The sequence below is a fragment of the Canis aureus genome, chromosome 8 (genome assembly GCF_053574225.1).
Source record: "Canis aureus isolate CA01 chromosome 8, VMU_Caureus_v.1.0, whole genome shotgun sequence".
NCBI lineage: Eukaryota > Metazoa > Chordata > Mammalia > Carnivora > Canidae > Canis > Canis aureus.
Window position 1 is genome coordinate 60,537,303 of NC_135618.1, and position 110,980 is coordinate 60,648,282.

Here is a 110,980-nt window from a genome sequence, read left to right on the forward strand (position 1 = left end):
GAAGAATATTTTAAAAGCTTGGGCTTGAGCATTATTTACAATAGCTAAGACAAGGCAATGACCTAAATGTCCATATGGATGAATGGATAAAGAAAATGTGGTATGGGCATACAATGGAATACTATTCAACCATAAATGAGAGGGAATCCTGATATTTGCAACAACATGGATGGACTTGAAGGGCATTGGCCTAAGTGAGGTAAGTCAGACCAAGAAAGACAAACACTGTATGATCTAATTTATTTGTGAAATCTCAAAAAACCGAACTCAGAAAAAGAGATCAGGGCAGCCCCGGTGGTACAGAGGTTTAGCGCCACCTTCAGCCCAGGGCGTGATCCTGGAGACCGGGGATCGAGTCCTGCGTCCGGCTCCCTGCATAGAACCTGCTTCTCCCTCTGCCTGTGTCTCTGTCTCTCTCTCTCTGTGTCTGTCGTGAATAAATAAATTAAAAATCTTTAAAAAAGAAGAAAAAGAGATCAGATTTGTGTTGTGAGGTAGGATTTGGGAGGGGGGCGGGGAGTGGAGGAATTGTGTGAAGATGGTCGAAAGGTCTAAACTTTGGTTTAGATAAATAAATAGTGAGGATATAATGTAAAACGTGATGACTATAGTTAACACTGCTGTGTGATATATTAGAAAGTTGCTGAGAGAGTAAATTCTAAAATTTTTCATCACAGGTAAAATTATTTTTGTGTAACTACATGAGGTGATGGATGTTAATTAAACTTATGGTGGTAATCATTTACATATATATATGACGTCTGGGTGGCGCCATCAGTTAAGTGGTTTCAGCTGTTCACGATCTCAGGGTCATGAGATCAAGCCACATCAGCTCAACATCTGCTTGAGATTCTCTCTCTCCCTCAGCCCTCCCCCCTGCTTGCTCTCTCTCTAAAATAAATAAATAAAATCTTTATTATTATTTTTAAATATTTTATTTATTTATTCATGAGAGACACACAGAGAGAGGCAGAGACACAGGCAGAGGGAGAAGCAGGCTCCATGCAGGGAGCCCAATGTGGAACTCGATCTCAGGACTCCAGGATCATGCCCTGGGCTGAAGGCCAATGCTCAACCGCTGAGCCACCAAGGCATCCTAATAAATAAAATCTTTAAAATGTATATATAGATGTCAAGTCATTGTGCTATACACCTTAAATTTGTACAGTGTTATATGTCAGTAATATCTTAAAACTGGAAGAAAAGGGCAGCCTGGGTGGCTCAGCGGTTTAGCGCTGCCTTCAGCCCAGGACCTGATCCTGGAGACCTGGGATCAAGTCCCATGTCAGGCTCCCTGCATGGAGCCTGCTTCTCCCTCTGCCTCGCTCTCTCTCTGTCTCTCATGAGTAAATAAATAAAAATCTAAAAAAAAAAAAAAAAAAAAAACTGGAAGAAGAAAAATCAAAGAAAAGCTTAGTCTAAGAGAAAGCCTTCTAAATCAAGTCATAAAATGCAACACCCATAATGTAAAAAATAAAAGGTTGATAAATTTAAGCACATCTTTCTTTCTCTCTCTTTTTTGTTTTACTGTCAGTACATCCAAATATTGCTCATAATTACTGACACGCACTGTCTCACAATACAGAAACACTGATGGGTTATGCTTCTACTGATATTTTCGTTCATAAAAAGATTTAAAAATATGTCCATTGGCCAGCCCGCGTGGCTCAGTGGTTTAGCGCCGCCTTCAGCCCAGGGTGTGATCCTGGAGACCCCGGATCCGAGTCCCATGTCGGGCTCCCTGCGTGGAGCCTGCTTCTCCCTCTGCCTGTGTCTCTGCCTCTTTCTCTCCCTGTGTGTGTCTCTCATGAATAAATAAAATCTTTTTAAAAATAAATAAAAAATAAAAATAAAAAAAATATGTCCATAAATCCTTTGGTATGCCTCCCTTCGAAAGGAGGAAGCTGAATTCTCCCACTCTTGAATGTGCACTTGTTTGAGTGACTCACTAGTAACAACCAGAATGAGGCCGAAGTGCTAGTGTGTGGCTTCTGAGGCTAAGTCATGAGAAATGTCTCTCTGGACACTTGCCCTTAAAACCCAGGCCATGTTGTGAGGAAAGCCAGGCCACATGAAAGGCCACAGGTGGGTGACAGCCCTAGGCTAGACCTTCAACCAGCAGCCAGCATTCACAGCCACACGTGTAAGTGAATGAACCTTCAGATGCCTCTAGTCCTCTTGCTTTCAAATCTAGCTAAGACGCCAGACATGGTGGAACAGACACAAGCCATTTCTGTTATGCCCTGACTCAATCGTGACCTGCATGAGATATCATAAAAGATTGTTGTTTTGAAGTCATTAAATTTAGGAAACAATAGAAAACTAAAAGAAGGACTGTGTGAAATATTTGGCATAAAGATGAAGAATAATTGAATGACATAGATTCAGTAGCAGTTTGCAGAAAGCATCCAAAGAAGTTCAAAAAAGGGTGTTTAGGGGCAGCCCGGTAGCTCAGCGGTTTAGCGCCGCCTTGGGTCCAGGGCGGGATCCTGGAGACCCGGGATCGAGTCCACGCTGAGCGCCCTGTGCAGGGCGCCCTGTGTAGGGCCTGCTTCTCCCTCTGCCTGTGTCTCTGCCTCTCTCTCTCTCTCTGTGTCTTTCATGAATAAATAAATAAATAATATATATATTTTAAAAAGGGTGTTTAGGGATCCCTGGGTGGCTCAGTGGTTTGGCGCCTGCCTTTGGCCCAGGGCACGATCCTGGGGTCCCGGGATCGAGTTCCGCATCGGGCTCCCGGCCTGGAGCCTGCTTCTCCCTCTGCCTGTGTCTCTGCCTCTCTCTCTCTCTCACTCTCTCTCATGAATAAATAAATTTTTTTAAAAAAGGTGTTTAACTTTTCAGACTCCCAAGAATTTCTTAAGTCTTCAACAGTTCACATGCAATTGGGTCTATTTCCCCATAAATAGTGGAAATTGCCTTAGAACGTAGAAGAAACTTCAGCAAACTGAGAAACCAAATTGGCTCTCCTGTGCAAGGACTTGAGTGTGTACATGTTTACTTGAGTGTGTACATGTTATTCAGTAACACTGAGTGTGTGAACCAGTAACACTGAGCATGTGAGGATGTGTGTGAGAACATCTCTAGGCCCAATTGCCCCACTCTACCTATAACTTAATCCCTTTCTCTCTCATGAAAGAGGGCAAATCCGTGAACCAAGAGAGTAGGAAAGGGAACAGCAAGGCACATCCTCCTACAGAGTAAATGCGATGAGGATCCTATCCTGCAGGTGAGGAGACAGAGGTTCAGATGATGAGAGAGGTGAGGCCACACAGTGCCCCACAGGTAGTGTTAAAGCCAAGCCTCCAAACCAACTTTGTCTGAGTCCAGCCTTCAGCAGACAAAAGGATCCCCTGGGATGCTCTTAGCAGTAGAGAGTCCTAGTCCCCTCAGAGATTCAGGAAGTTCCAAGGAGCCCAGGCATCTGTATTTTTAGTATGGGAGCCACTGCCACCCCATCTCCCTGGGGATTCTGGGTCCTGCTTTGAAGGACACTGAATAATACAACTTTGTCTTCCAAACAGGACCAGGCCTGGCAAGAAAAAGACCACAAGAGGTAAGTGAACTGTTGTAGATGAAAGAGATTCAGGAGGCATCAGAACAGGGTTAGTTATCTACTGCTGTGTAACAAGTTACCCCAGAACCCTGTGGTTTAAAATAATATTCATTATTTCCATTTCAGTCAGTCAGGGATCTGGGCTGAGAGGCTCTCACAAGCCTGCAAACAATGTCAGGACTGTAGTAGTTATTTCTCTCTTTTTTAAAGAATTTATTTATTTATTTTTGAGAGAGCACAAGTGGGAAGGAGGAGAGGGAGAAGCAGGCTCCCCACTGAGCAGAGAGCCTGAAACAGGCTCCATCCCTGGACCCTGACTTCATGACCTGAGCCAAAGGCAGATGCTTAACCAACTGAGCCACCCAGGTGCCCCTAGGGCTGCAATCATCTCAAGGCACACACATCTGCTTCCAAATTCACTTACGTGGTGTTGGCAGGATTCAGTTCTTCAAGGCTTGTTGGTTTGAGGGCCTCAGTCTTTCCCTGGCTTTTAGCAGGAGGCTGCTCTCAGTTCATGTGGACCTCTCCATAGGGCAGCTCACATGATGCCTTGCTTTATTTTTTAATTTTTTAAAAAGATTTTATTAATCATGACAGACACTCACACAGAGAGAAAGGCAGAGACACAGGCAGAGGGAGAAGCAGTTTCCATGCAGGGAGGCTGATGTGGGACTCCATTCCGGAACTCCAGGATCACGCCCTGAGCCAAAGGCAGACACTCAACTGCTAAGCCACCCAGGTGTCCCTGATGTCTTGCTGTATCAGAGAAGCAGAGAAGAGCCAAAGAAGAGTGCCAAGATGGAAGTCACAGTCTTTCGTAGCCTTATCTTGGAAGTGTGGTCCATCACTTTTTCTGATTCTATTCATCATACAAGCAAGTCACTAGGTCCAGCCTACAATAAGGGGAGACGAATACCAGCCAGCAAGGATCATTGGAGCCATGTCAGAAGCTCCCTATTTCTTTTCTTTTTTAAAAAGGATTTTATTTATTTATTCATGAGAGACACAAAGAGAGGCAGAGACATAGGCAGAGGGAGAAGCAGACTCCATGGAGAGCCTGATGTGGGACTCGATCCCAGGACCCCAGGATCAGGACCTGAGCCAAAGGCAGATGCTCAACCATGGAGCCACCCAGGCACCCCAGAAGCTCCCTATTTCAACAACCAAATACAATGTGTGAACTTGCTTTGGATTCTGATCTCAATAAACCAATTGTACAGAGACGTTTATGAGATAATCAAAGAAATTTGAACATGGACTATGTATTAGATAATATTAAGGAATTACCATTACTTATTTAGATGTGACAAACTTCCGTGGTCATGTTAAAAAAATTCCTTATGTCTTAGAGATATATCCTGAAGAATATATTTTTAAAGATTTTATTTATTTATTTGAGAAAGAGTACGTGAGCTACAGGGTTGGGGGCACGAGTAGGTACAGAAGGAGAGAGAAGCAGACTCCCAGCTGAGCTCAATCCCAGGACCCTGGTATCATGACCTGAGCTGAAGGCAGACTAAGCCACCCAGGTGTCCCTATCCTGAAGAACATTATAAAGGAAATGTTTTGAAGTGTAGAATTCGCTTTTTTTTTAAAGATTTTTATTTATTTATTTGACAGAGAAAGAGATATATAGAGAGAGCACAAACAAGGGGAGCAACAGGCAGAGGGAGAGGGAGAAGTATGCTCTCCGTGGAGCAGGGAGCCAGAAGATGCTGGCTAGGCTCGATCCCAGGACCCTTGATCCCAGGACCCCAGGATCCTGACTGAGGTGAAGGCAAATGCTTAACTGACTGAGCCACCCAGGCACCCCAGGGATTTGCTTTAAAATAATACAATAGGGGCTGGAGGAGGGGAGGCCTGGGGGTACAGTTGAAACTGGATTTGTCATATGTGGGTAATGGTTATGTGGAATGAGGGGCTGTTATACTGCTCCTACTTTTACATGTGTTCAAAACTTTCCACAGTAAATTATTAAAAATCAAAGTGAATTGAAGCTAAAATTGGTACACGCAAGTTGAAAGAACATATAGGTTCTAAAGCTGTTGCATATTAACTGTATTTTAATCGTTAGAAAAGACAATAACAAAAGAAATATTAGATGACCATAAATATGAAAAAAGAAAAAAAAAGGAAGAGTGGAAAAAAAGAAAGGAAGATGGAATTAGGCTTGGCAGGTAGCTTGCTATGGAAGGTGGCTGATTCCTGACCTCTGTTTAACCAAAGGAAGTGGGATTCAGGTCATTCTTGTGGAACTGAGAGCTTTAGACAGCAGCAAATCCAAGTCCTCAGGGATTTCTAATATCTGTGAGGAACCAACTGGAATTTAGAATTTGCCTTGAGCCTAGAGGGTTGGGGAAGCTGGACTCATTTCAGAAAGGGCATGGAGGCAGGAGGCCCAGTAGCAGCTGGTGGGGAGGTATTACATGGGAGTTCAGGGCTCTTCATAGTGCTTTAGAAGGATGCCATATTATGCAGGAGGTCATGGTCTGTTTTGCAGATCTTAGAGTATAGGAGAATAAATTCCAAACTCTCCTCTTTAGACATTCTGAATTAGGCCAGGAATTTTGCATCATAGCTACCTAGCATGGGGCTTGGCATACAAGATGTGTTTAATATCCATTTATTCAATCCAGTGGTAGTAGTCCTTAACCAGATGGGTACCTCAGAATTTTCCAGAAAGATTGTAATACATTTTGATTCTTTACAATTGTGTATGGTTCTTTACAAGGTAATGTAGGTAATGTAATTATTTGGGGACAGGTAACTCATTTGGTTCAATATGCAAAAGGGTCAAAAGACATTTGATTAGTACAAGGGTTTCCTCCCACCTCTGCTCCCCAGCCACCCAGTTCCTCTCCCTGGACACAACCAAGGCTACTTGTTTCTTCTGAATACTTTTGAGGACGTTTTATGTACATGTAATCAAATACATATGTTTGAATTTTCCTTTTTAAAACAAACAGTAGCAAACCATACACATTATTCTGCATCTTGCTTTTTTCACTAAATAATGTTGCTCAACCATTTGTAACGACATAGATGAAGCTAGAGAGTATAATGCTAAGCGAAATACACCAGAGAAAGAAAAATACCATATGATTTTACTCAAATGTGGAATTTAGGAAACAAAACAAACAAGCAAAGAGAAAAAAGAGAAAGACAAAGAAACAGACTCTTTTTTCAAATTTTTATTTATTCACGAGAGACACACAGAGAGAGGCAGAGACATAGGCAGAGAGAAAAGATGCAGGACTCAATCCCAGGACCCCGGGATCACAACCTGAGTCAAAGGCAGACATTCAACCACTAAGCCATGCACGTGCCCCCGAAACACTCTCTTTTTATTTCAGAGAGAGTCCACACACACACACACACACACACACACACACACACACACATGCATGCACAAGCACGCATGTGGGGAGAGGAGCAGGAGGGAATCTTAAAGCCAAATCCTTGCTGAGCAGGGAGCCATATGGGGAGAGAGGTTTCATCTCATGATCTGCAGATGCCCCCAAAGAAACAGACTCTTACCTATAGAGAACAAACGTTGTTAGCAGAAAAGAGAGTGGTGAAATAGAGGACGAGGATTAAGCAGTGCATTTGTCCTGATGAGCACAGGATGACGTATGGAATTGCTTAATCCCTATATTTTATATGTGAAACTAATACAACACTGTATATTAACTAATTGGAATTAAATTTTTTTTCTTTTTAAATTTATTTATTCATGATAGTCACACGGAGAGAGAGAGAGGCAGAGACACAGGCAGAGGGAGAAGCAGGCTCCATGCACCGGGAGCCCGACGTGGGATTCGATCCCGGGTCTCCAGGATCGCGCCCTGGGCCAAAGGCAGGCGCCAAACCGCTGCGCCACTCAGGGATCCCAACTAATTGGAATTAAAAGAAACACTTAAAAACAATTTTTTTAAAAAAACAAAAAATTTTTAAATGCTGCTCAAAATCATCTCATACTAGTTGTTTGTTTTTAAACCAATGTTATCAGGACACCTGAGTGGCTTAGCGGTTGAGCGACTGCCTTCAGCTCAGGGTGTGATCTCGGAGTCCTGGGATCAAGTCCCACATCGGGCTCCCTGCGTGGAGCCTGCTTGTCCCTCTGCCTGTGTCTCTGCCTCTCTTTCTGTATCTTTCATGAATAAATAAATAAAATCTTAAAAAAATAAATGAATGTTATCTATTTGTTCTATTTTTGCAAGAAAGTGAACATGACTGGAATATAAATTTGACAAGTTTCCAAGTGGGGATCCCTGGGTGGCTCAGGGGTTTAGCGTCTGCCTTCGGCCCAGGGAGTGATCCTGGAGTCCCGGGATTGAGTCCCACATCGGGCTCCCTGCATGGAGCCTACTTCTCCCTCTGCCCATGTCTCAGCCTCTTTGTGTGTGTGTGTCTCTCATGAATAAATAAAATCTTTTTAAAAAAGTTTCCAAGTAATATTCTGAGTTCATTGCATAATTTAAGCCTATATCTTCTTTTTTTTTATATCTTCTTTTTTTTTTAAAAAAAAAGATTTTACTTAGTTATTTGAGAGAGAGAGAGAGAGAGAGAGCATGAGCAGTAAGGAGGGGTAGAAGGGGAGGGAGACAAGGACACTTCATGCTGGGCAGGGTGCCCGACACAGGGCTCGATCCCAGGACCTTAAGATCAGGACCTGAGTGGGAGGCAGACATTTAACTGAGTGAGTCACCCAGGCACCCCTGTAATTACATTCTTAAAAATATACATCTAAAGGCCTAAGGAATTTATCATTTTTGTTCAAGTGATACATGTTCATCATAAAAATTCAAGCAAACTAGAAAAGAACAAAAAGAAACCAACCATCCTATTTTAGCACTGAGAAATAGCCATTATTGTACCAACATTCGATGAACATTATTTTAGACATCTCATAGGTTAAAAAAATAGAAAAAATTATCAATTCATACTATGTTCTATTTTAAAACAAAAACATTACCTTGAACTTTATTTGAATTTAATAGAAGAAAGAGATCGAAATGAAATTGAAAGAATGGTGGAACTTTAGATAAATGTTTCCTCATTACAAAATGACATTTCCTGTAATATTCCTCTGAAGTTAAGCAAAAAAGATTTTGAAAAACATGGGAGGATGGACTCATTATTATTAATCACATGCTTTCAAGGTAAACAGGCTAGTTGACTTCCTGCCCCAGTAGCCATTGCCAGTTAATTCCTAATATTTCTCTCACTGTCTTCCTCTATGTCCAAATTTTTTAGTTATATTATTATTGTTAGTTTTCTGATATTTATAACATCTATAGTATATTCTATTCTGCAACCTTGATTTCCTTAATTGTTTAGGATTAGACTGATAATTAAATATTTCTTCTCTTTAAAGCTTTTATTTATTTATTCATGAGAGACAGAGAGAGAGAGAGAGAGGCAGAGACACGGGCAGAGGGAGAAGTAGGCTCCCTGCAGGGAGCTCAGTGTGGGACTCGATCCCAGGACACTGGGACCACCCCAGAGCCAAAGGCAAATGCCTAACCACTAAGCCACCCTGGCATCTCGATAATTAAATATTTTTTTGGTAACCAACAATTTTTTTTTGTGAGTACCTGTTTTGTGGTTTAGCTAGATTTTATCTTCAAATAGCTTTTTTTAAAAAAAGATTTTATTTAGGAATGCCTGGGTAGCTCAGCAGTTGAGCATCTGCCTTCAGCTCAGGGCATGATCCTAGAGTCCTTGGATTTAGTCCTGCATCAACCTAGGTGGTTGTTGTTAGAACATGCAACTCTTGATCTCGGGGTCATGAGTTTGAGCCCCACATTGGGGCTCAAACATAAATTTAAAAATTTAAAAAAAGGGGGGACTTTTACAATGTCCAGAGCCCTTGCTGCAGGAACCCACTTAGAGCACAGATCCTGGTTCCCAAATGGAAAGGTACATCTGCAAAAATAAATGATATTATGGGGCATCTGGGTGGCTCAGTCGGTTAAGTGGCCAACTCTTGGTTTTGGCTTGTCATATCTCAGGGTCCTGGGATCAAGCCCTGCATTGGGTGCCTCACTCATCAGGGAGTCTGCTTGTCCCTCTCCTTCTGTTCCTTCCCCCACTCACTCTCTCTCTCTAAAATAAATAGATAAATCTGTAAAAAGTGATATTATCTACATGATAAATTTAAAGAAGTTTAAGCCCATGCTTCCAGTAGAAACTCAGTTTGCTGTTGACATCAGATCCTCTGGGAACACTAGTAGAGCTCTACTGAAGGGTTGTGGGGCCACCTGAAGCCACGCTCATTGCTGAGCATTTCACTTCTGGGATCTTCACTAATCAGATCCAGGCAGCTTTTGCGCACTTTGCTGTTTTGCCTTTTTTTTTTTTTTTAATTAATTTATTTCTTTATTTAGCAGGGGGAGGGATAGAGGAAGAAGGAAAGAGAGAATCTCTAGCAGACTCTGAGCTGAATGTGGAGCCTGACGTGGGGCTCAATCTCATGACCCTGAGCTCATGACCAGAGCCAAAACCATGTTGGATGCTTCACCAGCTGAGTCACCTAGGCACCCCATGGGGCACCTTGCCTTTTGGTTTTTTTTTTTTGGTTTTTTTTTTAATTTTTTTTTTAAATTTATTTATGATAGTCATATAGAGAGAGAGGGAGAGAGAGGCAGAGACACAGGCAGAGGGAGAAGCAGGCTCCATGCACCGGGAGCCTGACGTGGGATTCGATCCCCGGTCTTCAGGATCGTGCCCTGGGCCAAAGGCAGGAGCCAAACCGCTGCGCCACCCAGGGAAACCGCACCTTGCCTTTTGTGATGATTGATCCCAGAGCTGACCATCAACCTCTCACAGAGGGATTTTCTGTTCATTTGTCCATTATAGTTCAATGTATATCAGATTCCTCTCTACTTTATGTGGATGTCCCCATACCATATGATAACAAAAGAGCTCATTCACTGGGTGTCTCCTAGTGTATGCTTGCCCAGAAAATGCTCTAGATGGTGGCACTTTCTCCTAGGGCCCTTAGGAAGCTGTATTTGTTATTGGGGTTGCTCACAAGTATTCCAGTTCTTCTTCCAGGCATATGGAGAGATCTCTGTTCTGTCCCCTTCTGCAGTTAGGTGAGATTATGTACAGGTTGGTACAATGTGAGCAGAACTGTCACATGGAAGCTCGTATCAAGATGGAGCCTCTCCCCTGAGTGAATAGAATGAGCAGACCATCCCCACTAGCCATGCAGCAGGAGCAAGAAACAGACCTTTGTTGTTATAAGCCACCCAAGCTTGTTGTTATTGCAACTTAACCTAGCCTATCCTGGCTGATACAGAAGCTATGAACATATACAGAGATCCAGAAGAGATCGAGAAGAGAAGAGTAGCCATTGCTACTTCAGAACTTCCAAGATAAATGGGCTGCTCCAGCTCCTGAATTCAGTGTGCTCATTCCAAGATTTCAGATAGTTCTTTTTTTTTTTTTTAAGATTTTATTTATTTATTTGACAGAGAGAGAGAACACAGGCAGAGGGAGAGTCAGGCAGAGGGAGGAGAAGCAGGCAGGGAGCCTGATGTGGGGCTCAGTCCCAGAACCCTGGGATCATGACCTGAGCCAAAGACAGATGCTTAACCAACTGAGCCACCCAGGCGCCCCAAGATAGTTCTGAAAGTAGGAAGGTACCCTTCATTCCTTTTTAGCAGTTCCTCACTAGAGACTGAGTGGTCTGACCTGTTTCTGAAACTGGTCTGTAGTTCTACCACCCAGGCCCTCACAAAGAAAACCACCACCACTGAGTGGTCATAAGCCATCCTTCCAAAGTGTCTTATACAAAATGCATAAATAAGGTTGACAGAAAACAACCATCATTTTTGTACAAATGAAAAGGACTCATGAGTGCCGGATTCCTTGAGTTCACTTATTTTGAGGTCTGTCATTTTTATATTTTAATGTCAACATGGTTGGATTATAGTATAGTATTATTATAGTAATAATATCTGCTCATGGTAAAAATGTTAAGCTGTAGAGTGGGGTACAAAGTGCAAAGTAAAAGTTTGTTTTTGGTTTTAAGATTTTACTTACTTATTATTCATGAGAGACACACAGAGAGAGAGGGGCAGAGACATAGGCAGAGGAAGAAGCAGGCTCCACTCAGGGAGCCCAATATGGGACTCGATCCCAGGGCAGAGCCAAAGGCAGATGTCCGCTCAACCACTGAGCCGCCCAGGTGCCCCGAGTAAAAGTTTTTCTATATTTTTTATATGCAATTTCATTCTGCCGTCCCCCTAACCCCCCTAACCACCTAGCTGTGGGTATAGAAATGGGGTCTGGCACAGGGGTGCTATATATACAGCATAAGAAATGGCCCTGACCCTCAATAGGCTTATTATGGTTGTCTCAGTTAATGGAGTGGGGCCCATAATGCTTACATTAGAACTAAAGCAAGCTAGTGGGGCTGGGTGGTGGTGGTGGGTGGTGGTGGACCCGACGAACGAATGGTGTTGAACTGGTAAGTACATGTCTTATCCAAAATGGCAGCCGTTTGCTCAGGTCCAGTTGTTTCTTGTCCAAGAAACGGGGCTCGGTATTGCTAGATTTCAGGATTTCAAGTGAAAGTGGAAATTTCAAGAAATTTGTTGCTGTTGTGTCACATTAAGCACACACATTTGGCTGATCAGTTTGTGGATGTTGCAGTAGTCCTCAGGATGGGTCTGGAGTTCTGGGTTTGAATCCTGGCTCTATCACCCATTTGTTATAGCCCAGTCCATTTATAGCCCTCATCTATAAAATGGGATTTCTACATCATAGGATTCTTCTGAGGATCAGATGAGATGTTGAAAACACTGACTTAACATGTGAGGTGGACACCTCATAAAGCTTACAATGTATTGAGTCAGTAAATAAATTTCATCTGGGAATTACAGGAAGACTTCACTGGGACAGTGGCATTTAAACAGAAACCTGAAGGATGAAGAGTAGAGAAGTGGGAAGGAGAAGGGGAAGGACCTAACAGGCAGCGGGAAAAGCCCTCGAGAAAGTCCTGATCACGGGAGCCAATGCTAAAGCAGTGAGGACACGGAGGAGACAATCATCTGGGGGCCAAGGATTTCCAGACAAGTAAGGAACTGGAAGGAGCTTCAGTTCAGCCTCAGGCCAGTCCCTACAAACTTAAGACCACATTAAACTGGCCAGCGTTAACTTCCCAGACAGAAAGACCACACCCACCGAGTCTTCCGCAGGGCCCCCTAACCCTCTTCTATCAAACACAGAAGAGAGAGGGGAGCAGGGGTGCTGCCTTGGGGTCAGAAGTGAGTAGTTTTCCAGGCAGAGGAGGAAGATCAAGAAGGCAGGTAAGAAGGCACAAAGGTGGGAAGCATTCCCATTTGCTTTGGCAGCTGAGATGTCTGGAGGGATGCCTCCAAGCCTGGCTGGGCAGTACGCAGAACCTACAACTTCAGGCTGAGGAATCTGACCGGGCTTCAGGACCTCAGTCAAATGGAGAATGGGCGCCCCCTGGGAGCAGTGCTCGGTAGTGGACGCTGGAGGACCCAGATGCGAGGGGAGGGCGGGGGAGGGGGTGCGGTTCAAGATGGGGGTAGATTGCCTGCCACAGTTTTCTTCTCACAGGAGCTAACCCCTTCCGGCGTGATGGATTCCTGGGATCCCAGAAGAGCTGGGCAGGAAGGGAACTCGAAAAAGGAACTACCAACACGTGCCCTGTGTCAGGCCCTGAACTGGGCACTTTCGTGAACACTGTCCTAACACACCTAAATCTACTTGGAGGTAGGTATCCTTATCCCCATTTTTCAGATGAGAAAATCGAGGTTTGGTGACTTCCCGAGGAGGGTAGGGGATTTTGTGTGACTTCAGAGCCTCTTCCCTGGAGTCCTCACGACCTGGAAGGTACCGATTCCATGAGGTTTGGGGGAACAAGCGTCGGGTGTGAGCGCCCAGGGATAGGAGCGTGATGGTACTTTCGGGGAGAACCACGCCTCCCTTGTCGCGACAATACTGATTACTGTTGCTTTCCTTTAAGAGCCTGGCCCTCAAATATGAAATCCTTGCTACACGCGGGGGCGGGCATTATATATATTCCTTAGATCTCCTGGACGTCTTTCTCCCTCACCCGCATTGAACCCCACTGGTGACATAAATTCTCCCTCTCCACTAGCGAGTGAAGGCGTGGGACTACAATTCCCGGCAGGTCGTTCAGAAAGAGGTGGTGGGGAGAGGAGGAAAGAGACTCTCGCTTCCCGTAGGCTCGCAATTTGCCGTGTCCGCGGTGATGCACATTTCAACAGCCCAACGTCTTTTCTCTGGCGAGCTAATGAAGGGACTACGTCCCCCAGCAGGCACTGCCGCAGAGAGCAAGTGATGGGCCGCCATCATTATTGTAGTCCTTACCCCCCGTTTTCCCAAGGGAGCGGCCCTAGTGCGTGGACTACAAATCCCAGATCGCCGCCTCCCCTTCCCTTCGGCCGCCATTTTTGCTGGTTGTCCCCGCCCCTTTCCCCTTCCATTGTCTCCACCAAAGATAATAGAGCGGAGCTGGGAAGACTGCAACTCCCGTCAGGCTCTGCGCCACCGGGAGGGGGATTTCGATGTTACAGGCGGGCGAGGTGCCCAAGGGAGTAGAATGAGGCGACGGGGAGAGGCCAGGTACCCTGCCATCTTTATGGTAGTCTCCTTATTCTCGTGGTTCCGCCATTCTTAAGGCACACTAGAAGGCTAGAAAACTACTATTCCCATCGCACCTCATAAGACCGACTATTAGGTGTACGCCCCTCTTCCGCCATCTTGCTTGTAGTCCTCGTTCCTTTTCACCTTTCCATTGTTCCCGACCAGTAGAAATGGCAGCGGGAAGGCAGCAGATGGACTGCGACTCCCGTCAGGTACCACACACGCGGAGGGTTGTGGATAGGAGGGCGTGTGAGTGCCTGGGAAGGAGGTCGGGTCCGGGGAGAAGGCCATCTTGTTTGTAGTCATCGTTCCCGCTCCTTCTCTATCGTCTGCAACGGGGAGCCTCGGGGCAACCGGACTATAACTCCCGGCATCCTTGGCTCCAGGCTTGGCACGCCCTCCGCCATCTTGTTTGTAGTCCCCGCTGGCCCCAGCATCCCATTGTTCCCACGGTATCCCCGGCGGCCGCAGGACTACGATTTCCGTCGTGCCCTGCGCGTGTTCGTCCTGGAAAGTGGAGGTGGTGGGGAAAGGAGGGGGCAGGGGGCGGGGTTCCTCTGGGAGAAGGAGGGAGTAAAGAGGAGGAGGAGGAGGGAAGGAGGAGGGAGGGGTGGGGGAAGAGAGGAGGAAGGAGGAAGGAGCTCAGGAGGGATGAGAGAGGCGGCCAGGGCCCCGGGCCGAAGCAGCGCGGGGCCGGGGGACCAGGGGGGCTGAGGCACCCCAATTGCCCCCTCCCCCTTTCCCTGCCCCCTTCCATCCTTTCCTTCCACCCTCCGGCTTGAGGAAGGGGATTTATTCAAATTTTATTTAAATCCCTATCTCTGGAGGGTCGCGCGCTGGGGGGGAGGGGGAAGAGGGCGGGGGCGCGCGCAGGCTGGGGGGGCGGGGCCGGAGCAGCTTCCTTCACCCCCCTCCACTCGCCCCGTAGCCCTAGGGCAGGGGGCCGCAGTCTAGGGGCGGGCCCAGGGGAGGGGGGCAGGTTACAGGGACCCCCCCCTCCCCGGGAACCGGCGGTGGGCGGGGCTTGAACCCCGGAAACTGTGGGGGGCCCAGGCCTGGCCCTGGACCCCTGGGCAGTGGGGGCCGGGAAGGGGCCAGTTAAAGGGCCGGGGGCGCTGGGGAGAGGCGGAGTGGGGGGAGGGGAGCTGTGACTCGGACCCCGGACTGAGTGGGGCCCGGGCAGAAGCTGAGCACCCTGCGCCCGAGGAGCCCCCGTTGGCCTGGGGGGGCTGAGGGACTGAGCCCCCCAGAGCAGGACCTCCCCCTGGAAGGGCCGCGCCGCAGCCCGTGGGAGGGCCTCGCCCCCGGCGCCCCCCATCTCCACTCGCCGCCGTCCCGGCCTCCGCCGGAGGGAGGGGCCGAGCGCCCTCGGGGGGCCGTGGACCCCGGCGTTCTGAGCGTTCCGCGCCCCGCGCCGCCCGGCCCCCCCGCCGCCGATGGCCGCCGACCCGCCGGGAGCTGCCGAGAAGGGAGAGATGGCTCCCGGGACACGTGTGAGGTGGGTTCATGCGGCTCCTCCTCACCCCCAGACCTGGGCAGCTCCCACTCCCATTCATCCTCAGCCCGGCCTCTCTCTACCTTCCCCGCCCCCAGCCTCGCCCTCTCCTTGCTCCAAACTCCTCATCTCCAGCCCTCCTTCCTGTTACCTCTCAACCCTGGGGAACTGGCCTTCCTTCCTAGACCCTGCTTCCCCTTGCAGACCCCCATCCCCGCCTGCAGTCGCCGCCCTCCAGGCCCCTCCCCTGGAGCGCTGGAGGGCCCCTTCCCCCCATGGATGGGGCTGGAAGTCCCTGGAAAGGGGGAAGCTAGGGTAAGACTCTGGCCACGAAGAGACCCCTCCAGGCCTGCTGAGTCTGTATGGGATCTTGGAGGATCTGGTTTCCATGGGAAGGGGAGCCCGAGGGATTCTAGACAATTAGGGATGGAAAGTAGCTTGGGAAGCTTGGGGGTGGGGGGGAAGACATGTAGGACTGAGTTCTGTGGAGATGTCAGGGTGGATTCTAGAATCCCAGGGAATCTGGGAGATTGCCCAGGCTGACCTGAGAGATCCAAGAGGAGGGTGTCTTGGGGCAGAAGGAGCTCTGTGGGGAACAAGCAGTTGAGATCTTGAACTGAGGAGGGGCTCTGAAGCAGCATGGGGGGGGGGGTGTTTCAGAGCCCTAGGGATGGGGGAGGGCAAGCATCCCATTGGATCTGTTGACAACGTATGGGTTTTGGGGGAAGAGAGATTGGGTGGTAGTTGTGTGTGAGAGTGAGAAAGGAGGGAGGAAGAAAGGTCTGGAGCTTCTACTCGGGAATTTGGGTATCTTGGAGAGAGGTAAGTCTGGGGAATTTTAGGTTGGGAAATGCATGAGGTGTAGTAGATTTGGGTAACGGGGGAAGAGTGGGGCCTCTCTAAGGTAACTGCACAGACAAGGAGCCCTGGATTTCCAAGGAACTTTGGTGTAGGAATGTCAGTGCAGGGGCCCCATTCCCTTCCTCCTCCCTGGGCTAGGCAAGGGGCTGCTGAGCAAGTGTTAGAGTAAAAAGAGTGAGGTCTGGAAGCCAGTTCTCCTGAGGAGCCAGGTGAGCTGCTTTGGGAGAGAGAGGCTTTGAGTAGAGGGACTGGTGCCCCCCCACCCACCCAACCCTCTCCACCCAGGGATGATCTCCTTGTTCCCTGCCTCCCTCAGGAGAGCAAGCTCCGGCTGCCTAGGAATGGGGGGAGCTGCCAGGAGTTTCCCAGGCTGGGGCCTCAGTGGGCCCACCTGACCCTGCCACCATTCACCCACAGCCCTCGGCGTTGCTGACGCCCCCAATGTCGTCGAGCAGCCGAGGGCCGGGGGCCGGAGCGCGCCGACGCCGAACCCGCTGCCGCCGCTGCCGGGCCTGTGTGCGAACTGAGTGCGGGGACTGCCACTTCTGCCGAGACATGAAGAAGTTCGGGGGGCCCGGGCGCATGAAGCAGTCGTGCCTGCTCCGGCAGTGCACTGCCGTGAGTTCTGCCCCCAGTGCATCGGATACATTGGGGCTTTGGGTGTCCTTCTGGGGTGGCTGCTTCCTAGCACACACTGTAGAGTTGCTGTTTGTTCACGCGTTCATTCAGTGTTTTGTTCAGATGTTCTCCAGACCCATTTTTGCCTCCATTTCCAAGCTGGGGCCAATGTGAAGGCATCCAGAAGTATCTAATGTAGTGCTTGCTTTTGTGTTTTTCCCAGCGTCAGAGGCACAGACTCCTAGAGAGCTTGCCTGTCTCATACTGTTCCTTAGAGGAATCTGTACACAGGGGCCCACTTCCAGAGCTGGCCCAAGTGAACAGATCTTAGCCTTCTTTGGCCTCATCTTCACCTGCCAGAGTGGTCTTGGATTTGAGGCCAGGCTTACCCTTTGTGTGACCTTGAACAAACATTTTGAACCTTGAGGTACCTTTTCTGTGAAACATTTTCTTTGCTGAGTTGTAAAGATTCAGCAATAGCACGGATGTCAGTGTGCCCAGCACACAGTAGGTATCGGAGAACAGGAGTTTCTTCCATTGAGCTCTGCAGGGCTCCAGAACGTGGCCCCTTTCCCTCTAGCCCCTCTGCTACCTCGGTACCCCACAGCCCCCCTCTTCTCTCCCTTTGTCCCTCAACCCTTGCTTCACTTTCCTGTTCCTCTTTGCCCTACCTCCCTTATCCTTGGGTCTGTCTCCCCACTGTCAGCATCCTTCAGATGATTCTCTATTACCCTGCCCTCCCCCAAATCCAATTGTCTGAGGGCTGCTCTCCCCCCTAGGACCAGCCAGCTGCCTTTAGTGTTCCCAGGAGTCTTGCCAAAACCTGATTCATTGTAGGGTCCGGTGCAACCCTTGGGCTGCCCCCTGTTTAAACTCAGAATCACCCAGAGCTGCGGCCACATGCCCTGCAGTGCTCTCTCTCTCAACAGTATTGTCCTGTTTGCTGTGGTTTTTATCCTTCCCCAAAGCCAGCTACAGTTTCAGGGTCACACACACAGACTCTGATTCCAGCTGCAACATTTTCAACAGTGATAACAACTATGTATCCAGTGTCTGTGGAACATGATCTCATTCTTCCAAAGGTTTTGCAAAGAAAAATGCCTAGCCCCATTTTACAGATGCACAAACAGACAAGAGAAGGTTAAATCACTTGCTCAAGGTCATACTGCCAAAAAGGAACAAATTCAAGATTTGACCTAGTTTGACCCATGGGTTCTGAACCTCATCCAGTGGCTGGCCAGGCTTCCCAGAAGGAAGGGTCTCCCCACCCCTATTGCTTGCTTTCGGGGTCCCTAATACTCCCTCTTCCCCAACAGCCCGTGCTCCCACACACAGCTGTGTGCCTCTTGTGTGGGGAGGCTGGGAAGGAGGACACAGTGGAGGGAGAGGAAGAGAAATTTGGTTTGAGCCTCATGGAGTGTACAATCTGCAATGAGATCGTCCACCCTGGCTGCCTGAAGGTGATGGGCCTGGGGGCCCTGGAGTCTGAAGGTGATGGCCCTGGGGAGCACTGCCTCTGGGTTTACTGGCGCCCTACATGCACTCCCTGCCCTCTGCCTACAGATGGGGAAAGCTGAGGGTGTCATCAATGCGGAGATCCCTAACTGCTGGGAGTGCCCTCGCTGCACCCAGGAAGGCCGGACCAGCAAGGTAGGGGTAGGGGCTGAGCTGGGTGCTGGGTTCTGGGTAGATAGTGGATTGGGGAGCTGGAGAGAACCTCACCCCCAGCTTCCATCTCCCCAGGATTCAGGTGAGGGACCAGGCCGCCGCAGGGCTGACAACGGCGAGGAGGGCGCCAGCCTGGGGAGTGGATGGAAGCTGACGGAGGAGCCGCCGCTTCCACCACCCCCACCCAGGCGCAAGGGCCCCTTACCTGCTGGCCCCCCCCCAGAGGACGTGCCTGGGCCCCCCAAAAGAAAGGAGAGGGAGGCAGGGAATGAGCCCCCCACCCCAAGGAAAAAGGTGAGCAAGGGAGCATGCTCGTGAAGCCCAGCCCAAGGGATTCTGGGAGCAGTAGTCTAGTTCCTTTTTAGGGAGGGTGGGCCCGGGAGGCTGCGCTCTGTGGGTTCCCCAGGGGGTGTTGGGAGATGTAGTTCAAGAGATAGGAGTGGGGGAGGATGGAGCATGCTCAATGGGGAGGAGAGGTACAGGTGAGGGGCAACTGGCACTGGGCAGGGAAGGTTTGGGAGTCTTGGGTGCTTCAGGTAGGAGGAAAAGAGCATGCTCAAATTAGCTGCTACAGAAGAGGAAGGAGGGGCTGGAAAGGGCCTGAGGGGGAAGAAAGAGAAGAGGAGAGCATGCTCAGTGAGTCAAGACACTGGTTGGAAGGTGAGCATGCTCAGAGTTCTTCCTGAGATGGGGGCTTCTGGGATTTGTAGTCGAAGAAGACAGCATGGATCTTAGTTTTGTGGACAGTAAGGGGCTAATGGGGTCTCTCCCTTTCCCCATATTTCCCTCTTGCTCTGGTAGGTGAAAGGAGGCCGAGAGAGGCACCTGAAGAAGGTGGGTGGAGACGCCTGCCTCCTCCGAGGATCGGACCCAGGCGGCCCCGGCCTTCTGCCCCCCAGGGTTCTGAATCCGAGCCAGGCTTTCTCGTCCTGCCACCCTGGGCTCCCTCCCGAGAACTGGGAGGTGTGCCGGGGACCTCCTCCCTCCCCCTCCCACCTTTCCTTGCCCCACCCTCCACCCTGGAGAAGAGATCTGTCCCTTCCTACTCACCTTGTCCTGCCCCTGCCCCATTTGGCTACACTGGGCATCTGGACCCCTGGGAAGAGTGGAGGGGGAGGGGTGGGTTGGGGCCAGGCCACAGGACTTTCCAAGAACCCTTGGGGTATCATCTGACCCATTTGCGTCATCTTTCCAAACTTAAAGGGAAAAGAACTGAGTTCAAATCCCTGCCCACTGACTCCCTGTGTGGTCTTGGCAACTTGTCAGCTGCTCTGAGCCTCGCTTCCTCATCTGTGAAGGAGATGATACTACCTACTTTATCCACCCATTCCACAGAACTGTTTACATCTAATGAAAGTAAATGAGATTTGTGAACTGTGAAATGTACCTAGATTTGAGGAAGACGAGGCCCAGAGAGGTTAAAAGACTTGCCCAAGGTCACACAGCAAAGTTAGAATTCACTTGTCACTTTGCACTGACACGTGAATGCAAGGGTCTGCCTGATTGTGTTCAAATTCTGTTTCTGGCATTGGTCAGTTTGTAACCTTGGGTAAGTCATTTAGTCTGTCTGAACCTCAGTTTCTTTGAGTGTAAGAGTGGCCCAGGTTGCCACTCCGTTGGAGCACTGTGAAGATGTGAGTCCGTGAGTATGAGGTGCTCTGTCACTCTCATGTCGTTGTCACTCTCACGTTGTTGAACAGACATCTAGTGGAATCATCTAGTCCAGTGTTCCGTGTTATAGATGATGAGGCCGGGGCTTCCCAAGGTCCCACAGAGAGTTGATAGCCAAGCTGATACTCAAAACTCTATCTCCAGCTCTTTTCAATATTTGACTGCCTTTGGAGATTCATAAGCTATTGAAACCCGTAAGGCTTCTAATTCTTTGAATCAGTGCCTTCATGTGACAGATAAGGAGACTGAGGTCCAGAGAGGGACATGATGATGTGGCTGAGGCCTCACATTGTTCAGGGGCAGAGCTATGGCTAGAACTCGGGACTCTCTTGGGCTGCTCATCCCCTGCTGACTCCTCAGGGCAGGGAGGTGGGAGAGTGTGTGTCAGGCCCTAGAACAGCCTCCCCTTTTCTCCTTGCAGAAACCAAAGCCGCCTTTGGCCTCTGCTGAGGGCCCGGCAGTACCATCCCCATCACCACAGAGGGAGAAGCTAGAGCGTTTCAAGCGCATGTGCCAGCTGCTGGAGCGGGTGCCTGACACCTCCTCGTCCTCCTCGGACTCGGATTCCGACTCTGACTCTTCAGGCACATCGCTGAGTGAGGATGAGGCCCCTGGCGAGGCCCGGAATGGGCGACGGCCAGCCCGGGGCGGCTCGGGCGAGAAGGAGAACCGCGGGGGGCGGCGGGCTGTGCGCCCTGGCAGTGGGGGGCCCCTCCTCAGCTGGCCCCTGGGCCCCGCCCCACCGCCCCGGCCCCCACAGCTGGAGAGGCACGTGGTACGGCCCCCACCTCGAAGCCCCGAGCCCGACACGCTGCCTTTGGCTGCTGGATCCGACCACCCTCTGCCCCGTGCCGCCTGGCTTCGTGTCTTCCAGCACCTCGGGCCCCGAGAGCTGTGTATTTGCATGCGAGTCTGCCGGACTTGGAGCCGCTGGTGAGTGGCCTAGACAGGCCTGGGTTCTCATTTGCTGAATGCCCTGTAACAGCAGGTTATGACCTCTCTGGGTCTTGGTGTTAGGTTGGTAGTACTATAGTACGTACACGTTAAAGTCTTCCATATTTGTTGTGCACAAACTACATCTTTGAGCTCGTTTGACCCTTGTAACAACTTTGTCAGGGTAGGTTCCCTTTTAAAGATGAAGCTGAGGTCAAAGTTGTGGAGAGGAGATAGTAGAACTAGGAATTTGAATCCAAGCACTGTGGCTCCAGCACCTTTTCTCTTCATAACCATCATTTATAAGTGTGTGTGTGTCAAGCATAGCACTAAATGCTATGTATGTGTCACCTGATTTGCTTTTCACAGTTCTTCTCCTGAAGACAGTCTTATTAGAGGTCCCATTTTCACATAAGAAAGCTCTCTGTGGAGGTGGCCCCTGCCTTCTCAGAGATAGCCATACATGAGGCCCCTGACCTCCCCCCCATCACTTCTCTATGCCCCAGAGCCACTGCAAGCTCCCTCTGCCTCTCTTCCACTCATCTTCCCACTGCTTCCTGAACCCTGTTTGTTCAGAAATGTTGGTCATCCTCCGAAGCCCCTGGTCTTCCTCTTCAATCCTGCCCCCGACATAATCCCTCCCCAGTCCCATCAAACTGCCACAGTACCCTGTCCTCCTCACAGAGCACGTAGAGACCTTCCCCAAGTTGATGAACTTTTACTCATTTATTCATCCTCCCGTTCATATCGCTTGTCAGAGTGGGGCAGATACCGTGTCTTTATTATCTGCATGTTCCTCAGCGTGGGATGTGGGATGAGGGCAGTGTACGTGCCCAAGAAGTATTTTATTAAATGAATACATTCAGGGTTTTTCCCAGGCACTTACTGTGGGGCAGGCATCCTGGTGGACACTTTGTAGATTATTGGCCGACTTGTTCCTCATAATAGCAACTCTGTGAGAGAATGAGGGACGCCTGAAGTCACAGCACACGCTGGTGGCTGAACTCAAACTCCACTCTTTTTCCTTGGGACTCTGGGGCACTATTCACCGCTCTGATCTCTGGAGGCTAGTGAGCTAAGAGCATGGGAGTGCAGGCTCTGGAGGCAAATCTTGTTCTTCCCCTGATAAGCTGATGGCTGCTGGGCTAGTTTCTTAACTTCTCTGTGCTTCAGTTTCTTCCTCTGTTAAGCCAGGAGAACTAAAGCATTTACTTCATAGCATCTTTGTGAGCTAACATATATAAAGAACCAAGGACAGTACCCAGGAAATAGAAACTACTCAGTGCTTTAGCCAGTGTTATTCACTCACAGTTGCAAATATTGGCTGGAAGCACAGACTTTACATCCTCAGAACATAGGTCTGGGCCCTTGAGGAGCTCCCAATCAGCCTGCAATATAGAAGCAAAGAGAGCAATTGCCAGAGATTACTGCCTCTGCTCACATAGTGGTTGAGGGCATGTTTGCTGAGACCTCTTTGAGGCCAGCTCTGTGCTTGGCACATGGGATCCAGAACTGAAGAGGACTTGATTTCTACTTCAAGGAGAGACTTGTGACCAAAAGTGGACGAAGCAGAGAGGCTGGCTTGCACAGTGATTTCTAGCTTGGGCCCTGGAGTCTGCCAGCTGTGGGTGTCCTCTGCTGTGACTCCTGTACTGCCTGGATGTATGGCCATGGGTAGATAGCTGTACCTTTCAAGGCCTGTTTTCTCATCTGTGGTCTAGGGTTCATACTAATACCTCGTGAGGCTAAATGAGTGGTTTTTGCAAGGCACTTAGCACAGTACCTGAAAGGGACTAAACACTCCGTAAAATCGTGGTTTTTCCAATAGGGGTGAAGGTAGGGCAGAGCAGAGCTACGGTGGGAACAGGGAGGAGGCTCTGTCAGACATAGGGGCAGGAGGGGTAGAGGAGAGGAGGGACTCAGGCTGAGAACTTTTTTTCTTTTTAAAGATTTTATTTATTTATTCATGAAAGACAGAGAGAAAGAGAGAGGCAGAGACACAGGCAGAGGGAGAAGCAGGCTCCATGCAGGGAGCCCGACATGGGACTCGATCCCGGGTCTCCGGGATCACGCCCTGGGCTGAAGGCAGTGCTAAACCGCTGAGCCACCAGGGCTGCCCAGGCTGAGAACTTTTTAAGAAGCAGAATGGCTTGGCATTTGGTGACTAAATGGCTATGAGAGTTCCGGGTTATCTCTCAGCTGAGTTTCTGGCCCGTAAGCCTGGGTGGGCAGCAGTGCCATTCCCCAAGCTCAGGGACACCAGAGGAGGACCAGGTACCAGGAAAGCGAAGTGCTCAGATTTGACATGTTTGGTCCAAAAGGCCTGTGGGCCAGTCAGAGCTAGCAGGGCAGCAGATGGGTGTAAAGGTCTGACACTTAAGAGATCCAGCTTTGGAAGTTCTTGCCATATAGGTAGCAGCTTCCAGAAAGGGAGAAGACAAAATGTCAGTATCTGTGAGTTAGAGAAAGAGCAACCAGAGACAGGGAGATGGTAGAGGTGTCCTGAAGAAGAGAGACGAGGAAGGAGTGAATGATAAAGTTTAGGATGTTGGCAGGAGGTCGTGGGAGACCCAGGACCAGAAATGGCAGTTGGATTTGCTACAAGAGGTCTTGGTATCCTTGGGTGTGCTACGTGGGAGTAGGAGACCAAGCCCAGTCTCATGAAGCTAAGGACATAAGCTCCAAGGCAGGGACTTAATCTGTTTGCTGCTGTGTCCCAGGTTCCTAAGATGGAGCCTGGCATACAATAGATTCTAAGACAATACTTGTTGGAGGGATGGATGGATGGATGGATGGATGAATGGATGGAAGTGAGGAAATCAGGATGGAGTGTGGAAAGAGGTAGTGAGGGTGGAGCCAGAGAAATTTGTAGGTGGGAGAGCAGGAAGTTTCAGGCTTTCCTGTCTGGTGGCTTTTATCTCTCTCGGAACTGGGAGGCAAAGTGAACATACCAAGAGTGAAGGGAGGGGGGTGGGCAGAGGAAGCATGGACAGAGTTGTTAGTTGTAGAAAAAAGGGTTGGAGTTTGGAGGACTGAGCAGAGAGGGTGACAAGAAAGGGACTGGACCACAGGGTGAGGACCAGTGGATCTGGGAATAAAGGCCTGAAGATGGGTGGATAGGAGGACAGTGGGTTCTCAAGGAACCCAGAGAGCTGAAAGTCAAGAACCAGTTTTGGCTGGAGCTCCTTACAGGCACCAGTTGGGCTGCTGCATCTGCATCCCTAAAGGGCCTCTGCAACACAGGTTTAGGCCCAGAATTTCGAATTTGGGAGGTGAGCTTAATAGGCAGCTGAGTCAGCTGGGGTGGCTGGAGTCTAGGAAAAAGTGAATGGGTTAGGGAACTCAGACTCGAGCCCTGGTGCCCCTGGATGAGGGCATGCCGTGCCTCTTAAGAATTCTTCCTGCTTCTCACCGTAGTCATTCCACAGCTTAGAAAGAACCAATCCATGGTTACCTGCTACCTTCACAGTGAACTCCCACAGCCCTCTTGGACATTTGGACACATACAGTACCTTAGTGAGTGCATTAGATGACAGTCTAGCCTGGCATTACAGCCTGCTGTGACTTGGTGTGCCCACCCTGGGCCTCCTCTGCAGTCCTGTCCCTGCCTCTTCCCCAGACATGGTTCAGGCTCTCAATCTAGAGCAGCTTGGGTTAAAGCCTGGCTTTGCTGCTACTTAGTAGCTGTGGGACCTGGGACAAGTTTCTTGACCTCCATGGGCCTTATTTCTCTTAATTTGAAAGAGGAGATTATAGTAACAGTATTTATCTCCTAGGGCTGTTGTGAGGTTAACTGGCTATGCACAGACCAGTACCTGGCACATAGTAAACCCTTGATAAACACTAGGTATTAATGCCATAGTCAGCCCCATCTTCTTCATTATTAAGGCAAGGGAATGAATTACCCTTTGTTCCTGCTGCCTGGATTTCTCAGAGTTTTCTGTCTGTGTCCTAGGCCTGGACGCTGGTTCTTCCCCATCTGGAATGTACTCTCTCTTCCCTCCCCTTACGGTCTCCCTAGGAAGCTCTCTGTCAGTTCCTATCATTGACTGTTTTGTCCCTTGCTGCTTCAGTTACCGTGGACTGCCTACATTTCCCTTGTTTCCTGACAGCCCAGTGGAGGCCCCGAGTGGATTTTTGGCCACAACTGAGGCTTAAACCTAGTGTCCTAATCGTTCAAGGGCAAAGGGACCAATTAGTTCAAGCGAAGAAAAGTCATGGGAGACTTCCTGGAAGAGGAAACACTGGAGCTGAGTGTTGAAAGCTCTGGGTTGGTTGGCATTTGGGGCAGAAGCACAACATGTGCTAATATATGTTGGCACCAGGCAGCAATGTGTGTCTATAGGCAGGCAGGTGGTTTGGTCTGGCTTTTGTGGAATATGATACAGAAACACTTGGTGGGGGGGGCCTGTGTGGGCCCCTAGGGGGAAGAGTTCCTTTCTAGCCATGGAAGATCCAGGTCTTCTTCAAGGTGGGATAGTGACAATTGAACTGAGACTCAAGACTGGATTGGAATGGGCAATTCCACTGGATGGAAAGTGGAAACGGGCAGGACCTAGGGACAGAAGCTGGGTTGAGGGTAGGTTGAGTTTTTTTCCTTTTCTGTTTTTTTTAGGATTTTGTTTATTTATTCATGAGAGACAGAAATGTAGGCAGAGGGAGAAGCAGGCTCCCCATGGGGAGCCCAATACGCAACTCGATCCCAGGACCTCGGGATTGTGACCTGAGTCAAAGGCAGACCTCAACCACTGAGCCACCCAGGCACCCCTTCCTTTTCTGTTTTATAATGGGAGAGATTTGCAAATGTTAATTGGTTGAGTGGAAGGAACCAGGAGAGGGAGAGGCTAGAATGCCAGAAGAGGCAGGGAAGGGGTAAGAAGCAGCAGGCAGAACAAGAAGTGGATTTGTTGGGATTGAAGCCTTAGTGTTTGTGCCCCCAGTGATTCCCTAAAATGTTGTACAGGGCTCTATGGAGAATGCCTGGCAGTTTCAAGTGGCACAAAACCATGCCTTAATCCTTCTATTAGTTTTGAAAAGGAAGTCTCACCATTGGGTGCTATTGTATCTTTAACACCTCTCTAATACTTATCTCCCTGTTTAACAAAAATAGTCTTCAGGTGGTAGCCTAAAGCCGCACCAACACCTGCCTAGAATTTAATAGCCCCAGTGTGTTTTTATTGTGCATATTTCTAAGGTTAACATTTTTATGCGAAACAATACTGGTTTTAAGTGCAAGGAGGGGATCCATTTAAAGATGAATTCATGTTCTGCAGAGAAGGAGATAGCAACTAACTGGAGTTGGTAAGCACTGCTCCAGCCCAGGGCTTCTCAAAGGGGGAACCCTTCAGGATGAGGGGAGGGGTGGGAGGGAGGTGAGACAGCTTCCTGGGCCTTCCTCACCTCTGCTGCTTCTGAAACAGCCCCTCTAGCCCAGTGGGAATTTCTGGACATGCATTGAGAACTGGAAGAGGCTTTTCAAACTAAGTCTCGAGGAGCTTTAGTGGCCACAGGGTGTTCACAGATGACCTTGGGAGAGGAGGGGAAGGGGTCCCTGGTGAAATAATTTTGGGAAGCCCATCTCTGGTTTGCTGTACCGCGGACCAGTCAAAGTTGTCAGGGATCAGGAAACCTGTTTAACTTTGTGTAGGCCTCATGTTTCTTTGAAACTTTGATTCGGCCCTACCAGGCCTTCCATAAACAGTGAGTGAACAAATGAAAAGCTATAGACGAAGCATATTGTGGGGGAGTGCTCAGTGGAAGCTTCAGGGACCTCATATGGGCTTCGCAGCATTCATTCATTCAGAACACATGCAGTAGATGATCTGCTATGCACCCGGCATGGGCTAGGCACTGGTGCTACCAGAGAAGAAAAGCTATACCTGCCCTTGTTGAGACTGTGCTCTAGTTGGAGGGACATAGCAATCCAAGGGAGGAGATAACAGGGCTGTAAGTCAGGCCTTGGGCAGCTGGCCACCAGAATGGGGCAGATAGGGCTCAGCGGCAGAGATTAATAGGGTAGATGAGAAGTTCCCACGAGTCACCATAACTTAGCCAAGGAGAACTCCAGAAGTGCAAGGTGGGGGGTTTGTGGGGGCTGCTGACAGATCCCTTTGATGTTACATCAAATACAATGTGTAGGGTGCTTGTGTCTTTGGCAAAATGCTTTATAAGCTGTAAGGTCTGTGAACTGCAGTGACCTCATTTGATCTGACAGTAGCCCTGTGGGGCAGGCTGAGTCTGGATCATTATCTTCATTTTACAAATAGAGCGTCTGAGGCTCAGGGAGAGGAATGGACCTGCTTGGGGTCTCGCATCCAGTTAGTGATGAAGTTGAGCCCCAAATCCAGTGCTCTTGGCCTGAGGCTGGGAACTTTCTGCCACCCCTGCTGTCTCTGTGAGCCAGGGCAGAGCTGTGGGGGACCCTTGAAGTAGGGAGTTTGGCAGGCTCCTGAAGAGCTAAGGGCTCTGTCTCCCTCTTGTGGCTGGCAGGTGCTATGACAAGCGTCTGTGGCCTCGAATGGACCTGAGCCGGCGAAAGTCACTGACCCCACCCATGCTCAGTGGTGTGGTTCGTCGCCAGCCCCGAGCCCTGGACCTCAGCTGGACAGGTGTCTCCAAGAAGCAGCTCATGTGGCTTCTGAACCGTTTGCAAGGTAGGGGGTGATGGCAAGGTAGGAGAGGGTAAAGAGGGAGATGGTCCTGACCTCCCCACCAACTTCCTGACCTCCCCACCCCCTGTCCAGGCCTGCAGGAGCTGGTGCTCTCCGGCTGCTCCTGGCTCTCTGTCTCTGCCCTGGGCTCTGCCCCACTGCCGGCCCTGCGGCTCCTGGACCTCCGCTGGATTGAGGATGTTAAAGACTCACAGCTCCGCGAGCTGCTGCTGCCTCCGCCAGACACCAAACCAGGTGTGGCCTCTGGTGGCTTATTTGTAAAATGGGTTGGGCAAGGGTCAGGGGGAGGTATGAGGCCTCCAAGGTCTCTTCTGACTCATGCTGAATGTTAAGAGATGTCAAGAAAGGGTAGAACACATGAGTTTGGTTAGAAGGCCTTGCTTGGCCACCATTTGTTCATTTACTCACCTGCTGTGCATTGGGCCCTGTGATAGGAACTGTGAGGGAACAGGGATGAAGGGGATGTAGCTTCTGCCCTCTAGAGGGGAGATGATGATGGGAGGAAACATGGTATAAGATAAGAGAATGACAGAAGAATTCTGGGATAAGCCAGGAGCATGGCTGATGGCAGATGAGAGTAAAGTCATAGGGTATGGTGGGCCTTACTTGGGAGCTTCCTCCAAAGGGAGCAGCATCAGTTGACATGGAAGAGCGCAGGCCCAGTATGGGAGTCCCTTCCATTTGTCAAGGAGAGCCAGACACGTGGATTTTTCTCTGTAATATCCTTTATTTTATTTTATTATTTGTTTATTCTATTTGAGAAGGGGAGAATGAGAGAGTGAGTGAGCATGAGCAAGGGGAAAGGCAGAGGGAGAAACAGACACCCTGCTGAGTGGGGTGCCTGATGTGGGGCTTGATCCCAGGACCTTGAGATCATGACCTGAGCTGATGCTTAACTGACTGAGCCACCCAGGCTCCCTGAAATATCCTTAATTTTAAATGATAGCAGTTAATTTAACATTCTTTAAAAATTCGTGTGTGGACCAGTACAAATATGGCTGAGAATAGATTTGGCCCTTCTGCCCCCCTTACCCTACACTGAAAGGTAAGGGTTTTCCTGAGGGAATGGAGCAGAAATGCAGAGCCAGTTGCCTTGGAAAGTTGCATAGGGGTGGTGGTGTCCTCTCCCAAGTGAGGCTAGCTACCTCTCCACCCCTGGGTCAGGCCCAGGTACCCTGCCAGGTAGAGACAGCTTTTACTATTGAACACAAACTCCGGCCCTGGCCTGGTGGAAGGCCCTAGAGACTTCAAACAGCCTTATTCCCTACCCTGTAGAACCCCAATAATGCAGAAAAGAGAGGATCAGAAATAGAAGGTTATGGGGTGATATGGTTGAGTCTGTGGTTAGGGGTAGGGGGGACAGTAAGACAATCCCTGCCTGAGGAGATGCTGTTGGAACGGAGTCCTAAAAAGGGCAAGGGTGTCTCAGGGAGTGTGAGGCAGGAGTCAGCACCTCCGTAGGGCATGAGGTCCATACTGGCAGAGGGGCATGCTTGGAGCATAGGCTGGTCACAGGAGGTGCAGGTTAAGAAGCGCTGAGGCCTAGGGATTCCTTGTCTAGCCAGGAGATGGGATACTCCCAACAGCTTCTCTGGCCCCCACTAGTCTATTTTCCACACTGATGCCAGGAAAACTTCCAGAAGGGCAAATCTCCATGTCACTCCTAGGCTCTAAACTTTCTCATAGCCCCCCAGTACTCTGGATAAAGACTGATATTTTTTGGGTAAGGCCTGGCATGGTATGGCTCCCACTGATCTATGCCATCCCCACATTTCAGCCTCTTCAGCCTCTTTACCAGGGTCCCTCCAGCCTAGGGCCTTTGCTTAGTTCTCTTTGTCTGAATGTTTTACCCCCCTTTGTGTCCTTTGTCTATTTAACATCTAACCATCCTTCAGGCTTCAGCATAAATGCCACTTCCTCCTAGAAGCCCTCCATGATCCTTCCTCCCACTGAGATCAAGGTTCCTTTAGAGCTTTGAGAGCAGTTTTCTCCCAGCTGTCCCTGCATGGTTGTGAAGTGATTTAATGAAAACCCATTTCTTCTCCCTGAGTTCGTAAGCTTTGGGAGGGCAGGGACTGTGCTTAGCCCAGAGCCTTGTTTTCACAGCTCACTTTTCAGTGCCCTTCTTTCCACTCTAGTCCCCTTCACAGCAGCCTTGGAAGGAGATAGAGCAACATCTAGGATTCTTACTATCTGGACAAGGCACCAGAGGCTCAGAGGGGTTGACAGCTACAAGTCACATGGGTATAGCTAGGCTGGAGAACTCCTCTGTTGCCTGCTCTTAGTGGAATGGGACTGAGCCAGGAAGATATAGGTGGAGGTGAGGGTGGGCATTAGGAACCATGGATTCCATGAGGTGAGAAAGTGCTGGTTGGCTGGCACACTGACACCAATTCCTCCTGCCTGATCTACCTCAGGAGCTTACAGAGATGAGCCTTCCAGGCACTTAAGACCAAGATTGCATTTAGTGTTGGGACTCTACACTCACCATCCTTACTTACCTTGGCTCTTTGGCTCTGTGCAGCATTCCTGGAGCAAAACTTAAAGTTCTTCTATTTCCCTGCTTTTGTCCCCACTGCCCTCTGCCTGGCCTGCTCTTATCTCACTTCTTTGCACATTCAAATCCTTGGAAGGCCACCCTAAATGCTGGCCCCTTGATGAAATCCTTGAGATGCCCACTTCCCCTGCCCAGGCCAGAAGTGACCTGTCTTTCCTCTGCTTCCCTCTAATGGCTTTTAGCTGTGGCCCAAGATTGAGGGTATCTGCAGATGTATCCCCTTCCAAGGCCCTCAGCTCTTTGAAGGAAAAAAACGAGGTGGAATTCAGAGTTTGCCAAGTCAAGTGCCCATGAAGGTGGCCAGGCAGGTGACAGGAGGGGCTTGGTGAATGACTTTAGGGAGTAGCATCTTGCAACCCAGTTTCCATCTAGTCATTTTCAGGTGCAAGGGATAGCCCAGTGGTGCCAGATCTTAGAGCTTTTCAGAGAAAAGCTCTATCAAGATTTCTTTATGAAAAAAAAAAAAAAAAAAGATTTCTTTATGGAAATTAGTCATTAAGAAAAATTTCAGCACTATAAAAATTTCAGATTCCATAAAATACTTGTATAGGCTAGTTTAATGAGTTTGTGATATCTGATCTAGTTTATCTATGGGCTAAGCTCATGCCTGGGAGGCAGATAGTATTGTGGTATGTTTGGTCTGGTGTCCTACTCTGTTTCTTCGGTCCTGTGACCTTGGATAGCTTGCTTAATGATTGGAGCCTCAGAATTCTCATCTGTAAGCAGGAGTGGTAATCGCACAGCTGTGGTTCTTAAAGCAAGGTCCAGACCAGCAGCATCACCATTACTGGAGAACTTGTTAGAAAAATAAACTCTGAGGTCCTACCTTAGATTCCCTAACCTCTGATGGTGGGACCAGCAACCATCCTAGGCAGCCCTCCTGGGGACATAGAAGAGCTGCTGGCCTAGGAGTAGGTTGCCACTTGGCCCACTTAGCTGGTGCCTGGCCCAAACTGAGTGCTCAATTAATGGTGGCTAGTGGACCAGAGGCACTTAGTTTAAAAACAAAACAAAACAAAACATAGGGGCACCTGGGTGGCTCAGCCAGTTAAGCGTTTGACTCTTGATTTTGGCTTGGGTGGCTCAGGTGATATCAGGGGAACCTACTTAAGATTCTTTTTCTCCCTCTGCCCCTACCCCCTCCTCTCAAAACCCCAAAAATGTAATGCAGGAATGTGGTAGACACAATAAAAGAAAAGCAGGCCACATGCCACATGCTTTGGATGTAGAGATGAGGGACATGAGCTCTTCTACCCTGGAGATGAGGGAAGAAGAGGTCTCTAAGCTCAAATCTAAAAGCCAGGGACACTGTCAAAGCCCAGGACAGAACATTGATTTCCATGGTCAGAGTCTAAGGGCAGTGTCACCTATGGAATCTGGCCCCAGTGTTTGAGAGCGGGAGGGGAGTTAGAAAGAGACAGGGATGAGACCTTATAGGAACTGGAATGTTCTAGCTAAGGAAGTGCCCTTAGAGTTTTTAGTAGAGGAGGGATGGCGTCCTACTTGTTTTTGGGCATGACTCAGGAGAGGCTGGACTGAGTGCGGAGGCTGAGGCTGGAGTTCAGGCAAGAGTGGTGGTTGTCCCAGAGCAGTGACCAGGGAATGGAGAGCAAGTGATCCAGCAGGTGATGTTACAAATGGAAGGAGAGGGAAGTAGGAGGGAGCCTGGGGTGGCAGTTCCATTAGGGACAGCACTTGTTGGATGAGTGAATCTATATGGAGCACCTCTGTCCCGATTGCTAGGGATAGAGCAAGAGCAAGAGAAGAATTCTTGCCTTTTTGGAATTAACATTCTAGTGGGAAGAGAGGAAAAAATAAGTCACATGTTGAGAGAAGGGGAACCATAATGGCAGGGAAGGGGTAGGACTGTGTGGAATGTTACCGTATCAAACAGAGTAATCATGGAGGGTCTCACTGAGGAGGTGATGTGAGCAATGGACAGATTAAAAGAGGTCGGTTATGGGGGTGTTTGGGAGAAGAGCAGGTGGAGGCTCTCTTGTGGGAGCAGGTTTAGGGGGTGGTGAGGACTCAGAGTGTGGAGACAGCTGGTCCGGATGCCTCGGTGCAGGCACAGTAACAGCCAGGAGTGCTAACCTCTTAACTACCTGCCCAGGGCAAACGGAGAGCCGTGGGCGGCTGCAGGGCGTAGCAGAGCTGCGCCTGGCAGGCCTGGAGCTGACAGATGCCTCCCTGCGGCTCCTGCTGCGCCACGCACCCCAGCTGAGTGCCCTGGACCTGAGCCACTGCGCCCACGTCGGGGACCCCAGTGTCCACCTACTCACAGCCCCCACTTCCCCACTCCGCGAGACCTTGGTGCACCTCAATCTTGCTGGTAAGTATTCTCTGTGTCCATCCCACTAGTGTGTTAAGTCCCCATCGCCAGTGTCCACTTCCTACACACCTTCATGGTCTCAGCTCCCACTGCCTCACCTCCAGGGTGCCACCGCCTCACGGACCACTGCCTCCCGCTGTTCCGCCGCTGCCCGCGCCTCCGCCGCCTAGACCTGCGCTCCTGTCGCCAGCTCTCACCTGAAGCTTGTGCCCGGCTGGCAGCCGCTGGGCCTCCTGGCCCCTTCCGCTGCCCAGAGGAGAAGCTACTTCTCAAGGACAGCTAGTTGGGTGCCCCCCACCCTCCCCCAGGACTCATCAGGAGCCTGGACCTCGGGCCTTCATTTTATCCCTGCCAGGAGGCCAGGTTACCCACCTCATGACTTGGGATTCCTGCCCAGGGACTCGAGCCAGCCTCCCCCTTCTCTACCCCCTGCACTGATATCTCTGGGGGTCTCTCCTTCCCATCCCCTCTCCCTTCCACCTGCTTCATTGTCCATCCCCTGGGGGGAGTGGGTCAGAGGTACTGGGGGGTGCTGAGCCAAAGGGATGGTGGGAGGGGGGTAAGGTGCAAGTTTGAGGGAGGGAAATGGGAAAAGGGTATCTGCACACAGGATACTGGGAGCCAGGGGGCTGGGGGAGGTGGAGGATGGGCTGGGGGAGGGGGGCAGAAAGCAGACCACCAAGGGTTCAGGGAACCAAGACCAGATACTTGGAGTTGGGGGGTGGGGGTGGGGCCAAAAAGGGAAACGAGAGGAGCAATTGGGGATCCAAGTGTCAGAGATGGGGGGGACTTGGGGAACCAGGGGAAAGCTAGGGCTGAGTGAAGGGTGAGGGCAAAGAGCAGGTGTGGGGGCAGTAGCACCCCCTCAGGGGGTCACACCCCTCTCCTTACTCCCTCCCCAGATTTCAGTTCCTTCCCCCCCCCAACCCTGCCTCCTTGAACGTCACTGACAATGGCAGCTATTGCGAGGAGTGGGGGCCGCCGGCCTTCCCGCTGTTCAGCGTGGCCCAGGGGAGTGGTGAGGGGTACCCCAGCCCCCTACCTGCCTCCCCGCACAATACTTGAACATTCATCTGTACTGAAGTGTTACTTGAACCGGGGGAACCTCGGACCTGGGGGAGCCGGAGTGAGGGGACTGATTCGCTTGGACTGAGACTGGACTGGTGGGCACCCAGCTTGGACTGCGCCACCCCCAGGCTCTCTCTTGCTTTACTGTATTGAGCAGCTCCACCCCTCCTGACCTGAGGTGGGGGTGGGGGTGGGGTGCCAGCCCAATGATGGGGAAGATGGGACTCCTCCAGCTTGGCTCTTCCCACTCTTTCATCGTCATGGAAACTTGTATCCCATTTGCCCAGGGAACTGCCACTCCTGGTTGCCATGGAAATAGCAGCCAATGGACACCTCCCGACGCCAGTGCTAAGGCTGGAAAAGGCCCCTCTTAGTTGCCATGGGAACTTAGTAACAGACTCTTGGCCCGCCCCTCCTCCAGGGCGGGGGCGGGGCTTGGGGAGCCAGGGGGGAGGAGTTGGGACCAGATCCCGCCCCTCAGCCCAGGCCTCCCGGGGGAGCCGGGTTGTACCATGTAGGGGAGGGGGGAATCTATCCACATACCTCAGGTAACAGGGAGGTGCGAGGGTGGGGGGAGGGGCTGGGCGGACCAAAGGCCGGAGGGGAGGGGGTTCTGGGTATTGCGAAAGGCTTGAGGATGGGGCCGCTGGAGGGAGGGGGTGGAGGCAGCCCGGCGGGGTCAAGTGGGGGTTCCCAGCCGGGCTGGGCCCCTGGGCCCCGGGTCTGTACAATACGGTTTGCTATAAAACTCAAAATCTTCCAGCCAGGGCCGCCGCGTTCGTGTGTCTCTCTTCGGCGTTGAGGTGGGGGTAGAACGCCCAGAGGCCCGAGTGCTCGCTCATCTTTTGGGCGTCTGGGAGAAGGGGTCTGTTTGGATGCTTCTGGGGGTCCTTAGAACCTCCTACGGCTTCTCGGGACGGGGAATGCCGGACCCCCTGGTGTCCCTACAGGTGGATGGATTCACCTTCCCCCTGCTCACCACGGGGAGGGGTTTGGAGGTGGGTACCTAGGGGCGTCCGCGTACGCCGAATTGTCCGGGGCCCGGGAACTCCCAGTCACAGGCTGGGGCTGGGCGTTCCCCGGGGCGGGGCTCGGGCGCCGGGTTGGTAGTGAAGTGGCCTGGGGTCGCGATCCCTCGGGATCTCTGCCGACGGCGCCCCCTCCCCCCGGCTCCACCCCATCATGTGGCTGCTCGGGCTCCGCCTCCGCCCCAGTTCCGGTTTCGGCCTCTGCGATCCCGCTTCGGCCCCGAGGGCTACCCGCAGACGCCTGCTTTCCTGCTGCGCCCGGGCTCCTCTTCCTGGGCGACCGCATCGCCGCTCGCCCGGCCGGGGGATGGGGCCTTCCGCCGGCCTGGGCCGGCCCTTGTGGGGCTCCCGGGGCGACTCGGCCCCCCCGTGACCCCCCGGCCCGCCCCGTGCTGCGGCCCCCAGGATGAAGGGCGGCGAGGGGGACGCGGGCGAGCAGGCCCCGCTGAACCCGGAGGCCGAGAGCCCCGCGGGCTCGGCCACGTACCGGGAGTTCGTGCACCGTGGCTACTTGGACCTCATGGGGGCCAGTCAGCACTCGCTGCGGGCGCTCAGCTGGCGCCGCCTCTACCTCAGCCGGGCCAAGCTCAAAGCCTCCAGCCGCACGTCTGCCCTGCTCTCGGGCTTCGCCATGGTGAGGGGAGGGAAGGGGCGCACCGGGTGGGGGTGAGGCACATGGGGGCATGGGGTCGTGGGCGAAGTAGACGGGGGCACCCAAGGGAGATGGGACAGAGGAAAGGGAAAGAAGGGTTAAGAGGTGGAGGAGTACAAGCAAGGTCCCAAGGGACCATACAAGTCCCTTTTTATGGGAGCGTGTGCCTGCGCGGGTACGTGCGTTACAGACCTCTAGAATAAACTGGACTGTAGGGAGGATAAGCAAGTCCCACAGGTGTCATGAGGGGAGACAAATCACCAAGGGGGAATGCATATGTAAGGGTGGGGCAAAGAGATCCAGAAGGAGCATGGTTCCAGGCAGAAGTCATCATCAGGTTCCCATGAGAGGTTCAAAGAAATCAGAGCCATGTGGGGGCTATTAAGCAGGGCTGGGAGAGTCCAAGAAAACTGGTCGCAGTAGTCCCCATAACTGAAGGTGGCCCCATCCCCGGGGCCAGTCCCTAGCAGCCACAGAGTGCTTAGTGGACACTTTGGGCAGAGAGGATGCCTGTGAGGAAGCTGCTGGGGAAAGAGGGTGATTAGGAAGCTGATACATGATTCCTGATCTGATAAACTGCACCTGTGGGAGGATACCAGCTAACGGTCCCAGCAGAGGCCCCATAGGAAATGGGACTGAGGGAGTCCCAGGGTCAGGAAGAATCAGCAGACACAAACCCTGCCTCCTCTGGGCCTGTGGCCAGCTGTGTGACCCTGGTCAGGCTTCCAGCCCCTCGCGGGCCAGTTGGGAACTGTGACATCACAGAGAGTACGCCCTCTGTAGCCTGCAAGTACCCGCCCCAGGATGAGCTAATTCTTGTCAAACTCTAGATCCCAGCATGTCAGAGCAAGACACATAAGAGATGGCTCAGGCTATCAGTTTCTTGGGCAGGCATTGGAAACCAAGGCCCAGAATGGGGCAGTGTCTCTGCCAAGAGTGCCCAGCAGATGAAGGTTGCAGAATGAACTAGGACCTTGGATCACTGAACTAATGGCCCAAAGTTTCTCCACCATTATGACAGCAAGGAGAAAGCAAGCTGGAAGGGAGGGGGTCTTCAGAGGAACATATGGAAATGGGGATGGAGGGGCCACAGCAGTAGGTGATTTGGGTTCATCACTGCCCCGCTCTCTACTACAGCCTCTGTATTTGAATGATGAGAGGAAAAGTCCCTGAGGGTCATCCAGGGTCTATGGTTTTCTAGGTAGGGGCCCAGTATCCACAGGCCAGCCCACTTTTCCTGATGTGGGGTCAGCTAGGGACAAGGAAGTGGCTCCCTTTAACCTATACAGACTGCACAGGGAAGGAAGCATCTCCATGGACCTAGCTGAGGGAGATCCCCCACCCCCATCCATCCCACGTTCCCGCCTGTTCCCAAGGGGACAATCCAGCTTGCTGCTGGGCTTGCACGTTGCTGGGGTGACAGCTTAAATGCCAGGACCTTCTCTGCAGGATCAAAAGGCCAGATGAGTAGGTTCTGGGGGCAGGACTGGCCCCAGTCCTACCAGAGGAGAGCAAGGCTGGGTCAGGCTCTGGGAGAAACCAGGCCTGGGCCTGGCCCAGATCTCTCTGGAAAACTGCTAACACTCGCCATGGCCCAATTTCCCAAAATACTTAGCCTTGTCTTCTTACTACCACCCTCCAGGCTCTGTACCTTCTTCCTTCCCCCAGGCCCAGAGCAATCTAATGGATCCTGCAAGAACCAGGCATGGGGAAAGATCCAGATCCTGGTATCTGGGTAGACTGGGTTAGAATAACATTATACAAATTGTATTGCCCTGTCATGCAGTATCAGGTAAGAGCTTAGAGCTTTAATGTGTATCACACTGATTATTCTATGAAGTAGGTACCACTACTATGGCCATTTTACAGATGAGAAAACAGGATCAGAGATGTTAAGACACCTGTCCAGGATCCCACAGCAAATAAGTGGCAGGAATTTGAGCTTAGGTAGTCTGACTCTAGAATCCGAATTTATACAAGCCTAGAATAGGATCACCAATGCAAATGTCTGCAAGGGACACGCAGGTATTACAGTTGCCAAGTTGGCTGAGTGGAGACTGTGACTATGAGGAGACCCCATGACCTGTCCAAAGGGAGCAAGTCATGACTGCTCTAGCTGATACCAGACATGTAGGAACGTGACCTGGTGTAACCAGATCTTCCAAATTTTCTTTTTCTTTCCTTTTTTTTTTTTTTTTTTTTAAGATTTTATTTATCCGTGAGAGAGACACACAGAGAGAGGCAGAGACATAGGCAGAAGGAGAAGCAGTCTCCCTGCGAGGAGCCCAATGTGAGACTCAATCCCAGAATCCTGGGATCATGACCTGAACCAAAGGCAGACACTTAACCACTGAGCCACCCAGGGGTCCCCAGATCTTCCAGTTTTTGAGAGGATCTGGAAATTGGGATAATTCATGAAATCTCTTGAGTTTCTAATTCCTCAAAAAATACACCATATGAGCCAAGCAAAACGTGTGCAAAGCTGGCTTGGGTTCATGCCATATCAATTTGCAACCTCTGGCTTGGACTTGTGTTCTTAACATTGTTAACAGTGTTAGTAACTGTTATTAACACTAGTGTTATTAGTTATTAACACTCATAGTAACAAACACCTAGCGCTTACTATGCGCCTTACACTATTATCGCTTGGTGTATGTTATCTCATATTTTCACAACAACCCTGTAAGGCAAGTAGGTGCCATTATCAATCCCCACTTTCCAGATGAGGAAGTTGAGGCAAGAACTAAGTCACTTGCTCAAGATTCCACAACTTCTAGAGCTGAGAGTGAACCCAGGCAGCCCAGCTCCAGAAACTGCCTTGTAAACCCTATAACAAGGTAAGCTTTTTGGAAATGTGTCAGCTCTCTCGATACCCAGGTGCAGAAGCCAAAGCTAGAACAGCACAGAGCCTTACCAGGGTTGCCAATTCATTCATTTAGCAGAGACTAAGCACCTTCTCCTGTCAGGCACCCTTCTTCTAGGTTCTAGGGATACACTGGTGACGTATACCAACAGGCAAAACAACCTTTTACTGCCAAAGAGGTTATGGGCACTCAATCCATCTCCTCTGTTCCCACAGGTGGCCATGGTGGAGGTACAGCTGGAGAGCAACCATGAATACCCGCCAGGCCTGCTGGTGGCCTTTAGTGCATGCACCACCGTGCTAGTAGCTGTGCACCTCTTTGCACTCATGGTCTCCACGTGTCTGCTGCCCCATATAGAAGCCGTTAGCAACATCCACAACCTCAACTCTGTCCACCAATCTCCACACCAGCGACTCCACCGCTATGTGGAGCTGGCCTGGGGCTTCTCCACTGCCTTGGGCACCTTCCTCTTCCTCGCTGAAGTTGTCCTGGTTGGCTGGGTCAAGTTTGTGCCCATTGGGACGCCCTTAGCTACACCAGCCCCTGTGGTGCCTGCCTCCCAGGTGCCTGGGACTCTGTTACCACTGACCACCTCCCTTAGTCCAGCTCCCAAGCCATCCTCTACTCCTGTAGCTCCATCGCAGGCTGAGCCAGCTGAGGCCTGCCCACCCTGGCAAGCATGTGTTGGTGGAGGGGCCCATGGACCCGGCTGGCAAGCAGCCATGGCCTCCACGGCAATCATGGTACCTGTGGGGCTTGTATTCGTGGCCTTCGCCCTGCATTTCTACCGCTCCTTGGTGGCTCACAAGACAGACCGCCACAAGCAGGAGCTGGAGGAGCTGAGTCGCCTGCAGGGGGAGCTGCAGGCTGTGTGAGGCTGATGTTAGCCACCATTGCAAACACTGCCTCCCTCTGGTCTGCGAGAGGACCCAGGTCCACAGACCCCATACCCTGCCCTGGTCTGGAACCACTTCCTGTGGCTGCTCTTAGGTAGAGCCCAGATTCCTGCCTTCAGGGTCCTTTGGGCTGGGCCTTGGGGCAGCTTCCACAATCCCAGGGATTCTCCCTGCCAGTCTATCCCGGTCAATCTACACCTGAGCTGGGAAGAGCAAGGGAGGAAGTAGTAGGTCCTCAGTCTAAGGATCATAGTAGGTAGAGGGGAGGCAGGGAGACCCTGGTCAGACTTTGGTGCTGACCCTTAGCCACTTACTCTTGTACAGGCTGTGGAGGTCAGAAGGTTACACACCCACCCAGCTGCCTCAGAAGGCAGCCAACCCTTTATTTTTGTACAATCTACTTTATGGCTGGCATTTGGGGGAAGCTTTTCCCCATCTCCAGATTTTGATGGGTTCCACATTCTTGCTTTAGTTGCTGTAGAGAAGGATTTGGGTGTATCTATCGCAGATAGAGGTCCAGCCTTTCCTAGGGGGAGCCTTCCTATTTCTGGAGGTTCAAGTGCCTGCCCTACTGCCCTAGACCCACACTTAAGCTTCTATGTCTGGTTCTCACTCTCCTGGGCCAGGGTTGGAGATCTTTGGAGACTGAGGGCTTGTGTGCCCACCTAACTCCCTAGCAAGGGTTATAGGGTGAGGAGGTTTTAAGGTAGAAGGTCCAGTCACTAGCCATTGGAATACAGAGCTATTCTGACACTGAGTTTTTGGTGCACTTTGTTTTATATAATAAAATGTGTTTCACAGATGTCCCTGTGGCTATGAATGGGGTGAAGGGGAGGCCTCCTTGGGATCGAGTGATTCATTCGGTGATTTTTTTTAAGATTTTGAGAGAGGGAGAAGCGGATTCTCCATTGAGCAGGAAGCCTGACATGGGCTCAATCCCAGGACCATGGGATCATGACCTGAGTTAAAGGCAGACGCTTAACCAACTGAGCTGCCCAAGCGCCCCCAGGTGACTTATTCCTAAGAGCCAGGTACAAACAAGTGTACCTGGGGGTGGAGAAGAATGGTTTCAGATATGACCCCCTTCTGATGCTGACATGGGCCAGTAGCTCCTGTTTTGGAGATTGAGTTAATCTAAGGCTAAAAATTTTTGCACTCTTGTTCCTGAGCCCAGGCTCTCCATCTCTTCCATTGTGGATTTAGAATATTTCTTTTGGTGTAAGTTTCTTTCTTGAGTGACTCCCCATACTAGAAGCTGGTTATCTTATTTAACTCTCACAACCACCTCAAAGACAAGTTTTAACCGTTTCCATTTGAGAGATAAGGAAACGGGCTTGAGAAAGCTGAGGATCTTGCCCAAAGCCAATGAAAACTTAGACTATTTTTACCATAACATGGGGAATCTCTCTGATATTAGAAAAGAAGCCAATACATTTCAACTGAGAAAGAAATCTGCTCTCCTCACCTATGATTTCATATAAATTTTTTTTTTAGAGGTTCTAATCCTCCCATCTATTCTTACTGTGTGAGACCTTGGTCAAGTCCCTTTTTTCTTTTCCTATTGCACAGAACTCTGAATTTGCAGGAACCAGGCCTCAGGGGCCTTTCCTGGAGTGTTCTGACGCCTACAATAGTCCTGCATGACAGGAATGAACATCTTTTCAGAGGAAGAGTCTTAAGTTTTGAGAGGTCAGTAGCTTGCCCAAGGTCACATAGCGAGGGACTAATGCAGGCCGACTTGTCTGAAAGCTAGGGCATCCTCAGCTCAAGCCGAGGGACCTCCTGGGAGTGCCGTTACCCAAAAACCAGGATGCCCTTCGTCCCAGCGAAAGAAAAGGGTGCCCAGCCTCGGGGACCTCAGCGCCTGGGCTGGTGCTGCCCTCGAGCGGCAGGACCATGTAAGCATAGGGAGCCCCCACCCCCACCCCCCAGGCTGAAAACGGCGGGCACTGGGACCTTGATGCTTGGAGAATCGACCAGCCCAGCGCAGCCCAGCTCAGGTACGTAGTTATTTTTCACAAGACTTGTTCTAGGGCCTTTAGGCCCCACAAGTCTTATAACATCACTTTGAGGCAGTCTCCGTTTTAGTCACGAATGGTGGGTTGAGTATAGGTAAAATCTTCTTCTGCAGGCCTCAGTCTTCCAATCTGTTAAATGGGCATCTTAAGCAGCTAGAGGCCCAAAGGGTATAGCGACAGGAAAACCTTCCCTTCAATATGTGCGACGCCAGGCAAACGGCCTGAGTCACCGCTGCTGGTTGTATTTTTCCACCTCCTGGGCGCCCCTCCCAGCCCGCACGGTTTAGGTGGGTCCTACAGGAAGCGCCCCCGCGACGCCGGGCTTTACACGCCCTGGCCACGCCCTCTGTGCGCGGCGCCTTGGCCCCGCCCACAGGAGGGTCCGCAGATTCGCTAGGCCGGCTCAGAATTACTTGGGCCTCTCTGTACGGGGCCGAAATTTCTCATCGTACTCCGAGGGAGGCTTTGGGCCGTAGCCATCTCCCCAGGGTCGGAGCTGGGCATCCCCTAAGCTGTGCTACTAAGAAAGATCCAGAAAAGGTGGCCAACTTTGCCAACGGGGCTTGGCTAACCAGGCATTATTTTCCTGACTCCACCAAAGCGGGCGAAGGGAGGCGACAACTGAGGCCAGGATCTGTGGCGAATCTGCAGCCTCTTAGGTCTTTGGCCGCGCGAAGAAGAGGCAGGAAAGAGGAGCGAAGGAGCTCGCATTCCGTCCACCGATTCGCCCCGCCCGCCTGACGAATCTGCGCCTGTTCAACGCGCCACTCAAATCTCCCCAGCCCTGGCTGGCCTCCTCCCCTCCGCCCCGCCCCCTTTTCCTCAGGGATTAGTCGCTGCTTTCGTCGCCGCCGATTCGTCAAGCACCCCAGGCCAGAGCAGAGGGATAGTCTTGGTGAAGCCCACTCTCCGGGGAATGCGGCCAATCTCCAGGCTCCCTGGGCCGCAACTCTCGACCCTTAAAGGGTGCCGGCCGAGGCGAAGCCGCTTTCCTCGGCCCCGTGGATCTCCTGGCGGCACCCGTAGCGAAAGTGCGAATGTAGACGCTGTGCCCGCTGGGCCTCGCGCAGGTGGCGGTGGTGTTTGGTGCGCGCGCCGGGGAGGTGGTGGTGGGGGGGCGCCGCCGCCGCCACCGCTGCGGGGCCGGGTCTCGCGCTGCCGCCGCCGCCACCGCCGCCTCGCGCCGCTGAGGTGCCGCGCGGGGTGGGGGGAGGGGGAGCCGCTCGCCACGAGCGGGTGAGTGAGGCCTCGCCGCGCGTGCGCGGAGATGGGGGGGCAGATCGCGCCGGGGCGGGAGGAGAGGGCAGCGGCGCGCGTTCCCCCCACCCCCCCGCCCGGATTCGGGGCCGAAGCCGGGTCTCGGGCTCGGTCTCGCGGTGTTTCCAACGCCCCGAAGAGGTGCCACCTCTTGGCCAGGGGATCGGGGCGCGGGGACGCGAGCGGGTGTGTGGGAGCGAGAGCCGGGCTCGGCCCGGGCCGCTGGCCGGTGAGGAGGCGGGAGGGGGCGGGGCCTGCCAGGGGGCGGGGGAGGGGTCTTGCTCTGAGGCCAAGTGGGGCGCGCGCTAGGCAGAGCGGGAAGGTAAGGGGGCGCGAGATGGGCCTGGGGGCCTGAAGGGAGAGTTGGGAGGTGGAGAGAGAATGGGGTGTTGTGGTGAAAGAGGGTACTTGGGGGAAAATCTAGGGGAGCCACGGGTCATGGTGAGGTGTGGAAACTGGGGTGATAAGAGGACCTGAAGTCTGGGCTAGTCGGTGAGGGGCAGCTAGGGAGTCAGGCCTAAGTCCTGAACACCCTTGCGTATCCCTCTTTACTAACAGTGTAAATGAGCAAAGATGGATCAGGAAGGTGGGGGAGATGGGCAGAAAGCCCCGAGCTTCCAGTGGCGGAACTACAAGCTCATCGTGGATCCTGCCTTGGACCCTGCCTTGCGCAGGCCTTCTCAAAAGGTGTACCGCTACGATGGAGTCCACTTCAGTGTCAACGTGAGTGCCCCGGGCCTTGCCATCTAGGGAACTCCAAGCCCCATTCTCCTCTGTTACCTCTGTTTGGCACCCTGAACTCCCATACCCTTGGTCTGCCTTCTTAAAAGTAGGCAACCAGAACCCAGCTCTTTTGCAGGTGGGACTCCAAATGGGCTTCCTAGAGCTCAACAGCTTGGTTTCACCTTGAGCTGTCTTTCTGTTCCTGCCTTCCTTCCTAGGACTCAAAGTATATACCAGTGGAAGACCTCCAAGACCCCCGTTGCCATGTCAGGTCCAAAAACAGAGACTTTTCCCTCCCAGTCCCTAAGTTTAAGGTATGTATCTGCTAGACTCTTGCTGTGATGGCCCTTGGAGGGGCGGTTGGTGCAGAAGATCCATTCTGGTAGTTTAGTCTCAAGCTAATAAAAGGGGGAAGGGAGTCCTATAAAAGGGTAACAACCAGGTCTTATAATCTCTGAGGGTGTAAGACTGAGTTGTTCTGGAGAAGAGTTGTGCTCATCTTCTAGAAAGGTATAGGTGAGGTGTTCCAAACAGGGATGCTGACTTCTTGAAGGATGAAGTAAAGGCATGCTTGATGCTGTACCCATCATTCTGTACTCCTAGAAATGCACAGCATGGCAGTGCCCTGGTGTGATGCCCATTTCTCAGCAATTAAGAGGAGTGACAAGGCCAAGGACTCCATCCTTTGAGTTCTCTACTCTTCACTCCTCATTTGGCCACTTGATCATCCATCTTGTTTCCTCAGAAGATTCCTATTTCCCTGTCTAGCCTGAATACTCATCAAAGGCCTTGGACTGGCCTTTGAAAACTGATGGTTCTTGGTTTCCTTCACTAATTCTTTATCTTTCTGCCTTTTTATATAAACTATTTGGAAGGTTTTTCTCACTGCATTTTGTTCGCTTTGTATATTGTTTCCGGATGGTCTTTTTCATGCCCGTAATTTTGATTATTACTGAAACATTGGTGATTTCCAAATTTCTGTTTCCAGCCAAAATCAGTCTCTTGAACTCCAGACTTGTATGCCTGGTAGAGGGACAGCTCCATCTGGAGGCCCCACAGACATTGCAGACTCGAGATTAAAAACAAGTTATCTTTACTCCTTCTATTTCTCTTTTACTGATGAGGGGTAACACCATCTATTCAGTTGCACAAACTGGAAACCTGGGATTTCTCCTGTGATTGTCCTCTTCTTTATTACATAATCTGTCACCAAGTCCTCCTGACTCTTCTTCCCAAATCCATCTCCTTTTTATATTAGTTTTTTTATTTCTGTTGTTATTGCTATTTTTTTAATGTCTTGTATTCATTTTGCCAAGTTTCCTCGTCTGCGTTCTCTTCTCCGATTTCATGATCCACCCTGCCATTTGTCTTTTTTATTTTACTCCTATTACTTTAGTTGCCAAATCCGTGTTTTTGTGCATTGGCACATATGGTTATTGATCTGGCCAAGCCTTGTCTCCCACCTTCAGGTATACAAGTGTGTTCTACTCTATTATACATATTGTAGTTTCTAGAAAATTCCAGGTTATTTTATAGTTCCATGTCCCACAAGTCCTTATCATCTGTTGAACTCTTGCTACCCAAAAAGCTAAATGGGAACTGACACCATCTTTATGAATTCTTCCATGCCTCCACTCCTTCTCTGGGCTCCTAAACACCCTGTCTGCACTTACACTGACCTTGTGCCCTATCGGAACTGTGTGTGTCTGCCTGAACCTGCTTTTCTGAACAGAAGTCAGAAGTCTTTTTTTTTTTTTTTTTCCATCTTTATATTCGTAGTGCCCTGTCTGTGGCAAAAACTGAGCTAGTGAGCTGTTCCCTACAATCGGTTTCTTCCAAGTATGTTTACTTCTCAGTTGTACATTTCTTGTCTTATTTCTTGTGTTATTCTGCAACGAGAAGAACTCGGAGCAGAGAGGGGTTAGACTCCCGTGTCACTTGTTGGGGCACTTCCCTGCATTTCTGTGCCTGTGTTTCCCGGTCCTCTCTCTGTCTGGACCCAAGGTTCCCAAAGGGAACAGTGGCCAGTATGGAGACCCCGACTCAAGACTCCCTGTCCTCTCCGCAGCTGGATGAGTTCTATATCGGACAGATCCCACTGAAGGAGGTGACCTTCGCAAGGCTGAATGACAACGTGCGGGAGACATTCCTGAAGGACATGTGCCGGAAGTACGGTGAGGTGGAAGAGGTAGAGATCCTTCTTCACCCCCGCACTCGCAAGCACCTGGGCCTGGCCCGCGTGCTTTTCACCAGCACTCGGGGAGCCAAGGAAACGGTCAAAAACCTCCACCTTACCTCCGTCATGGGCAACATCATCCATGCCCAGCTGGACATCAAAGGTGAGGGTTCTCTTGCCTGCTGCCTAAGGTTGAGCTCCAGTAGAGACTGTACGTGCAAATGCCTGCTATGGGGCCAGATGAACGATCAAGTTCATGATCCCTCATCTGAAACTCGAGGCCACATGTGTTTCTGAAATTAGAATTTTATAGAGGAATTATGGCTTTTACGCATTTCGCATGTGTATGATCTTTTGCAAGGTTGCGTAGCATCTTTTGGTCTAGCATGCGACTGTATTTGGGAATGTGTGAAGGGTCCCACTAAGAAGGATCAATAAAAACTAACTAGTAAATTGCTTTAGCTTGGGTCAGATTTTGAGATCGAATTAAAAAAAATGCTCGTCTGGAGTTTCGTGGGGTTTTGAAATTTGGGATGAAGAATCAGGGATCCGTACAGATGAGTGAAGTGGCCTGGGGTTCTGTGTTCAGAAGCAGCAAGGAAGAGTGGGGGGCTTGGGGGATTGTAGAGCACTGTGCCACGGGAAGGAGGCAGCTGTTACTTGGCATTAGCCAGTTTGCAAGTGGGAACGAGGACTCGTGTTACCAAGGAATGTTTTTTTATTGTCAGAAGTCTAGGTTTTTGTGTGCTGTCTCATGTTTTTTAAATGCTGCAATCCCCTTCCCAAAATTTTTAAGAGATTTTAAAGGGCGAAGAAGCCACAGACGTGGCTTAGAGTTAGCTCTCAGGCTGTCACTTTGCACCCTTTAGTTTGTAGGCTGAAGAGTGTGATGGGATCTAGCATCAGACCACCTGGGGCTGAGTTCCAGTCTGTCACTGACCAACTTTGTGACTTTGTGCAGGTCAATTTTCTTCGAGTCTGTGAAACAGGGGTACTGATGCTTCTCTCTCCTGGTGATCATCCAGCTTCATAGTATAAGTAGAGGCGTTTATTTCTAAGCCGTGAAGTGTCATTCGGTATGTTGTTTATAGTGTCATGAGGTGGAGATGAGGCAGAAAGTCCCAAAGGTAGAGACGAGGTAGAACTGAAATCCCCGCACCCAGGACTCCAAGAAATCATAGGAAGCTTGAGGTCTGAGAAGGAAAGGGGAAAGACCAATCAGGAAGAGGAGTTTCTTCCTTCCGACATTGACACTTCCCACCTCTCTTCCTCCAGGACAACAGCGAATGAAGTACTATGAACTGATAGTCAATGGCTCCTACACCCCTCAGACGGTACCCACCGGGGGCAAGGCCCTGAGTGAGAAGTTCCAGGGCTCTGGTGCAGCCACTGAGACGGTACGTAGCTGGTGGTTGCCGTAGGCCTAGCCACATGGGCATAGTGCTTGGGTGCCAGGAACACTATTTGGGAGGTTCTGGGCTTCCTTGTTAAGGATAACAAGAGCCAAGAAAAGATGTTGAGATACTTTCAAAAGGCAGGGGCCTGAGGTTCTTGGTTCAGGGAAGGGCAAGTTGTCAAATGTACTTGATCTTCTTTCCTCCCTGCTCTACTTTTGCCCTCCAGACTGAATCCCGCCGCCGCTCCTCCTCTGACACAGCTGCCTACCCGGCAGGCACCACAGGCGTGGGCACTCCTGGAAATGGCACCCCTTGCTCCCAGGACACGAGCTTCTCCAGCAGCCGACAAGACACCCCATCTTCCTTTGGCCAATTCACCCCTCAGTCCTCCCAAGGAACCCCTTACACATCTCGGGGCAGCACCCCCTACTCTCAGGACTCTGCCTACTCCAGCAGGTACAGAGTAAACACCCTCTGGGGCCCCCAGATTCTGGGAGCGCCACTAGGAAGAAGATACCTGGAGTCTCTCTAGAAGGGAGCTGGGAGTAATTTGTCCTGGTTTCTCTGTGGGTTCAGCCTGTCGTCAGGGAACTCACTGCCTAGCCAGACACCCAGCAGTGTGTAGATTTTCCTATGGGGGCGGTGTTGGGGAGCTTTGGGTACTGAGAACCAGGACGCTAGGGTTTGGTCCTTTGGAGCTGAACCCCACTGACTCCTGCGCTTTTTCTCCAGCACCACTTCGACTTCCTTCAAGCCCCGGCGCTCAGAGAACAGCTACCAAGATTCCTTCTCCCGCCGCCATTTCTCTGCATCCTCAGCCCCCACGACCACCTCCGCAGCTGTCTCAGCCACTACTGCAGCCACTGCCTCGTCCTCATCCTCCTCCTCCTCTTCGTTGTCCTCATCCTCCTCGTCGTCCTCTTCATCTTCATCCTCTCATTTTCGTGGTACTGACTCAAACTACCCGGCGTATTATGAAAGCTGGAATCGCTACCAGCGCCATGCTTCCTACCCTCCCCGTCGGGCCACACGGGAAGAGCCCCCTGGGGCATCTTTTGCTGAAAACACAGCTGAGCGCTTCCCACCTTCCTACACTTCCTACCTGCCCCCGGAGCCCAGCCGGCCTGCTGACCAGGACTACCGGCCACCTGCCTCAGAAGCACCACCCCCGGAGCCCCCAGAACCTGGTGGAGGTGGGGGTGGGGGGGGGCCCAGCCCTGAGAGAGAAGAAGCTCGGACCTCCCCCCGCCCAGCTTCACCTGCCCGCTCCGGCTCCCCGGCCCCAGAGACCACCAACGAGAGCGTGCCCTTCGCTCAACATAGCAGCCTGGATTCCCGCATCGAGATGTTGCTGAAGGAGCAGCGCTCCAAGTTCTCTTTCCTGGCGTCTGACACAGAGGAAGAGGAAGAGAGCAGCACCACAGGCCCTAGTTCTAGAGACACAGGGAGCGAGGCACCTCCTGGGTCTGGTCACGGGCCCTGCACACCCCCTCCAGCCCCTGCTAATTTTGAGGATGTGGCACCCACAGGAAGTGGGGAACCAGGGGCTCCCCGGGAGTCTCCCAAGGCCAACGGACAGAACCAGGTGAGGTTGGGGTCAGCTGGCAGAGGTACCGGGTTCCGGGAGGCAGGGCTGGGCCCGAGGTGGGGGTCAGGAAATTAGACATGAGAGCGGGTATTTGAGGGAAAGCCCTGGAGCAGACAGAGGCTTTCTGTGACCCTCGTCTGCATCCCTACAGGCTTCTCCATGCTCTTCTGGAGAGGACATGGAGATCTCCGATGACGACAGGGGCGGCTCACCCCCTCCGGCCCCGACACCCCCCCAGCAGCCTCCACCCCCTCCTCCTCCACCCCCTCCTCCTCCTCCATACCTGGCTTCCCTGCCCCTTGCTTATCCTCCCCACCAGCCCGCCTACCTCCTCCCACCGCGCCCTGATGGGCCGCCTCCCCCCGAGTACCCCCCACCTCCTCCGCCACCCCCCCACATTTATGACTTTGTGAACTCCCTAGAGCTCATGGATCGACTTGGGGCTCAGTGGGGGGGGATGCCCATGTCCTTCCAGATGCAAACCCAGATGTTAACTCGACTGCACCAGCTGCGGCAGGGCAAGGGATTGACTGCTGCCTCAGCTGGTGGCGCCTTTGGGGAGGCGTTCCTCCCATTCCCACCCCCCCAGGAGGCAGCCTATGGTCTACCCTATGCTCTGTACACACAAGGGCAAGAAGGCCGGGGGGCATACTCCCGGGAAGCCTACCACCTGCCTTTGCCTGTAGCAGCTGAGCCCCTGCCCTCCTCCTCCGTGTCGGGAGAAGAGGCCCGGCTGCCTCCCAGGGAGGAAGCAGAGCTGGCAGAGGGCAAGGCCTTACCATCAGCAGGCACCGTGGGGCGTGTGCTGGCCACCCTCGTCCAAGAGATGAAGAGCATCATGCAGCGAGACCTCAACCGCAAGATGGTGGAGAATGTGGCCTTTGGAGCCTTTGATCAGTGGTGGGAGAGCAAAGAAGAGAAGGCCAAGGTGAGGGACAATGCCTGGGACTGAGGAACTCTTGGGGCTTTGCTGGAGAGAGTAGATTTCTGGCTTATATGGCCCTTAAGTCTCAATGAGCTTGGATTTTCAACATTTCCGTTTGTAGAGTGGGAATGATAGCTGCTTTGTAAGGTGGGTGGACTGAATGAGCAGACTTTGGAGAAAATGCCTGTACAGGGGCTGGTGCAAGGGAGGTGTGGCATAGATCTGTGTCAAATAGAGGAGTGAGTAGATGCATTTCTGTATTCTTGGGACCTGGGAGTAGTTCTCAGGCAGGAGGCAGGAGGGAGCGCCTAGGTTCTGGGGCTCAGTCCCCCTACTGCCTGCAGCCATTCCAGAACGCAGCCAAACAGCAAGCCAAGGAGGAGGATAAAGAGAAGACAAAACTCAAAGAGCCGGGCCTGCTGTCCCTCGTAGACTGGGCCAAGAGTGGGGGTACCACAGGCATCGAGGCCTTCGCCTTTGGGTCAGGGCTGCGAGGGGCCCTGCGGCTGCCTTCTTTCAAGGTACTCAGAGCTGGTCTCGCCTCATAGGGAGGAGAGGGTGTGGTGGGGACCTCCCTTCCTTGGGGGAGAGGTGGTTGGGATCTGTGACCGTTTGAGTTCGAAACCAGCCCTATCTCTTCCCACACCCCAGGTAAAGCGAAAAGAGCCTTCGGAAATTTCAGAGGCCAGTGAGGAAAAGAGGCCCCGTCCTTCCACTCCAGCTGAGGAAGATGAAGATGGTGAGTGAGGGGTCAGGTGGGAGGAGACAGGAGAGGGTGCCTGCTGCTGATAGGAATACAGGAGGCAGGGACAAAGGGGGAAGGTGTCTGGGGGCAAGTAGCCAAGTAGAGAGATTGAAGTAAAGTGCTGAGAAGTATGAAGAGCTTAAGAGAGGGTCATCCTTGAGTCCTAGTTGTGGTTCTCACTGTGTGCTGATAGAAGTTTCCTGTATTTCATTTTTCCAATGGAAAGTGGAAATGGTTAATTTCAACATCTAGGATCTTAGGGTTTCAAGGTTAAACGGGTCACTTACCCAGGTTTCCCATCCAGTGCTTAAGCTCTTCTCCAGCCTTCCTTCCACTTTTGTCTAAGTCTGAGCTGTTGGTTGATGGCTTACATGGCTAGGAAACTTCTTAGTCTGATTGGCTTCCCCAGAGACCCTTGGGCCTTAGTGCTGTTTTCTTGGGGCAGGCTCTCTCTTCCACCTAACCCAGAGAAGGATAAAAGGTTACACGGGTGCAGTGTGGCCAAGCTATAGAACTGTTAGGTAGCTCTGAGGTTTTTGTGTTCTCCTGTGGAACTTCACCTTCTTGTCTGTCAAATGAGGTTTGTCTTGTTGGACCGTTGGGAAGATCAGCAGTGGTGGGTGCAAAGCTCCTTTCAGGCCAGGGGAACAGGAACTGTTACTACTGATGGTAAATTGCCCTAACTGCCACTCCACTGGGTCTAGACCCTGAGCGAGACAAGGAGGCTGGAGAGCCCGGGCGTCCGGGGACCAAGCCCCCAAAGCGAGACGAAGAGCGAAGCAAGACCCAGGGCAAGCACCGCAAGTCCTTTGCTCTGGACAGTGAGGGGGAGGAGGCTTCCCAGGAGTCCTCCTCCGAGAAGGTGAGGGGCCATGACGCCCAGTCCCTGCCAGAAGCCTACTTCCTGAGTTCCCGTCCCCATAGCTGCTTCCTCTCTGGGCTGGAGCCTAGGCAGCGGTGCCTCCTGGAGGACCATTGTCCTTTACTTGTTAGTCCCTATTTTTTGTCCTTTTTTTTTTTTTAAGGAGGAGGAGGAGGAGGAGGAAGATGAAGAAGATGAAGAACGTGAGGAGGCCATGGACGCTGCAAAGAAGGAGACGGAGGCGTCTGATGGTAAGTACAGGCAGGAGGGGAGGATTCTGGCTTGGGGAGGAAGGGATTCCACTGCCTTCCTCGCCCTTTCCTGAGTCCACACAGAAACTTCATGCTGGATTTATTAGCCACCTTTGCTCCTTCCAAAGTAACTGTCTCTTAGCCCCATCTCTTGGAACCCTTGGCCTATTGTAAACAGTTAACTCTGATGTTCAACAGTTCCCTTCTGCTTAGCTTCTGTACTGACATGTGGCTGTCCCCTGAAGACCACCCAGCAGAACTTCCTTACTTTTCCCAACTCCTCAAGACGTGGGGTCCCGAGTTCTCCTGCTACCCTGCCCCACTGATACTACCAGACTGTGCCTTTCTGCCTTCAAAGAAGAAGGCCCAGCCACCAAGCCGTGCTTCCCCTTCCTCTCCTCTCCCCTTAGCTGCCATCACCAGATACGACTCCACTCTTCAGTTGAACACCTGTTTGTCCATATGCATCCATTGAGTCTTGAGTACATAGTTTAGTCTTGTTTCTCGTCCATTTGTTCAGAATTAGCTCTTGAGCCCTTACTCGGTACTGGTAACCATTCTGGGTATTGGGGACACATCTTTTATGGGACTTGGGATCAGTTGGAGGGGAGGAGGAGACTTGACAGATGAACAAATAGTAGCACCTCGGATAGAGATACGTAGTTTAAAGAAGAGAAACTAGGTTACTGGGGTAGAATAACGGGTGGGGGAGCTGGGGAAAGATGGGCTGTTCTAGATCTCTTGGAGAAGGAGCGCCTCTGAGAGGTACTGTCTCAGTGGAGGCCAGATGGAGATAGTGATGATCTGAGAGCCTGCCTTTTCAGGAAGGCAGAGGGCAGGGTCAGCTGTTCTAAGGGTGCAGATTGCTGCATGTCTGCTTGGTCACCACTTTCTGACTGTTGCACCACCTCAGTGTTCCTGGGATTTGTTGCCTTCTTTGTTCCTGCTGGCCTTTCTCACTGAGTCTTCTGCAGCAGTTAGACTGACTTCCGTGTCTTTAGTCCCATCATTCCTCTTCCATTCCAGTCCATTTTCTAGTCTGCTGATGGAATTCTCTTTCCTCCATTGCATACCTGACCCTGTGACTTCCCTCCATAAAGTCTATTTCTAGCTCCCTGTTTTCTAGAAGATGACTCTTCAGCCCGGTATTGTAGGCCATTTATAACCTACCTTCTGTTTATCTGTTCAGTTCCCATCCTGCCATTCTCCAGACCCATCCCTGGCCACCCCATCTGTTCTAAATTCATCCAGGTGTGTTCCTCGGACACTTCACGGTTCTTAACTTAAAAGTCCTTCTGACATATTGCCATTTCCCAGAGGCATAAAGCCAGAACATTTTTAAAGCTTACTTTCCCCCAGGAATCTTTTTTATTTTATTTTTTTTAATTTTTATTTATTTATGATAGTCACAGAGAGAGAGAGAGAGGCAGAGACATAGGCAGAGGGAGAAGCAGGCTCCATGCACCGGGAGCCCGATGTGGGATTCGATCCCGGGTCTCCAGGATCGCGCCCTGGGCCAAAGGCAGGCGCCAAACCGCTGCGCCACCCAGGGATCCCAGGAATCTTTTTTATTAGTCTCATCCGGGTAGCATCTCTGAGACCCACCTTGGGAAAAGCTTCAGTGGTTAGAGCAGACTACTTACGGTTTCCAGGTCTCCCATCTCCCTGCATGTCTGACTGCCCTGTTGAGCCTTCAGGTCTTCCTCGTGTTCTTCTACTTGTCGTTTCTTGATTTCAGCATCTCCCTCACAGGGATCCCTTCCCTGACTGGATCTTCCAGGCAGAATCTAGGACTTCCCTTGGCCAAGCTCCCGGGGTCGGTCGGTCTGTCTTTCTTTCTTTCTTTCTTTCTTTCTTTCTTTCTTTCTTTCTTTTTTTTTTTTTTTAAGATTTTATTTATTTATTCATGAGAGACAGAGAAAAAGGCAGAGACACAGGCAGAGGGAAAAGCAGAGAGCCATGCAGAGAGCCTGATGTGGGACTTGATCCGGGGACTCCAGGATCACGCCCTGGGCTGAAGGCAGGCGCTAAACTGCTGAGCCACCCAGGGATCCCCTCCCCTGCTCTTTCATACTGAAATTGGTCTCAACTGTGAACAAAGAGTGTGCTTACCCAACTCCTTGAGGGTTGGACTTCCCAGCAAAGAGTGTAACCCATCCGTAGTAGTGAGTCAGTGAATGAATCCATGGCTTGACCAAGTGAGGAGTGTTCCCACCTCGCCTGATTGCCCCTTCTGGATTTCTAGGCGAGGACGGGGAAAGCGATTCGTCCTCCAAATGTTCTCTGTATGCTGACTCAGATGGTGAAAATGATAGCACGTCGGACTCCGAGAGCAGCAGCTCCTCCAGTTCCTCATCTTCCTCCTCATCGTCCTCATCATCCTCATCATCCTCATCATCATCTGAGTCCTCCTCGGAAGAGGAAGAGGAAGAGGAGCCGCCAGCAACTGTACCCTCAGCATCACCTCCCCCCAGAGATGTCCCTGCGCCCCCACCAGCGCCTGCGGAAGAGCCTGAGCCAGAGCGGGTTGCAGGCTCCCCAGCTATGCCTCTCCCTGAACAGGAGAAGTCTCCAGCAAGACCTGCAGGTGGGTACTACGGAGCTGGTGATTTGGTCTCTGTTGATGCTGGTATCGGTCTTTGTGAGAATGGTGGGGTCAGTATTTGTGAATTACGTACAAGTGCAGGGCTTTGTTTGAACGTGTGCAAGTTGGACTGAAATCACTATCTCCTGTCAGTCCTCCCTTGGAGACATTAACAGCCACATTCAAACTGTGCTGCTCTGAGCAGCTCACAGAGCCATAGCAGGGTATACATCTACTAAGGAAAACGGTGGTCTCACCCCCTACCCCACCCATCCCAGAATGGTCTCTTTGTAAGTTAACTAAGGAGAAAATTCCCAACATGACAAATTCCTCCTACTGATTTTTCCTGAGCTTGTGCCTTAATATGTAGTGTGTGCTTGCAGGTGATTACATGGACAAACAGGTGGAAGATAGATATTGATAGTATTGACTCAGAAGTTAAATTTACCTTTGCTTTTCCTTTGTGAGTTTGTTCCTTTGTTGTTTTGTAGTACATACACGTAATTTGTCCTTCTGAGTGAACTGTTCAGGCAGTATGTATTTGTTTACTGAGTACAGTTGACTCTTGAACAATGCGAGGTTTAGGGGTGCTAATCCCCTGTACAGTTGAAAATACGTCTACAACTTTTGATTTCCCAAAAACTTAACTGTTAAATAGCCTACTATTGACTGGAAGTCTTACTGATGACTTAAGTAAGTAGTCGGTTAGCATATTTCCTGTACGTTATATGTATTGTATGCTATGTTCTCACGAGAGAATAAGTGTGAGAAAAAAAGTCTTTAAAATCTTAAGTAAGATACATTTACAAAACTATATCTGTCAGAAAAAGCATGTGTATAAGTAGCCTGCACAGTTCAAACCCATGTTGTTCAGGCATCATCTGTACTTACGGTAGGTGCAGGGGGCCCCGTTCTCCCCTCCTGAAGCTTATGGTCTATAGGGAGAGAGAGTTGAGTTGAGTAATAAATACCTAAGAAAGTCTGTGATGGCAAACTGTCAAGCACAACAAGAGAAAAGTGCAGGGTGCTCTGAAAACCTGAGTACGTCTGCAGGAATGTCTTTGCTGGTCTTTTCTGCTGAAGCCTCATCAGACTGAAATACAGGCAGAGCAGGCAGCCGGGCATGAGTAATACATACAAAGGCCAGAGGGCAGAGGAAACAGCATGCTGGAAGACAGAAACCTTACGGATGGTGAGAAGTGAGGGGAAACTGGGATGGCTGAAACTGGAGAGGTGAGCAAGGAGTGGGCCGTTCAAGGTGAATTGGCCATATTAGGAATTTGGTCTTTATTTTGAAGGCATTAAAATGCCATCAGAGGGGTGTGACAGGATCTTATTTGTGTTTTGAGGAGATGCAGTACAGAGAAGACTTGGAGATGGGCTAGAGCCCGTGTGGGCAGCTAGGAGGCTATGGTGGTTGGTGAGGAAGGCACACGACGGCGGGCACTGGGAGTCAGGTGTTCTTAGGTGGTGTCTGTCAGTTCTCAGACTGGACATGGCCTTCCACATAGCCCTCCCAAACGTAACTGAGAATCTGTGGTCTGAAATGAGCAGTGACCACGGGAAGAACCCCCAGCCCTGTTACACTCTTCTGGTGCAGACCTTGCAAGAGGAGTTGAGGTTCTCAGTGATCTAAGATGCCTCTCCTGGCCTCTTTGAGCCCACTGGGAGCAGAAGAGCTGGTGATCAGAGGGCATCGCTCTCAGGGAGGTAGGAAGAGTAGGGCGTGGTCAATTTTGAATTTTGCCAGAAAGATCATTCTGGTAGGAAGGAGAGGGATTGGAAGAGGTGGGGAAGGAGGTAGGATGACCTATGGGAGAGTTTAAGAGAATGCAGGTGAATGAAGGGCATGAACCCAAGCAAGGCAGGTTACAATGAGCTGCATGGAGCGGAAGTAGGGATGAGGATTTGAGAGACATTTAGGAGATAGAACCACTTGCTTAAACTACTTCCCAGGAAAGGGAAGATAAAGGAGGAGGAGGAGAAGCGGCATTAGGAAGAAAGCTGATGCACTTCCTTGGGGTTTAGTTTGATATGCCTTTGCGACCTCCAGGTAAGAAACATCCAACAGGCAGCTGGATCAATGGATCTGAGGGTCTGGCAACAACAGCAGGCTGGAAACGAGGTAGGCAGATATTTGAGAGGAGCCCAGGGGTGGGTGTGAGCACATTTACACACCCTAGAACAACTCATGGATCAAGAGAAGGTGCCAGTGCATTGTATCTATAAGAGATAGATGGGCAAAGGGGAGCCGGAGGAGGCCGAGCAGGAACTATTAGCAGGACAGGAAAGAAAACCAGGGAGCTTGGTTTTCAAAAGGAGGGAGTGGTGTGTATCAGTAGGCCAAAAGAGAGATGGTAAGATAGGAAAAGTTTCTGTTGGATTTAGCAGTTAGGGGGTCACTGGTGACCTTATCAATTTCAGTAGAGAAGATCAGATCAGAGGCAAGTTAGGAGTGTTAAAGGAGTGAGGGCAGGTGACAGAGAAAACTAGTCTTCTGGAAGGATAGACTACTCCTGTGAAGAGAGAGTTGAAAGGTTGTGATGAATATTATTAGTTAAGTGCTTGAGTGCTTCCTGTGTGCCAGGCTCTAGGCCTAGCACACTGCAGATTTGTTTTCTCATGTAGTCTTCATACCATCCCTGTTAATCTCATTTTCCAGATAAGGAATTTGAGGTTCAGTGAGATGCTCAAGGTCACCCAGCTGGGATTGGAGAGACAGGAGAAGGCAGGGTTGATGGAGGGTTAGTTTTTGCAAATAGGTGAGGCTTGAGATACAGATATGGGGCAGGAAGAGGGACACGCAGAGAGTGTAGTACCTGTTGGAGTGGCCTCCCTGGGGGTGCACAGGTGGACTCGAGGTCTGATACACATGTGCCTATAATTGGGATGGCAGGGAGATGTGGGCTTTCATGCCCAAGGACCCCCTGTTTCACTCTGCAGTAGGAAAGAAGCGTATTTTCTCAGCACAAGGGGGTGGATGGAGGAGGAGCCTTGATGAAGGAAGGAGAATGAGGATGAAAAGGCTTGTGACTCAGATTCCCTGCTGAGACTGGGGGTTCAGGGGAAAAGGTGGAGAAAATGCAGATAGGTCGGTTGGGCAGAGTCAGGTCAGGGTTGGGGTCTCCAGGGTGGCGGCAGTAGCTGAAGAATGTGGAAAGTGCTGTGAAAGGAGATGGCAGAGTGAGGGCCCTGTGGGCAGGCACAAGAAGGAAAGCAGCTGGTTTAGAAGGATGGTGACCGGCTAGAGGGAGCCAGGAGGTGGGGTGAACTGAAGGGACCTGGGGAACTGTGATCAGAGGGGAAGAGGTCCCAGTTGGGGCTGTTCCAGGGGTTAATGAAGTCATGTGTGTGACTTGGGGGGCTAGCTGAGAACGAGTAAAGGAAGGCACGGGAGAAGGGAGAATAAGGGGAACGAGGTATATGGCAGAGTAGGGAGGAGAGAGGTAGATGGCAGAGTAGGGAGGAGAGAGGAAGGGTAAGGATGTTCATGTTCCATGGATGCAGCTGGAAAGAGGGAAATGTGGCCCGATGGCAAGAGAGGGCTTGTGTGGTGGAACCCAGAGATGGGACCTGGATGCCTTTGGGATTTGCCTTTCTTCTGTCTTTGGTCTGATTCATTCCTCTCTCCTGAAGATGGGCTTCCCCTGCTTCTGTCCAACCCTACGGAGAAACCCACTCCTCTCTTAGATCCTTATTTCCACGGAAGTCTCTCGTGACACTGGCTTGGGTCTAGTAGTCATCAGTTAATGAACGCCAGGGGCAGGGAGTGGGGCAGGTCATGTAGTAGAAACCTTGGCTTCTGGGAGATATATAGACTGGGTAGGTACCCCAGAAGTTATCTCCCTAAATGAAAGACATGGCCAGGTTTCTTTCAGAACAGGAAGCAAAGAGAACTCTGTGTGAAGAAGCTAAGCCAGGAGAGAAATTTGTTCCTAAGAGCCAGGCTTCCAGAGGGCACCGTGGCTAGGTTGGGATGATGGGTCAAAGGCAGGGCTGCCCCAAAACAGAGAAGAGAAGAGGCAAGGAGACTTGGAGAAGCTAGAGGATCTGGGACAAGCACCCAGGGCCTCACTAGCTTCAGAGCGTGGTTCACTGCTGGCTGAGACCCCAGCTGCTGTGCAGTCTTGGCAGATGGGGCTGAAGGCCTTGCTCAGGGTGCCTGGCTGGGGAGTGTCTGTTAGGGCAGCAGACAAGTGTTGCTCACTGCCTGCTTGGGTCAGACCTGGAGCTGGCCGCCTTTTAGCTCTGGGAGTGCCAGAGCCAGATGTGAAACCACTGACTTTCCACTGCAGGATGTCCAGGGGAGCATGGGGCAGTAGATGGAGCTTGAAATTCAACCCAGCCTGCCTGGGGTGCAGATCTTGTTCTGGCATTTGTGAGCTGTGTGACTTTGGGCCAGCTATTAACATTTCTCTGCCTCAGTTTCCTTCTCTGTAAGCTGGGTTTAATAATAGTACCCACCTCACAGGGTAGTTTTTGAGGAATGAAATGAGTAGTTAACATACGTGAAAGAAAGTCTTGGATTGATGCTTGGCATGAAGTATTAGTTATTAATCTGCTGCTGCCATCCTGAAGACTGGCACTTGAGAGCCGCCGGCCTTCTGGTTCTGAGAGGAAGTCACTACCAGCATAGCCTTCACAAAGATGGCATTGAGCTCGGTGAGCTTTCCCAGTAGGCAGGAGGGGAGAGGCACGTGTGAAAGGCCGCGGCTGTTCCAAGTGGCTGAAACCTAGGAGGGGAAAGGGTTAGTCTGCAACACAGGGTCTGCCCCAGAGAAAGGGCAGTGTAGTCTTGAGCTGTATTCAGGCTCCCACATTCAGTACCAGACTTGAGGGCCCCAGCAGAGGGAGGACAGGTTCCTGTCTGGGGGACTGGGGAGAGAGAATGCCACCTGCTCAAGATGGTGTGTCCCCTCCTCAGACCACTCCCTAACCTTGGGGTCTCACCTTCACCCTCAGCTTCTTTAGGGGAGTCTTCCTGACCCCTCCCCACTTTGGCAAACCCTGGTGCTCCTTGGCAGGTGGTGGCAAGGAAACAAATACTATGCAGTGTTTCAATACAAAGACTCAATGCTTACATTGTATCTTTACCACCTCACTGAACAGAGAACATTGTTTGTAGTTGAAATAATGGATACTTTAGTTCAGAGAGGGTTAATTGCATCATCATACCAGGCGGTGGTCCGTCCTCTGTGCTCCTAGTCCTTGGACATAATTCAGTCACCACTAGTCTTGGTTAAAAGGATAGAGCTTGGGCAGCTCAGGTGGCTCAGCGCTTTAGCGCCTGCCTTTGGCCCAGGGCGTGATCCTGGAGACCCAGGATCGAGTCCCACATCAGGCTCCCTGCGTGGAGCCTGCTTCTCCCTCTGCCTGTGTCTCTGCCTCTTTCTCTCTCTGTGTCTCTCATGAATAAATAAATAAAATCTAAAAAAAAAAAAAAAAAAAAAAAGATAGAACTTAAGTGTGTGTCTCCCTAGAGCCCCCACCTCAACTCTCCAGAGTTTGGGCTGGACATTGGTTTCCTGTCACAGTCCCCATCGGACTGTAATCTCTGTGAGGGCTTTGAAAGTGCCCAGCGTGTCGGCCCTATGCCTGACACACTTGTGCTCAGTGAATGTTTGTCGAATATATGAATGAGCAGGTGCAGAACCTCCTGCCAAGGGGAGCCCAAGGTGCAGAGGACTTGTTGCAGCTGTGAGGCAGCAGCATGTTTGCTGGGTGAGCACATGTGTGCCAGAAGCAGAGGAGAGCCTGCAGCCTTGGTGTGGACTCCCCAGTGAGACAGGCCAGTACCCTGCCCGCAAGCTGCTGACCTTCTCTTTTTCCCTGTGTGCTTCCTTCCCCAGGTTCCACTGAGGAACCACCTCCCAGTGTGCCCCAGCCTCCCCCTGAGCCGCCAGCGGGACCCCTGGCCCCCGTTCCCCGCCCTGATGAGCGCCCCTCCTCTCCTATCCCCCTCCTGCCCCCACCCAAGAAACGCCGGAAAACGGTCTCCTTCTCTGCCTTGGAGGAGGTGCCAGCGCCAGAGCCTCCCCCAGCCACCCCGCCACAGATCAAGTCTCCTGGCCCTGTGTCCCGCAAAGTCCCCCGGACTGTGGAGCGGACCATTCGAAACCTGCCCCTGGACCATGCATCTCTGGTCAAGAGTTGGCCTGAGGAGGTGTCCCGAGGAGGTCGGAGCCGGGCTGGAGGCCGAGGCCGTTCTACTGAGGAGGAGGAAGCTGACCCAGGGACCGAAGTGGACCTGGCGGTGCTGGCCGACCTGGCCCTGACCCCAGCCCGTCGTGGGCTGACTGCCCTGCCACCAGGTGACGACTCGGAGGCCACAGAGACATCGGATGAGGCCGACCGCCCAGGCCCCCTGCTCAGCCACATCCTCCTGGAACACAACTATGCCTTGGCTGTCAAGCCGCCGCCCTCCACTCCGGCCCCTCGGCCTCTGGAGCCAGTTCCTGCCCCTGCGGCCCTCTTCAGCTCTCCAGCAGATGAGGTCCTGGAGGCCCCCGAGGTGGTGGTGGCTGAGGCGGAGGAGCCAAAGCAGCAGCAGCAACAGCAGCAGCAGCAAGAGGAAGGAGAGGAGGAGGAGGAGGAAGAGGAGGAGTCCGAGTCTTCCGAGAGTAGCAGCAGCAGCAGTAGTGACGGGGAGGGCGCTGTCCGGCGGCGCAGCCTCCGCTCCCACACCCGGCGCAGGCGGCCACCCCCGCCCCCTCCACCCCCTCCACCCCCTTCCTTCGAACCCCGCAGTGAGTTTGAACAGATGACCATCTTGTATGACATTTGGAACTCGGGCCTGGACTTGGAGGACATGGGCTATCTGCGGCTCACGTACGAGCGGCTGCTGCAGCAGACAAGCGGGGCTGACTGGCTGAATGACACCCACTGGGTCCATCACACCAATATCCTGGGCCCTAGAGGCCAGCTTGCTCCGCACAAGAAGGCAGGCCCCAGGGGTGGGGGCAGGCTGCCCTGGGGTCGCACAGCTAGGGAGCAGCCCTCTCACATCGCAGCTAGCGTCTCTGTTTGCCTCCCTCCCTGTTCTCTCTGCCACATTCAGCCTGGTTGTTCTCCTCTGGCCCCCAGGCCATTCTTTTCTCTTTGCCTCTTGCCCCTTCTCTACCTCCCAGAGTTTTTTCTGGCAGAAAAGGTGAGATCTAAGGCTTTCTTCTCTCCATTTTTCTGCCCTCCTCATGCTAAATAATGCTTGGGCCCTCCTGCTAAGGTCAGTCACCCTTTCCATGGGCTGGGACTGGGTGGACCGAGGGGAGAGGGCCCCAGGGATCTGGCCAGCAAGGAACCCATTTTCTTCCTTAACACCCTGCACTCACCAACCTGAGCACTCCAAAACGCAAACGGCGGCCCCAGGATGGGCCCCGTGAGCACCAGACAGGCTCAGCCCGCAGTGAAGGCTATTACCCAATCAGCAAGAAGGAAAAAGACAGGTACCTGGATGTGTGCCCTGTTTCGGCCCGGCAGCTGGAAGGAGCAGACACTCAGGTAAGGCTCTGCCCTCATACCTGGCCCATTGGCGTCACTGCTCACGGTTGCCCCTGTCACTTACCTCCCCCCTGCATCCTGCTTCTCCCAGGGGACTAACCGTGTGCTCTCGGAGCGCCGGTCTGAGCAGCGGCGGTTGCTGAGTGCCATCGGCACCTCCGCCATCATGGACAGTGATCTGCTAAAGCTAAACCAGCTCAAGGTGAGGAGCAGGGACTTAGGGGAAGAGAGGCCCGGTGGGCGGGCAGCATCATGCGGTCTCCTGGGGTTGGGCATGGAGGTGAGTGGCCGAAGCACACTTCTCCCCTTGGAGGACTGCAGCAAAGGCAAGGAGTTAGGTTGAGGGAGGCGCCCAGCAGCACAGCCTGCATTCTGCCCTCTAGTTCCGGAAGAAGAAACTCCGCTTTGGTCGCAGCCGGATCCACGAGTGGGGTCTGTTTGCCATGGAGCCCATTGCAGCTGACGAGATGGTCATCGAATACGTGGGTCAGAACATCCGCCAGGTAAGGCCCTGTACCTGGCTCCCAGTAAGATGGCAGCATAGCAGCTGCATGAGAAACACCTCATCTCTGGATAAAGGTCCACATAACCTCGCAGTTCCAAGACATAGTTGGTGAAACCTGCCTGTGTTTCCTTCGACAGTTAGTGATGGGTCCTTGTAAACTAGGTGGTGACAATCCAGCAAGGAGGAAGGGCCAATATTCTCTCTGGCTATGAGGGTCTCATAGTTCAGTGGGGGAAGAGCCACTGCATAAAGAACTGCACCAAAGGATGATGTCTGGTTGATGGGGAAGAGGAAGCTTGGGGAGGCACAGGTGGTGGGGCACAATGACGTGTAAGCCGGGAGCTGAAGGATGATGACTCCCCAACTCAGAGGAGGGGAAGGGTGCTCCCAGCCACTGGACAGCATGTGCAGAGGTCTGGAGGTAGGATAGTCTCAGTAGGGCAAGGAGGTCAGGATGGCAAGATGGAAAAACCAGGACTGGTGGCCACCAAGAGAGGCAGGTGGAGGCCACACTTCGTGGACCTTAGGTGCTTAGAAGCTGTGTTGTTGAGCTGGGGCCAGCGATAAGGGGAGGGAAGCCATGGCCAAGTGCCCAGCAGTGACAGGCTTTGCAGTCAGTAGGCTCCCTCTGGCTGCAGTGTGAAGGGACAGCCAGAGGCGGGGACAAGTGGGGGTGCGGTCACAGAGATCCCAGCAGAGGCCCAGGGGACCCAGACTAGGCAGTGGCAGCCAAGGTAACAGGAGTCTGTGGGTCCAAGGCAGCTGGCAGCACTGAGCAGCAAGTTGGCTCTGGAGAGTAGGGGAGGGAAAGAGGGGAGGCCATTTCTTGGGCTGCTGGTGAGGGGGGTGAGGAGGAGAAGCAGCTGTGTGGTGGAGAGGAGTTCCAGTCAGGGCCTGTAAAGCTGCAGGGCCCCAGGGACATCTAGAAATTGACGCCTAGCAGCTCCATTGAGGTGGATTTTGGCTGGAGATGGAAGTTTGGGAGGAGGCCCCACCACTTATCTGGCAGTTGAAGCCCTGGAAGAGAATGAGATCACCCCAAGGAGAGAGCACAGAGGGTTTATCATGCCATGTTCTGGGAAATAGGAATCACTCCTCCTCACACAAGAATGTGGACCTTGAGGGCATCAAGTGGCAGCCTGGGGGTGCCTGTCTTGGACAGAGGGTCCTGGGAGAAGAGACGAATAGGGTTCGGGCCCCAAAATGACCATGTCACATCAGGAACCAGCATGGCTTCACAGGAGGCTGGGGGCTCCACCATGGGCCAGGCAGAGGCTCCAGGAGGAGCCAGTGGCTGCTGCTCATGCCCACTGAGCCCGGCACATTTTCCTGAGATCCCCTTTGGGAGACTTAAAGTGGCAGCCAAAGGTGTCGGTGTGGGGGGAACCTTGAGGAGGGGGCCCTTGGAAGCAGGTGGTTGACTCCTTGGGTGGGTGGGAGCCAGAGGAGGAGCTGCTCACCAAGACAGGTCAATGTGCCACCCACCCCAGGGTGGTAGCTGGAAGGCCAAGCGGGTCCCCTTCACTGGGGCTGGTGGGGTCAGGCCCAGTCTGGCAGGAAGCTGACTGGGACGGCACCCCGTCCTACCAGATGGTGGCTGACATGCGGGAGAAGCGCTACGTGCAGGAGGGTATTGGCAGCAGCTACCTGTTCCGGGTAGACCATGACACCATCATCGACGCTACCAAGTGCGGCAACCTGGCGCGGTTCATCAACCACTGCTGCACGGTGCGCAGGGGGGTGGGGGAACGGGGTGGGAGGTGCTCAGGGTGGGGCGGAGACTCCAGGACCAAGGGCGTAGCTCACATGGCCCTCCCCTCCTACAGCCCAACTGCTATGCCAAGGTGATCACCATCGAGTCCCAGAAGAAGATCGTGATTTACTCCAAGCAGCCGATTGGTGTGGACGAGGAGATCACGTACGACTACAAGTTCCCTCTGGAGGATAACAAGATCCCGTGTCTGTGCGGCACCGAGAGCTGCCGGGGCTCCCTCAACTGAGGTGGGGCGGGACCGGCGCCCGCGCCTCTATTTATTTCCCCGGGGTCTGGGGAGCCCTAAGCCCAGTGAGGGAGCCTCAGTCCCCGGAGGTAACTCCTGCCTCCCCTGTCGCCCCTGCCCACCCACCTCCTAACTTTTTTTTCTTTGCGGAGAAGAAGCTGTAAATGTTTTGTAGCTGCCAGCAGCTGTTTCCTGTGGAAACCTGGGGTGCCGGCCTGTACAGATCCTGTTCTTGGGGGGCTGCATAGCCCCCTTGCTTTGTGTTAATGGGGACTTCCCCTTTGTGCCCTGCGTGCACCCCTCCCCAGTTCAGGGGTCTCTAGGGGCAGCGGCCATGTTCTCCCCCTGGGGGGGGTGCCCTGTGCCCCCAGTCCTAGGGACTCCGTGCCTGGAACCCTGCCTCATCTTCTGTTCCTGCCAGACCCTGTGGGTCACCCTCCCACCCTGGTTCCTGGAAGCTTCTGCTCTGCCAGACCAGGATGGTGGGGGGTGGGCCCTTCCTATTGGGCTGGATTGTACATATGTTAATAGCGCAAACCCAACGCCACATTTTTATAATTGTGATTAAACTTTATTGTACAAAAGTGCTTGGTCAGTATCTTTGGGGAAGAGTAGGTGGGTGGCGGGGGGTTGGGGGTTCAGGACAGAGGATTGGTTGCAAGTGAAGAGAAGGGGAAATGGGTGGCCTGCAGGTTGGGTGGGTAGACCTGCAGACTCAACCACCATTGCTCTGGGTCACCTATTAGTCTGGAATAGTCATCCAGAAATCCCCCATCAAGGTCAGCCAGAGCTGGGCCAAGGTCAGCCTCCCTTTCCTTCCCAGAACCACAGCCGCTGCTGGGCTTCTGGTATCTTGGGAAATCCAGCAAAGGGGAAGGATTGACGTCATGAGGTGGGAGTGAGGTCATCCCACCTGTCCCATCCTCTGCCCACCCAGCGTGTTCTGGCTTCCCCGGGCCGTATTCCCCAAGTTCTTTGCCGGAAGCAGACGCCCGCGGAGCGCAGAGTGGCCGCCAGGGGGCGCCCTATGGCAAGAGCTCAGGGGACGGAGGGGTGGAGGCTGGGCTGGTGTCTGTTCCTGGAATGGGCCAGGAGGGAGGAGGAGCAAGCGGAAGGGGACGGTGTGTTGGCCGACCGGCTGGGGCTCCGAAAGAAGACGGCCCCTCCGGTGGCCAATTTGAGTATCTCGGGACCGTGGCTGCAGGTAGGCAGAGGTGATGCCAGGGCTCCCAGGTCCCCTTCCCTAGTCACAGCCCTTCCCATCTCCCTCTCCCTTCCTCTTCAACCCTTCACCTCCTACCCTCCATTTTTGTCTTGGAACCTTCCCCTCCAGCTCAACCCCTGAGCCCTTCCTAAAACGCCAATCCCTCACCCTTTCAGTCGCAGTAGCTGCAGCTGGCAGGGTCAGAAGACAGGTGGTAGCCTAGCTGCTGTGCCCACAGCCCCAGCTTTTGGGAGCCACTCTGGCCCCTGTGTCTCGGCTCCCGTCCCCTAGGCCAGAGGCCCCATCTCAGGGTCGCAGGTGTGCTGCTGGCGCTGGGTGGGTGGTGGCAGGTAACTCAGGTTCTCTTCCCGAGCCAGGCATGGCAGACTCCACAGAGGTCCGGGAGCTGGTGTACCTGGTCACAGGTGGCTGCGGCTTCCTGGGGGAGCATGTGGTGCGGATGCTTCTGCAGCGGGAACCCCGGCTCTTAGAGCTGCGGGTCTTTGACCTGCACCTGGGTGCCTGGCTGGAGGAGCTGAAGACAGGTAAATCACAGTGGGGAGGGAAGGAGTGGGGTGGGCGGACTCCCTTTGCCGTGGTGGAAAAGATGATGCCTGTTTATAACTTCCGTGCCCATGGATGGGATGAATGAGTCACTTTGGGAATATGTGGCTCCTAAGGGTGTAGGCTGAACCCAGCAGCTGGCCAGCGGCCCCAGCTCAAGACATTGCTTCTGGCTGCCTCTCCTATCCTTCCCAGGGCCTGTGCAGGTGACTGCCATCCAGGGGGATGTGACCCAAGCCCACGAGGTGGCAGCGGCTGTGGCTGGAGCCCACGTAGTCATCCACACAGCCGGGCTGGTGGATGTGTTTGGGAGGGCCAGCCCTGAGACCATCTATGAGGTCAACGTGCAGGGTGAGGTGGCTATTTGTTCCCTACCCCCTCTTTGACCTTGACTTCTGGGATTCTCTTGTGAAAACCTGTCCTCTGGACACTCCTGCCCCTGTAATGGCAATTTGGCTACCCTCACTGACCTGCTGTAGTTTTCCTTGGACCTGGGGAAGGAAGCCACGGGCCCTCATCCAGAGTGGAGATGGGGGGTGGGAAAGATGCTGCGAGGGAGGAAGTTTTAGCTTCAGTACACTCTTTCCCTCCCTGCCACCTCTCCCAGGCACAAAGAACGTGATTGAGGCTTGTGTGCAGACTGGAACACGGTTCTTGGTCTACACGAGCAGCATGGAAGTTGTGGGGCCCAACATTAAAGGCCACCACTTCTACAGGTAAGCTTAGTTTCCCCCCAGTACTTGAGAGCCCCATCTCCCCTCAGCATTAAGAATTTTCCTTCTTGGGCAGCCTGGGTGGCTTAGTGGTTTAGCGCTGCCTTTAGCCCGGGGCCTGATCCTGGAGCCCCGGGATCAAGTCCCACGTCGGGCTCCCTGCATGGAGCCTGCTTATCCCTCTACCTGTCTCTCTGCCTCTGTCTCTGTGTGTGTGTCTCTCATGAATTAATAAATAAAATCTTAAAAAAAAAAAAAAAGAATTTTCCTCTTCCTCAACTAGGGGCAATGAGGACACCCCATATGAAGCAGTACACAGGCACCCCTATCCTTGCAGCAAGGCCCAAGCTGAGCGGCTGGTCCTGGAAGCCAATGGAAGGAAGGTGAGATAGGAGGCGAAGAGACAAAGACGTGGTGGGCAGGGCTGCTAGTCAGAGGCAGAGCCGAGGCCAGAGGGACTACTTTACATCCTGCCCCAATCATCGATTTCGGGAGGCCAGGGCAGAGGGCAGGCCGCTGGGTCCTAGGTCTTAGCTATGCCTACCTCTTGCCCCCAGGTCCATGGGGGGCTGCCCCTGGTGACATGCGCCCTGCGTCCCACTGGCATCTACGGTGAAGGCCACCAGATCATGAGGGACTTCTACCACCAGGGCCTTCGTCTGGGGGGTCGACTCTTCCGGACCATCCCTGCCTCTGTGGAGCATGGCCGGGTCTATGTGGGTAAGGCCTGGGCTACACTGTGGGGGGGGGGGGGTGGCGGGGAAGGCTGAGAACGGGGCAGGACCCACGTAGTCCTGGGTGGGCAGTGTGTGCCCCGGCTAGCAAAGGGAGAGCCACACATGGGCCAGAGTAGCCGGATACTCGGGTATTATCTGCATGACCACGGAGGACACACCAGCTGTGTGAGTTGGGAAGGCTAACATAAAAAACACATCACAGGCCAACTGGTTATGGGAACAGCATCTCTCCAGGAGAGGTGAGGGGCAGCGTCTACACAGGACCAACAGAAATAGCAGCATCCACACATGCTGGCCCAGGAGAGCAAGTGGCCACAGGGCCTGGGGAGGAAGCAGCCTTCACCAGGACCCTGGTTCGCAGGCACACCTACGTGAGCCCCAAGAAGGGGCAGCTTGGACACGGGCTGGCTCAGGAGAGCACAGGGTCTCCACAGCCTCCAGGGCACTCAGGGCCACATCTGCCCCCCTTCCCCCGCTGACAGGCAACGTGGCCTGGATGCACGTGTTGGTGGCTCGAGAGCTGCAGCAGCGAGCTGCCCTGATGGGCGGCCAGGTGTACTTCTGCTATGACCAGTCGCCCTATAAGAGCTACGAGGACTTCAACATGGAGTTCCTGGGCCCCTGCGGACTGCGGCTGGTGGAGACCCGCCCGCTGGTGCCCTACTGGCTGTTGATGCTTCTGGCTGCTCTCAACGCCCTGCTGCAGTGGCTGCTGCGGCCGCTGCTTCTCTATGCGCCCCTGCTCAACCCCTACACGCTGGCTGTGGCCAACACCGCCTTCACTGTGAACACCGACAAGGCTCGGCGCCACTTTGGCTATGAGCCCCTGTTCTCGTGGGAGGACAGCCGGACCCGCACCATCCGCTGGGTGCAGGCCATGGAGGGCTCGGCCCGGTGACGGTGGAGCAGGGAGAGGGAGGCCCCCCGAGCCCTCAAACCCTGGGCAAGGAGGGAGGCCTGCCTCCTAGCGCTGGAGGGGCGTCTGGCACCGCACTGATGCGCCCACAGCCCTCCACATCTTTAATCCACGGGAGCGCGCTGTGGGTTTGGTCCCGGTACCTCTGAGTTCTAGGGCAGGGTTTGGCAAATGTCTGATTCCCCTAATGTTCCCACCTGCCCCGTCCCATTTCTGGCTTTTCAAGCAGGAAGTGAAGAGTTCCACGGGCTTCATGCTGGCCTTCTGACGTCCAGGCAGGACCCTTGGGCCTGCATTTGGACTGAAGTTGCTTTGTGGCTCCTCCCACCACCTTTGGCCCTCCTTGGCAGTCAGCATCCCATTATTTTAAAATTTTTATTACCTTCGGACAGCTCTCTTTCCTGTGAAGCCTAAGCAAATCCGTGTACTTTCCCTTCTTCCCACCCGTCCACCCAAATTTGTTCCTATAATATTGTCAGAGCTCTGCCTGAGGGATCTGCCCCAGGAATGATATACCTGGCCGAGCCCTGGATTAAAGCTCCTCACCCAGCTTGGGTCTATCCACCTGTCCGGCTTTGTCTCCCACCACGTCTCCCCCTCCCCACGGCGCCTGTCCCACACGGCGACAGAAGGAAGTGACCACACAGCACGCCCGCTGTTGGATTGGTTGCTATTTCTCCCGTCCCACGGGGCCCGACCCGGCCCGGGGTGGGGGTGGGGGGCTCTGGGGACAGGACATGCAGGGTGGGGTGGGGGGGGCAGAATTTTCCTGTGTTTTATCCATTTGCAACTTGGTCACCAATAGAGAGAAATGGGACTCTGAGGGCTAACAGGAGAGGGAGGCCTGGCTCTGGGCCCCCAGCCAGGCCCCAGGAGTCCTGTCCCCTCGGGGAGGAAAAGGAAAGAGCTCTAGAAACCAACGGAGAAACAGAAGGGGCAAGGGCTCATGTCAGCAAACACGGCTACATCACGTGACACGCCAGCGACACGGAAACACACGCCAACGCACACGGCTGCACAGCGGGCAGGGGCAGGGGGAGAAGGGAGCCGGGGGCCACCCATCTTGTCCTCTGCGGGGCGGGCTGGGGGGACAGGGTGAATGCATAGAACACATCATGTACACACGCTCAAGGCGTGGCAAGAGCGTGCATCGACCCACAGGCACATGGGATGGACACGCAGTGTGCTTCGTGAGAGGCAGGGCTGGGGAGGGCAGGGAGGGGGAGCAGCGAGCCCTGGCCAGGCCCAGGACCACCCACAGGGCACACTCGGGCTTAGTGGGCTTAGTGGTGGTAGGTGTGTGGAGGGGGAGCAGCACACACTCGTCCAAGAACATGCAAAAGACACCGGCCCCCAGACAACGTTCCAGGACTTGGGTGGACACGGCAGCCCATGAGCAAACACATCACGGGACACGTGGGACTCAAAAGAGCTGGGGTACAGCAGACCCTCAGGGATCTGGTGCAGCTGAGACCCGGAGAGGGGCAGCTATGGGTCTAAGGCCACCAGAGGAGGCAACGGCATCACTCCGGCCATGGCTCTAGCCTTGGCCTTTGTGGCCTCAGGGCTGTGGGAATTCCGGAAACACCTGGGCTGCGAGGGTGTCCTGGCTCGGCAGCAGGAAGGAAAAGGGGTGGGGGTGCTGGGGCCCGTTCTGATGTCCCCAAAGAAGCCTGAGAGGGCAGCAGGAGGGTTGTGATCAGAGACCGGGGGCAACTTCCTGTTCTGCAGGACATTCCTGAAAGGGACAGGGAGGTTCCTCTCTGCAAGAAAGCCCACCTGGGGGGGTTGTCCCATATACAGGCCTCACACAGGCAGGACTTCAACAGCTCAAGTAGGGAAGAGGTCAGCTACACGAGCTGGATGGGAGAGGGAGGGGTACTGTGTTCTGGAAGGCCACATCTGCATTGTCTCCCTGTCTCCGTCTCTCTCTCTCTCGCTCTCTCTCGCTCTCTCTCTCTCTCTCTCTCACACACACACACACACACACACGCACACATGCACACATGCACTTACTTCACATGAGGTGGGACCCTGGAAAACCTCCTGCACACACATACCCAAGTCCTTCACTTTGCACACACGTATGTCCCACCCTGGGTGTTCAGTCCTGTACACATAGGTCCTTTGCTCAGGGACTTCTGCCTGCCACCAACCTCGCAAACCCACCTGTGCATTGTGCGTATATTGTCTACATGGTGAGCGAGGCGCTGGCCTTTTCCTTGTCTCAGTCTCAACCCTCGGGGGTGGGCAAAGGTGGGGACACCTATCCCAACATCTAGCAGGCGATGTGCCCCGGGGAGAGGGCACAGGACTCAGCTCCCCAGCCCCGCCACATTGGCCATTTCAGTTTGCCTGAAATTACCATTCCAGTCCCTGAGGCAGAGCCCAGAGCATCAAATGGGGGTGGTGAAGACAAACGCTAGCCTCTCCCAGCTCTGAGGTAAATGTGTGGAAGGCAAGAACGCCCTAATTCTCAATCTGTCTGGGGCAGCCCTCGACATTCACTTCATCAATAACATTTCCCACAAATTGACCTTCCGGGGGCATCTACGTGCAAATGAGTGCAGCCTCTGTGGGCACCACGCCCGTGTCAGCATGCACCTGTGCTCCAGCGGACATGCATGTGCCTGGGTGGGCCTGCTGCATGAGGCCTCCTCAGCCTGGGCCTGTGTGAGCACACTGAGGTATACCAGCTTTCACAAATGAAGGTCTACCCTCTGCAGAGACACAGAGAAAGACTGGCATGTGGGCCTGTGTGCACAGGGGCTCTGAGACCTGGCAGGGCAGGAAACTCCAGTTGCACAATGTTGGTGAAACAGTGTGTAGCCACACCAGATGTTGGTCGGCAGCTGTAGGGAGAGAGGGAGAGGGCAAATACGTCTGGATAAACAAACCTGGATGGCGCACGTGTCTTTAAAGAAGAACACGTGTGTGCATATAATACACAGGCGGGCAAAAATACACTACACAGAAAGCTTCTATACATACACACACACTCACACAGACATATCTACATAGCACAGAAATATAAATTTTTGTCCAGTGCACAACATGGAAGGTTCTGAGGAAACCTATCAACATTTCAAGCACATCTTTGACACACACACACACACACACACACATTCTTCACATTACCTGCTGGGAGAAATGCACATGTATATACAGGCTGAGCTAGGCTGTTTATACGTGTGTGCTTCCACTTACCTGCTTCCACTCACCTTGGTTAGACTCCACAGGCTCACAATGCACAACATGCACATACACACACACACTCCCTGGGGTGGCGAAGCCAGAAAGCTTTGCTCAACATCACACTGGGGTGTCTGCCGTGGCCTATGTGTATCTGGGCCTACCTGGATCCTCTGAAAACGAGTGTAAGCATCTGCACACTCCCAACCCGCCTTATCTATAGCAGATGTGGGGACGGCGGGGATCAGTGGAGGAAGTGCTGTTGTATTGGATTCAAACACTCAAACACAAAATTCCACGCACACAAATTGTGTCTGTGGATCCGTGGCCACACACACATACACATGCGTGCGCACGCGCGCAAACACACACACACACACACACACACATCTATTCACAGAAGACAGAGGAGGGCTCGGTGGGCTGCTGTGTTACACCTGGCCACAATCTATACACAACAACCCCAGTGAAGGGGGAAGCTCAGATGACACAGACTTGAGGTGGGGGCCAGAGGGTGATTTGGTGCTTCTACACACATCTACACACATACACACACACGCTGGGGTGTCCACACGTCTTGAGCATGTGCCGGCGGCGGCATGCATGTTGGTGTGCATGTGTAATCACGCCTGCTGCTATCTACGTGCGGGGGCGGGGGTGGTCCATGGTGGGGGGAGGTCCAGGGACTCCAGGGTCTGACAGGAAGGGGGGAAGGGGGGGCTGCCTGGGTCTGTCTTGGGGGTGAGCCTGGAGCAGGGGAGAGTGAAAGGGGTGGTGGGGGTATTGCTCCCAATGTGGTGGGGGAAGGGTCTGGGAGAGAGAGGGGTGAGGGGCCTACAAGCCCAGCGTCCCCCCAATGGATGACGCCAAGACCACCCCCAGCACCACACAGCAAATGATGATCATGATTTTCTTCTGCAGGCAGAAAGGGTGACAGGGAAGAAGGACAAGAGAGTCGGAGAGATAGAGATGGGGGGGGGGAGGAGCGGGGGGGGGGGCGGGGGGGACGATGGGGGAGGAGGTGTGAGGAAAAAGGAGGGGAGAGAAAACAGAAAAAGGAAGAGGTCAGAGCCAGAGATAAGGCCTCCCTCTGGATTTCATCACTCACCTCAGCCCTGGCCTGAGCCCAACCCCAAGAGCTCACTCCAGCCCACCTGCCCCACAGGCTCTCCTGCCCCCCACCAGCCCACTCCCCACCTCCCCACCTCCGACTCCCCCTAACCACTCCCAACGCCATCCTGTCCCAGAGGCCCATCCAGCCCCCTGGCTCACCCTCCGGGCCTTGCTCTGATATTTCACAGCTTTCTTGGTGTCGGACACAGCTCGCTCCACATAGTCCACAGAATGTTCCACGTTGTACTCAATGCGGTCGATCATCTCACCCTGCAGAGGAGACATGCAGAGGATGAAGTGGGGGCTGGGCTGGAGAAGGGGGAACCCCAGGGACCTACAGAAGGCTCCTAGAATGTGCAGGAGGGGCAGTACCTGGCTTTCCACGAGCATGGCCATGTCCACAAACATGTCATGCAGCTCTCGGATGCTGGTTTCCAGTTTGATGATCTCGTTGTGCCTCGTCTCAATCTCATTCAGTGCCTGCTTCGTCATCTGGGAGTCCATTTTGATCTAGGGCAATGGGGGTGGGGGCAGGGGGAGGAGCTGCAGATTCCCCTCTTACTCCCGTAAAAGTTTGGATTCTACAGCCAGAGTGGCTGGGTTCAAATCTGTCATTTACTAGCTCTAACTGTGGGCAAATTGTGCAATGTTTCTGGGCCTCAGTTTCCACACCTAGGAAAGGGGGATGATAGCAGTACCCACTTCCCAAGGTTGTTGTGAACTGAGTTAATGTGAAAAGATGTTTAAGTTACAAGAAATACAATTGTCCTGAGCCCACCACCCAGGGCTTCTTCTCTCACACACGTGCACACACACACACACACGCACGCACACACACACCAGGGAAGAGCAAAAAAGGTGCAGAGTCATCACTAGTATTGGCTGTTTGGCAAGTGGTCCACTCTCCCTGTCTTTGTTCAATCCGTCCCCTTTGTCTAGTGGGCCCTTTGCCCAACTCACTATGTCCAAATGTTCCTTGTTTCTTAAAGCACAGCTCAATAGTACTTCTCCCAGGAAGCGTTCCCTGATGGCAGTAGTTAACCACTACCTTAGGGCCTGTCAGCAGGGTGCACATCCCTCAGGCAAGACCCCAACCGCCTGCATTGTTGTAATGATGGGTTTCCATTGCAATGATGGTGGGTTCATTGGCAGGGATCAGTTCTGTCCTCTTAGAACCCACCAGGCTCCCCTCTATTCTCAGATAGCCAGCCTGGGCAGAGCTGTTTGGGAGGGCTCCAGGCTAACTGGTCCTAATAGATTTGCTCAAAGCTAATTTAACAAAGATCAGTTCTCGAAATGACAATTTGCTGAAAACTGCTAGACAGTCACTGAACATACTTGAATTCTGGTCTAGAAATCCTAACCAGAGCCACTCTGCCATCAGAAGCGGAGACAGAACTGGGCAGGCTAAGGCAAAATCTACAAAGAGAAAGAAGAACTATAGTAGGGGAAGCCCATCCACTCACATCTAAGATGACTAGGACAGGGCATAAAACTTTAGCAAAACTAAAACTGGTATTTTGTTTTAATTTCATTACATAGGCAAATTAGTCATCTGGTGAAATGACCTGCTTCAGTAGGGAGTAGTGTGTCTTAGTGCTTTAGAGCCCTGACAGGAGACCATGGATCTGAATCCTGTCTCTGAGGCCTTGGGCTAGGTATTTAACCTCTGCGGAGGTATTTAACCTCTCAATCAGATTTCCTCATTGATGAAATCCGGCTCCCTCAGAGGGTGGCGATGAGGATTAAATGAAGTAGCATTTGGTAAACGTAAATATGTAAAGTGCTTAGTGTCTGGCTGGTTTCTCAAAAAGGCTGGCCATTTGTATGGGAGCGCCTTCCTGCTCTTGTTCCCACGGAAATCCCCAGTTCCAGGTCCTGGCGTCCCACTGTTTTTGATTCCAAGGTGGACTTAGGACTTTAGTTTAACCTCAGCTTGGGGAGGGAGGAGAAGTAAATGTTTTCCAAAGCTAGATCCACCCCCACCAGGGGCTCACATCATCGGTGAAGATGGCCAACTTCCCGCTCTCCAGCATGTCTTCCAGTTCTTCGTTCGTCGTGGTCCTGCCAGCTGTGGGGAGAAAGGCCTCCCGGCTCAGGGACTGGGCCAGTCTGGGGACCTGAGGTGGTGGGACGGGGCAGAGACCCAGGAGCCCACCCTCCCCCACGGAGAGGGCTGGGGCAAGGCTGGGCGCTCTGCAGCGGGGCACACGCACTGATCTCCAGCTGCCGCTGGATCCGGTCCTTGCAGCGGTCCCGGTACTTGGACTGGGTCGCGTTATATTCGGTCATTACTTCCACGAACTTCCGGGAGAGTGTGGAGTGCTAGGGTGCGGGGACAGACAATTAGGAGGCCGGACGAGGTGGCGAGGAGGCGAGGAGGCGAGGAGCCCAGCGGAGGGATGGGGCTGGGAGAGGGGGCGGAGTTGGCCTACGCGCCCAAGCTCAAACAGGTGCTGGGTCCCTGGCCGCCCGCCCCCCAGGCCCTCCAGGCCCCCAGCCCCCCACGGAACCCCCCAGCCGGCCGCAGCCCCACCGGCGCAGATGGGGCCCTGCTCCGCCCCCGCCAGGACCCCGCCCAGACTCCGCCTTGGCCACGCCCCGCGCCCGCCCGCCCGCTCTCAGTTCGCGGCTCCCCCTCCCCGGGGCTCCTCTCCCTCCGTTTCGGTCCGGTTCCCGCCCCGCCAGGCAACTCCTTCCTACCTGGGTCTTGCGGATGCGCAGGTCCGCGGAGGAACGGTTCAGCCCCTCCTCTTGTTCAATGCTTTGCTCGATTGCTGCGGGAGAGAGGGTGCAGTGACCGGCGGGAGACCCGCGGCCTGTGGGGCGGGGGTCCGGGACATAGGAGGGGTCGACACCCCGAGGCAGGCCTGGGGCCTGTGAAGAGACGTCACACCCATGGCGAGGGCAGACGGTAAAGCATCCAGGGTGAGGGGGCAGGAGGCGGGTGAAGAGAGGGACAGACGTTTCAAGGGGTCCGGAAGGCAAGTAGGAGGGGAGGTTGAGGGTTGGTGGGTCACCAGGCAGAAAGGGGCTACGCTACGTGTTCTGGTGGAAGGATTGGGTCTTGGCGAGTCCCGCCGTGGTAACTCCTGCTTGGTCCCTGGAGGGTCCCCGTTATGTGGGGACCTCGCCACTTCCCACAGCCTCTGGAAAGAGGGCAGGAACCCATCCTGTGGTTTTTCTGGCGGGAGGCAAGCACTTCCAGATGGGTCAGGTTCTAGTGGCCGCCCTTTTCTCAGAAAATTCTAGGGTAAGGGGGTATGTTCCAACAGAAAATAGCTCTCCCCCAGCCCTGCAAGGTGATCTCTGTTTTGGGAATTCCCACTTCTAAAGGATGTTCTGGAAAAGCTCACAGATTAACTGGGATTCCTGCTTCTGGATCATGCACTCCTGACATCTATCATTCAGATTTTCTAAAAAAAGAGCTTGCCAGCGATAAGATCTACAGCGCTCTGAAAATGCACAGGGATGAATCACCAGGCCCTCCAGACCTGGAAGGGCCTCCAGACCATTCCTGAGAACATCAGTTCTCTGTTCTGCTGGTAGCAGGGAGGTCTGGGACTGAACAGCATACCCCAGCGCTCCCCTGCCAGCAATGGTGGGCACAGTGACAGTGACACCTGTGGCCCACCGGAAAAGCACAGGAACACACAGCACACCCAGGGATGTCGGAACCTCTGGCCCATACGGAGACCCTATCGTCAAACTTAAGGGTGCAGCCGAACCCTGTAGTGAAAGGTCTTTTACAGGGTCTCATTGACTTCTTACAACAATCCTGAGAGTTCAGTGATACCAGCCCATGGATCACATCAGAAACTGAGTTTCGACTGGGTAACACAACTCACTTAAGGTCACACACAAAACTCCAGGTTCATGCCACCAAATAGCTGGAGAGAAATGGAGGAGAAAAAAATCTTCCCTTTTTCTGAGGTCTGGAAGGTCAGCTTCTCTACATCCTGCTACTTTTCCTAGCTTCTTTCTTGGTCTATTCCTGGACTCATAATCCATGGAGCCCACCTTATGGTCTTACAGAGAGTGTTGAGGTCAGAGCTCAGTGGGCCCAAAGAAGTCTTTAAGCCCAGGGATTTTTTTAACGGTGTTCCATGGAACCCTGCTTCTGAGAAAGAACCTCAGGGGCTATTGCTGGGAGTAAAGGGGAGACCAGGTGGGGCCCTGGGCCACTGAACCCCAGGACAGCCAGAACAGCTTGTCTTTTACGTGTTGTATATATTGGAGTTCTTTGTAAGATGCCATTTAAGGAAAAAAACATATTTACTATTCCTCCCTCGAAAAAAAGTCAGCTTTGAAATTGCTTCTGTTTTTCTTACTGTACCAGTGAGGAAGCCGAGGGTAGGAATGAGTTGCTGATGGAAGTTGTCCAGAATAGAGCTGATGATGGAAGTTGAACTCCCTCTGCCTGGATTTGGATTTAATGTACTCCCAGCTTAAGTCATTTTCCTTTCCAAGACAAAAGTGTAAAGGGCTTATTTTTACAGATCAGCATTGGAGGCTCACACATGACCTCCCACTGAGTCCAGGAAGCATGGAGTCGCTATTCTTGTCTCTCTGGACCAAGGTTAGTGTGTTCAAGGCCAGGCATCTGACATGGCACCTGTCCCCCCATCCCCACAATGTGCCTCAGACAAAGTAGGTGCTTGGCAAATGTTTTCTGCTACTGAATTACCACATCATGGTAACACTGCTATTCCCCTGGCACCAGCAGACAAGGAGGTTCCCAACCCACAATGCTTTGGGGGAAGGTAGTTATTACCAGCACCCAAGTCCTTAAATTAGAGTGAATACATAAGCATTTGGCAGGTCCCTCCTGAAAGCTTGCCAGCTCCTGATGTCAGCCACACAAGTCCAATCTGTCCTGAGCCGAGGATACCAGTTCAGAAGCATTTGCTGAGCCCACCTACTGGGTGCTTAGCACTATGCCCGGCACCTGTTCTGGAGAAATAAGGATTTAATGAAACTGAAGCCACTTGGAAGACTATATTTTCTGGTGGACCTTCATGCTGGTGGATCCAGCAAAGCTCAGATGCAACTTGGACAGAAAGTTTCCTCTCCCTCATTTCTTTGTCATGTCTGTTTCTCCAAAGAATCTGGAACAAGGGGGGAAATCTGGGGTTTTGTGCTTTCTCACTGTTTAGGAATCTGGGCCCTGGAAACGTGTAGACATTCCTTATAGAAAGGCATGTTTGGTCCAACGAGGGCAGAGTTGTTTGTCTCCTTAGTCTGGGGATTGCATTCCTCACCTTTCAACTTGGACCGAACCTTGTTGGCCGTCTTCTTGATGTCTGCAGTGAGGTCCTCCAGCTCCTGTTTGGTCTCTGAGGGGACAGCCAAAGTGGATGAGATGTCTGGATGGGAGCCCAGACCCCATCCCTCACCCCCACCCCCCACACTGCCCAGCCCCACCCTCCCTTCTAGCCACCCAGCAGCAGTACTCACTCTCATCTGGGTTGGGGGCGGCCAGGATGGCACTATGCTGTTTTTTCACTTGCTCCACATCCTCTGACAGCTTCTCAATGCAGCCTCGGATCTCTTCCACCTGGGCCAGCAAATCAGCTATACCCAGCCAAGTCTCTGAGCCAGGCAAGGGGCCCTGGGGGCTTAGTCAGGGTTCAGGTAAATGGGCCAGAGGCAAGGGATCAGTAGAAGGCCAAGATGCTCCAGGAGTGGAGAGCAGGGGTGGAACAGGGCAAAGGAAATTGTTGGCTGGGGGTCAGCTCCTGAGTCCAAGAGCATCAGAAGCTCGGTTACCTGTTCAAAGAACTCATCCATGAAGTGGTCCCGATCCACATGGACCACCTCCTCTTCATCATCACTGTCTTTCGCCTGGGAGGCAGAGAAAGGCAGATTCCATGAACGGTCTCTTACCCTGAATCGGATGCTCCCAGCTCTGGGTTCAGAGCAGAAATCTTGGGAGGGGTCCTATGCAGGGGGCAGGCCACACACAGGTCAAATGCAAGGGCACCATGCAGTCAGAATGAACCCCCAATATCTTGTGAAACAGGGTCCCAGAGGCCAGGCAGCTGAGAGCCCAAAGGACGCCTCGGAGGGAATTAGCAAAAGGCACCCCTTCAAAGGTGGAAGTGGCCCTGTGAAGGCAGTCACCTTGGAGGTGGGTGGTACCCAGGACAGCTGCCATTAACCGGTATCCTCCCGAGCAGCTAAATGTCAGCCTTGCAGGAACTGGCTCTGGGCTCCCAGAAGGGGTTGGGATTAGACACCCAGGAGGCTGACCCTGTCCACTGTCTCCCCAGCCCCTTCTGTCCAGGCCTCACTCTGCTCCCCCATCCCTTTCCCTCCAGCTTCCACCCAATCGGCCACGTCCCCTATGCAAGGTCACTTCACGGCCGGGGGCGGGAGCCAAGTTGAGCAAGCACAGTGAAGCCCTGGGAGGGCTGGAGGAGGGACCCGGGCAGCACCCTGAGCCCCAGCTCCCCGTGCCCGCCTCCACCCCCTCCGCTGCTCTGCCCCTCTCGTGTATTCACTTGCTTTCATCTAGCCTCTCCCAACTTCACACCCACCTACTCTCACTTGCTTGGATTTCCCAGTTGCAACCTGCAGCTGCTCAGCCCTCCACCCCCAGGGCTCAGAGACACAAAGGGATTTACCCACCCACACCGCCACCGCCACCGCCACCGCCAGACAGACCAGTGACACAGACAGAAGGGCTGACACACAAGGCACACAGAAATAGGCCCAATGACGCCCACACAGAGATACGCTGCCACGCTGATGCGCACCCACACATGGCCCCACAGTGAAGCCACTGCTGCCACCCGTGGCCACACAGTCACCCACACCCCCGGGGACGTTTAGGAGGGCCCACTGGGCCCCTTCTCCCAGCCTCCCTGAGCCTCAGGGCGGAACACTCATCCAGAGCCAGGAAAAGAAGATGGGACAGAGTGGGCTCCCCTGTGCTGCAGGCTCCTAACTGGACACACTTCTCTGCTTGGGGCAGAAATCTGAGGATAAAAGCTGAGCCCATCAAGCTTAATTAGAGGCGCAGCCCTAATCAGCCTCAGTGGAAATTGGAACAGAGTTCCCCCTGACTTCCAGAAAGAACCTAGCCCAAACAAGACAGATTCAGACTCCCAGAGCCCAAATGATCTCCAGACAGGACCCCAAAGTGTCCACCTGGAGCACCGCCAGTTGAAACCCAAAGGGAAAGGCTCCCATGGAGCCTCGACAGGGGCCAAGCCGATCGCAGACAGGACCTGATGGAAACCAGACAGGCTCAGACCCAACGAGACTCAGGGCAGACAGATCCCAGACAGCTTGGATCGAACCTAGACAGGGCCAGATGGGACCTGGATGCAACCTAGGCAGCCAAGTGAACTTGAAATCAGCAGAGCCCCAATAGCTCCGGGAGGAGCCCCCGGCTGCACGCCCTTCAGGCCGTGCCGGCTTCCTACCCACATGGAACTTGAGGGATTCTCCCCACAGATGCTGGGCCCCACCCCACGGCAGAAAATGTATTTAGCATTTACATTTAATTTCCAGACAATCGCAAACATCTGCTAGGAAAGGGAGGCTCCTCTGTCTCTGCCCACAGCTGCCCTCAGAAGGCGAATTGGCACCAGGGGGGGCTTGGGTACTCTGAGAGCACTTCTGGCTTCTCAAGTCTCCACCAGACCCAGGGCGGACCCAGGGCTACCCCGACAGACCCTGGCTCCGAGAGGCTCAGCCCCTCTCTGAGGAGCCACCGGCTTCCCCTGATGCCCTGTCCTCAAGCTGGCCACCCTACAGGGTCTCCTGCCCCTGGAGCCAAAGCCATTCCTCCTGCCCCTCCCCTACCTTCTGGCCTCTGCCCCTCTGTACACAGGTCTTGAGGTGTCTCTCTGGTCCAGGTGCCCAGAAGCTTTCCCGGTCTTTGTCTCTTCCCCATGCTGACTTCCCACCTTCTGAAGTCTAATTTCCCTCTCTCCTGTTTGTTCCCAGAGCCAGGTCCCTTAGAGTCTACCCTGGGGCATCCCGGGCTGCCTGTTTACTTGTCCTTGAGAAAGGAAGAAAGGTAGAGACCCAAGTATGACTTATTTGGTATAATAATTACAGGGAGCTGAGAGCTAATAATCCTCTACAGTTCACAAACACTTTTACATCTATAATCCCTTTTGATCCTCACCACACGGCCCTGAAAGAAAGGCTGAGCAAATATCATTGCCCCCATTTCACAGATGAGGGAACAGGAGGTCGGGGGTGGGGGGTGGAAGGGAAGTGACCTGTCCAAGGGCACCTCGGCTGGAAATCATAAGCATCTAAATACACCTCCCCCACAGCCCCTTCTAGGGCTCGAGGCCAGGCCACCTCCTTCCAGCAACTCTGCCACTAGCTCTTCTCCCTGTCAGGTCAGCTCCTGCTAAGGCCCAATCTGGTGGGGCTCTGTGCCCTGAAATCCTAGGAAAATATCTTTTAACAGCATCTTCTACGTGGGTCTTACATTCTTGTTATCTCATTGAATCTTTATTTAAACTCTATAAGGACCATTGGCCATAAAAAAAAAAAAAAAAAAAGGACCATTGGCCAGCATAATTATAATTGTGGCAAACATTTACACAGCATGTTATAGTGAGCTGGGCACCGTTCTATGCCTTTGTGAATATTTGTCTACTTAACTCTTACAAAAGCCTCCCGAGGAAGGTATTATTATAGCTCCCTTTTATAGATGGGGAGACTGAGGCACAGAGAGGGTAGAGAACTTGCCCAGGTTAGCAGCTACAAGGCCACATGAGCTTCAGCCTCTGCTGGATGGTAATAACGTCTGCCCCAAACGCGGGGCAGGTGGAGGCAATGAGACGAGGTGGGGAAAATGCCTAATGCTGCCAGAAGACACAGTGTTTGGTGAGGCTTGGCTAGTGCCCCCTGCCCCTCCCATGTTACAGCTGAGGAAACAGGCTCAGAGAGGTTGCCTGACCTGCCGAAGGCTTCACAGCAAAGAAGGCCAGAGGTGGGATGCGACCTGCCAGTGCTTCATCCCAGGCTCCCACCCTGTCCCACTCTGCTTGTCCCCAGCACTGTGGAACTCCTGTGGCCAGGAGAGAAAACCAGGAAGATGGGCTGGGCTGCAGGAAGTGCCCAGATAGGAAGCCAGGCGTCCTACCTCCTCTCGCCCTGCTCTGTGATCCGAGGCAAATCGGAGCCCTTCTCAGTGCCCCCGTTCATCTGCAGAAAGGGCAGGTTGGTGCACCAGGGCCCCCGCCCCCGGCTCTGAGGGGTGCATGTTTAATAATGAGCACGGCCTCCATTCCTGGAAGAAGTTGGCCAGCTTAAAAGAATGCAAGCTGTGGGCAAAAGAGATCACCCAAAAAAAGGTGATCGCAGGTGCATGATCCACTTTATGGACAGTTCAAGCCTCAGTTTCTTCATGTGCAAAATGAAGAACATAAGAAATCTAACACATGTGTACTGATTACAGTGAGCTTGGCCCTGTGACCAGTGCTTTGTGTGTCTCGTTTGACCCTTCGAAGCACTCCACGGAGCAGATACTATTCTTATACCCATTTGACAGAGGAGGAAACTGAGGCATGGAGAGATTAAGCGACTTGCTCAAGATGATACAGCAGGTGCTGTCTGGGGTTGCGGCAGGTTGGCACCTGGGTTGAACCCAGGCCCTCCGCTCTTCCTGCTTACCAATTCCTCGGGCGCTGGAGAGGATTACATGAGAGAGTGCAGAGGGCCCAGGCACCTTGTGGAACTTCCCTGGGCATTGGAGGCCTCAGATCCAGCTTCAGCCTCTTCCCATCAGAGATACCAGGGGCCCCCGTGTGTGTCGGTGTGGGGAGACAACATAGACAGATGTGTGGATGGAAGGAGAGGGACACAGTGAGCCAGCAAGTCAGGGACCAGAGACAGATGGTGAGAAGGTGACTAACACAGAGGCAGAAAGAGCCTGGTGTTGGGTGACAGAAAAGTCATAGAGTGCGCACGCGTGTGTGTAAACACATGTGCACCCATGCACACGGCATACACGTGCATGCTCCTCAGGGGTACAAGCATCATTTGATCTAGAGGCAGCAGCCTCTCTCCACTGCACCCCTGCTCCAGTCCATCTGTCTCCTGACTGGGCCCTTCCGCCCTCCCGGCACCCGGCCTTGCCCTCCCCACCACTCCGCCCTCCATCCTGACCCCCCTACTCCCTTCCTGGTCCTCCCTCCGCCCCACTGAGTCATTCATTCACCTAGCGGATATGTCTGAGCCGAGCCAAGTTCTCTGGCTGCTGCTGAGAACACAGTGGTGGACAAGACAGGAAGAAGGTCCTGCCTCCAAGTGGAGGGAGATGAACCCAACGTGAGAGACAGAAACGGCTCTTGGATGATGAGGGAGAGCCTGTCCGGGGGGTGGGTGACGTTTTAACATTCAATGACACAGAACTTAAGGCGGAGGGAACAGTGGTCCAGGTGGAGAGAAGAGCGCTCAAAACAGGGCCCGGCAGAGGGAACAGCAAGTGCAAAGGCCTCGAAGCAGGGGTGAACTTGGTGTGTCTGCGCCACAGAAATGAGCCCTGTGCAGCGGGCGACAGCAGCCCTTCGCCGGCCCTCCTGGGCCCTGCCCACTCACGCTGGGCCGCTCTTCCCTTCTGTCATGCAGGCGTACCCGTACCAGCTCTAGCCCTTTCGGTGCCTATCCCATGCCCAAGCGCTACACAGATGACTCAGTCTCCGCCTTCAGGGTGCGTGGCTTGTCCCCTACCAGCCCCCATGCCCACCCGGACTCAAATTCGGGCCTCACGTTCCCCACTCCCCAGGCCTCCTGCCTTCCCACTCCACGGTCCACAACGCGACCCCACATGCTTCGCTCTCTCACCAGCCCTCCTCTCTGCCTCACTTGCTCTCCCTTCTCTCCTCGTGAGCCCCATCCTTGGCCCCACCACTCCTTGGGCCCTGGGACCCCAGTCTAGCTGATTAACTCCACTCCAGAGCTGGCGCCCAGAGGTGCTAGGTGAACTAGAACAGAAAACCTTGGTACCACACCAGCTCTGCCATTACCAGCTGTATGACCTTGGTCAGGTTGCCTCTCTGGCCCTCAATCAACTCTAGAATAAGTTAGGGGTTACATCCTGCCCATCCCGGGGTGGGGGCTGAGGTGAGGTTGAAGGGAAATAAGCAAGTCCACGTAGAACAACAAGCACTCATAGAGCACTGCTCTGCCCAGGCCTCTTCTAGGCACTTTTTGCATCTTATCTAATTTCAATCCTTAGGACAACCCTGCGAACAGGTACTATTCTTACTCCCAATTCACATGTGAAGAGGCTGAAGACCAGAGAGGTTAAGAAACTTACCCAAGGTCACACAGGAAGTTGCAAAACTAGGATCTGAACCCAGACAGTCTGGCTCCCAAATCTGTGCCCTCACCGGCTGTGTGATAAACAGATCTGAGAACCCCTTGGGAACACGGAGGTACTGCTGGAAAGATGATCAGGTCCCCTGAGCTGACATCCCCTCCTGCCACTGCCCCCTCATCCCTCTCAGCCTCTCAGAGACCTCTTTACCAGGCCTCTCCCACACTCTGCCCACTCTCCTGCCTTCTAGTCTCCTCGCTTTCAACTCTGGTGGGGAGACCCTTGCACTCCTTGCATCTGGCAGCTTCCCCACCCCCTCCCCAATCTCGTCTCCCTGAGCTGTGACTAACACCAGAGCCATTTACCCAGTTCCCTTTACCCCTCCACACCACCTCCCACCTCCCCCACTGACTGCCCACCCCCTGCAGCCCCAGCAGCCAAGACTCCTTGCCTCTGGGCCGGGGCTCCTTGACCCACTCGGATGAGGACTCCAGGCCGTGCCTCCCCCTCCATCTACATCTTAGAGATTTCCCTCCCTCACTGTAGTTATACCACAATTTCGCCACCACCTCACCTCAACTGCTTTCCGTTTCTCTGGGTTTTGGAGTCATGGAATAGTCTTGGCAGCAGGGGACCTGGGTTCAAATTTGCATTCCTCACTGGAGAGCTGTGTGACCTTGGGCAAGTTATTTAATCACTCCGGGCCTCAGTTTCCTCAACTATAAGATGAGGTGGTCTCTCACTCTACATACTTTACCAAGAGGTCAGTGAGGGTCTAGTGAGATTATGGGTGGCAACCTGCTTTAAAAACTGCATGGTGAAAGAAGGGGAGTTTGGAGCACCCATGCTGGAGCCAGCCTGCCAGCCTTTTATTGCCTATGTGACGCTGATCAAGTTACTTAACCTCTCTGGGCCTCAATTTCCTTACCTATAAAATGGGTTGCGGCGAAGATCAAAATGGGTAAATATGAATAACACGCTTAGGACAGTATCTGGGACTAGAGGGTTGATTCTTTTTATTATTGTCACTTCACGGTTGCTTGGCCCCATATTCAGTGAAAGTTGAATTCAGAAACCTTTAAAATTCCCTCCTTCAACCACCAGTTTCTCCTTCCTTCCCATTTGTCAGCCCATCTTTCCCAGGAGACAACAGTCACTTTATCTTCGAGCCCCTTCCTCTCATCTTTGTCACCTGGTTTCCCACGCCCATATCCCAGGGGCTCTCCAAAGACGAGATTTCTACCCGTAGGGTTGAGGCTTCTCTTTCAAAGACCAAAAAAGCAGAGACACATGTCAATTTGCCAGACTGGAAACCCAGATTCCAGTTGGATCCTCCCACCCACTGGCTTGGTGACCTTGGCCAAGCTCCTGCTATCTCCAGACCTCAGCTTCCTCATCTGTCAAATGGGGAAATAACCCTGGGTGAAGGGAGGCAACCAACAGGCTCCTCCTGGTAAAGACCTAGCGCATGAGGATGCATCCTGGCTGAGGCTAGTGCTTTAACACACCACCACAGGCCCTGAGCACACAGCAGGCTGTCAGCTCCCAGCGCCTCCCTGGCCCCCAGGTCATTTCTACAAATCCCCCAACATTCTCCCTACCCTAGAAACCATTCTCATCAAGCCCCCACTCCCCAGCCCCTCCAAACAGCAGCTTTCACTGCGGACATCCATGCGGCCCTCCTCCCTCTGTCACCCAAACACAAACTGCCTTGGCCGGCCTCCTGGAGCTGGGCCTCCTCAGGCCTGCCAAGCAGGAGGCCACAGCAACCTGCCCCTGACTGTTCAGGATGCCCCAATTCCCCCCAGCAGAGCACAGTCCATGTCACACAACCCAATTCCATGGCCCTGTGCATGGAACCTGCTCCCCCCTCCTCTGCATCCCATCTCCCACACCTGGGGTCACCCCATCTCAGGCCCTGGCCCTCTGGTCGGCTCCTGAGGCCACCCCTTCCCTCCTCACCTCTGAGCAGTGCCCCCTCCCCACCGGGAGCAACACACGCGTGCACACACACACACAGACACTTCATTCACTGCCAGGTGTTGGCATCTCTGTCCCAACCTGTGTCCTTCCCCAAGCACCCCCCAAATCTTGGTCCCCTAGACAGCCTGGCCCAGTAACCGCCCCCATCTTTCTAATTCTGCACATCTGCCCAGGGGATGAGAGGACCCTCCAATTCTCTGTTGATATTCACTCTCTCCCCTCCCCAGATTAGACCCCAGGGCCCTCCGGGAAGGTGGGTACCCAGAGCCCCTGAAACCTCTCCTGCCCCCTTGAGTCTTCATGGCCTCCAACCTCTTCCAGCCACTGTCCCCAAAATGCAGGTTCACTGGAGACATCAGGTGCCTCCAGATAGCGGGGTGCCCCTACCACCAACCTCCAGTCCCATCATTTGGCCCCATGTCCCAGCGCCTCCCCCACACCACCCCCACGCGCTCCCCAATATTGGGGTCCCGCCCCCCCATTTCCCCACCCCCAAGCTCACACTCCGCAGCTCCTGAGTCCGATCCTTCATCCTGCGACGGCTCCTCCTCCTCCTCCTCCTCGTCCTCCTGCCTCTGCTGCTGCTCCCTGCCTCCTGCCTCGGTGCTGGAGGCCGGAGTCTGGGGGCGCCGGGGGGCACCGGAGCCGCTGGGGGGGGGCCCGCGGGCGGGGGCGGGGCCGGGGGCGGCGGGCCGAAGGCCGGGCAGGGGCAGGGGCCTGGGCCGGGCTCGGCTCTGCCGGGGCTGCGGTGGCGATGCGGCTGCGGCACAGGCTCGGATGGAGGGATGCGGGAGCCGAAGCGCGGGGGAGGGGGGCGGAGGGAGGTAAGGAGGAAGGGAGGGAGGGGGGAACCGGGAGGGGGCGGGGAGCAGGGGGCATGCGCAGCGCCCGGGGCTGGGGGCGCCTGGGGGTTGTAGTCCGGGGGAGGGGGGCCCCCGGGGAGGGGGTGGAGAGGCCCAGAGGCGGGTGGGGAAGGGCAGAGCCGGAGAAGGAGGGAGAGATTCGCAGAAAGACGGAGGAGATGCGGCGGCGGGAGGCAGCGAGCTGCTGGGCGGGGGGTGGGGGGCCGGCAGACAGGGGGTACGCGGGTGAATTCAGGGAATAACCCGGGGAGGGGTGCTGTGCATCCCTTTATACCAGGAGATAGAGGTAGATTTTATGTGTGGTGTCCGCGAGTATCTGTGGGAGCCAGGGCACGACCACCTCTGTGTGTGTGTCCCTGCAGGAGGTTCTTTGGACACTAGAAATAGCAAAACTGACCCTCTAGGTGGCTTTTGTGATGCAAGGAATCAGCCGAGCCTGAGAAGGACAGGGACTTGTTTGTTTTGGGGGTTATTTTGCACAGCCTTCCCCAATCTAACTGTGACAATTTTCTCTAGGCAGCAGTGGGTCTCAGAGCTCTGCTTGTCTACCTCCGAGGACAGGGGGCTCACTACCTTTCCAGAGCCCTTGGCCCATCTTTACATGGCTCTGACTGTTGAAAACGAAAATCGCCCTTATTGGGATAGGAATGGTGGTGTTTCTGAGGGTCCAAGTACCCCTGTTCTTCCTGATGCCCACCTCTGCTCTCCCCATCTCCATATTTTAACATCATGTCAACTACGCTACCCCTGCAGCGGGGCTTTGGCCCCTGCAGGCCTTGAACCTTTTTTTGCCAACTTACCCGACGACCTCCTTGATGCCAAATCCATCGGCCAGTGGTCAGGCCTGACCCTTCATGATCTTTGAACGACATATGACCCTGATGACCTCTCTTGACTCTCAGCCTGCTTCCTGCCTCCCTTCCCACCAACCCCCCAGCCTCTGAACATTGTTTTCCATCCTCCTTCCAGATCCATCCTTTCTCCCACAACCCCTCTACAACCGGGTTCCCTGGGGACCCACCACCACCACCACCACCACCACCACCACCCCGGGTTCTCTTCTCTGCTTTCTTTACTCTATCATTTCCCAGGGTCAGCTGCACCTACTTGCCCGCAGTACCCACATCTGCACCTGCAAGCCAGATCCTCCTCCTCAGAGGCAGCACCTACTATGAGCCAGAGACTGAGCTGAGCACCAAGGACACAGGCGATGTCCTCAGAGACATAAGTAGATCCATAACCGAAGTGAGTGAGGCCAGGGCTTTGATGGAACTTCCGAGACTGTGGTGGCCTTGCCTTCTCCTCCCATAGTGCTTCTTCCTGTGTTCTCCATGAGAGATGGCACCTCAGTCAGCCAGCCACTCAAAGCAGAGGGAAAGCTGACCTTGGCTCCCTCCCCTGTCCCCGTAATGCTGCCCTGTCCTGAGTGTCCACTGTGTCCTAGGTGCCAGGCTGAGTGACTCCTAGAATCTTCCTGACCACGTAGCTACTCCTGCCATGATCCCAAGTGCACACAGATCAGGAAACTGAGGCTTGGAATGCTCGAATAACGGACCCGAGTTCACAAGGTTAGCAAAGGGCAGGGCTGGGGCTCTCAAGGGCATCTTGATTACAAAGCCTATTCCTGTAAAACCACAGTGTTATCGCTCATCCCTCAACTGCCAAACCCAGAGCTGTCCCCTGGGTCCTCTCCTTGCTCGCCACCTGGGGACAGGCTAAACTCTCACTGGCTTTCACCTGGGGTATCACAACAGCCTTCTCTGTGGTCTTCCCACCTGCAGCCCCTGCCCTGCGCGTCCAGTCTTTTCCCCGGGTGTTAGTGATTGTCCCTTAAAGGGATGTGATAATATCAATCCCCCACCCCAACGACTCCACCCCCACCCCCATCCCCACCCCATGGCCTTCCGTATCACTGCCCTGGTATTTGAATCCCACCACCCTCACCTCCTCTCTCCTACCACTTCCCTCCCTGGGCTGCAGACCCTAAGCTTTAACCACACCAAGGGATTCCGGACCCCAGGCACCTCGGGGTCTTTCCCTCTGCTGTTCCTCCGCCTGCTTCTGTTTTGCCCCTTCGTGGATAGTCAGACTTCCCATCCTGTAGGCCTCTCCCAGCAGTCTAGGCAAATAACCTCATGAGGTGTGGGCTGAGTCAGCTTCTCCACTAGACCAGACCAGGCCTGACTCATGTCTGCTTCTCTCCAACAACCAAGGTCAGGTACAGAGCAGATGTTCACTAAAAATCTCAATGAATGAATGAATGAATGAATGAATGAATGGCATATTCCTTCATGCCCCAGGGATAAAGACAAAGGAAATACGAGTGCCCTGATAACTCAGTAATTGAGTGTCTGCCTTTGGCTCAGGTCATGGTCCTGGGGTCCTGGGATCGAGTCCAGCATCGGGCTCCCTGCATGGAGCCTGCTTCTCCCTCTGCCTGTATCTCTGCCTCTCTCGACGTGTCTCTCATGAATAAATATATAAAATCTTAAAAAAAAAAAAAGGACAAAGGAAATAAGTTCCATGAAGGCAGGGACTTTTGTTTGTTTTGCTCATGGCTAGTTCTCCAGTGGCATGATGGCACCCAGAGCACAGAATGTGCCAAAATATTTGTTAAATAAATGAATGAGTGAAAGGTTTACATCTTAAATCTGGCTGTGGCTCTAAAAACGGACACAAGAATATACCATGTGGGAGCAATCGTAATTCCTCTCATGGTTCAGTGATTCCTTTTTTCTTTTAAGGTTTTATTTATTTATTCATGAGAGACACACACAGAGAGAGAGAGGCAGAGACACAGGCAGAGGGAGAAGCAGGCTCCATGCAGGGAGCCTGACATGGGACTCGATCCTGGGTCTCCAGGATCTTACCCTGGGCTGAAGGCAGGTGCTAAACCGCTGAGCCACTGGGGCTAACCCCCAAGCCTTACTCCTACCTGTCCTTCAAGTTTAGCTGCTCAGTCTTTCCTACCCCTTCTGAAGTCGGAAGAGAAAGCCTGTTACATACACAGATTACCAGGGTGCTTCCCTGGAAATTCTGATACTGTAGATCTGTGTTGCAGCCCAGGAATCCAGGTTTTTGAGCAACTACCTCTAGAAATTCTTATGTTTGGTCAAGTTTGGGAATAACAGTGTATCCAGGCAGTGCCAAGCCTAGGTTACGCTGCATAACAACATCCCCCAACCCTCAGTGATTTAATAGGGCCCAGGCTTATTTTTGCAGTGCGCTTGGGTTACTTCCTGTCCTTCAAGGAAGATTCAGTACTCCGGGTGGAGAAATTTATACGTAGCTGACAAGTCCACCCACTGGACTCTGAATCTGAGTGCCTCATGTTCAAGGATCCCACGTGATCAATCTCTGCCTCCCTGTGGTACCTGGCATAGGACCTGTCTATCACACCTGCAATGCTCAGGAACAGAAGAATGAATACCCGTTTGACCTATTCATCCATTAACCAGTGAGTAGTTATTGAGAACCTTCTCCTTATGCCAGGACTATGCTGTGGTGCTGCAGATACAGTGATGAGTAAGACAAACATCAGCCTGTGGAGCCAGTGACCTGATATCTCTAAGTCCTAGGTTCCAAATCTGCAAAATGGGCTGTGATATCCGCTACCCCCACCCCACCCTAGCATAGTGTGAGGGTTTATTGAGAAAATGAGCATGGAAGCCATTTGCAACTAGAAAATCTCCAGTGAAGCAGATGTGAAAGAGCATTGTTGTCCTGTTTTTCCATCCCTCATATCCAGCTTTCAAGTTTTATTCATCAGGGCCCTGGAATTTGGCTGCACAAGCCTTCTCCCTATTTCCACAGCCCATTTGAACCATTGTGAACCTGGAAAGTGAATATGTCAATAACCTGAATAATAGTAGTGATGGTAGGAGCTGGGTCTTACATAGTGCTGGTCATGTGCCAAGCCCGGTTCTATGTGTTTTATGTGTATTACTTGATCTTCACAACAACCATCAGAGGTTACTGCCATTATCTCCATTCACAGACAAGGAAACGGAAACATAAGAATTTAAGTAATTTATTCCAGGCAGGAGCTGGGATCCAGTCCCGGCAGAAATCCTACACTATTGAAACATTCTCTTAGCCAATTGGTATCTGGCTCCCAGGGACCTTATTCCAGCCCTTCTCACCACCCAAACCAGAGTCCACATCATGCAGCAGAGACTGAATCATGGTGCTGACTTTGGAGAAATATTTTGGAAAAACTTATGTCATTACAATATTGACTCTCCCTGTTCATTTACATGGTGTATCTACCCACTAATTTTGGATTTCTTTTTTTTTAATTTTTTTTCTTTTTAAATTTATTTATTCATGATAGTCACACGGAGAGAGAGAAAGAGGCAGAGATACAGGCAGAGGGAGAAGCAGGCTCCAAGCACCGGGAGCCCGATGTGGGATTCGATCCCAGGTCTCCAGGATCGCGCCCTGGGCCAAAGGCAGGCGCCAAACCGCTGCGCCACCCAGGGATCCCTAATTTTGGATTTCTTTAAAAATATTTCAATAAAATTTAATATGTTCTGTCATGGGACACCTGGGTGGCTCAGTTGGTTGAGCATCTGACTCTTGAATCAACTCGGGTCATGATCTCAGGGTCATGAGATTGAGCCCCGCATCGGGCTCCCCACTCAGCAGGAGTCTCCTTAAGATGTTCTCTCCCCTCTCGCTCTGCCCCCTCCCCCCTCTCTAAAATAAGTAAATAAAATCTGTTTTTAAAAAGTAAAATGTTCTGTCATAAAAGACATTAACATTTTTAAAAATTTTTATTTATTTATGATAGTCACAGAGAGAGAGAGAGAGAGAGGCAGAGACAAAGGCAGAGGGAGAAGCAGGTTCCATGCAGGGAGCCTGATGTGGGACTCGATCCTGGGTCTCCAGGATCAGGCCCCGGGCCAAAGGTAGGCGCCAAACCGCTGCGCCACCCAGGGATCCCCATTAACATTTTTTTAAAAAGATTTTATTTACTTGTTTGACAGAGAGAGAGCACAAGCAGGGGAGCAGCAGGCAGGGGGAGCCTGATGCAGGGCTTGATCCTAGGACCTTGGGATCATGACCCTAGCCAAAGGCAGACCCTAACTTAGCCAACTGAGCCACCCAGGAGACCCTATTAACATATTTTTAAAAGGTTTATTTAGGCAGTATATATTTCTTTTTTTTTTTTTAGTATATATTTCTATAAATAGTATTTTTACATTTCCTAATAGGCAATTTATTTTATTTTTTTAAAAAGATTTTATTTGTTAGAGAAAGAGAGCATAAGAAGAAGGGGCAGAGAGAGGGAGAGGCAGGCTCCTTGCTGAGCAGGGAGCCTGATGTGGCTCAACCCAGGGCCCAGGGATCATGACCCGAGCTAAAGGCAGACACTTAACTGACTGAGCCACCCAGGCGCCCCTATAGGGTGATTTATTTAAATAATTTCTCTTATTTGAGCAAACTTGCCTCCACCTATAGCAAAAGCCAGATATCCAGGAGTGATCTAGGTCCCTCTGATTCCCTTACCAATTTTTCCAAACTGCAACAATGTCTGATAGACTCTGTTACTTTAATGGATGCTCCATAACCACCTCATTATAATTTTTTTAAAGGATTTTATTTATTTATTCATGAGAGACACAGAGAAAAGGCAGAGACACAGGCAGAGGGAGAAGTAGGCTCCTCACCAGAAGCCTGATGTGGGACTTGATCCTGAAACTCCAGGATCATGCCCTGAGTCGAAGGCAGATGCTCAACCGAGCCACCCAGGCGTCCCATCACCTCATTATTTTTGGCCAGGGGGTGATTCATAACTGATTTCCCAATCAATCTTCTCCTGACCAGGGCTATTGCCAACCCCTATTGTGCCTTTGTGCAAATAGAAAAAGGTATCCCTTCCTCAATATGCTCTACCTCCATCTGCCAGACAATTGTAATAAATATTCAAATATGTAGGTGTCTAAGATGTGGCTGGTGCCTCTCTTGTGTGATAGCCCCCATGCGTACATAGGCACAGCCATCTGTATGGCCCTGCACATGGCCACTGGCAGAGTCCTTGTAAAATGAAAGTTTGATCATAGTATTCTATTGTGGGCTGAATGTCTGTGCCCTCCACCCCAAATTCATATGTTGAAGCCCTAATATCCGCCCCCCCCTCCTGCTGTAATGGTATCAGGATGTGGGGCCCTTGGGAGATAATTAGATTTAAGTGAGGTTACAAGGTGGAGATTCTGATGGGATTAGAGATGTTCTAAGAAAAGGAAGAGACCTCAGGGCTTCTTCTTGCAAACATGCAGCAAGGCAGCCATCTGCAATCCAGGAAGAGACCCCGCTCCAAGAACCGAATCTTCAGGCCCCTTGATCTTCTCCTTCCAGCCGCCGGAACCGTGAGAAATAAATGTCTGTTGTTTAAGCCTGCCAGCCTGTGGTATTTTGTTATAGCAGCCCAAGCTGACTAAGACATATTTCTTTGTTTGAAATTATTCAAAGGTACCTTCTTTCTTTGATACGATTATTTAAAATAGGTAATACTTGCACGTGATTCAAAAATCTAAATAATATAAAAGATTTACAGTGAACATTCTTACTTTTGACAGCTGTTCTTGCCAGCTTGTTCTCAGGAAACATCTGTAGGGAACCACTTTTATTAGTTTCTTCTGTAACTTTCCAGGATTTAACGATACAAGCAAACATACACACGTGTGTGCATGCATGCACACACTGACACATTTTTTTCTTTTTTTTTTAATATTTTATTTATTTATTCATGAGAGACACACAGAGAGAGAGGCAGAGACAGAGAAGCAGGCTTCATGCAGGGAGCCCGACGTGGGACTCGATCCCGGGTCTCCAGGATCACGCCCTGGGCCGAAGGCAGGCGCCAAACCGGTAAGCCATCCAGGCATCCCCACACTTTTTTCTTATACCACAGTAGCATGATAACTCATTCCACATCTTGGTATTTGACTAATGATATTTTAAAGCACTCTCACATTATTTGTGATGAATATCCTCATCCTTTTTGACAGCTGCCTACCTGCTGATGGACAAATTTGCAAACAATATCCAAAGAATAACACCGATGTATACGTCATTTCTTATAGTGAAATATAGGAAAGATATATAGGGAAATATAGGAATATACAGTGAATTAAAATTCTGTTTCTCCCCTCCCCCCCCTTTGCAGCTGGCATGGACTTGTGACTTGCTTGGACTCATTGAATATGGCAGAAGCAATGTCACACAGCTTCTGAGCAGGGTCTCAAGAGACTTTGCAGCTTCTCCTCTCACCTTTTTGGAACCATGAGGACACTGTGCTAAGAAGAAACTCAGGCTGGGAGACCTGACTGGCTCAGTCAGTAGAGCATACAACCCTTGATCTCAGGGTTGTGAGTTCAAGCCCCACATGGGGGATAGAGCTTACTTACAAACAAACAATTAAACAAACTCAGGATGAAATACCACATGGAGAGAGTGGCTTAGCCATCCCTTGATTGAGCCATCAGAGTTAAGGTCTCATACTAGTGAGTGACAGCCATCACGGGCCATCCAGCCCCAGCTGAGGTGCCAGCTGACTGCTACCACTTGAGTAATCTAAGGTAAGATCAGCAGAAAAACCATCTGACCATTCTTAGAATCTGGAGAAACAATAAATCATTGTTATTTTATGCCAGTAAGTGTTAGGGTGGTTTCCTGGGAAGCAATAGCTAAGTGATCCAGATAGATTTTCAGATAGATTTTCACAAGTGAGAAAGCTGATTCAAAGTGTACATAAGTTTATAATTTTGATAAATATTGTCTGATTTGTATCATTTTGCATTCCTACCAACAAGTTTCCCATGGTATTGCCAAAAGAGTGTTTTGTCAGACAAATGGGTTAAAATTGCTAATGCAATAAAGGAAAAATGTTATTTCAGTATTGTCTTTTCATTTCTCTCATTATGTGTGAAAGTGAACATCTGCATATGTGTTTAAGACCTTATGTATTTTCTCTTTTGTGATCTGTCATGTTCTTTGCCCAGTTTTTATTAAATTGTTGGTCTTTCTTATCAATATGAGGAAGCTCTTTAAATAGTAGAAAGATTACCCTTTGTATATGATAAGAATTGCAAATATTTTTTCTTACATTTGTTGTTTGTCTTTTGATTTTGCTTTAATGTTTTTTTGCCATGCAGATTTTTTCCAGGTAGACAACTGTATTAATCTTTTATAGCTTTAGAATTTTGAGATGGAGTTGGAAAGGCTTCCTCACTCCAAGTGTTAGAAAGGATTTTTCCATATTTTCTTCTAGTATTTTTAGGGGAGCTTATCATGACAAATTGTGTGATCCATCCCTTTAAAATGAAGTTCAAGGCCAAGGTTATGGCACACGTGATCGGGAATAACCCACAGGGAGAGGCAACAGGAGAAACAGAAGCTTGTTTAGGAGAGTCTCAGGGGAGAGACGATGCATCCTGTTTGAAACAGGTTGAATTTAAGGTGCCTATGGGACCTCCAGGAGGAGATGTCCGGTAGGCAAGTGGAATCAGAAGTCTGGAGCTCAGGAGAAAACTTAGGCCTGGAGACACGAATTTGGGAGCTAGCATATGCATGCCAGTTAAAGTCACAAGAGTGTATGTAGCGTTTGATTAGAAGTTCTCAGGTAGAACTCTAGGGAGTGGTCAAGGTCAGGCCATGAACATAATCACGAAGAGAGAGCTGTGGGGGCTTGGCACAAAACAGCCTCAGAGACTTGTAGGATAAACGGATGCCCTTTATATGAAACATGCATAGATATCCTTGGCTTCTGGGGACAGAGCAAACAGGGAGATGGGAGAGGACAAACAGCCTCCCCAGCGGTCAGCCCCACCCAGCAGGTGTGGGAGAGAGACCCTGTGACAGAGGAGGGGAGAAGGCTCAGTCTTGCAGGCAAAGTCTTCCCCCTCCTCCCCACAGATGATGAGCAGGGCATCAATAGGTGGCAGCAAGTTACCAAAGGTAGGTGGACACAGGGAACCCACGTTTTCCTTGGATCATAGTGGAGTGGATAAGAGCTCAAAAGAACCTCACAGAACCCAGAGCTCCACTCTCTGGGTTCAAATCCCAACTCTGTCCTGCACTAATGTGAAGCCTTGGGCAAATGACTTAATACCTCTGTGGGTCAGTTTCCTCCTCTGTAAAATATGGACAGTAACAGTACCTATCCCATAGAACTGCTATGAAAATTAAATGAGTTAGTATTTCCAAGGTGCTTATGTTGGTGCTGGGCACATAGTAAATGCTATATAAAAATTAAATTAGAAAGTAATTTCATTCATTCATTCATTCATTCATTCATTCATTCATATTTATTTACCAGCTACCATTTGCCAGGCAGTGTTGGACGTACTGGGGACACAGCAGTGAATAATGCAGGTGAAATCCCTGTCTTCACGGAGCTTATATTCTGGTAGGTGGACAGGAAGGGGTAAAGACAGACAACATATAAAATAAATATAAATAATACTTTAAAATATATGGTGTGTCAGATCCAGGGCAAAACAGGAGAGACGTGCAGACCATGGCAAGGCCTCTAGCCTGGTATCTGATGCACAGTCAGGCACAGATGGAAAGCGGAAGAAGAATCTGAACAACCCACAGAGTGGAATCCCTGCGGAGACACTGGCACTGCTGACACCCTCAGGCAACAATCACCATCATCACCAGCATATAACAGCAGCAAACACATACATAACATTTATTCTGTACCACACTCTGTTCTATTCACTTTACACGTATCATCTCATTTAATTTTTCTGGCAATCCTATGAGGTTGGTACTGTTATGGTTCCCATTTCTCAAATGAGGGAACTGAGGCATAGCAAGGTTATGTAACTTGCCTTGGAGAATTGTGTGATGAGGTGAAGGAGCTGGGATTCCAGCCCGGGGCTTCTGGCTCCAGTATAGGTAGGATGTTGGTAGGATGGACCTGCAGTGGAGAAGACAGGACAGACCACCATGCCTCAGGACTGGGTAGGGCCTGACCTTCCTGCACGCTGGAAGGAAAACACACACGTCCCTAGTATCTACCCCTCCCAGACCCAGTATGCTTAATACATTCATCAAGGTTGTTCAGAGGGGCCAAGAGGAATAACGCCCAAAACCATGAAATAGAGATAAGGGCTCAGCTCTGGAAGCTCCATCCCCAGAGCTATTTTCCCTGCATGGCCTGTGCTCCCCAGGAGCACAGGAGACGGTGCTCCCCACTGTCTCTACATACCACTCCATGAGGCTTTAAGCTCAGCCTCCTGTGACCTTAAGCCACCATTCCAAAGCCCTGTGATCCCACCCAGAGACCACAAATACAATAATGAATATTATAGTCCTGGGAAATTTAACAAAGGCACCAACAACTCTAGATCAAAGCTGGGAACCAAGAAGCAAACCATCAAGAGACTAACAGAGAGGCAAGTGGGCCTGGCGGTCCTAGAGATAGCTGGAGTCCATGATCATAACAGCCCCGAGAGTGGGCAACCCTTGGTAGTTCATAGGAGCTTTCCAGAGTCTTTCTCACCTCACTTGATACCGTTCAATTCTTTTTTTTAAAAAAAGACTTATTTATTTATTCATGAGAGACACAGACTGAGAGAGATAGAGAGGCAGAGACACCCTCAGAGGAAGAAGCAGGCTCCCCGCAGGGAGCCCAATGCGGACCCAATCCCTGATCCCGGGATCATGACCTAAGCCGAAGGCAGGCACTCAACCTCTGAGCCACCAGGCCTCCTGATACTGTTCAATTCTTACCTTAGAAATCACCAGACCAAGTTGTCAAATGGAGAAACTAATTCCCAGAGAAGAGCAACGAGTTATTCAAGATCAAGATCATTAAGTTATTCAGGACTGGGAGTCCAAGTTCCTAAAGCCCTTCCACTGCCCTCCCCCCCCCCCGCCCCTTGAGACAGAGTATGAGACACAGACAGACAGAAAGAAGGAAAGGGAGGCAGGGAGGCAGGGAGGCTGACATTGAAGACCCAAGAGTGGGGAAACCTTTCATGATCTCCAGGAGACCCCAAGGAGCAGGGCTTGGCCTCTGGAAAAACCCTCCAACCCTTCATTTCTCCTGTAGGTTGATCAGAGCAGCACACCATTTTCACTCCTTTGTTCCTTACCCCAGGCGAGCTGGGTTCTGAAGGGGACAGAAGGGAAGGGAAGGATCAAAGCCCTTCTAATAGAATCAGACAGCAGTTTATACTTTCCAACCTCATAATCAATGGACTTTAGAGCAGGGAAAGATGATCTAAAGATGATCTCTCCATCTTGCTATGCCATCTATCCTACAGATGGGATACTGAGGCCCAGAGACAAAGACATGACTTTCCGGAAATCCATAGCAACTCAATCACAGAGTTGATCACAATATAGATTTCCTTACCAGGACATACTAGAGAGGGGCCAGTCTTTCTTTTGCTTGAACCTTCATGTAAGTTCTCTGGAAAGAGTCCTGGGATCCAGGAGACCTGATTTTTATTCTGGCTATGCTGAGACTCACTGAGTGGCCTTGGAGACTGCTCTCACATAATGTAAGTTTCACAAGTGAAAGGTTTTTGTCAGTTAGGCCTTGATTTATCTCCGACCCCTACAACAGTCTCTGGCCCATAATAAGTGCCCAATAAATGGATATCCATTGAATGAATGACCATCTAGTGGGCTAGGGCAGTGTCACCGTGAGAGGCTGAAGCCCAAAAGACAAGCTTTATCTTCAGATACATGAAAGGTTAAAGTTCTGTCCACAGATATTTATTGAGGGCCCATATGTGATAGGTACTGAAATAGGCCCTGGGGATTCAGGTAAGAACAAGACTGCGGCGCCCTGACCTCAAGAGCCCACGGTCCACTATAATGGGGAATGTGTGCAGATTTTTTTGCGGGCTTCAGAGGGTAGACCCAGATGCTAGGGAGGGAGGGAGTTAGATGTTAAGTGGCAGACTCCTCAATGTAATACAGACACTTTTCTCAGCTTTAGTTGCCCTGAAATGGTCTTATGCTCGGAAGGTGGTGAGTGCGGCGGAACTGCAGTGTTCATGCAGGGCGCCAGCCGCCCACCTGTCAGAGGCTGCGCCAGGAGGATGCGGGAGGAGAGATTTCTGCCTTGGGTGAGGTCACTTTCCACCCCCAGATTCTCTGCCTACAAAACCCTGCAATTCTCTGACGCTGGATCTTATTATTTTCTGAATCTCAAGGTCCCATGATGCTGACAGCCCCGAATTCTAAGTTCTCCGTCTGCCCACGTCCCTGGACCCAAAAGAAAATGAAGCCGAATTCAGCGAGGGTCCTACCACCCACTGCCTCAAACGGTCTCTGGGGGTAGTCAGCAGCCCCCGCCCCGCCTCGCGAGGGCTGGAGGGGCGTAGCTTGGGCGCCAGGGTCCCGGAGACGTCGTGGGGAGAAAGGTGCTCCAGAGACGGAGTTGACAGCGCCGCGGCACGTGACAATCAAAGTGTCACGTTCCGAGGTCCGCGAGGGTGGGACCGGGCTGGTCATGTGACGTGGGGGGGGGCACCATGGGGTGATGTGAGATGCAGGGCCTCTGAGATTACGTATCAATGACGCACTCCCACCCGGTCTGGCAACTAGATTTCCGTTGGTAGATGCGACAGTTCCGGCGAAGGGGGCGGGTTCTCACGTCCTGGCAGCTTTGCTTCCGTTCGGGGCGCCGCAGCTTCCGACCTCAGGCTCCCTCCGGCGAGGAAGAGACGCGACCCCGTGCGCATGCCCCGATCATCCCAGAGGGGCGGGGCCGAGGCTACGGGGACGGGAGGGGGGGAAGAAAAGGGAATTCCAACCTGTGGAATCTTGGGGGGTCCCCGGGGTCGGCTGCTTCCCACTGACTGTGGATGGTGCCCGGGACGGAGCCTCTGGTGGCTCGTGGGGGGGCCCGGGGGTCCGCAGGGTGAGGGCGGAGGGAAGTGTCAGTGTCAGAGTGTGAGTGGGGTACGGGAGTTCCAAACTTAGTCTCGAGGCCCTCGGGGCTCCGGCGCCGGGAAGAGGGAGCTCGGGCCGCCATGCGCGACCGGACCCACGAACTGAGACAGGTGAGAGGGGGCTGCAGGGCTGGGGGTGGGCGGACGGGCTGGGGTCTGGCTGGCATACAGGACTCCCGGTCTTCGGGACAGGGAGGGGTGGCTGAGGGCTAGGAAGGAAAGACCCGGAAGTCTGTGAGTCCTGCGGGGAGAGAGCAACCGCAGGGAAGTGATGCCAGTGACCACCCCGGCCGTGGCAGGGGGATGACAGTTCGGACGATGAGGACAAGGAGCGGGTCGCGCTGGTGGTACACCCGGGCACGGCACGGCTGGGGAGCCCGGACGAGGAGTTCTTCCAAAAGGTAAGAGGCTGGGGTCTCCGCCTGTCTTCATGAGGGGGCTGGATGATCCGAGGAGCAGCGCGGTCCGGAGTATCCCGCATCTCCCTCAGCCCTCTCGGTCACCTTCCCCAGGTCCGGACAATTCGACAGACTATTGTCAAGCTGGAGAATAAAGTCCGGGAGTTGGAGAAGCAGCAGGTCACCATCCTGGCCACGCCCCTTCCCGAGGAGAGTGAGTGAAACCCCAAGTGCAAACGCATGCTCAGCCAGAGGGATTGTGGGGATTGTAGTTCCGTGCAGGTGGTGGCCAGGCAGGTTGGTTTGAGGTAGGAGCCGCTGTCTGGGACTCATGGCTTTCTCTTCTTCAGGTATGAAGCAGGACCTGCAGAACCTGCGTGAGGAGATCAAACAGCTGGGGAGGGAGATCCGAGCACAGCTGAAGGGTGAGCCCCTAGGACCTCAGACAGACCCTTCCCTGTGGTCCTGCCCAGCTCCTGGTATATCTGGGGACTGTGTGGCTCAGTATTGCAAAGAAAAATACACTTGAGCTACCGTCAGAGGCTCATAATTAGTCATTTATGATAAAATATAATTCCCAAAATAATTCTGTGGAGATAAGCACCTCTCTATTGTATGGATGGGGTATGGCCCTGGCCCTGTGTCCTGGTTCCCACATGATTTTCTGAAGCCACACAGATCAAATCTCCTTCCCCACCAATCCCCTTGTGTCTTCCCACAGCCATAGAGCCCCAGAATGAAGAAGCTGATGAGAATTATAACTCAGTCAACACGAGGATGAGAAAAACCCAGGTGGGTTTATTATTCCCAGAACTAAGACATTTTGCAGGGTTTCATAGACCATTAGGTGGCAAAAGTAAGGGGAAAGGGCCCTTAGAGATCATCAAGTCCAACCTAATGATTTTCAAGTGGGGAAACTGAGGCTGAGAGAAAAAAAATCTCACCCAAAGTCTCCTGACTCCCAATCCACCTAACATCCTGTCGCCTTCTCCATTCATGAGAAGTTGCTGAATCCCCAGATGTGATCTGGGCTTGGTTGTGGAAGGCATGCTTTCTAGAAACCAACATGGTGAGTCAAGCTTGACTAGATGACAAAGACATTACTCAGGTAGGGTGTGGTAGCTAATAACCCCGCCCAGGGAAGAAGAGGGAAAGGTCATAAATGACAGGGAGCTTTCCTGCCCATATGACAGGGTCATCCTCTGCCCCATGGGCAGAATTCAAGAAATCAAGAAGAGGAACTTCCCTGGAGGGGAGAAGGTCACTGAATCAACATCTTAGTGAGGAGATTTGAGGCGATCTAACTGCCCTTGTCTGGGTGCCCAGGGAGGAGTAATTTGGAGTTCCTGGAGGTCAGAGTTGGTGTAGGTGGGCCCAGAAAGTACCCTGGATTGAAGATAGGGCAGTTTGGGTATCTTACAATGATGTGGTGAAGGCAGGAGAGCAAATATGTCTCTAAGGAAGGAACTCCAAGGAATGAGCACATTGAAGGAAGCAAGAGAATGGACAAGATAAGAGGATGTTTCAGGGGGAAACTGTGGTAGTCATTGGTGTGAGAGGCTGAGGGTCCAGCCGGACCTGTAAGAGCTGGGCAATGGGCTGACCTCCAGGCATACCTTTAGTCTAAGCTGCAAGGCTGGTGTTCAGCAAGCATTCAAAGGTATTTATTGAGTGCCTACTGTGTGCTAGGCCCTTTTCTAGCTGTTTAGGATGCAGCAGTGAACCAAAGAGCCCAATCTTCATGGAACTTATGTTCTGGTGGGGCGAGACACACACCATAATAAATATGCCCACTATTTTAGAACGTAGGGTTTTTTTTTATTTATTTATTCATAAGAGACAGAGAGAGAAAGGCAGAAACACAGGCAGAGGGAGAAGCAGGCTCCATGCAGGGAGCCCAACATGGGACTCGATCCCAGGTCCCCAGGATCACACCCTGGGCCAAAGGCGGCGCCAAACCACTGAGCCACCCGGGCTGCCCAGATGGTAGTTAAGTATTAAGGGAAAAACTGAGGAGAAGAGGATTGAGAGTGACGGGAGAAGGCAGGTTGCAGTTTTAATAAGGTAGAGAAAACTTCATTCAGAAGGTGACATTGGAATAAAGATTTAAAGGCCTCTGTGAATAAATAAATAAATAAATAAATAAATAAAGTCCTCTGTGAGGCATGAGTATTCTAGGCCCAAAGAGCAGTGAATGCCAAAGCCTGAAGTAGGGGTGGCTTTGGTGGGGGGAGGAAGGAGTCCACTGTGGTCAGAGGGTGCGAGTGAGGCAACAGCTGGAGGACATAAAGTCAGAGGGGAAATGGGGAAGGGAAGGTCCAATAGGGCCTTATAAGCCCTAGTAAAGGCTTTGGCTTTGACCTTGAGAGAATGGTGGTCAAGGCAGCAGGCTCCTAGAACAGCTTATGCTGTTTGTTCCCTATACTTATGGGGATGTTAAGGCCAAATCCTTCCGGGGTGCCCAGCCTATATTTTCTATCATCAGCATGGGGTCCTGTCCCAGCAATTCGTGGAGCTCATCAACAAGTGCAACTTGATGCAGTCTGAGTACCGGGAGAAGAATGTGGAGCGGATTCGGAGGCAGCTGAAGATCAGTGAGTTGTGGTGTCTGGCCTACAGGGTCAGGTAACCTGACCCAGCTCTGAGCCTGACCTTTTCCTTCACAGCAAATGCTGGAATGGTGTCTGATGAGGAGCTGGAGCAGATGCTGGACAGTGGGCAAAGCGAGGTGTTTGTATCCAATGTGAGTGGTCATGGCTAGCCTCCCTCTTCTGGGACTCTCATCTTCGCTGAGGCCTGGTCCCCTTTGATTGAGGGAATACAGAGGCCTGGAAGGGAATGACTTAGCATGCCTAGGGTCGCTCATCAAGGTCCTGGCCCCAGTTCTAAGCCTGAGGGCTGCCTGAAAGCTCAACAGGAACTTCTGATCTGCTGCTGGATTCCCTGTGACCTGTCTGGCCATTCCTATCTGCTCCCCAGATCCTGAAGGACACGCAGGTGACTCGACAGGCCCTAAATGAGATCTCAGCCCGGCACAGTGAGATACAGCAGCTTGAACGCAGCATCCGTGAACTTCATGAGATTTTCACTTTCCTGGCTACAGAAGTGGAGATGCAGGTGGGCAAGACAGCTGGCTGGGCTTGATGTGAGACCGTGTTCAGTCAGAAACCCCACTGTGTCTGTCAGTCCATCTCCACTCTCTAGCCTCTCTCCCCGAGGCTTTCATCCCCCTCCAGGCTGGGCCATGCCCCCAGGCTGGCCCTCACTCCCATCTGTAGCTGAGCCCCGGAATTGCTTCCACCTCCACATTACGCAGATGGCCACTCCTCTACACTCACCATCTTACCCTGTCTCCCAGTTGAGCTACCCAGGATGTAGCCCCAACTCTGGCTCCTCCTCCACCAATAGAATCCACCCTTATACCTCTAAGAGTTCTACTCAAAGATGCTCCTTAGGGGGCATGCCTCCACAGATCTGAATGAGGTTGGGGTGGGAGGTGGTGTTCTTCTGCTGCCCCCGTTGTGTGAGGTGAGGTAAGCTGCTGGCCTCTAGTGCTGCAGCCAATGCCCTTGTGCAGCTGGGATTCATGGGGAAGGCATTTCATTCAGTAGGAGTACCAGGACCTGAAGCCTGGCAGTGCCATGAGGAGGCAGGGTTGGGGAAGGCTTCACAGCTGTTGAGAGGCAAGCCTAGAAGAATGAGCAAATTCAGACAGATTTACAAAGAGACAGAAGTTCACCCTCTGTGACAAGGTATGAGCTTCTTAAGGCGCTTGGCTCCAAGCCACCACTGCAAATGAAAGTTGTAGGGGGTAAGGGAGCAGGGCAGAAGGGACTACATAATAAAAGGGATCCTGGAAGCCACCCTCAGGAGTGTGCACTTTGGTCAGATGTGGTCCTGCCCCCACACCTTTGTTAGTGCTGTATTTCCTGCCACAAAATGTCCTTTAGGCAGCTAGTGTGAGCAAGCAGAGGAGCTGATGGGCTCTCCACCCCCAGTCATCCCTACCTGCCTGAACTGTCCCCTCCTCTGAGCAGGGGGAGATGATCAACCGGATTGAGAAGAACATCCTGAGCTCAGCAGACTATGTGGAACGCGGGCAGGAACATGTCAAGATTGCCCTGGAGAACCAGAAGAAGGCTCGGAAGGTGAGCCTTGACACCCCTTCCCTCCTCTCTAGTCTGAGGCCCTGGTTGCCTTCCCTCCCCTTCTGAGTTTGTTTCCCTGAACTCTCCCACAGAAGAAAGTCTTGATCGCCATTTGTGTGTCTGTCACTGTCGTCATTCTGGCAGTCATCATTGGTATCGCCACATTGGTTTGAGAGCATTGCACATTCTTGGTGAGCTATTGTGGGCCTGCCCCCTGGCCTGCCTCGTCCTGGGCCCCTGCCTTTCCTCCTCCCCTCAGACCCTCTTCTCCCTCCTTCCCTTACAGGCTCTAAGAACACCGGGGACCCGGGTCCGCCTTCTCTCCCAGCAGCTGAGGGGGGAGGGCAGGACAGAGCCTCCAACTGGACCCCCTTCCTCACACTGGCCCTGTGCAGAGGGGCAGACAGTTCTTCTGGGGTTGGCAGCCACTCATTCATGGGGGCTTCTCCACTCAGGCCACAATGCCTGGGGGAAGGCCTGCAGCGTCCTGTTTGGCTGGGACACATGGTTTTGTAAGAAAGTAAAAAAAGACAAACAGAAAAATGAGCTTGGAGACTGCCCCGTGCATGTATGTTCCTGGAAGAGCTGGCCCAGGGCCTCTACGTAGGCGGCCTCCTCTTTCCGTGGCCATCTTTGGGGCCAGGCCCATCCGAGGAAGCTCAAATCAGACTGTTCAGGTGCTGTGACCACAGCAGGCTAGCACTGCCCTTCTACTCTCCCTTAGGAACAGGTGGGCAGGGAGGGGCTAACACCCACATCTGGCTCAGTATTGTCCTTGGGGAAGGATTACTGTGAGTACCTAACCCCAAAGCAGTGAAGCTGGGCCTGGTAGGCTGGGACATAGGTGAGGTGTGTGTGGGCATCCATCGGCCTTCCTGAGGCCACGAGGCACCGTTGAGTAATGGAGGCTGTTACTCCAGATACAGTGAACAGGGAAAGTCCTGTCTCAGAAAGGGTGACATTTCTGTGGGCTGTTAAATGAGGAGGAGCCAGTTATGAGAAGAAGCAGGGGGAGAGGCTGCAGGGCAGAGCCCAGAAAAAGGCATAGCCTTTGACATAAGAGTTTAGCTTAAAGCACTGGGGACTCCGGATCAACACACCTGGCTTCTAGGGAGTTAGGTGGCTGAAGCAGTAGAGGTGACAGAGGAGCCTGACCCTTGGTTTCTAAGAGCTCTGGGCCCCAACTCTAAATTTCTAAGAGTTCCGAGTCCAGAAGCCTAGCTTCCAGAGCTGGGTGTGGCACCTGTCGCCAGACACCTGGTTTCAAGGGGTAAGCTAGCTCCTGGCTCCGAAGCTTGGTTGGAGTGGAGCAGCGCCTGACCCCAATCAAGTCCTGGCCTGTGGCCGGGTTCCAGCTGCCACAGCCCATCCCACTTTCGATCCCACAGGCCCCTGCTGCTGCTGTCGTCGCTGCTACTCCAAGCTGCCCTTGCCTGGGCCGTCGGGCCAAAGTACCACACATGTGGGTGCTGGGTGACGCGAATCATAGAAGGGGTGGACGCGATGCCCTGGGTGCAGTCTCGGACCCAGCCCCTGGACCTGCGGGGGGGAGGGCAGGAGCCAGAGGACGGGATTAGGCTCCAGAGACCCCTGCCTGCTTTGCCTCCACCCACCTGGGCGTCCTCCTGCAGCGCCTCCCAGTGGGCTTAGAGCGACCCTCGCCTGGCAGTTGCAAGGCGCCTGCGCCAGGTCCGAGGGTCCGCTTTGCCCCGCGTGTAGGGGGCGTGGCCTGGCCGCAAGTGGAACACGATTGGGCGCGCTAGTAAACGCCGCCTCTGAGGAGCAGCGGGATTGGTCCCTAGGACGTCCAGGGACCTCCTGGGGGAGTGAGGAGTGGCTATTCAGCCGCAAGCCTCCCTGAACTGACGTGGGAGGAGCCTCGGCGAGTCCTCAGTCGCACCCACAAGTGATTGGATCGCAGGGCGAGGCACGACCAAACCTCTAGAGGCGGAGGCGGCCCTGGCTTGTGAGAGTCTGGCGGGGGTAGGTGAGTCAGGGACTTCACCGGAGAAGGCGTGGCTGGGTCCCCCTCCCTAGCCGCCGAGCTTGGCAGCTGGGAGGGTACCCACGCCTTCGTCACGGGCGTGGGTACCCTGGGATCCTGTGTACAGATGAAGCCCTAGATACCTACAGGAAAGAGCTCCTCATTCTCCCCAGTGTGCAAACACAATCTGGATGTGCGCTCGAGGGGAAAACTGCTGGGCGGCACAGATCCTGCCCCCGTAAAACATTGATTTGAGTACGGGGCTTCTGGGCTTCCCTGAATCTCCAGCTCTCCCCCCTGCGGCCTGCATCTTCGGCGGAATCCTGTCCTGTAGGTCGCCTTTGTCCACCCCTCACCTTTCTGCCTTCAGAGGAAAACTGCCCCACCCGTGGCACCTACTGGGATCTGATAGAGACTATCAGATGTGTCAGTGTGCGTTATGTGACTTCAGATTGGCTTTGCGGGACGGCGCCACCCCTGAAAGCCTGCTTACCTGTCCGCCTTACCCAGGAAGCCGTGTGGAACCTCCTGACAGGAGTATCTAGATGGCCGAGTGAGGCTTCAGATGCCGGGCCCAGTAATTTGAACTTTTCCTGTGGGCTAGGGGACATATGCAAGGTTTTTGAACAGGTGAGTGGCAAGTTTGGGGCAGACCTAGAGGTCAGGTGGACTCATGCATTGGAGTTTTCACAGGTTCCCTTGTATATACCCTTTCGCTGGGGAAAACTGAACTGAATGAGGAGTTATAGGCAGATTTTGCACTGAAATCCTGTCTTTGCTGTCAGCCCAACTTTCAGGGAACAGGGTCTTGGTTGGGTGTGGCTTTTCCGAATCCATCTTGCATCATAACTTTTCAGCTGTAGCTCCCCCCAGTTATTGCCTCATTCATTCAACATTTTGTGGTTCAAATTACCAGGAAAAGGAACATGGTTGTCTGAGTCAGGCTACTTTGACCAGCCTATAAATTGTCTAATTCAAGTCAAGACTTTAACTTTGATCATGATGTATGTAAAGTGTTTACATGGTACAAAACACTGCAGCAGAGTGTGTATAAAGGAGGAGTAGACGAGCATTTCTCGTGCAGCCCTGTGATACACTGTATTGTTGTTCCAAATTTATACTGTCCTTCCTACTGGACCACTCACTATAGGATAATACACATTCATGCCTCACTTACAGTAGGCTTGGATATATGATTTGCTTTGGCCAGTGAGATATGAGTAGAGATGTAAAGTATCACTTCCAGATAGAAGCTTTAAGCATCAGTGAGTAGTCTGGTAGCTTGCCTTTTCTTTTCCCACTTGCTGCGAACTGCTGATATTTGGAGACTAGTTGTTGCCACATCAGAATAAGTTAAAACCAACTGTCCCAGAACTAGTACCCAGAAGTGGGGTGCTGCCACACTAAAAATTAACCTGAATTAAGTGGCATTGGCTTTGGAGCTGGATGACGGCTGATGAGGAAACCATCAGTGGAAATTGGAAAGATGGTGTTGTGTGTTAGGCAGTGGTGAAGCATTTGGTTAAACTGTAAGCCAGAAATAAGTAAGAATTGTAAATAATGTACAAATGAGCTTGGGGCTTTAGGGGGAAATTTTTTTAAAGATTTTATTTATTTATTCATGAGAGACACACACACAGAGAGGCAGAGACAAAGGCAGAGGGAGAAGGAGGCTTTATGCAGGGAGCCCAATGAGGGACTTGATCCTGGGACCCCAGGATCATGCCCTTAGCCAAAGGCAGATGCTTAACCACTGAAACACCCAGGTGTCCCTAGGGGGAACATTTTTTGAGAAAGAATATTAGTAGCATGACTTGATTGCTTTGGGGGTACATTTGACAAGCTACTGTAAGAAAGAGATGACTCCGAAAATCATTGGCCAGTTTTTAAGCAGAAATGGAAGATATCATAGAAACTCCAGGCAGGTGATCTACATTTTTAACCATACAATTGACAAGGCCATTAAACCACAAAGTTTGAGTAAAACTCATCTTTGTAGCATGGGCCTTATCAAGTGTATGGCTCTCATGCCTTTTGTAGAAACCTCTGAATTGGTCAAAGTGGTTTCCCTTAAAGCCTTTCATTTAGTCAGGATGATTCAGAAAAGAGAGATTAGGAGTACAACTCTCCCAAAGGAGCTGGTAGGCTCCATTTGCTTACAATTAAGTCTAAAGAGAGAGGCATATCTGAAAAGAATTGTGGTTTGGCAGTTAGCCCATAGAACTGACTGGAATCAAAGAGATAAGAAGCTTCTTTCCCTCTTCACAAAAAGCCACCAGCTTGGATTTTTAAAAGACCATGAGTGTTCAAGACCTTGAAGGCTCCCAAATTTCTATGAGCATGAAAGAAACAGCTGCTTTGCTTCAGAAGGGCATAACCTCTGGTGTTTTCTCAAATGTGGCCAAGGAGGATAAATGGGAAAGGATGAGCTACTCTGTGGAACTAGAGAACCAGTCTCAGGAAGCACTCCTAGTCCCGGGTAAAGGTGGGGGGCCTTTGCAACGTCTGCCCAGGAGGATGTTGCCATTACTATGGACCAGTAAGTGCTGTGTGTCTTCCATTCTTCCTTCTAAATGGGGATGTTTACTGCTATTATCCTGTCCCTGTTCCACTTCATGTATTGGATGTGTATGAGGAGGTGGGGCAGAGATAAGTTGTGATGATGTTGATGATGATGGTGATGATTTTGGTTCATAGGTCTCTGGATCAAGAGAAGCCACCTCTGGACCTGATACAGAGACTATTAGTGGTCCTGGACTTGAGCCTGATGCCATGATTAAATGGGTCATTTGAGTGGTCTCCCTTGGGAAGGATATGTATTTATTTTGCATGTGGAAGAAACACTAAGGTTGTATTTGTGACAAAGATGGCAGACTAGGAAGATTTCACAATTGTTCAAAAATCCTCATTCATTAACCCTCTCTGTGGGGCACCTCATGCAAAAAGATTATATATCCCTAGTCCACCAACATCAGCTTTGGGCATGTGGCTTGCTTTAGGCAATGGAACTCGAGTAGGAGTAACATGTACCACTTCCAAGAAGAAGCTTTAAGAGCGATCGTGGGGCCTAACACCTTTCTTCTCTTCTTTGTCTTGAGATTGAGAATTCCAGATTGAGGCTGTTCCTTTAGATTCTAGAATGAAGATGATGTAGAAAAGACCCATAGCTGTTCCATTGAGGATGTTGTGAACCAAGTGAAATCTGAAACCAGCCCCTGTATGCAGAGGGCAGGGAGAGATTGAAAAAAGAGACAGGCCCCTGCAGATTGGTAGGTGGCAGGGTTAAGAAGCAAGGGGACTCACATATAACGCTTGTCTTGGGCAACTACCAGATGAGTAGATCTCTGCACCTCCCACCATATCTCCCATATCTCTTATTTTCTTTTTGTATCTCCCATCAATATTAAAAATTTATATAGAAGCCTCAGGGTGCCTGGCTGGTTTGGTCAGTAGAGCACATCAGGGTCATGAGTTCCAGCCCCACATTAGGCATGCAACCTACTTTTAAAAAATGTTTTTAGGGATGCCTGGGTGGCTCAGCAGTTGAGTGTCTGTCTTCAGCTCAGGGCCTGATCCTGGGGTCGGGGAATGGAGTCCTGCATCAGGCTCTCTGCAAGGAACCTGCTTCTCTCTCTGTCTATATCTCTGCCTCTCTCTCTGTGTCTCTCATAAATAAATGAAATCTTAAAAAAAATTTTTTTTTATATGGGCCTTAACTGAGTTCACGTATACCATCCTAATGGTCTCAACAACCCATTGCTCTCTCAAGGCTGCATCCTTGGGGCAGCCTCTGGGGGCAGGGAAGGCAAGCCTAGTGTATATCCCAGGGATGGGGGAGGGGTATGAGGAGCCTTTGATTATGAGGGTGCCACTCATAGATCCACTGGTGGTCACATCCTCTTGATGACCTCCCCCAACAGAGGACATGGAATATGAGTGAGAAAAACACATTTGTTGTGAGCCACTGAAATTTTGAGATGGTTATTACTACAGCATAATTGATCCTAGCCGACTAATAAAGCTCCCTCCATGTTGTAGAGATTCTGTATTCAGTTTTCCTTTCCTATCATCAGGACAGTTGGCATACCCTTAGAGCTGTGGTGGCACTCTGAGGTCTGAGGCTTGCCCCTTGTTTGGAGGTACTTACCCTCAGGTCCAGTGAGCCTTCTTGATTCTATTTTTTTTTTTTTTTTAAGATTTTATTTATTTATTTGAGAGAGACAAAGAACATGACCAGGGGGAGGAGCAAAGGGAAAGGGACAAGCAGATTCCTCCCTGAGCAGGGAGCTGGATGCAGGGCTCGATCCCAGGACCTTGAGATCATGACCTGAGTAGAAGGCAGACACTTAACCTACTCAGCCACCCAGGTGCCTGAGCCTTCTTGATTCTTACTGGTTGTTGGCAACTTGTGGTAGCTGTTTACATGGACTAGAAAAACATCCGGGGGGTTGGGGTCCCAGACCTTCTAACATCAACTTGGTGCCTAGTAAATGCCAATCTCACATATATCCTAAGACCACAATGGCATTATTACAAAGGACTTGTCCTAAAGGAAAAAAAAAAAAAAGAAAGTAAAACTCAAACTTGCCTTAAATGCATGGATGTCTGCCCTTCCAAGAGGCCCCAATATCATGGATAGTAAATGGAAATTCTGTGTTTGTTTATGGGTAGATCTACATGAAACAGAGATCCAAGCTAACCATGGCTTAAACAAGGTAAGAGTTTTATTTATCTCTTACATAAAAGTCCAAAATAGTATGGTGGGTTTTTGCATGAAGTCATCAGGACCCATGAATAATAAAATAATACTAATAATAATACTTGTATTTCTCTCGTTGCTATTTGATATGGCCCTCACTCACATGGTCTAAGATGGTCCACCACCACTTCCACAGCTTAGC

The 110,980-nt window shown here is 52.2% G+C and overlaps 6 protein-coding genes across 23 annotated transcripts; 5 read left to right on the forward strand and 1 right to left on the reverse strand.

The window, feature by feature from the left end:
* Nucleotides 1-13,125: 13,125 nt before the first annotated feature.
* Nucleotides 13,126-34,090, forward strand: FBXL19 (F-box and leucine rich repeat protein 19). Of its 8 annotated transcripts, none has more exons than XM_077907371.1 (11): nt 13,126-13,309; nt 16,980-17,180; nt 18,497-18,640; nt 18,744-18,830; nt 18,924-19,142; nt 19,650-19,811; nt 20,941-21,452; nt 27,942-28,105; nt 28,196-28,357; nt 32,794-33,012; nt 33,117-34,090. In XM_077907371.1, exons 2-11 carry the CDS (start codon nt 17,004-17,006, stop codon nt 33,293-33,295), a joined length of 2,025 nt encoding a protein of 674 aa, XP_077763497.1. In that variant the 5' UTR covers nt 13,126-13,309; nt 16,980-17,003; the 3' UTR covers nt 33,296-34,090. The 8 variants fall into 8 exon arrangements, with proteins under 8 accessions (XP_077763497.1, XP_077763499.1, XP_077763494.1 ...); XM_077907373.1 differs by lacking the exon at nt 13,126-13,309 and adding an exon at nt 14,040-14,418 and having other exon boundaries at nt 19,650-19,682; XM_077907368.1 differs by lacking the exon at nt 13,126-13,309 and adding an exon at nt 14,052-14,418.
* A 1,189-nt stretch (nt 34,091-35,279) lies between these two features.
* ORAI3 (ORAI calcium release-activated calcium modulator 3) lies at nt 35,280-40,322 on the forward strand. The gene is made up of 2 exons (XM_077907380.1): nt 35,280-35,742; nt 38,840-40,322. Exons 1-2 carry the CDS (start codon nt 35,515-35,517, stop codon nt 39,497-39,499), a joined length of 888 nt encoding a protein of 295 aa, XP_077763506.1. The 5' UTR covers nt 35,280-35,514; the 3' UTR covers nt 39,500-40,322.
* Nucleotides 40,323-41,927: 1,605 nt separating this feature from the next.
* SETD1A (SET domain containing 1A, histone lysine methyltransferase) lies at nt 41,928-64,632 on the forward strand. 9 transcript variants are annotated; one of them, XM_077907359.1, is made up of 19 exons: nt 41,928-42,608; nt 43,354-43,518; nt 43,737-43,832; nt 45,587-45,857; nt 46,970-47,091; nt 47,318-47,547; nt 47,824-48,676; nt 48,831-49,607; nt 49,949-50,125; nt 50,256-50,343; nt 51,054-51,211; nt 51,375-51,462; nt 53,708-54,049; nt 59,896-60,945; nt 61,371-61,543; nt 61,635-61,745; nt 61,927-62,046; nt 63,639-63,776; nt 63,875-64,632. In XM_077907359.1, the coding sequence occupies exons 2-19, from the start codon at nt 43,369-43,371 to the stop codon at nt 64,046-64,048; spliced, it is 5,118 nt and encodes a 1,705-aa protein (XP_077763485.1). In that variant the 5' UTR covers nt 41,928-42,608; nt 43,354-43,368; the 3' UTR covers nt 64,049-64,632. The 9 variants fall into 9 exon arrangements, with proteins under 9 accessions (XP_077763485.1, XP_077763484.1, XP_077763492.1 ...); XM_077907358.1 differs by having other exon boundaries at nt 41,928-42,569; XM_077907366.1 differs by having other exon boundaries at nt 41,928-42,569; nt 53,762-54,049.
* Nucleotides 64,633-65,064: 432 nt separating this feature from the next.
* On the forward strand, nt 65,065-68,746 carry HSD3B7 (hydroxy-delta-5-steroid dehydrogenase, 3 beta- and steroid delta-isomerase 7). 3 transcript variants are annotated; one of them, XM_077907377.1, is made up of 7 exons: nt 65,087-65,252; nt 65,630-65,797; nt 66,012-66,167; nt 66,424-66,532; nt 66,813-66,912; nt 67,180-67,249; nt 67,749-68,746. In XM_077907377.1, the coding sequence occupies exons 1-7, from the start codon at nt 65,132-65,134 to the stop codon at nt 68,162-68,164; spliced, it is 1,140 nt and encodes a 379-aa protein (XP_077763503.1). In that variant the 5' UTR covers nt 65,087-65,131; the 3' UTR covers nt 68,165-68,746. The 3 variants fall into 3 exon arrangements, with proteins under 3 accessions (XP_077763504.1, XP_077763503.1, XP_077763502.1); XM_077907376.1 differs by having other exon boundaries at nt 65,094-65,252; nt 67,087-67,249; XM_077907378.1 differs by lacking the exon at nt 66,012-66,167 and having other exon boundaries at nt 65,065-65,252; nt 67,087-67,249.
* Nucleotides 68,747-68,833: 87 nt separating this feature from the next.
* Nucleotides 68,834-86,521, reverse strand: STX1B (syntaxin 1B). The gene is made up of 10 exons (XM_077907379.1): nt 86,266-86,521; nt 78,257-78,331; nt 77,945-78,044; nt 77,749-77,823; nt 75,191-75,264; nt 74,704-74,812; nt 74,485-74,558; nt 72,860-72,997; nt 72,647-72,757; nt 68,834-72,289 (listed from the first exon to the last, which is right to left on the reverse strand). Exons 1-10 carry the CDS (start codon nt 86,293-86,295, stop codon nt 72,209-72,211), a joined length of 867 nt encoding a protein of 288 aa, XP_077763505.1. The 5' UTR covers nt 86,296-86,521; the 3' UTR covers nt 68,834-72,208.
* A 12,825-nt stretch (nt 86,522-99,346) lies between these two features.
* STX4 (syntaxin 4) lies at nt 99,347-104,641 on the forward strand. Its single transcript, XM_077907382.1, has 11 exons — nt 99,347-99,660; nt 99,849-99,950; nt 100,062-100,161; nt 100,298-100,372; nt 100,669-100,739; nt 102,433-102,541; nt 102,614-102,690; nt 102,927-103,064; nt 103,985-104,095; nt 104,188-104,286; nt 104,382-104,641. Exons 1-10 carry the CDS (start codon nt 99,631-99,633, stop codon nt 104,266-104,268), a joined length of 894 nt encoding a protein of 297 aa, XP_077763508.1. The 5' UTR covers nt 99,347-99,630; the 3' UTR covers nt 104,269-104,286; nt 104,382-104,641.
* Nucleotides 104,642-110,980: the final 6,339 nt, after the last annotated feature.

What these genes read in the sequence shown, in the direction of transcription:
- ORAI3 (XM_077907380.1), top strand. Translation starts at nt 35,515, where the DNA reads ATGAAGGGCGGCGAGGGGGACGCGGGCGAGCAGGCCCCGCTGAACCCG. An exon ending in TGCTCTCGGGCTTCGCCATG is followed by an intron (nt 35,743 to 38,839) that starts GTGAGGGGAGGG and finishes CTGTTCCCACAG; the next exon opens with GTGGCCATGGTGGAGGTACA.
- FBXL19 (XM_077907368.1), top strand. Translation starts at nt 14,377, where the DNA reads ATGGCAGCGGGAAGGCAGCAGATGGACTGCGACTCCCGTCAG. An exon ending in TCCACCCTGGCTGCCTGAAG is followed by an intron (nt 18,641 to 18,743) that starts GTGATGGGCCTG and finishes CTCTGCCTACAG; the next exon opens with ATGGGGAAAGCTGAGGGTGT. An exon ending in GCTTCTGAACCGTTTGCAAG is followed by an intron (nt 28,106 to 28,195) that starts GTAGGGGGTGAT and finishes CCCCCTGTCCAG; the next exon opens with GCCTGCAGGAGCTGGTGCTC.
- SETD1A (XM_077907359.1), top strand. Translation starts at nt 43,369, where the DNA reads ATGGATCAGGAAGGTGGGGGAGATGGGCAGAAAGCCCCGAGCTTCCAG. An exon ending in GAGTCCACTTCAGTGTCAAC is followed by an intron (nt 43,519 to 43,736) that starts GTGAGTGCCCCG and finishes CTTCCTTCCTAG; the next exon opens with GACTCAAAGTATATACCAGT. An exon ending in CTGGTGCAGCCACTGAGACG is followed by an intron (nt 47,092 to 47,317) that starts GTACGTAGCTGG and finishes TTTGCCCTCCAG; the next exon opens with ACTGAATCCCGCCGCCGCTC.
- STX4 (XM_077907382.1), top strand. Translation starts at nt 99,631, where the DNA reads ATGCGCGACCGGACCCACGAACTGAGACAG. An exon ending in GGACCCACGAACTGAGACAG is followed by an intron (nt 99,661 to 99,848) that starts GTGAGAGGGGGC and finishes CGGCCGTGGCAG; the next exon opens with GGGGATGACAGTTCGGACGA. An exon ending in CACGCCCCTTCCCGAGGAGA is followed by an intron (nt 100,162 to 100,297) that starts GTGAGTGAAACC and finishes TCTCTTCTTCAG; the next exon opens with GTATGAAGCAGGACCTGCAG.
- HSD3B7 (XM_077907376.1), top strand. Translation starts at nt 65,132, where the DNA reads ATGGGCCAGGAGGGAGGAGGAGCAAGCGGAAGGGGACGGTGTGTTGGC. An exon ending in TCTCGGGACCGTGGCTGCAG is followed by an intron (nt 65,253 to 65,629) that starts GTAGGCAGAGGT and finishes TTCCCGAGCCAG; the next exon opens with GCATGGCAGACTCCACAGAG. An exon ending in TGGAAGCCAATGGAAGGAAG is followed by an intron (nt 66,913 to 67,086) that starts GTGAGATAGGAG and finishes TCTTGCCCCCAG; the next exon opens with GTCCATGGGGGGCTGCCCCT.
- STX1B (XM_077907379.1), bottom strand. Translation starts at nt 86,295, where the DNA reads ATGAAGGATCGGACTCAGGAGCTGCGGAGT. An exon ending in CGCCCCCAACCCAGATGAGA is followed by an intron (nt 77,824 to 77,944) that starts GTGAGTACTGCT and finishes CTGTCCCCTCAG; the next exon opens with AGACCAAACAGGAGCTGGAG. An exon ending in TGCGCATCCGCAAGACCCAG is followed by an intron (nt 74,813 to 75,190) that starts GTAGGAAGGAGT and finishes CCCGCACCCTAG; the next exon opens with CACTCCACACTCTCCCGGAA.